Source organism: Papio anubis, chromosome 15 (assembly GCF_008728515.1).
Source record: "Papio anubis isolate 15944 chromosome 15, Panubis1.0, whole genome shotgun sequence".
NCBI classification, from domain to species: Eukaryota; Metazoa; Chordata; class Mammalia; order Primates; family Cercopithecidae; genus Papio; species Papio anubis.
In genome coordinates, this window is record NC_044990.1 from 45,813,268 (window position 1) to 45,957,446 (window position 144,179).

At 35.0% G+C, this 144,179-nt stretch overlaps 1 protein-coding gene, 1 long non-coding RNA gene and 1 pseudogene across 3 annotated transcripts; 1 reads left to right on the plus strand and 2 right to left on the minus strand.

The window, feature by feature from the left end:
- Positions 1-38,635: 38,635 nt before the first annotated feature.
- On the minus strand, positions 38,636-47,710 carry LOC116270592 (syncytin-1-like). 2 transcript variants are annotated; one of them, XR_004178735.1, is made up of 3 exons: positions 47,629-47,710; positions 42,122-42,353; positions 38,636-40,326 (listed from the first exon to the last, which is right to left on the minus strand). XR_004178735.1 is itself a non-coding variant. In XM_031655880.1 (2 exons), the coding sequence occupies exon 2, from the start codon at positions 42,348-42,350 to the stop codon at positions 40,899-40,901; it is 1,452 nt and encodes a 483-aa protein (XP_031511740.1). In that variant the 5' UTR covers positions 42,351-42,353; positions 47,629-47,710; the 3' UTR covers positions 38,636-40,898. The 2 variants fall into 2 exon arrangements, 1 of the variants encoding a protein (XP_031511740.1); XM_031655880.1 differs by having other exon boundaries at positions 38,636-42,353.
- A 269-nt stretch (positions 47,711-47,979) lies between these two features.
- On the plus strand, positions 47,980-113,449 carry LOC110741704. Its single transcript, XR_002518410.2, has 4 exons — positions 47,980-48,059; positions 97,712-97,762; positions 98,243-98,300; positions 112,687-113,449. It is a non-coding gene; the product is annotated as an uncharacterized LOC110741704 (long non-coding RNA).
- Positions 63,159-68,774, minus strand: LOC110741703 (annotated as a pseudogene).
- Positions 113,450-144,179: the final 30,730 nt, after the last annotated feature.

The window sequence follows — 144,179 nt, forward strand, 5'->3', positions numbered from 1 at the left end:
ATGAAGATAAGTTGATTAAGGGATACAAAAATAAAGTTCGATACAAAGAGTTTATTCTAGTATTTGATAGTACAGTAGGGAAATACAGTGATTTCTGTAAATAATCATTTATTGTATATTTTGAAATAGTTAGAAGAATGGTAATGTTCCCAATACAAAGAAAAGAAAAATGTTTGAGACAGTGGATATTACAATTACCCTGATTTGATCATGACACATTATATGCATATATCAAAATACCAATGTATCCCCAAATATATATATGATTAGTAGATATCATGAAAATATACCCAAAAAATGGAGCTCAAACTAAAGCCTACAGATTAGTATCTGTGTAGTATTGTCTCTGTAATGCTGTTCATTTCTCCACTGATCATTCAATTTTTCTTGATTTGTAATAATCATGGGTAAATAAAGATGCAAAGAATTCAAAAGCCTAGGATTCCTTTTTGTTGTTATTGCTATTTGGTTTTTGACAAGAAACCGTTCACTGTACATTTATTTAAAATATCTGCGTATGTGAGAGAGGCAAATGTTTGAGAAAGGAAAAAATCATACTGTTTGATCTTTCTCAGGTAAGAACAGCATCAACATTACTTTATCTTTTGACGAGCACAATTTTAAAATAATAATCACACTGTAAACAACATGCAAAACTTGAGGGAAATGCCAGTGGATAAGGAATGTGAGCTATAGTCAGTGCTGCTTCTGTATCTCTACATGTTTCATTTGTGCAGGATTCAGATCCTTCACATGTGATCCAAGGTGATTAAAGCATCCTAATATCGCCACAGTGACTGGTGTCGCAAAGGGAAGTTGCAGAAGGTCAAGTGAGAATTAGAACTTGTTAAGATTTATTACAATCCAGAGTTACCTGCATGCAAACAAATTACCTCCTATCCAGCACTTTCACCAATGTGCTTTGCCACAACAAGAAACTAAAGAGCTCTAATAGTCAACTGATATTAATAATTAATCCAAACATTTCTATATGCCTTGCCTTTATCCTGTGATTGACATGTGAGCCTGCAGTTTATTAAAATGTACCACAGGCAATTAGGAGATGTCGCTTTGATGCACCTTCAATTGCCCTGACACCATTTAATAAAGCCCTTTTAATACCTTTAATACCTTAAGTCTATGTAAGTTACACAAAACCCCACACCTTATTCTAAAAGGGTAGAGTAGACAGTAATGTATCTAGAGTAGTTCAGTGTCCTTTAACTGCAGATGCCCTAACCACTTAACAAGAGCTGTAAAATGGAGGGAGGAAAGTGAAGGATAAGTCCATTTCTGGAGCACAACTCATTAAGATTTAAAGACCCTGGGAACAGGAGTGGTGCATTTTCCTTTTACTCCTAGAGACTCAAGTTTTAAATTTACCTGAAGTAAAATGATTTTGCTAACCTCAGGCTTTCACAAGATCTGACTAGATCTGCTTCATATGAGGTAGGAGGAAATCTCAAGGAAGTGAATGAGTCATAGGAAAAATGAACTCTACAAATGCAAAAAAGCTCTGTGAAAAAATAATAAATCACTTTACTATCAAGGTTAATTCATTGTTATATTGACTAGAACAGGATACATATATATGTATATCTTTTTTTCCTATTTCTCTGAGATTAATCATTTTATATAAAATAATATAAGCAACTGTTAGAATAATCTCTTTTGTCTTAATTGTCAAAGTAAGTTTTGCATCATGATGGCTTATTCAGGATTAATTTATATCATAGAGATCTCATAACAGCTTACATAATCCTATGTAAAAAAGAAATGTCAAACAAAGATCCATTTTTGAAAGGTACGTTATCTGACAGAAATGGCATGAGGCAGTTTTTAATGATTTTAATTTAATGATTTCATGGCACTAAAATTGCAGCTTCACTCAAACATATTTAATTTTTCCATAATTCTACACAATTATTGCTATTGCTTTTGATTAGGTAATGAAAACTGCAAAATTACTTCCATTATTAAACACTACAATTACAAACTAGTTAAACTGCTTATTGATGTCAAATCATACCTATTTAGAGATTTGGGTTCAAAATATACTTCAATTAGTTATTTGACTCCATTTTTTTCTGTGCAATTTATACTCAACACAGACTTTCCCAATTGTCCTTCAGGAGTCAAGCATCCTGTTCTGGTTCATTTTGATGAAGGTGAGTTACTCTACATCATCTGGAAGGAAACTTGTGCTATTCTTAGTTGCTATAACCAGCTGCATTACTGAAAGCAGGCTCTGTCCTTACACATTATAGATGGATAGCTTCAGATAAGAAAAAGCTATCTTGGTGAATGTTGGCCAGAATTTTGATGTTTCTGTCTAGTAGGTGATAGGGTTATCATTCACATCTCTAGGTGATTTGAGAAGATGGCTGTCTGGAGCAATAGATAAAGACTCATTGGACTGTTGCAGAGGAAAAGAAATTCAAGAGAAGCACGTGAATTTGTTACTAAGAAACAAGTGCCATAGTTTACAGGCTAAGGAAAAAAAGGATAGAACATGTGAGAAAAATCAGCTGCATTTTCTTGTTGATAGCATGTTCTGTGTTATTGGATTATATGAAAGAAGTTAACAGATGAGGGATATATCCAGCTTATTGGTTATTTTCTTTTAATCAAGCAACATGATGACGAGTTTGGAGTAAAGCTGTAAAATAGCTCAATTCAAATGGCAAGATTATATAGTATATAAAATTATATTAATCATATTATATATACAACATGCTTTACAGTAAGTAGAATGAAAGCAGTTGCAGGTGCTAGGATCAGTTTTATGCCAAGAGAATTCTTTTCTCTTTCAATATATTTAATTTTTAGTAGAATTATTTTAAAGAAATTATTTAATGGCTTTGGGACATATGTATATTACATAGATAACAGACGTAAGTGTAAGTTTTATTTAGCACATATTTACTAAAATATATGGAGAGGAGTTTATTAGGTAAGAATACAAAATCTAATCTATATTGTGAATTCTAACAAGAAAACTTCTATGAATGTAATTGAGTGAAAAGGATATGAAGTTTGAATTGGAAAAACATGGACTTTTCTGAGGGCTCTTATTGAGTGTTTATTTTAGAACATATACTTAATCTGCAACTCTTAAACTTGTTTAGCAAAAAAAAAAAAAAAAGAAAGAAAATATACTACTTAATCTCTCCTTGACTCAATGTACTCATTTTCAAAAGGGGATTAGAATACCTATCACATAAGATTACAGAAAGGAATAAGGTGAATGAAAACCATCTATTGCAATATCCATAGTAGCAGGCATTCAATACCTGCCAGCTATATTCTTTTTTCTTTCCAGAAATTTTGTAGTAATTTCTCCTCACATGCTTACTTACTATAGCAGTGAGAAGTTCCTAAAGTAAGCTTTGCGGGCATGTCAGATTTCAGTTAATTATCACTTCAAAGAATCATAAAAGTAAGGAATTGTAACCTCCTTGTTTCCTTAAAATCCTACTTCTGAAAATCTTGGTGACGTTTATATATAATGAATTAGCTAATCTGTTCTTCTGGCTAAATAAGCCTCAGATTTTTCTTTTGGGGAGACCATTGCTTTAATTGTCTCTAATATTTGTCCCCATTTTGACTAATTCACAGTTTATTAATTATGGCTTTCTGGCATTTTTCTTGAATACTTATGCAATACCAATCCTTCTCTATAGCAGTGGTTCCTAACCTTTTTGGAGACTAGAGACCAGTTTCATGGAGGAGAGTTTTTCTACAGATGAGAAGGATAGTTTCAGGATGAAACCATTCCATCTCAGATCATCAGATATTATCATAAGGAGGGTGCAGTGTAGATCCTTCACATGTGCAGTTCACATTATGGTTCTTGCTCCCATGAGAATTTAATGCTGCCACTGATCTGACAGAGATGGAGCTCAGGTGTAATGCTAGCTCAAGCATTTCTCTCCACCTGCCTTGCAGTACAGTTCCTAACAGGCCACGGACTGGTCCATGACCTAGGGATTGGATACCCCTGCCTATAGTATTGTCGTCAATAGGATATGGCTTCACATTTGTCATTAATCATCTTCATTCTCTTTTTTCTTTCTGACTCTACTCTTATAAGGTTGATTTAGAATTCTGATCCTGTTCCCTTAGACTGATGAATGACTGGAGGATTATCACTGTCACAATCATTTCAAGGTGAAGATTAGGAGATTGTTAAAAATGTATGTTTTCACCTAGGCCTACTGAATTAATACCTGTAGGGAAAGGTCAAAGTAATTTATATCTTGTTTGTCTCTCGGGTGATTGGTGATCATTCAGTTTGAGAATTCTGTTCTAAGTGCAAATTTTCTGGAGTGTTTTCCATACCATCAGCCAATTCTCCAGTTCTCTAGATACCAACTGTGTCTTCAATAATTTAATTCAATTCTAATACAAACTACCTAGAGTTAGAGTCAGACTCTACAGGTTTAAAAGTTCAGTTCCATAAGACTGCCCCCTGCTTACACACATTTCCATTCAACTTGGTTACAAGCCTGTAGGTTGTCACCTGCCTGAAATTTTGCTAGAACAGCTCCCAAACTCAGGAAAACATTTTACTTAATGTTTACTCATTGATTATAAAAGACACAAATGCAGGCATGCCACCCTCGCAGTATCTCACTGTGGTCATCTTAAGTATGAGTTAACACGTAACTATTGGAGCATTGTGCATTGTTATTAAAAAGTCCTGTGCTTTCAAATACATTTTAATAATTTTTCCATTTGTCCTAATGTGCTAAGTGAAGAATTCTAAATGGATGAAGACTTATAACTACATACATTTAAAATTAGACAGCGTATTTCCCTTCTTATTTCTAGAGATTTGCTATATCCTCCCTTTTGCTGGTGAGTTTCTCCAGGGCAGGTAAAACTGTGTATAATTGAATTAGCTAAAACCTCCATATTTACTTATATAGGCTGGAGTCTAACAAAATGTGACTTTTTTCCCTCAAAATCAACTCATCGTTTGTAATACGTAATTATTAGTGAGTTACCATTAGAAGGCTGACACTTAATTGAACATATTAAAATAATGAAACTATATTCCCAAATTGAACTAAAAAGTAATATATTTTCCATACATTCTCTGGGATCTTATAATCCCTCAGAATACCATTATAATCCACTCTATCTACTTTGATTTTTTGTTTTTGTTTTTGTTCTTATTTTTGTTTTGAGACTGAGTCTTGCTCTGTTGCCCAGGCTAGAATGCACTGGCGAGATCTTGACTCACTGCAACCTTTGTGTCCAGAGTTCAAGCAATTCTCGTGCCTCAGCCTCCTGAGAAGCTGATACTACAGGTGCCCACCACCACGCTTGGCTAATTTTTGTATTTTTAGTGGAGACAGGGTTTCACCACGTTGCCCAGGCTGGCCTCCAACTCCTGGCCTCAATTGACCTGCCCGCCTCGGCCTTTCAGTGTGCTGGGATTACAGGTATGAGAGCCACCACAACTGGCCATTCTATCTACTTTGTAGGTCACTTGCAGAACAATTGTCAGCTTTCTATAATGGATTCCCTGGAATGTGACTTAAAGTTAGTGGTATAATGTTGTAAGCTGTTAAATATTTGGAAATGAACTTGGAAAAATAGCAGATACACTTTATCTACAATTTCTCTTTCCCCTACACCTAATCTACTGAGTTTATCTCTATGAGAATTTTGAACAAGTCATGTTACACTTCTACTAAGGCAATTCTTGCTAGATTTGAAATAAGGCTACAATGTTTACAATGTGTATTATAAAATCAATATATATTCTCCATAAAAATGTAAAATGCATATCTTACCAGAAAGACATATCTACTTCAACCAAGCAAATCAGTTTTAATTTATATATTTGTGATTATTCTAGACCTACTAATTTTGAAGTTAATTTTATAATACAAATACTTCCAGCCAATAAAGTATTTTAGTCTCATTTTTAAAAGTGCATAATATTTAAGGTGACCTTATGTTTTAGTTAGCCTGTCAGTTCCAATTTATACCTGTTGCATAGGCTCTCTTGAAATTATCCTCATTAAAATTTGTCTGCATTTGAACAAAAATTTTATATGGTCATTTAAAAAATATTCTTTAGAAAGAATGCCTATAGTATTTTAATTTTGTTCTATTTTATCCGTTTAGTTTTTTTAATACCATTGTAAAACATGCTAATATTTTAACTTATAGAATTCATTTTTCTTATCTATAATTATTAATTGGTAAAATTTCGAATTATTAGTTGGTAAAAGTTCTAAGTGAGTAAAATACAATATGCTATTTTCACACTTTTGTTGCATATTGCTGGTTATTGGTGCAATTTATTTTCCCATAATGAAGGTGAGATCTTTTTCAACCAGTTTGCTGCTACATGTACTCTGTGTTCTCATGGCATCATCCTCTCAGCAAACACAAACCTCAGCACAAATATTTAACCATAAAAAATTTGAAGAGTATCTAAATTGCTTTCTCTTTTGTAGATGACAAGAACAATGTAGTTCTTCCTTAATCAAAGCTCTGCAGCTCAAACACTAGAGATGTTCTTTAAAAAATGGAGATCAAAATATATTTTAATATTCGTGTATGTGAAATGTGTTAGACACACACACATACTAACATGTATACACACACTTATGCACGTGCACACACTCACCACCCACCCATATATGTGTGTGTATAAATTGTAAGCTTTCCAAAGTGACACAAGTAACTTTAGAGCAGAGATTACATTGTATTGTATCCAATGTCAGATCACTATAATAAACACAATTTAGTGGTATGATTTTGCCATACCACTAAAGAAGAAGGATCAGACAATATGTATGAATAGTTCCCCTTTTAAAGTAAATAATGTATAGATTTTTATATTTTGATCAATGCGTTAATTACTATAAAGAACTCAGCGTGTGCTGAAAATTTTTATTGGTGCTGAAAAGATTGCTTTTCGTTATTAAAATAACAATTTTGTTTTTTTTATAAATTATTATACTGAGCCTGGTGACTTGAACCTGTAATCTCAGCACTTTGGAAGGCCGAGGTGGGCAGATCACAAGGTCAGGAGTTCAAGACCAACTTGGCCAACATGGTGAAACTCCATCTCTACTAAAAATACAAAAAATTAGCCAGGTATGGTGGTGTGTGTCTGTAATCCCAGCTACTCAAGAGGCTGAGGCAGGAGAATCACTTGAACCTGAGAGCTGGAGGTTGCAGTGAGCCAAGATTACCCTATTGCATTCCAGCTTGGATGACAGATCGAGACTCCATCTAAAAAAAAATTTATATATATATAATATATTAAAATATATTTTTCAGTTCGTACTGAATTCTATGAATATCCAAAGCTTAATGTTAGTGACCTGATTCCTGATTAAAATTTTGATGATGGCCATGTAGACATATTACTTTATTCCTTTGAATGTTTCTAAATTTTGTTTGTCTTCTATTATGATCTTACATATTTTATTTAGAGGTATAGCTGTTTCTAAAAGCCTTACTTTTTTGTTCACAAATTTCAATTCCTTCCATATCCCACTCATGTTCATTTACTTTGTATCATCTTGTTTAGCTCTTTATGTAATAGAGCCAATAGTGGCTTCTTGCACAAATAAAGGGAACTAACAAAGTCAGTATTAGTATTTACTGAGTGATAATCATGCATTTAACAGATAATCCTTAATGAAAAGGAGACAAGAAGGTTCGAATGTATAAGTAGTGAGACAGGACAAATAGGCAAAAAGAGCAATAGTCCAAGCACCAGATGACTGAGTCTTACTGCTTATTCTACAGTAGCCTATCTACATAAAATTGGAAGAGTCTAGAAGATCTTTTGGTGTCAGTTTCCTCATGTTTACAGTAGTAGGAGGCTACAGATACGTTTAAAATACTTCTGTTCTAAAAGACTCTGCAATTTTAAATGTGGATATATTTTATCGCAAACATGTTAATACATTTGCAATTTGGAGTGAAAAGGAATCCTGAATGCTTTAGTTCCCAATAATTAAGTAACTTTTCACAGAGCTTTGTCTATACAATTTTTTCGATATAATGAGTTTGGAAGATATATTTTATCTACTTAATAAACTAGATTCTATAAAATGTTTCTTATTAGAATTTGTTCTCACAATATTTTTTATCAATTATGTGTACTATTAAATAAAACAACAATAATCTTTGATGGAATTATTTTCAATTTATCCACTAATATGAGAAAACCAGGTGTAAGAGAGTTATTTTATTTTGAAAAACTCTGATATGAAAGAAGAATCTGTTCTTTTTCTGAGTATTGGAGAAGTCTGCAAAGACTGCAAAGTTAATCACAGATTGAAATTAGTAGTGATGACTTAAGGTTTCTCCTTTATATAAAAATGTATAATTTCGGCCAGGTGCGGTGGCTCCCGCCTGTAATTCCAGCACTTTGGGAGGCCCAGGCAGGCGGATCACGAGGTCAGGAGATCGAGACCATCCTCGCTAACACGGTGAAACCCCATCTCTACTAAAAATACGAAAAATTAGCCGGGCGTGGTGGCGGGTACCTGTAGTCCCAGCTACTCAGGAGGCTGAGGCAGGAGAATGGCATGAACCCAGGAGGTGGAGCTTGCAGTGAGCCAAGATTGCGACACTGCACTCCAGCCTGGGTGACAGAGCGCGACTCCGTCTCTAAAAATAATAATAATAATAATAATAAATAAATAAAATTAAAAAATATATATATATATATAAGTTCTACAAAAGTGATTAGAGGAGGAAGGCGTTTTTAGAATGAGTTGCTTTACTAGGTTTACTTCAATGTCAATAGCATGAAACTCATAGCAAAGTTATTTCAGAAAATGTTGCATTTGTTCTGAATGTATAACTTAGGTCAGAGAGCAAAACATGATATTAAGCCAAAGTTATATTTTTTAAATCCTATATAGGAATTGTTTTTAAATATTTATATTAAACACTATACACCTTTAAACCAAATTGTATACATTATATAGACATCAAATTCTACACTAGGCATGTGAATCCCTCTGTTTAACTGTGTGTAAACATTTATCTGCAAAATAGTATTAAGTTCTGCACTTCTTTGTGTTAAAGCGTTTACAAATGAACCTTACATTATAACTATTAGTACACTAGGGTTATAATGATCTATTTTTCAAATTTAAAATCCTAGCATATGTATCTATGTATCACTATACATTTTAATGGCACAACTTGGCCACATTGATTTTACTCTGTTCACATTGGAAAAGTTGATTTTTTATATGTTGACTACTCTAGGAAACCCCTCTATTTAATTTCACATCCTTATCATGGATTTTGTATTTAAAAATTCCAAAGGTTTGTAAGTCGTGATGTTTGTTTCATAAGAGACCATTTCTGTCATGGTTTTGTTACACATATCTTGTCAAAGTTAAGTTGTAATTATGTTTTGTGTCTTTATCAATTGCATGGGTCTATAACTCTATTTGTGGTAGGTTAAACAGGTGAAAAATATTGGCTTGCAACAAAACTTCATTTTATTTTTTGACATATTCACATAGTTAATTAGTGGCTTTGGGGGAGCTAAAAAGATGATCCCAACTTGTTACAGTGTTATAATTTACTGAATATTTTGATTGCCACCTTTAATGACACAATCTAAAAAGGTTAATGATACATTAGATAGTATAAGAATGCCAATTAAAGGGTAATGGTCATTCCAAAGGTTAATGCTTGTAACTCTCAAAAGAGAATAAATTTATCTAATACAATCTATTTTAAGAGAAAACTTCCCTTCTATGATGCTGTGAGTAATTATCCTATTGGCAGTTCAGTAGACATACATAGTCATTCAATCTACTACTAATAATATGTCTTAATAAAAGCTTTGGAATGTGGAAAGTGTGAAACTTTTCACACTCAAAAAGGAACTTTACATAGATGATGCTTATTTGACTGAGAGAAAAGGCAAGCTGTTTCAAAGTTTGAGATAATTTAGAACGTACTTCGTAAAAATGCCGCAATCATATGATGATATTAAAATGTTAAGCAAATGTTATCACTGTAGGTGCTGTTCACATACATGCACATATTTATATATAAACACCGGTCAGAATTTAGTTTCCTTTTGAAAAGCTCAAGAGTTTGTAGAGTGACAACAGAACAAAATTGATAGCTCTCTAAATAATAGGCTAGAAGAAAGAACTATCATATCTGAGCATTATGAACCTTACCTCATTCTGAAAAGGAGCTGAGGTAAAGTGAGAGAAATGGTCTGCTGGCTCCTAATTCATGAAGTGACAATGATGAATGAATGTGAGTTAGCTCCAGCTGTAGCTGCATTTTAGCTCTTGGATAGCTTCAGCTGCTAGAGACACTGAACACACACACACACACATACACACACACACACAATTTCCTAGTAGCAACAACAACAAAAAAGCCTTTTCTAAAGTAGTGTCTAAACAGTCTCCATGAAGAAGTTCATTCATTCATCTGTTAGGGAACCCTGTTTTGTTAACAGCTACAAAAACATCCAACGGCATGTAGCTCTTTCAAATATATATCAGATAGATTTGACACATTCTAGTTAGTCATTTCAGTTTTTCCAAAGTTAAGCAAGTTAGCCATTCTGTGGAGAGAGAGAATACAAAAAAATTGTTAGTTTATCTCTGCTCAAGATTGTTTAAAACAGAAAACATGCCAAACACAAGGCTGAATTTAAGGAGAGGAAAATAAACTCGTGGTTTTTACCTGTTACCTTATTTTTCTCAGGTCCAACTTTAGCCCCAATTTTATATAAAAATCATTTCTTAAAAATAAGTCACTAAAATCTTACTGGAAAACCAAAAGTCTTTTTCTCCATTTCTCCTCATTCATTTACTCAAGATTAACGTTAAACTGTTTCTGTATCTAGGAATCAATGTGCCAACAGTCACTCCACTAGATCCATCACACCCGTGCAGTAGATAATCATAGCAACATGCGGGAGGGCAGACCAGGAGAACATTGCTTAATTACTCTGAATTCAAATTAAGCATCTAAAACATCGAAATTAAAATAACTACCACAAATTTAATTATGACTATTAAGTGAAAATATTTGAGAGTTGATAAACCTTAGCTACTCTTAATCTATATATAAATTGTTCTCTAGCTTATTTCTTTAACTTTTTCTTCTCCTGGATATTAATTAATTTTGAATGCTTGTAATAATTCTGATGCAGTCATGCACGGCATAACAACATTTTGGTCAATGACAGACCATATATATGAAAGTGGTCTCATAAAATTTTAATGGAGCTGAAAAATTCCTATCACCTAGCGACATTGTAATCATAATAATGTCCTAAAAAATGCATCACGATGTATTTGTGATGATGCTGGTGTAAACAAACATATTTTGATACCAATCATATAGAAATATAAGCCCATATAATTATGCACAGTACCAAATACTTGATAATAATAATAAATGACTTACTGATTTATGTATTTATTATACTATACTTTTAATCATTATTTTAGAATGCAATTCTTCTATTTATGAAAAAAAGGTAACCGTAAAACAGTCTCAGGCAAGTCCTTCAGGAGGCCTTCCAGAATAAGACATTGCTATCATAGGAGGTGACAGCTCCACGCATGTTATTGCCCTTAAAGATCTTCCAGTGGGACAAGATGTGAAAGTGGGAGACAGAGACACTGATGAACCTGAGCTTGTGTTGGCCTAGGCTAATGTGTGTGTCTGTTAATTTTTAACAAAAAGCTTTAAAAGGAAAAATATAATTAAATATAAAGCAGCATTATAGAATAATGATATAAAGAAGAAAAATGTTTTTGTACAGCTGTACAATGTGTCTGCATTTTCAGCTGCATGTTATTACAGAGGCAAAAAGTTAAAAAATAAAAATTTATAAAATAAAGCAATTACAGTAAGTTAAGATTAACTTATTATTGAAAAAAGTCTTATAAATGTATTGTAGTCTAAATGTACAGTGTTTATAAGTCTATGGTAATGTACAGTAATATCCTAAGCCTTCATATTAACTCACCACTCACTCACTGACTCATGGAGAGGAACTGCCAAATTGGAAAGCTTCATTCACGATAAATACCTTATACAGGTACACAATTTATTATCTTTTATATTGTATTTTTGCTATACTTTTTCTATATTTAGATTCACACATACATACCATTGCATTACAATTGCCTACAGCATTTAGTAAAGTAACATATGGTACAGGTTTATAGCCTCAAAGCAATAGGCTAGACCAGAGAAATAAGTATGTAGTGGGCTATCACATCCCAGAGGTTTGTGTAAGTACACTCTGTGATATTTACACAAGAACAAAATTAACTGACATATTTCTTAGAATTTACCCTCCATCATGGCTGGGTGCAGTGGTTCACACCTGTAATCCTAGCACTTTAGGAGGCAAAGGCAGACGGATCACTAGAGATCACGAGTTTGAGACCAGCATGGCCAACACGATGAAACCCCGTCTCTACTAAAAATACAAGAATTAGCCAGATGTGGTTGTGGGTGTCTGTAATCCTGGCTACTTGGGAGGCTGAGGCACGAGAATTGCTTGAATCCAGGAAACGGAGGTTGCAGTAAGCTGAGATCGTGCCATTGCACTCCAGCCTGGGCAACAAGAATCAGACTCAGTCTCAAAAAAAAAAAAAGAGAAACGAAAAGAAAGAACTTATCTCTCATCATTAAGCAACACATGACTGCAGTTATAAATTAAATTTTGCATATGTACGTTTTAAAAACCTCTTTTTGAATATCCACCTATTTATAACCTTTTCAAAAACATCCTGCTTTTGCTCTCTCTCTTGAACACAGACAATGACAGCAAGGTCATTGAGAGTCTAAAGAAGAATATCTCCAAGCAGGAGTCACTTTTCAGGGCACATGACCTCAACAACAAGAGTTACACATTCCTGATTTCCTCTAACTATGAATATGTCTAACAGAGGGAGAACTTGTGGAAGTTGCAGCAGAAGTATTTCAAAAGCTTTTCTCTGATGTTTGTGGAGCTGCAGATGTTGATCAACATGTCTGTCAAACTTCAGACTGTTTACAACATTCTAATGACTGTCAACAAAGAAGATGGTGAATCTCCTGAGTATTACAGGTTTCTGAATATTGTAGTCCACTCCACCATCAGACTAAAGCAGAGCTTACATCTGTACTGTACACTGGAGATGATTTCTATTGGCATTTTGTCAATTATATATATTTATAAATTTGAGAAAGGTAATATTTCAAATAAAAACCAATATATTACCTATTGAAGATGCAACATGCATAAATATACATTACTTAATATAAGAAATAAAATATTTTTGTGGTCTTTCTACTCCTTAGCTCAGCTGGGTTCAAGTTTTTGTCTCACGACCAGGAAGAATTAGACACACGGACACTGGAGAGTTTGTAGAGCAGAATTTATTAAGCAAAAGGAAAGCTCTCAGCCGAGAGAGTAGTTCTGAAAGCGGGTTGCCAGTTACCCCCTTCATGGTTGAAGACAGGAATTTTTATGTATATGTATAAGCTGATGAGGCTAGGTTCATTATCTGTAATAAGGTGAAAATTCCTGGCAGCTCCACCCCATCCTTCCAGTGCACATGCGGGCTCTTAGTCTGAGCCTGTCCATATTTATTTATTTCCCTTATGGCTCATGTGCTAAGGAATGAAATTTTCCACTGTGGGCATGTTTAGGAAAGCTTCTTGTGCAAGTTCTCTTATCTGCACCAAGCATCTGGTGTAGTCCAGGCATGGTGTCTCATGCCTGTAATCCCGGCACTTTGGGAGGAGGGGGTCGGCAGATCATGAGGTCAGGAGATCGAGACCATCCTGGCTAACATGGTGAAACCCTGTCTCTACTAAAAATACAAAAAAATTAGCCGGGCATGGTGGCACATACCTGTAGTCCCACCTACTTGGGAGGCTGAGGCTGGAGAATTGCTTGAATCCGGGAGGGGGAGACTACAGTCAGCCTAGATCACACCATAGCACTCCAGCCTGAGTGATAGGGCAAGATTCTGTCTCAAAAAAAAAGAAAACATCTGGTGTAAGACTTGTGGGGTGCGTCAGAGGTTCTCCAGGGACTCTTCGTTTACTGTCTGCCTAAAACAAGTTGTTTAACTCTCCGCAATACTTTATCAATAAAATTGTCTCCTACACATGCCTTTCAATTCCATTACTTTCTTCCTCCACCTTAGCTCCAAAAGAAATCGCTAATCTTAGTTTAAAAATAATCTCCTTTTTAAATTTTTTATTCATGATATATATTCATAACCCATATCCATAATATTTTATTAGTTATTTTAAACTTAAATAGTACTATAACATAGACATTTGTCTGGGGATTTTGTTTTTCACTTGGTATTAAGTTGCTGAGATTCATTCGTATTGTCACATGATATTACACATCTTCCAATTATCTCTGAAATTTCTCTCTTCCTTCCTTAAACCTACTTAAGGCATATTGATCACCAAATACTCTTTAGCTAAATCTCTTGTACATAGTACAATACATATAACTAGTTATATGTACACTAATATATGCATTTCCAAGAACATGGGAAAGTCATACTCATTTTACAAATTCTGTAAATAAAAATAATACTAGCAACTTCTCTGTCTAGTGTGTTCTCTATTCTTTTGTTAGTTGATGATAAAATAGTAGTGAAGATGGAGTAATGGAGTGTGATAATTTGTGCTGATATTTAATATGAAAACATATTTCCTTATTGTTATATAAATAAGTTTGAGACATAAAATGCTGTTTACATATTCAGTGAGAAACCTAATTCTAAGCTTTTGGCTTTTAAATGTTTTCTGTGACCTTTGTTGCATTGTGACAGTTGTAGCAGATATTTCACTCATCATACAGTGTAATTGGCATTCTGCCACAATCACTAAACCCAGCAACAATTGTTAGCTCTAGGGAACTGCCAGAATGGAGTAAAGCTTTTTTAAACTCCATGTAATTAACAGAAATGTTTACACAGGAGAAAAAGTGTTATACTGCACCAAACTTTCCTTTTAAACATTAGTAGTTAGATTTTGAACTTACTCTAAATTTTAATATTTTAACAGTTGTAAAAAGATTCTATGTTAAAAGTATCTTCTTGTTTTATAAACCCTGTCAGCACCTAATCATTTAGCAAGATCATGTAAGTTATATCTATGCACAGAATGACATTTAAGAAAATATTATTATACCCTGCATAAGTGTATATGGAGATGTGAAGGGCCAGAATGATTTAATTAAGTATAATTGGGTCAATATAGAAGTTTAAAGTCATGTATGGAAGAAATTGTTGGTGACAAGACTGACTTTTTCAAATCTGGGTTTGGATTACTGCCTAAGATAAAATGGGCAAAAGCACATTGTAACTGTTCAATTAGGTAGAAATTTCAGGGCACAAAGATTATACTGGATCTCTTCAACCTCATATATCATTCCTATCTTCCTCAATTCCTAGAAAAATAAAAGATATCTGACAGTTCTGATTGTTATCTGAGGTAGGTTGACTACGATTAGACTCAATAAAGAAACTCTGCTCAAAATTTAATAGATGCAACCTACTAAGTAATAAAAGTGCTTCATTATTTAAAAATTCTTCAATTTTGTATAAATTAAAATCTATAGAAGTTAGAAATTATTCACTAAGATTCTAAAGTATTTGAAATGACTATGAACTTTCCAGTGTAATTAAATGTGTCTTCTTTGTTTAAAGAAACATTTCTTATAAAAAGCTTAAATCTGTTTGATTCTATGTAGGTAAAGTATAAAACAATATTTTGTTCAATAAATAGAACTTTATAAATGAGTATGTAATTAATAAGGAAACTTTATTTTTCTTTTTGCTTAAAATAGATGATTATAGTAAGCATTTCTAAATTTAGTTTCCAGTTGAGAATTCTATTTTATATATTTATATACCTGTATCTATCTCTCTACTAATTAATTGATATGATACAGATGTTCTGTTGAGCCAAAATATTTCTATGTGGAGGTAAAGTGAATCTTTATTCATCTCCTAAGATTAATTTCTCTAGTTAATAATTCTATCAAGCATAGACTCAAAACTTGGTCAAAATTGATTGCCTGGTCATAGTTTCCCATATAAATAGCACAATTGTTTGCATTCAGTATATTTTAGAAGGCACTTCTTTGGTTTAGAATCTTAAAGAACATTGAATATAAAATTACATGCCACTGAAAAAAGGTTGCCAACAATGTGAGTTCTCTGTGCTCCCAGTGTAAAGAATACCATTATAGAGGGGATGTCATATTTTAATAGAGAAAATTACCGAGGCAGACACTAAACATTCAAATCATTATGTGTAAAATGCCTGTCTTTTGTCAGAGAAGCAGTAAAGAAATATTAGAGGCCAGTTCTCTTATTTATGTATGTATTCCATCATACATTAATCAATTATCAATTGTCAGGAACTGTTCTACCCTGTCCTCCTTCCAGGAGCATTAACAAAAATTAATTTTTCTGAGTCTATTACCATTTTTGGTAATTTGGAAGCAGCAACAATAATATAGTACAATGCAACATAATACAATATAATATGGTATAATGCAACAGAATAATTTTAAGGAAAGTTTAAATTCAGGGGAGCAAAGAACTTGGATGTTCAGAGGACATCAAGGAATGTAGGGTCAAGTAGGATCCGTTTTGTTGATAGCTGACCAAAGTGAGCGACAGAGAGTAACAGCAATCTATAAGTTAGTGCAGGCATTGCATTGTATGTTTGGAATAGATACTTAGAGAACAGCTCTGTTATTGTTGCTTTCACTCCCTTATATCTGGTTCCAGTATCCTTTGCTGTCTTCAGAGAGAGACTATTTGTAAGAGGAAGCCTAGAATTTCACCGTGCATTGTCATTTTGTCAAGAACTAAGGCAAATTCTACTAGGCTCCTGGAACAGAATGTTAAATCATTAGGAATAATTTATTTGACACACAGAATAAACTACAACTGTATACCAAAAGTCTGGTACACAATATGAGACTATTTTGAGAATGTTTATCCAAGGAAAATAAGACACATTTTTAGATGAGGCTTAATTTTTTCACATTGAATCACTTAAAAATATTCTTAATTCAATGTACTATATCATCTGCAATTTGTGGGCTGGTTAATTTAAAGGGAGTGATCCAGGTTAGGGAAGTTGAGATAGCAGACATTTTTCTAAGAGACTGCAAATTAAAATTATTGGGCTGCAGGAATGGGACCTTGAAGTTGGAATGCTTGAGTTAAGTTTCTTTTTGGCTCTACCAACTACAAACTTGATAATACAGTTAGCTATGATTGGAAATGATACTAAAATCATGTGAAACGGTGCTTGATAAACTTCAGTGTGATTTAAAATGCCCTGGAAAAGATTGTCAAATGTGTCAATCATTGGTCTCTATCACCACAGCTTGCTTCACTAGGTCAAGGTGATTATGGTGCAGTGGGCAGCCATATCAAAATTTGAAGATTAGTTTTTTATGCTATAGTTATTTTTTTTCTCTTTTGGGGAAGCAGATCCATTTTGAATTGTTTAAATATCTACTAAGTCGGCTGCTGAAGGAATTGCTCCTGGGAAAATAGATTTATACTAAAAAATGTAGTAATGTTTCCAGTAGCAAATAATAATAAAGCAAAAAATTATCTGGGATGATTTGTATTTTATGAGTTCTGCATACAAGAAACTCAAAATCTATGACTTGGGAGTATACCTTAGCCTTTTTTTAGATTAAGTTTTCAACCAATATTTAATAGAACATTCTCTATGTTCAATGTACATTATTAGGCATGATGGGAGATATAACAATGAGTCAATCTCATTATTCTTGAGGGTTTTACAATTATGTTATTTTTATTAAGAGCTTGGAAATATGTTCTAGGTTTGAGATTTTGAAGTGATACCTTTCTTCAGTAGCCTAGAGCAGTAAACCACGAATTAAATGCTTGTATCCCCAGGGTAGAGCAGAAAACTATCCATTGTGATACCAAAACAAAATCTCTCTCTCTCTCTCTCTCTCTCTCTCACACACACACACACACACACACACACTTAATAACATGAAGATATTAAGATTTACTAACATTTTATTCATAGATTTATATTGGTGCCCTCTCATATCCTCTCAATAGAATGTGATATATCACTTATGGTAAGCATATAAGGGAAACATTTTCACATTGTTGAGGCATTGACAATAGTGTCCTCATTTATTCACTGGCTTTCAAAATTTTAGACTTGTTATGTTTCTGAGAATTTACAGATATAACATGTAATTACTCTAATTTATAAAATCAGCACAAAATTTATAGAACTTTTCCAATAAAACCATCTTTGAAGATAAGCACGAAAAATAGCAAAGCCAGACAATCTTGATATTTTTATGACTGTATATTGTCAAAATTATAGGATAAAACTACTGAAAATGTATAACATGCTACTAAATAAATGTTTTTAAAATGTTTTATCTTCATAAGATTTAATAGTATTTCAAAATATGAATAAGGTAATAACAAGATTTTTAAGGAAAAATACATTTTATGAAGAGAGAGAATTTTGAATATAGTTACTTAGACTTTTGCTATTTCACTTTGTTGTCTACAATGATATTTGTGTCACTTATAATGGCTCTCTGATATTCACATATTTAATAATTATCAACAAGGGATTTTTCCATTTATTTAAAAATCTTCCAAAGAATGGTGTACTCTAAATATAAAAACAAAAAAGCATTGTATTTTAATTACTCCATAAGAATAATTGAATGGCATTAGGGAGAATAAAAATTTACAAGCTGAACTTTAACCAAAGCCTTGACATAATGGTCAGATTGATTTGGAATGTGATCATCGCAATTCAGGAAGAACAGCTAATCACATACTTTCATTTGGATATATTATCTTTGAAATATGTTTTTTAAGTATGGTAGTCATCAAATAGAATTATGCAAACAAATCTCTGAAGTGTAAAATTTTATACCCAAACTTTAAAAAAATAGTGAAGTATATTTAATCATGTTTTTATTATTTATTAATGAAATCTACATAGGTTTGGAGATAAATTGGAATATGCATACAGAATGATACATGGAGTATAATAAATCACAAATCAAAGCTTTAAAATTCAATAAAATTTTTATGATTGGAAAACAAGCATCTTATACAATAGAAAATACTTAAAAGTTCTATTACTTTCATCTCATCCACCTTAACTTCTCTTTTTGATTATCTTTAATAATGTAAAAATACTTTAACATAGCATTCAAAGTATAGGGTAAAAAGTTTTGAAAAATAAGCAAATAAGTAGCCATATTTTACTGTTGTAGCTTAAGAAATTTTGTGGATTAAAGATAAACGTTTGAAGTCCATTGATTTTTGGTATGAACTTCTTTAGTTTGTGATGATGATTCAATAATGAAAAGTTATTTTCTAGGTTTCAACTAACAGACATGACTACATAAAAACACACAAATTATCAGTATACAGGATTTGGTTTGCTTTTGCGATCATAAACCCTGAAAGTACATACAATATAAAATAAATGTTCAGAAGTGAAACAGACATGCTTCTGAACTAAGTTAGCATGTTTAAGTACAAGCATTAAGAATATAATTGAGAAACTGTTTTCATGCATTGGTACCTATTTTGAATATCGGTAGACAATGATTAAAAGGCACTGCAGCATTCAGTGTGAAATATCACTGTTGAAATAAAGTGATTCTAATATTTGGCTATGTCCTACAGCATATTGAAACACAAAGAGATTTTGGCTAAATTTCTTTATCTTAATGCCACCATAAACTAATTAATATGAATACAAATAGACAGCAATATGCAGAGTATCTGTAAATGTGTAATCTTTGTTTTACATGTAAGATATTTTGACAGATTTTCTTTTCTACATATCTGTATTCCTATATGCAATCTACTGATTTCTTTATGTCGGCTCAAACCTTTAAGATAAGTTAAAGGACAAACAATATATTTTGTTGACTGCATTTATTTCACAAACATTAGTTTGTGTTTTCATTTAATGCCTCTTAAATTACTCATTGATGACATTTTTCTTTTGTGGAAAAGTATCAGAAGTTTTTACATCATTTGCAACAAACTTTTTCTCCAAAGTAAAGGCTGAATAGCTGCTTAGGCAATGTGAGTATCATACAGGGACATTCCCTTGTTATTGGTTAACTGGGGTGAAATAAAGAGTGAAGCAGGGAGAATTTCCCCAGGTAGCTCAGAAAAATCCCAAGAAGAGAAACTTGCTGCAAGTGTGGATGTAAAGTTATAAATACGGTAGAGGCCCATTTCAACTCTACCTAGGTGTGTAGTTATAATATCCATGCAATTTATTTCTCTTTCACTTTAACACTTTTCCAAACCCATGAGAAAGTGACTCTTAATTAGTACAGAAAGGATGTAGGATGAGGTGAAAAAAGTATCTGCTCTGAAGATGTATAGCCTTAAGTTTGAATGCCATTTATTAGCTACAGGGCTTTAAATAACACATTAAACCTCAATAAGTTCCTATTTTATTATCACACCTACTTCTTAGGTTGTATTGTTATGAAAAGTATGTGAAGTCTCTGCACCCCTCAGTGTTGATAAGGATCCTGGATGAATACTTGTCCTCTCCCAAAGAGGAAGACTTATTTATACGCCTATAAAAACACAGATTTTAAAAGAATGCACATTTAAATACGATTAGGACATATATTCAAATATAGATATTGGGAACACATATTCAAATTTTCTATGTCACCAAGAAAAATGTAAATGATGAGAACATACTCTGTTTACTTACTCTCATCCATTGTTCCTGTGAATGTAGAATCGTACAGCCACTGTTGAAGACAGTTTGTCAGTTTCTTAAAAAGGAGACACAATCTTGTCATAATGATCCACCATTTACGCTCTTAGATTCTACCCAATTGAATTGCAAGTTTATGTCCACAAAAAAACTTGAAAGCATATGTTCATCGTAGTTTTACTTATAATATCCCCAAATTGAAAGCAACCAAGATATTCTTCAATAGGTGAATGAATCAAAAAAAGTGTAGTGCATTCATACAAGTGTACTATTCAGTAATAATTTAAAAAAATGACCCACTAGCCCATGAAAAGACACGGAGAAAACTTAACTGTATGTTACTAAGTGAAAGAAACCCATCTGAAAAGTCTACAAACTTTAATATTTTAACAATATGCCATTTTGGAAGAGGCAAAACTCTACAGACCATAACATTTTCATTGACTGCCAGGTGGAAGGGAGCGGGAAAGAGAATTAAATAGGTGAATTAATAAAGTGTATAATGCCATTTTTGGATGTTTTACTGCGGACAGCATTTAGGCTTCACCCCTCCTTCTTCCCCTTCTGCCCCACATCTGGGTACAGTGATAAGAAAATGCAGATGTTTTATCTTTGACATCAGTGAGAATTTCAAACAATGAAATCCTTACTTTTGTGAAATACTCATTCCTGACCCATCGTCTAACCACCATAAAAACTTCAATGCATTTTCCTTACACTTCTCTTTCAAGTCATTTTTTGGCCTGCTTGAGAGCCTACCCTCTCTCCCTAGACAGCCTCACCATGTGAGTAATGAGCCTTTTTATAATCTATCGTTATGTGGATGGCATCATAAGTCTCAACATCCAAACCAAATTTTGGGTAGCAGTGCATTCTGTATTTGAGAAAAGTTCACAGTAATTGTTGCTACAAGTAAGATGTATAGACAATGACCACCACTATTTACAAAAGGTCTTTCTTATTTGTTTGTCTTGTTAAATGGTCTGCTGCCTGATGACAAACATGTTTTCTGAACTACCACTTGATAGCTATCTTGTCTTTTGGGCTGTGCTGCTTTATACTGCATTTTCTAAGTTTTGTCTAGATTCTGTTTTAACTGAAATAAGTTGAAAGTTCAAAAATTGCCATTTAGCAACAGTCTTATAGAGTTTTGGTCCTCCTTAAAAGGGCCTAGCATTGTGTGTCGTGCCCAAGACCTATCTGTGTGTCTTAGATCGAAACAGGTCTACTGGTTTCAGGATAAACCATGACTGAGGCTGGATTCAAGAAAATAACTCTTACTTTGTGACTGCTGGTGACTAAGTCAACTATTGCCATAGGGTTGTCCTAAGCCCTGATAATACTTCGTTGAGTTTCTCTGGAAGAAGAAAAAGCTTGTAAATATGAGGAAGGTAGAGAAGAATTCCCAAAGTCTATTTAGTAAATGCCACAAAGAAAAAGAGAAAAAGTAAAGAAAACTGAACATGAAAATTGTTAAAAAAAAAAAAAATCTAAGCAGAAATCCATAATTTTGCCCAATAGATTATCCAAAGTTTGCTAAAATAATTTATGTAGCAAAAAGAAAATGAGGCACAACAGAATATTGGTAACAATAGGCACCAACAGGCACTATGTTGTATAGCAGACCTCTAGAACTTACCATTTTATTTAACCAAAACTTCATACTGTAAAACTCCTCATTTCCCCCTCCCTCAACCCCCTACTTTGTGTTTCTGTGGGTTTGACTATTTTAGACACTTCAAATAAGTGGAATCATGCAGTATTCATCCTTCGGTGACTGGTTTATTTCACTGGATAATGTCTCCTAGGTTCAGGATAAATCTCATGTTGTGTTCTTACAAGAAAAAAAAAAGTTTGGAACAGGGAAACTTTTGGAGGCTATGAATATTTTTAATTACCTTGATTATGGTTATGATTTCATGGGTTTGTTTATATGTCCAAATTCATTAAGTTGCATACATTAAATGTGTGCAGGTCTTTATATGTCAGTATCTCAATAAAACTTTAAAACAGGATGAAAGAATGCTCACTGTTTTTTTTTTTTTTTTTTTCTCCTCTACAACCCAGGTTCTGAATTAATTTTAATCTGTTAACATTTACCAAATCACAACTTTCATTGCCTTATTTAAAACTGAAGCTCCAGTCACTGTATCTCTGGGGATCTCACAAAATCTAACCAAGGTAACTTCTATAGTATTAGGAGATTTAGTGAACAAAAATAGAGGATAAAATGGTCTGCCTCAATTTAACATGAAAACAATTTCCTTGTTTAAATTTCCCCATGGTCATAGCACCTATTACCTTAAAAAAATGGGCAGGAACCTTCTGACCCAATGAACAATATGTCAAAACAAAATTGAACCTTTGGTGTTTATAAATTGGATTCTTTTAAAAAAGGGGTCAATAGACATTATTTTCTTCCTCTTCCACAGTTAAAATAGGAGTTTTTATGAGTTAATGCAGTCATATATAATTTAAAACAGGGTCTTCAAAGACTGAAATTCATATACAAGACCTATTTAATAGAAGCAGTGATAATCTCCACTACTTTAGCCTGTTCTTAAACTGGGAAAGAATAAAGGGTGCTTTACTGTGGTTTATCACACCTTAATGCTGTGATTTCAACCATTGAGGCCTATACACACAGTGTTTTTAAATGAATGTCTTCATGCAATTATCTCCTGATTAATATTTTGAGATTATAGAGTTGGCTAACATGCTATGAGCAGTGCCTGTTTTAACAATCTCTTAGCTACAGTTTTGCCTTTACTTTCAAAAAGCACCATACACTTTTCCCAGCTACCCTTTGGGCACCTTAACTGCCATACCATCACATACAAATTTTCTGGCAAAATCTTATTCTATTCTGGCTCAACTTTTTACAGCAGCATAGATGTGACATCACACTGATAGTATCCTCCAAAGAAGAGACACATTTGACACTTATTCAAGACACACAAATACTTACAAGGGACCTTACTAAAAGTGGGTTGTCCATTGCTTTATACCTGTTACAAGGCATGATCACCTTGGTTAAATTCCTGAAAAACTATTTGGTAAAATGAAGTCTGTTGCATCCCCCACAGTGTTAAGAAACAGTTATTGACCCTCTCACATTGACCACAACATTAACAACAAGCCCAACACCTTTTAGAGTTTTTTGTTTGTTTGTTTGTTTTTTCATTCTAGAAGCAATGTATTTTTTATTTACAAAATTTAGTCAAGTTCATTTACACTATTACTTGCAAATTGACCCTTGAATGGGGCATCCTATAGCCAAAAGATATTGACTCTGTCCAAATTGCACTTCAACGAGAATTACTATTAGTATCCTTCACAGATTACTTCACTGTGGAGGCTTTAGTAACATTATCTCATGCCTCCAGAAGTCTGTGGATCAATCATTCATGTACCCATAGTCCCTGATATTGTGATGCAAGAAGCTGTTCTTGGCACTATGCTTTATGTCATTATAGAAAAAAAAAAAAAAACGGCTGGCCACTTTGCAAGCTGTCTTGGAAACTGAGTCTCTCAAAGGCCCTGAGACCTTGATCTTTTATACAAGTTACTGACTATGCCTTTGGTTATAGAGAAAGTACCCTGCAAGCTTGGCTTGGCTACCAAGGCCTCCTTGTTATAGGATGTAGCAAAACACAGGCTCTCTGACGTATTTGCTCTGCAGGAAGAGATAATCTCTCCTGTTCTTAGTTCCTTGCCAGATGCCACATGGCTGGAGGAGGGTATCTCTCTCAGAATCCTTGGCTACCTGGGGAGCCCCTTAGGATCAACTGAGTGAACAGTCATATGTACTCATACACTTTAGGGTTGTTATCAGCACTGTCCCACATGATAGAGCTTGCTGGGGAACTGCCATTTTAAACCCTTAACCAGGAGGAATATTAACATACTTGATAAATCTAACTTGGCTGTTGATCATTACTTAACAATTTGTCTCACTTCATGTTTCTTTGCTGACCATTTCTTGGGATTTCGTCTGCTGATGACCTTACTAAATCTCTGTTCTTCTGGGATCAACTGTCTTGGCTGGTGACAAATGGTGAAGCCCCTGCACCAAAACCACAGATTGACATTGCTCTTTAAAGAAAGGGTCTCTATAGCTGTACCACATATATTGAATGGTTGTGGAAACTACTTTTCAAAGCTTATGCACCTAATTCTGATGATGTTACCAAATTGCCTACCAGTGGGCAAAACAATTCACACTATTGTCACTTATTCTGGAATTAACATCAGCATAGCTGGCACATAGTTTTACCTTCTATCCACAGGAATACTGCAGCATTCTTTGAGCCTCGAAGCAGAAAGCCTTTATTCCTCAGAGAAAATTCATGTTGCCCTCACCCTAAACACAAAAAACTTTTCATTGTTTCTCATTCAGGGACATTGGCAGTGGAAAAATCTATTTCATAAAATAAACTTCCACTCCAACACCTCAAATTAGCCTATATGCCCCCCATTCCAATAAATCCTCAATATTGATTTATTCACTCACAATGACTTTATACTTTCTTCACTAATAAAATATGGGCATTCTGTGCTAATTAAATCAATAATTTCTTACAATAACTCTGATAGGTAGAATAGAAATGGCCATATTTGGAGGTTTGGGGCCCAAATACATTGTATTTCAGGCACTGCTGGAACTATATGTGAGGGAATGGTCAGTTGAGTGCATGTGTCATGCAAGGGTTCTATACCACCATAACTATTAAGAGAAGATCTAAAACAGATTTTACTGGAGAAAATTTGAAAATGCAAAAGTGGTAGAGCATATAATATCCCTCTAACTCTTTATATCCTAAAACTTAGGAGCAGCAAAGTATGTAGCTATGGAAGCACCTTGGTTAGTGATGTGACTTTCTTAAAAAGGGGAGTGCCTTGGCAACATAGTTACTGGCACTAACTTTTTTTGTTGTTGAGCAAATTCAGACCAACTATAGCATTAATCAGCTCATCCTATAGCTTTTGAGAACTCTGTGTATATCAACATCTGATTTAACTGATCACCGGGTTGTAAAATGGTGTTTGTGTCTTAATAGAGAAGGCTGTGCAGACTTTCTGAGAGTTAAACATCAATAAGATCCTCAAAATGCTACATCAGATGTAAGAGTTAACATTATGAATCAACGCTGAAACAGTTGTGGGAGGCTATTTTTGGTAGCTCATCCACACCTGTGAAATAGGGAAAGTGAGACTTATTTGCTCCTTCAATGCCAGTCTCCCTCATGGTCTGTCATGTTTATGTTCAACCTATTGAAATTTGTTATCCTCCCTAGTGGAGGATATCCCTCTCAAGGATAAACCAGGCCTTGCTTTTCCATTTTTTTTTTTTTTTTTCTCTAGAGTGTTGAGCCTCACAGGGACCCAGAAGTCTCAAATTCATCATCATAAACAATTTCTGGGGGCAGAAGAAGGCCTCTAGCACCACCAGAAGAAAAGTCAGTGTCTAAACTCATATTTTTCCAGGTCTTCCTGATCTGAGCAATGTGAGCTACCCAATATTCCGTAAGGTTGTATGAATGACCATCCATCTGCTCAAGTCAATGCAATGAAGGTCAGGTGGGGGTGGCGGAAACAAAGAGAGAGAGAGACAGAGAGACTTTCAGTTACCTGAAAGTTCATCCAAGGCAAGAAGGTAGGGTCATATCCAGTACAAAAATAAATACTGTTTAAATTGGGGTTCCGATGAAGGTCATTGCTAGTGAAGCTTATATGGTTTTCAAAAGGTGTAGTCTTTGGGATAACATGGCTCCCACACACGTAAAAATAATTTTCCACTGGGCATTACAGACCCTTATTATAGTTGGTTTTATTATTAATCCAGTGGGCTATAGAGATAATTGTCACAAATATTTGATTTGGCTTTGTCAATCCAAATGTTTTTCTTTAAGTGTGCTCAAGTTATAAGAGAATGTACGGCCCGGCGCAGTGGCTCAGGCCTGTAATCCTAGCACTTTGGGAGCCAAGGTGGGCGGATCACTTGAGGTAAGGAGTTCAAAACCAGTCTTGCCAACATGGTGAAACCCCGTCTTGACTAAAAATACAAAAAAAAAAAAAAAAAAAAAAAAAGAAAGAAAATAGCCAGGCGTGGTGGTGGGCACCTGTAATCCCAGCTCCTTGGGAGGTTGAGGCAGGTGAATCACTTGAACCTAGGAGGCAGAGGTTGCAGCGAGTCGAAGTTGCACCACTGCACTCCAGTCTGGCAACAGAGCAAGACTCCATTTCAAAAAAAAAAGGAATGTACAGGTGCAACATAAAGATTCAGCATATGAATAGGCTGTTTATCTGTTTTCATAGGGAGAAATCTCACGTGGGTGTGTCTTGGTAAATCAATGCCTGTAGATCCATCAGCCTTTTTATGCGGTTAAGATAAGAAGAACAGGTGATATTCAGCCAACTAAGGAATTCAATGTTTGCTCTCAGCGATTATTATGATGCATGGCTGCAGTATGCCATTGTTTTGTCCACTTCAGAGGTGGTCGTTGCAAGACTGTCTCTGCTTCTGAGGAGTGTTTAGCTGCATGTTTACAAAAGTGGCTAAGGCCTTAGTGTCAGGCCTCTGAGCCCAAGCCAAGCCATCGCATCCCCTGTGACTTGCACATATATGCCCAGATGGCCTGAAGTAACTGAAGAATCACAAAAGAAGTGCAAATGCCCTGCCTTGCCTTAACTGATGACATTCCACCACAAAAGAAGTGAAAATGGCTGGTGATATTATCTTGTGAAATTCCTTTTCCTGGCTCATCCTGGCTCAAAAACTCCCCCACTGAGCACCTGGTAACCCCCACTCCTGCCTGCCAGAGAACAACCCCCATTTGACTATAATTTTCCTTTACCTACCCAAATCCTATAAAACGGCCCCACCCTTATCTCTCTTCACCGACTCTCTTTTTGGACTCAGCCCACCTGCACCCAGGTGAAATAAACAGCCATGTTGCTCACACAAAGCCTGTTTGGTGGTCTCTTCACACAGATGCACATGACACTTAGGGGTTAAATTTATTGTTATACCCAGACCGTTTGTTCCCCAAAGAAGACCACCAGAGTCCAGAGTCAAAGCCAAGCGGCAAGGATCTTTACTACAAGTTCGAACTTGGTCCCTCCATTCCACAGCATACAGGAGGGCCTCAAACAATGCGAATGCTTGCTTTTTATAGCCCGATGTAAACAGGATATGTAAAGTTACAGGGAACAAGGTAATTCTCTCGGTTACAGCATTACAATTGGTTAACATTATACATTTAGCATTCCTTATCGGAGATCTCCCAGGTGATGTTTTTCTGAAGTTTGAAAGAAATATGGAGGAATGTGTTTGTGCTGGGCTCAGGAAGTTGGGAGATATATGGGGGATGTGCCTCATTCCTTTCATATCTCATAATTAAAAGCAACTTTTTCTTTACAAAGTAGAAACTTTAGGAATTTGTCCTAGACTATGAGATTTTAAACAAGAGAAGACTATTTTCAGGATAAGATAGTTAGGTTGAAAACAATTATGATTTTTTTAAAGGAGGCACTAGATCTCCATTAAAATCATCTAATATCCCAGTTAGTAACTACTTAGCAAAGTTAGGAAGCCCTGGGTTCCACAGACACAAAGGCTGGACAAGTACCAGTTGGGTCTTGGTGGCAAAAGTTCTAGTCAACAATGAGGTTGGCAACTAATAATATCTGCAATTCCACAGATACTAAAAAAAGTTAGTATACTGCAAAAAAGAGCTTAATTTACTGTTGTCTGGACTGTATTTAAAGGTTCTTGGTCTCAAGATTTCATTCAATTTGGACATGTATCTGTTTGTCTAATATTAAGTTTGTAGTACATTCCCAGATGTACAATATGCTATCTTCAGTTTTCAAAGAGGCTAATTGGTCTTGGGCCAGTTTATTCGTAGTTGGGTCTGAAGGTTCAGCAGTTTATCTTCAATGGAATATCCCTACTTCTACCAATAGTTTATGTGGTACTAGGGTTTGCAGCACCCACTGATGATAGTTGTTGGCATACTAAACCAAATGCAGGGAATCTTCTTTTTGCCTCTTTTTTTTCAGGAGGGTTATAAAAAATAAAACATTGGAAATACCCTTCCCTAAACTAAATGCTAATTACAGCAGTGATAGCATACTCACAAGTCCCAAGGGTCAGTACTGTCTATTCCTCTGCAGTCTACAGAATGTGCCAACAACCACTGGCCTTCAAGGGCCAGGCAGTTATTACACTTGGATAATATATTGAATAGCATCATGGCTTTAATACATTTTTATGTGAAGATTAAGGTCTTTATCTTCTTCTGTCTATGGTACTGTTTTAATTGTGCAGTTTTGGGAGATTTTACGGATACCAAACATTCTTGGCTGAGGATAAGACTGACTTTTGTGGAAGCCAAAGATGTGGGTAACAATGCATATATTCAATCAGCATGTCCAGATGGATGGCCTGGAAGTTTCTCTCTCCTTTTTCTGTGGCTTAACAGAGAGCTGACTCATCAGGTCTAAGTTAGTTCAACAAACAAATAGGTTGGTTTCAAACACTGGGCTCCTGAGTCTTCCCAGTTTTAACAAGGTCAATTCTCTGACTAGGCAATTTCCATTCTTACATGGTTACATGGATAGTCTCTGCTCCCAACAGTAAAAATATATACTGCATTACGTGTATGGAACACCTATCTACTGAAACTTGGCCATGACTTTTTATAGACCATCTGTGCTCAGCCTAAATGTAGGATAATGAGAATTTGGAAGATTAGGTGTGCTTTGTTTGGACTTTTTTTCCTATAAAGTCCTATATTTTTATATCTGCACCCCTTGGTACTACAGGAATGTGCCCATGAACGTTTTACATGAAAGTATAGTAAGGTCTGATAACCTGAGGCAATATCTAAGTCAGGTATATACTGGAAAATTTTTCTCAGTATGGCAATAACTGCTTGCCACTGTTTTTTGGTTGTTGTTGTTTTGTTTTGTTTTTGTTTGTTTGTTTGTTTTTCCAGAAATAAACTCCATGGTTCTCTTATTTAGTCTTTTTCTCTAGTATTTCACACACAGAACAGCTGTTTTAAAAGACGAGTTCACATGTTAAGGTCTTTTATTAGCCCATATTTGGATGTTAGTTTCATAGGCTTTATCCTGTTATTCACTGCCAATCCCTACTATTTGTTTTCTGTATTGTCTAGAGTAGCAGTTCTCTAAAATCTTGGTGGGAACTAATTTTGCATGTCATAAAAGAAACATTTGCAATGTGTAATGTCTTTATCTACAGTTAACATTTATAAATCTAGAATTAACAGATGTTGATTTATAGCTAACATACACTGAGAACTTCTTTTTTGCCAGTTGTATTAAACTCATTACAAGTAACAATTCAGTAAGTCATTCAACAGCTCTATGAGATTTAATAAATAAATGATATTCCTATGGTACATAAAAATCTAGCTAAATAAATTTAAAAGTTTAATGGAAAAGGTTAACATATGATGATAAAAATATTAATGTATATATGTATCTAACCTTTGAAACAGTCCTTTCTAAGTATAAGAATTAAAGAAAGCTATATATATTAAAAAAATAGCATATTTGGACAAATATTTAATAATTCAATATATAATACTACTGTGAAGAAGGTAAATGTTGCACAGGAGAAATCATTGTTATACATATGACAAAGAAATTATATGCTTATCATAAAAATCTCTATTATGTTAAGAAGAGAATTAGGAACATCATAACAGAAAGATATTTAAAATACTTGAATGTCTAACTCATGAGAGATAAAATAAATAAATGTATTGTTAATGATATTAAATAAAAATATTAATCACTTTTTGAGCATTTGCTTTGCCTGACAACACGCTCAGCATTTTACAAATCTCACTGCACTTAATCCTCACTAAAACTTTCTAGGAATTAGAGTCATACAAACTTTATAGATGAGTTAACTGAAGCAGAGAAAGGAGAAGTGATTTGACAAAGGATGTAGAACCAGTAACAGTTGTATTCCATAGCAATAAAAAAGAAAAAACAATTTAACTTTTGCTTTGGCAAATAAATTATCATGCTTTTTTGAGAGTGAAGGGTCTGTATTTTCTTATACTGGTGATGGAAGAGTAAATTGAAAGCATTTTAAAGGTCAGTATGAGATCAAGTGTTAAGGACTTTATCGATATTTACAGTTTTGATCCAATAATCCACTTGAATTAATGTCATTGAATTAAAGAAGAGTTTCAATAATTTTTAACTATATGGGAAAATGTCTGTGAAAAGACAATATATACACATGTATTTATATATATGCTTGTGTGTATGTTCACAAGTATTTATATAACACATAACATAAAATATGTGTATATGTAAATTATATACATATAAATGCAGCATAAATGATTGATTTTTATATAAAATTTATTTCCAATTTTGTTTATAAAATGTAATCACACACATACATAATTAAATGAACATTTCTAAAATATTTTAAGGTTTTCAACTTTGTGAGTATGAATTTATTTGAAAAGTTTACATTCTTAATTTTTTTAAATAATTATTAATATTAGAAAATCTAAAATGACTATAATGGCTTTATTCTCTTGCATTGCATACTAATTTAAAATAATTAAGTTTGCCAAAGCACATGTAACTCTGAAAATTCATATAATTCACAATAAACTTTCACAATTTTTTTTACTGTTTGGCATTAGTGATGCCAATTAATGGCCTCCCTATATCCTAAGACTGTAACTCTGCAGTGCCCTTTTATTCTATGGGCTCATGAACATGACTTGCTGTGGCCAACCACATACTATCAGCAAGCATGACACAGCAGAGGCTTAAGAAGTATGTGCATGTGTTCTCTTGATCCCTACTGCATGACTTGGCTTGCTTCCTCTTGAGTCCCTGCCACAAGCATGAAAATCTGGCAAGAGAACTATAGGAATATGAAGAATACATGGAAGAGAACCCAGTTGTCCCGCCTGAGACCATTCTAGAGCAGCCAGCCATAGCCAAATGTCAACCAACCTAAAATGCATGAAGAAGCCCAGCTGAGTTCTACCAAAAATGGCCCAAATCATCACAACTACTCTTCTCGCCTACAGTCTCAAAAAATATAATGAATTACTTTTTTAAAGTCACTGGGTTTGGGTGGTTTTCTATGCAGCATTATTTTAGTAATAGATAACTGATCTTCCTTGCATGAGAAGTTTATATTGGTCAATACAGCTGATATATTGGATTTTTCTGTTTACAGACATCAGGCAGAGAAACTAAAAATCTAGAATACTGAAGTTAAACAAATGAGAATATTCACATCTAGAATAGATACATCATCTCCTTTTCAAATAACTGGATAGTGTTCATGTTTTTAATTTCCAACACAGTTTTCCATAGCTTATTATATTTGTGTGTATATATATCCCTTTCATAAGTAACATAAATATTATATAAATTATTTGAATTTTTTGATATGTTGCATATTTTAGATTCTGACATAATGCTTTATAGAAGCAAACTTTTTAGTGTTTAAGGTAGAAAATTGGCTCAAAAAACTATACATATCTTTCACAAATTTATGTTGATAAAAGATGGTTACATAATCTCAAGATAAAAACCTGTGAAATCATTTTAAGTCATTGCTAAAACACAGTATCATGGTGAAAAATCAGGATAATATTTAACATAAGATGCAGTTAAAAAAACTTTAAAAGCAACACATGACTGAACGTAAAAGCTTTTAACTTACATCTATACGTGTCAGGACTTATATTATTTGATAACGAAAGCACACAGTCTTGGGTTAATAATATACCATGTACTTTTTGAAGCAGTATTAAAAACTGTATTTTAAGTCACTGACAAGAATCCATAGGCAATAGGAATAGTGTTGCAAATTCATCAAAAATATTGAATCCTGAAACACCTGGAAATATTTAATTCAATCTGTTTTACATTTGATGTAATATGCCTGATGTCACACTGCTGGTTTTTGGCAGAGCTTGAATTACTACTTGGGTCTCTTGGTTACTTATTTAGTGATCCTTGCACTGATCTCTGTTTAGTGATATGTTATTTATATCTAAGAGCTAAACCTAAGGCAATTAAGTAAAATTATGATTATCCCCTTAACAAAGGGCTATGGTCACATCTATATGTTAATGTACCACCAATCAAACAAGAAAATAAATTCTATATGCAGTCAGGTACAATTAGTGTGTATAGCTATGCTCATTTTACTATGATTTGCCTAAAAATCACTTTTTTTCCCCCAAAATGACCACTGTGAGGGGCTATCTCTTCACAGTATTTAACCGCTGAAGAGTGTGCTCCTTTAATATTACTACCCTACTCCTCCCTTAGTTGTCTGTTTATTATAAATGTTTGAATCTATTTGCCCAACATCATTTTATGTAAGGAATAGAATGTTCAATTCATTGAAATATTTGGACACTGGATGGTGATTCTTGTACCATGCGTTTTCAGGGCATGTGTTTTCAGGTGATAGTGAACTGCATGTTTTAATCAGTGGATGAATATATGATTACATCAGTGTCTACTGGGTGCCCTAGTGGCATAAAATTCATCTAGAGTGCCATGTATTATGATTTCTCAATGGCAACTGTTTTCAAAGGTATAATTATGACATTAAATTTACTTTTAATAGAACTTGTGGAGTTGACAAATTCCTAGTCTGTTTCTTTTGAAAAGACACTGCTTTTTTTCCTTTTATTATTGTCTGAGAGAACACTGAATTCTACCTCTACCAATTCCCTACTATTGATCTCTCTTCCTCTACTTTTCCTCAGAGCTTAAAGAGCATCTTAATTACTCACAGCTGCTAATTAACTTTCTAGTTTAGTTCGAGATCCAATTTTCTAAGACTACAAAGGGCAAATGGAATTATTTATAGAATTGTGCATTTGATGAAATGTTGCATTTAAGTTTTTAAAAAAATTATGTGACAAATACTTACACAGTACTTACTATGTGCCAGCCCCTGTTCATGTGCTTAAAAACTGTTAATTGATTTAGTTCTTACAACAACCATATGAAGGAGGTACTGCTTTTATCCTAGTTTTACTGATGTGAAAATTGAGGTATAAAGAGATTAAATAGTTTGCCCAAGATCATGCAACTAATAAAGAGCAGAGCTTGGAGAAATCCAGGCTGTCTATCTCCAGAGACTGAGCTTTTATGCTTTTTCTCAGTGGCCTCTGAAATCTTACTCATCGTACTCAACTTTTGGCCTGTGCGTATTTATCCAGAGTTTCACTTTGCATTGTACTTCAAGGGCTTCAGAAATTAAGATTTTTTTCAAAATTGCTTAGCCAGGTAAATATTTTCATTCGATGCCAATTTTGAAATGGTTATATAATGTATGTTCTTAATTTTCTGTTATAGTTCTTTTTAATGAATGAGCATTTTAATAATTTGCTGCAGATTTTATTTTTGTCTCTACTTGTCATTAAATTGCAATTTATTAATTAGTAGTGTTGGAACATTTGTAGAAGTACAAAAGTTAATAAAGTATAACAGCTGTTTAGAATATTAGAATAATATACTGGTATCACTGTGCAGATTATTAGTAGCATTGGTTGCAATTTAACAGACACACAAAAAAAAATCTTTCTGAAACTTTGACCACTATGGTAAACTCTAAAATTGTCATTGTCAGCATCTTAGAACAAGTGCATTCTGAAGACGACACTGCCTCTGGTAACCATTAATGTTTCTGTATAATAAAAGGTGAATAGAAACTTTCTCATCACTCTTGGAAACTTACGTCTTTTTCAAATAATCTTACATGTATAGGAAGAGAGAAGAGCAAGAGTAAGACAGAGAGAGGAGAGAAATAAAGCAGATACACTCTTTCATATTTATAAAGCAACTATGGTAAGATGAAAATGGTGAATTGATAAAACATCTCACTTTGGTTTTATAGAGTATCTGTCTTAGGACTAGCACCATGGTTATTCAGAAAAGAAGCTTTCCATTTCTTAGTTGAAATAAATTGTATTTTTTTGTGGATGCTCCTTTAGGGATTATGGTAATAGAGACTATAAGTGCTATCATAGGTTACTAGAAGTTACAACTGTATTGGAAGTACGTTATGGCAAGAATATCATAAATATGATAAGAATAATGCAATGTTCTTGATTTACATTTACATAGTATATTGCAAATGTATTCAAATACATTTCACTGAATTTAATGTTGGTTGGGGAAACACTGGAAAAATGTAGAAGTCATTTGGAAATTTAAATGACTATAAACTCTTCCTGATAGGAAGTTGGCATTCTGTTTAGGTTTACCTAGTGAAAATTTCTGTTAAAGTAGAAAGGAAAGAATGAGCAGAAATAGAATTAAATGAAATAATCATTGAGACAGCCAACTTTACCCTGTCTGGAAAGATAATGCATTATTTTTCAATAAAATAAACACAATATCTATCAGATTTATAAAACCATAGCTCTTGAGCATATAAATACAATGTACATTAGTTGCTTTTACTTAAAAAACATTTTTACCCACTTTTTATACTCAAAAATTGTGTTAGTACTCTAGTACTAAATCTTGATGCTTTAGTGTTAGGTAAGAAAAGGATACTTTTACATTACTGTGTTGATACTCAGGGCTATATTAAAAATAGCTTATTAGACATAATTTGGATTCAATTGCAATTATATATGATATATTGTTACATTGTATTTCAATAATTGTCATATGAATCTCCCTATTGACAACTTTGGCATAACATATATACAGAGCTCCAACTTCTTCAAGACAATGGTAATTTATAATTAACAGTATCTTTTAAAAAGAAAACTTTTTTGCTCTATTATTTTAATTGTCATAAAGAATGCATAATATTAGAAGACCAAGAAAAGTATATGAAACTCTGCTTTAATATGTTTAGATTTTGGGGGGAAACAATAAAAAATTTTTAGAAATTGGGTTATTTGATTTTTGTATACTTTTTTTATTAGGTTTTTTTTTAATTGTGGCTTTAAATTTTATTTTTTGTTTTAGGGATTTCTTTTGTTTGGTCTTTTGATAGATGCTGTAAGGATCACATGCTGTAAGCCTACCATTTAGAGTTAATTGAAGCCTACTTTACTCTAAGTGTAAAGTATTGGAAATGGTATAACCCATTTACCTCACATCCGTGTTCTCTTATTTCCATATACATTGTATCTATCCACTAACTTTAAACCACAATGTAGTTATTGATTCAATTAATCTTATGTTTTTAAAGAGATTAAGATGAAAGTGAGAGTATTTTATAGTTTAAACATAAACTATACCATTTCTTGTGCTTGATATTTCTTCCTTTATATTTGACATTCAATCTGCCTTCAATTCCCTTCAACTTGAAGAAATTACTTTAATTTTTTTAGTAGTATATGTTTGCTGCTGATAAATTTCTCCAAGACTTATTTTTTTCTGAAAATATAAGAATTTCAGTCTTGGCTGGGTGCGGTGGCTCAAGCCTGTAATCTCAGCACTTTGGGAGGCCGAGACGGGAGGATCACGAGGTCAGGAGATCGAGACCATCCTGGCTAACACGGTGAAACCCCGTCTCTACTAAAAAATACAAAAAAAAAAAACCGGGCGAGGTGGCAGGCACCTGTAGTCCCAGCTACTTGGGAGGCTGAGGCAGGAGAATGGCGTAAACCTGGGAGGCGGAGCTTGCAGTGAGCTGAGATCCGGCCACTGCACTCCAGCCTGGGCGACAGAGCGAGACTCCGTCTCAAAAAAAAAAAAAAAAAAAAAAAAAAAAATTTCAGTCTTGTATTAGACTGTTCCCATGCTGCTAATAAAGATGTACCTGAGACTAGGTAATTTATAAAGGAAAGAAATTTAATTGATTCACAGTTCTACATGGCTGGGGAGGCCTCACAATCATGGCAGAAGGTGAATGAGGAGCAAAGTCATGTCTTATATGGTGGCAGACAAGATAGTTTCTGCAGGGGAACTCCTATTTATAAAACGATAAGATCTCATGAGACTTATTCACTACCACAAGAACAGTATGGAGAAAATGACCACCGTAATTTAATTATCTCCATCTGGCCCCACTTTTGACATGTAAGGATTTTTACAATTCAAGGTGAGATTTGGGTGAGGACACAGCCAAACCATATCATTCTGCCCCTGCCCCCTCCTAAATCTCATGTCCTCACATTTAAAAACCAATCATGTTTACCCAACAGCCCCCCAAAGTCTTAACTCATTAACTCAAAAGTCCACAGTCCAAAGTCTCATCTGAGACAAGGCAAGTCCCTTCTGCCTATGAGCCTGTAAAATCAAAAGCAAGTGAGGTACTTCCTAGATACAATGGAGTTACAGGCAGTTGGTATGTACACCCATTCCAAATTGGAGAAATTGGCCAAAATGAAGGTGTTGCAGGCCCCATTCATGTCTGAAATCCAGTGGAACAGTCCAACCTTAAAGCTCCAAAATGATCTCTTTTGACTCTTTGTCTCACATTCAGGTCACACTGATGAAAGAGGTGGGTTCCCCTGGTCTTGGATAGCTCTGCCTCTGGACTTGTGATGGGAGGGGCTGCCATGAAGGTTTCTGACATGCTCTGGAGACATTTCCCCCCATTGTCTTGGTGATTAACCTTCGGCCCCTTACTACTTAGGCAAATTGCTATAGCAAGTTTGAATTTCTTCCCAGAAAATGGGTTTTTCTTTTCAATTGTTTCACCAAGCTGCACATTTTTCAAACTTTTATGCTCTTCTTCCCTTGTAAACATAAGTTTCAATTCCAAACCATATATTTGTGAATCCATAAAACTGAATGATTTTAACAGCACCCAAGACATGTCTTGTTAGACTTATTCATTTTCAGGAGAACATTATAGGGGAAATGGCCCCCATGATTCAACTATCTCCACCTGGCCCCACCCTTGACATGTGGGGATTATTACAATTCAAGGTGAGATTTGGGTGGGGACACAACTAAACCATAGGAAATCTTATTTTTAAAACATTTTTAGTTGGGCACAGAATTTGTCATTAGCCATTTATATCAGCATTTTCTATTGTCATTTGAGCTCCATGTCCCTAGTGAAAATTCAATCATCTTTCTTACCGTTTTTCCCATTTGTGTAGTGTTATTTTTTTTTTTTTTTTTTTTGTTCCTTTCAATATCCTCTCCTTTACATCTGTGATTATCACTAACTAGGCTATTATGCCTAGATGTGACTTTCCTTTCTTCTTTTTTTTTTTTTTTTTTCTTATTTCTGCTTGGGGTTAACTGAGCTTATTGAGTTTGTAAACTGATGTTTTTTTAACCATACCTGAAGAAATTTTCTCATTATTTTTTCAGATATATTTCTACCTCAGTTTAACTCTCTTTCTGAGAATCAAATTACATATAAGTTAGATACATTTATATTGCCTTACAGGAGATTGAATCTCTACTTAAAATTATTTTTCTCTTTGTTCTTCAGATCCAGTAATAACTATATATCTATTCAAACTCACTAAAAATGTCTTCTGTCTTCCTGTACTGTTATAGCTGTTTATTGATTTTACTTTTATTTCAGCTACTAGAATTTTTATTTATAAAATTTTATTTTTAATATGTGTGTATATATGTGTGTGTGTGTATATATATATATTTCTTTCTTTTTTTCTTTCTTTTTTTGAGACAGAGTCTTGGTCCATCACCAGGCTGGAGTGCTGTGGCACAATTGCGATTCACTGCAACCTCCACTTCCCAGGTTCAAGCAATTCTCCCACCTCAGCCTCCTGAGTAGCTGGGACTACAGACGAGTGCCACCACGCCCAACTTTTTGTATTTTTAGTAGAGATGGGGTTTCACCATGTTGGCCAGGATGGCCTCGATTTGTTGACCCCATGATCCACCCAACTCGGCCTCCCAAAGTGCTGGGATTACAGACCTTTTGAGACCTTTTCTGATAGATGTGGAGGAAGCAAAAATGCATATTGCTAAGTTTAAAGAAAAGGTCTGAAAAGGCTACATAATGTATCCTTTTATCTATATGACATTCTGGAAAAGGAAAAATCCATATGGATAAATAATAAGATTACTGGTTGCTAGGAGTTGTAGAGAGAAAAAGGAAGGAATAAATAGGTAAAATACAGGAAACTTGGGGACACTGAAACTATTCTGTATGAGACTTTAGTGGTGAATACATGAAATTATGCATTTGTCAAAACCAATAGACCTGTAGAGCAGAGCAAATCCTAATGTGAGCTACGTACTTTAGTTAATAATAGTGTATCAGTATGGGCTCATCAATGTTAACAAATGTACTACAATAACACAAGATCTTAAGAAGGAGTATATTGTGAAAGGGGTAAGGTGGTATGTGGAAAGTCTCTGTATTATATTCTCACTTTTCCTATACATGTAATGCTGCTTTAAAAGAAGAAGTCTATTAATGTGAGAGGATCATTTTCTTCTTTTTTTAGTTTGTATTTTTCTGCAGAGATTCCAAATCTATTTGTTCAAATAAACATTTTTCAAGTCCTTGAGCATATTATAATAGTTATTTTAAATTTATGCTAATCTCTATGCATTATGATATTCCATATTTTTAAACTCTTTGTCTTTGAAAAGGACACATCATAGAGACTCTGGATTTGTTCCTTCTCTGAGGAGTGCTGATTTCTGTGCTAGCGAGTAGTTTACTTGACCTAAATTCTCCACTCCAAATTGTCTTGCTTAATATGGGCAGCAGTTGAAGCTATTCAATTCTTTTAAATTCTGGCTGTAGCTATATTGCCTGGATGATTGGAGTCTCTCCAATGCTCGCATACTTCTGATGTTAAGAAAGGACTAGAGAAATGTTTGAAGGCAGAATATGGGGTTTATTCCCCTTGTTTCAATTTCTTCCTTAGTTTTCTCTCTTAATTTTTAGATTATCTGGCAATCTTAAACTTCATTCTTTGGATCTTCAAACAAGTAATAATGTTGTACTTTCTTCATCTATACATCTTGTATTGCTTGGTTTGGAGAGTGCCTTCAAGTGAAGTGTTGTATACAAATTTTACCCTCTGCAGTTTTCTTTCTGTCACGGTGGAGTCCTTTCTGGTTTCTCCTGCATTAATTTACTCTTAGTCAATTCAAATAGTTGTTTCTATCCATGTCCCGTCCTGCGGGATCGTCAATGTGGACCCTAGAAGAGGGAGTGGGAACTCGGGGGGACAAGAGACACAAGAAATGGAGACAAGACAGTATCCTGATCAAGTCTCATTTATTGGTGGCAGCGTAATGCCTTATATAGACCAGCAGGGGCAGAGGTTGGGCCAGGGCGATGACGGTGGCCCTGCAGTGGGCGTGGCCAGGTAGGTTTCCGTTTCTTCGGTCAGACGTCCTGTTGTGCCTGTGCCATTGGCTGGTAATTTTCCCGGGTGCGGGATGGCGCCTGCACTGTAAGTTGATCATCTTCCCGGGCGTGGGAAGATGGGTGGTGAAGGACCCGGAAGAGCACCATTTTGTACTGGCATATGGGACAGCAGAACAGGGAAGAAAGTAAATCTAGGGAGGAGGCATAAAGTGGAAATGTATAGAGCTCAGGCATCAGTCATCAGTTATTATCGCTATGGCCGGGCCACGCGGCTCCAGACAGGTCCCCCTTTTTTATTATTTCATGATGAGAGATAGCCCCTCGGGAACTGCGCCTGTCTTAGGTTGGGTCAACTCATCCCCACCTTTTAAGCCCATCATGGGATTAGACAGCAGCAGGGGTGGCCCTCCTGTCTTAGGCTCAATTGGGGGTGGTGTCCTCTTACCCATCATTGACTGTCCAGTTCAGCTTACAGGGGAGGTGGTCTTATAAGGGCAGATAAGACTCACCATGTTCAGACATCTCAAGGCGATGATAATGGACATGTATAGGCTTGGCCTGGAAGGCCTCGATTTGTCATCTGATGAATGCCATAAACTTATTAAAGATTATAGGCCCAAGAGTGAGGAAGAGTAGAAGGGTAAGTAAAGGACCCAAAAATGGTAGGAGATAAGGGAGAAGTCCGTGGAGTCCAGTCCAAAGCGGACTGGTCTTTTGGCAGCCAGGTCTTATCTGCATTTTTCTAGTTCTTCTTGTAAGGTCTTTATTTTATTTCTGACGATCCCGGATTTGTTAGCATAAAAACAGCATCTTTCCTGTAAAGCCAAACAGATCCCTCCCTGTTCTGCTGTAAGTCTAGACCTCTTCTATTTTGGAGAACTACTTCAGCTAATGAGTCTACCTGATATTGTAGATCTTGTATAGTACTGGATAAGGTTTGTACATCGGAAATGAATTGATTGGATAATTTAGTATATTGGGTTAGTGAGACTCCTAGGCCTGTAGCTCCTGTTGTAAATGCAGTGGTGATTCCCAGTCCGGCCAACAAGGGAATAAATTGTATGGCCTGCTTTGGTCTATATATAAAATACTCAATAGCGGGGATGGGGATAGGTTCATCTCCAGGGATGATATCAATGTCGGGGAGAAGAGTGGCTACAACACAAAGCCCTGTCCAACTTGTCGGTAGATAAGTATATGCCATGTTGTTTCCACAGAGGAAAACCGAGCCATTTATAGCACACAAGGGGCTGGTGACATTGATTATGGAGGTACAGTTGTTGAATACAACGTAGCCTAGATCGATTTCTTCAGTGCTATTGTAAGAGGGTGAAAAAAGGCAAGAGGAATTAGAAAACTTCATTGGTTGAACTAAGAGGGGAGAAATAATTGGACAGGAGTTATTGACCAAGGACTCACCCGAGTAATTGACATAGGATAATGAAAAATTAGGTATAGCGAGAGGAGTAGGGGGACCCATTTTTAAACCAAGCCAACAATCGTGGGCAAGGCTTGTATTGGACATTTGGAGTAAGTTGTAAGTGGCATTAAGGATATTAAAAGTTTGAGCATCGATCATAAGGTTATCTCTAACCTTAGGCAGGGCCAAAGGGTGATATTGAATTTCAGGATATAGGGCTTTATGAATTTCTTCTAGTTTTTTCTGAACAGTTTTAATTCTTGTGGTGTCTAAAGGACCTCCCCCATCAGAGATATGGATCGGGGCTGTAGTGCTCCAGCAAACAGGCTGTCCTTTTTGGCCGTTACAAGGAGATTGTACAAGTTTATTGGTGGATCCTAATACTTGTACATCACTGGTACTTCCAGTTTGTGTTTTTAATAATGTAGCCGTATAGTATGTTTTATTGCCTGATTTGCATTGTTGATATGAGGTGTAGCAAGAACTGTGTAGAGAGGACTGGAAAGAACTACAGGGGCATTCTTGGAGCGGCCCGCTAGGGGAGGTATCTCTTGGGGTTGACTTACATTTCCATTGTTGGTTTGGCATTAAATAAGCTGTCTTGCCTGAGCAGGTCACTTGGGAGATCCTGTCTGATGGAGGTTCAGATACTTGTCCCCCGCCGCAGTCACAAGGCTGGCCGTGTTGCTTTTGTATTAGTTCTATTGCTCTACGAGGGTCATCAAAACCTGCATAGACTGTCACTATGTTATATAAAAAGATTATTTTCCAAAGGAATCTCATGTTGGGCTTCATTTTCTGAAAAACAAAAGGGAAGAAACTTCTCAGGGAGGATTGTTTTCCCTGGATTGACAATGGTTATGGTTTATTTGTCTTACCAATCTCTCAGGCAGCCATCTGGCTGCGTCATTTTTTTGTGAGAAAATATATACTGAGCCTCTTCCCCAAACTAAAACTGACTCAGGGCCATGCCATGAATTATCCAGTGGATCTTTCCATTTAACCATTGCAAACTGTTTTTGAGATTCAGGATGCCAGAAACGGTCGGCAGCAGATTTTCCGTAACTGTCCAAATTTTAAAAATTAAGGATAAAGAGGGCATGATTAAGTATGTTTCTGGGGGTACCCTTCACGGGTACCAGCTCCCCCCTTTTATTTTTTTGATAGTAGTTTTTAATGACAGATGGGCCCTTTCTACTATACCTTGTCCTTGGGGATTGTAGGGAATGCCTGTGATATGTTTAATTTGTAGGGTGTTGCAGAATTGTAGGAAAGTTTTGGCTATGTAACCAGGGCCGTTGTCTGTCTTAATTTGTTTGGGTATACCTAAGATGGAAAAGCAATGTAATAAATGAGTTATGACATGTTTGGTGGCTTCTCCTGTCTGGAGAGTCACAATAATGAACCCACTATAGGTGTCTATGCACACATGAATATATTTTAGTTGGCCAAATTCTGAGTGATGTGTAACGTCCATTTGCCAAATTTCATTGGGGATGAGTCCTCGAGGGTTAACTCCTAGATGAGGAATGGGCAAATAAGTTATGCAGTTGGCACATTGTTTAACTATTTGTCGGGCTTGTTCTCTAGTAATTTTAAACATAAGTCTTAAGGTCTGGGCGTTTACATGATGTAGGGCATGTGCTTTTTGTGCTTGTTGTAAATTGTCTGTAGTGACTGTGGCTATGGTTTTTGTTGCCATGTCAGCTGTTGAATTACCTTGTACTAAAGGTCCCGGTAATCCTGAATGTGCTCTAATATGTCCAAGGAAAAAGGGAGTAGTCCTTTTTTGAATAAGTTATTGACATTGTAGAAATAAGTTAGCTGTGTCTGAAATATGTTTAATTTGTGGCACGGTCTCTAAGAGGGGTATTGAATGAGCCAGGTAGGCGCTGTCTGTATAAATATTAAGTGGCTGACAAGAGAAAACTGATAATACTGCAATTATAGCTTGTAATTCGACTAGCTGAGCTGATGTGTAAGTTGTTTGGAATTTGACAATTGTATCATTGTAGGTGTAAGCAGCGAGTTCTGTGGAAGATCCATCAGTGAAAATTAGTAATGCGTCATTGAGAGGTTCCTTACTGGTAATATGAGGAAATACAAACGCATGAAGTTTGCAAAATTGAATTAGTTTCTTAGGTGGGTAATGGTTGTCAATTGTGCCAGTGTAAGAAGCGCAAGCAATTGGCCAGGCTTCTGTATTTTGTAACAGCCAATGGATGTGTGATTGAGTGTAGGGCTGTACGATGGTAGAGGGTTCTATTCCAAATTATTTTCTACTGTTTTCTCTTCCCAAGATAATTAGATCAGCTATGGCATCATAATAAGGCAACAAAACCTTTTTGGGGGAGGAGGGCAGGTGTACCCACATAATGGGATTGTTTTGCCAGAATAAACCAGTAGGGGTTATTGCTGTGTTAAAAATAATGAATATTAATGGCTGAGAATAATCAATACTGGTAACAAATTGTGTTGTAATGGCATCTTCTACCCGTTGGAGTGCTGTTAATGCTTCTTTGGAAATGGACCTGGGGGATTTTGGATTAGAGTCTCCTTTCAATATATCGAAAAGAGGTTTTAACTCTCCTGTGGTAAGTTTTAGGTATGGTCGAAGCCAATTTATGTCTCCCAGTAATTTTTGGAAATCATTTAAAGTTTTTAGATGGTCACGGCATATAACGGCCTTTTGATTAATGATTTCGGGTCCATTAATTTGAAAACCAAGATAGGTATATGGATTTTGTAATTTTTTTTTTTTCCGGGGCTATTTGCAGTCCGGCTGTTGTCAACTCTTGTTTGAGTTGGGCAAAGCACTGTAAGACTTGTTTACCAATCTGTCCTGCTATTAAAGTATCATCCATATAGTGTATAATATACATTTGTGTCCATATTTTTCTGACTGGTTCTATAGCAGCAGCTACATATTTTTGACATAAGGTAGGACTATTGGCCATATCCTGAGGTAAGACTTTCCACTGGTAACGTTTCATTGGTTGTTTAAAATTTATAGATGGAAGACTAAAGGCAAACCTTTTCTGATCAGCAGGATGAAGGGGCATTGTAAAGAAGCAATCTTTAAGGTCAATAATGATTTTAAAATATTTTTGAGGAATCGCAACTGGTGAGGGCAGTCCTGGTTGTAAGGCACCCATAAGGACCATAGTGATATTTACGGCTCTTAAATCTTGTAAGAGTCTCCATTTGCCAGACTTTTTCTTAATAACAAAGATAGGTGTATTCCAAGGGGAATTACTTTCTGTAATATGTCCTGCTAGCAGTTGTTCCTGCACTAACTGTTGGGCAGCACTTAGCTTATCATTAAGTAAAGGCCACTGATCAACCCAAATGGGCTCATCTGACTTCCAAGTAATAGGGTCAGTGCACTTTTGGGGTGCAGGTATGTCAGTGGCCTGAGCTAAAAATTTCCAAACCCCTTTTTATTAAGTTGTCCTGAGACTGGTATAGGCTGTCGAATACCATCTTCTTTTTTCCCAAGACCTTTACCAGGGGTGTATCCCTGAGTTATCATTTGTGCAGTAACTATATCATTTGGGCTGCACATTATAATTTTCATTTGGGAGAGCAGATCTCGTCCCCAAAGATTAACAGGTAAGTGAGGGATGATAAATGGCTTAATGAGGCCTGAATTGTTTTCTTTATCTGTCTATGTTAGGTATTTAGAGCTTTGTTTAGGATTACTGCTTTGTCCAATTCCTCTCAGGTGAGTTAAAGTCTCTGTGGTAGGCCAATGAGAGGGCCAATCTTCTTGTTTAATGATGGTTACATCAGCCCCTGTGTCTATTAGTCCTGTAAATGCTTTTCCATCTAACCACAAGGTTAGAGAGGGTTTTTGGTTAGTAATTGGTTGTACCCAATATATATCTGAGGAACCAAAACCTTTTGTATTTCTATTAGAGTGTTGGATATAGTTAGCTGTTTTAACTAATGGCAACAAAATTAACTGTGCTATTCTAACCCCTTGAGGGACAGTAATAATGTTGTTAATAGCTCTGGCCATAATTTTAATTTCTCCTTTATAATCATTATCGATAACTCCAGGGAGGACTTGTAAACCTTTCATGGTGACACTACTTCTTCCCAAGAGTAGCCCAAAAGTGTCAGGAGGTAAAGGCCCATATATTCCTGTATTTAAGGTTTGTGGTCCCATCTCAGGTGTTAATACTGTGTGGGAGGTGGAACTGAGGTCCAGTCCTGCACTTTCTGGGGTTTGCTTTACTAAGTTTTGAAATGGATTGTTGCTGCTGGCTGGAACAAGGCTGACCGCCCCATATGCTTGTTTTGGGGCCTGGGGCTGGCCCCTCACCCCGTTTCCCTGCTGAGACGATAAAGGATTTCCTTGACTATCAGTTTTAGATTTACATTCGTTGGCCCAGTGCCTTCCTCTTTTACACCTTGGGCAAAGGCCTGGAATTTTTGTTTCTGGATTTTTATTTTGATTTTCGTGGCAATCTTTCTCAAAGTGTCCTTTTTTACTGCATTTAAAGCACCCCCCTTTATCTTTGCCTTTGTTATTGAGGAAGTCTCTTACTGTTTGACCGCTAAAGGTGGCGGCCATTGCTAGATCCTGTTGATATGAGGGCCCAATATCTGAACAAAGGCAAATATATCCTGTTAAATCTGTTTTCTTTCGATAAGGTCTGATTGCCGCTTGGCAGGCAGGGTTGGCGTTTTCATATGCCAACTGTTTAACATAATCTACACCCGTTTCTGCATTTCCAAAAATTCTACCTGCCGTAGTCATGAGTCTGTGTACAAAATCTGAGAACGGCTCATCTGGTCCTTGTTTGACTGCCGTGAGTGAGGCCCCTGGGTCTCCTTTAACAGGGAGTTTCCTCCAGGCTTTTGTAGCAGCTGCCTGGATTTGTGAAAACAAGCCAGGATCATATTGCATTTGGGCCTCAGTGTCTGCATAGTTACCTGAACCAGTTAACATATCAAAATCCCAGCCGTTTCCTGCTTGTTGGTTTCTTTTAGCTGTGTCCCTACAATTTTCAAAAAACTCTGACTTCCAAATTAAATGATCTCCCCTGGAGAGAACTGCCCTAACTAAGGTATTCCAATCTGTAGGGGTGAGCCAGTTATCGGCTACTGATTCCACTATTGCGAGAGTATATGGAGCAGTAGCCCCATATTGAGAAGCAGCAGTTTTTAACTCTTTTATGATAGTGAAATCAAACCCAGTATGATGTCTCCAAGCTTGTCCTTGCCATCTGTGGTTTCAGTAACTGGGAAGATGTCTTTGGGGGAGGAGTCTTCTCTATGTTGGCTAGCAACTAACCCCCCTCTTGGGACATGCTGTCTGGGCCGCTGAGGTGGGCGCAGGGAACCCCCCATAACATCCGGGTTAGGTACCTTTTCATTTCCTGTTTTTAATTTTTGGAGCCTAATTATCAATGATTGATGCAACTCCTCAAGTTTAATTTGTTCTTCTAGTTGAGCAATTTTTTGTTTTAATTCTTCTTTGGGATCTACTACTGTCATAACAGTGGGCGCAGAAGCCCCATTACATGTCCCATTATATGGGGGCGGGCGTGAAGTAAAGGGAGGCCAGTCGGGGTTATGATATTTAGCCGCCTCTTCCTCTAAATCATCCCAATTTATGTTTAATTGATCAGGCTTATTAGTTTCTTCCTCTTTTTGAGGTGTTTGTAAAACCGGATATTTTTTGTTTGTTTTTGTGTAATATTTCTTTATCTGTTACAGAAGGAGACTTGACTCCCTCATCATCCCTCTCAAGGGAAATGAGATCCTCCTCCGTATCTTGTGGAGGCTTTGTGAGGTCAGAGCAGGAACTAACCTTTAGAATGTGTTCCGTTTGAGCGACGGCGGCCATGACTTGTGGATCAGCCTCCTTTTTATCTATCAAATCTTTAATGAGATTCCAATAAGAGAAGGCGGTCACAGGAATTTTTTCTGGCCCAAAAGTATTATAATAATCTTGAAAACAATCTCCTACTCTACGCCCATCTTTTAATATCAATAGTTCCCTCCTGTGGGAACCAAGGGCAGGTGTCTTTTACAAAGTCAAAAAATTTAAACAAATCATTACCTTTAACCTTTACTCCTCATGTCTTTAAAGCCTCTTTTAATTGTCCTACATAGATTTGATGTTGGCTTAATTCTTGTCCCATTTCGGGCGCGTCACTTACCTTCGATTCTGACGCAGCAGGTTCCCCCGGTGATCGGAGGAGTTTAGTTTCAGCTTGACGGTCCACCGTTCTTTCGCCTCCTCTTCCTCACAGAATCCCTCGTTTCCAGGCCCCACGTTGAGGTGCCACGTGTCCTGTCCCGCTGGATCATCAATGTGGACCTTAGAAGAGGGAGTGGGAACTCGGGGGGACAAGAGACACAAGAAATGGAGACAAGACAGTATCCTGATCAAGTCTCGTTTATTGGTGGCAGCGTAATGCCTTATATAGACCAGCAGGGGCGGAGGTTGGGCCAGGGCGATGACGGTGGCCCTGCAGTGGGCATGGCCAGGTAGGTTTCCCTTTCTTCCGACGGATGTCATGTTGCACCTGCGCCGTGGGCTGGTAATTTTCCTGGGCGGGATGGCGCCTGCGCTGTAAGTTGATCATCTTCCCGGGCGCGGGAAGATGGGTGGTGAAGAACCCAGAAGAGTGCCATTTTGTACTGGCGTATGGGACAGCAGAACAGGGAAGAAAGTAAATCTAGGGAGGAGGCATAAAGTGGAAATGAATAGAGCTCAGGCATCAGTCGTCAGTTATTATCGCTATGGCCGGGCCACGTGACTCCGGACATATCCAGAATTTGCAATTGTGTTTGGCAAAACACAACTGGTCTCATACAAAATGTACCCTCATTATTGGGAGTAGAAATTTATCACTGGATTTATTAGAGGAGTTTATTATTTGATGACTTTTATTATTAGAATGTTATTATTTTATTATAACTAGTATTAATACAACTTTATTGGCAATCCTTAAAATTTGGCACTCTGAGACCAGACAAGAAATATCAATCTACAAATAATTTTGGGATTAGAAATCCCAAGCAAGATTTTAAAAATGTGGTATATCAAATCTGCCTCACAATTATACATTTTGACCTTGATGTAATTAGGTCAGAGTAACTTCCCTATACCAATAGTATTTTTTAGTGAACTCCCAATTTCAACCCACAAGGTCATATCTGTACACAGGTTAAAACATGAGAAATGGTGTTGATTGAGCCATTAAGAGAGACAGAAAGTATCAGCATATAATTGCTGCCACTAACTTTTGCTCTGAGGGTTTCCTTCCTGCTTTAAAAGTAAGCTCCTGGCATTTGGTCCTTGTAACTCCACAATGAAAAATTTGAACAAGCCATTCTGCACCTGTTCTTTGACAAATATTTTAGGACACTTTCAGGGTCTCTGTAGCTAGTTTTTGAAGTATATTATAGGGTGCAATATGGCAAGGTAGGTAAGGAAAACCAAGAAGATATGTGTTAGTCCTTATGTATTTACAATCTATATGGTAAACTTTGACTACAAACTTAGCCCTAGTTTGACATCATCACATGTTGTCATAAAAATTCCTGTCTCACAGGATACATAAAGAATAATTATAAGCCAGTAAAATTATTAGATTCTTCTGCTCTAGATACAACAAATCATCAAGTATTTTGAGAAAATACCTGTTTCACTATTACTTTTCTACTTGTAACCTTTTCATTGGTATCAAAATTAATAATAAATTTTGTATTAAAAACATAAAATGCTACAACTTTAACACAATTCTTCATTTTGAGGTTGAGTTTAGTTGAATATTATGTTTTCATTTTTATTGTATGTTTTAAATTTTATTTTTTATTGATTCACAGTAATTTTACATATTTGTGGGGTACCCATGCTATTTTGATACATGCATACAATGTGTAATCATCAAATAACCTCAAATATTCATTTTACCTTTGTGTTGGGAACATTTCAAATCTTCTGTTTTAGCTATTTTGAAAATAAATGATTGTTAACTATAGTCACCCTACAGTGCTGTCAAACACTAGAACATATGTGCCAAGAGAAAAGCAGCATCATATAATTGGAGTTTGGAATTTTTTTATTTGCATTTTGGAGAGCTTTTGCCAAATAAGTTAATCAGATATTATATCTGGCAGGAAGCAAATATGGAAGAAAGAAAAATATTTTTAAAGCAATTTTTAAAATAAAAAAGATCAATATATTGTTATAAAATTAAAAAATATAAAAACTACTTTTATTCCATACGAACTAAATAAATTATATAAATACAAAAATGACTAAATAATATTATAATCCACCAAACTTCTTTCCCTTCTTTATTGTAATTGCCACAATAGTGTCAGCTACATATCTCCTTAAAAACACTCACATCAAATATGGGGGTTTCAACTTGGTTAAACCCAATAATTTCCAAAGAAAAATATTACATTCAATTTATTTTATAGTAATGTACTTTGAGTTCCCTGTGATGTTATGACCTTCAACTATAGTCTTATTGCTGTTCCCTATTATCAGTTTGAGGCACTAGATTAAAATATGACCTTTTATAATTACCAAAAGGGATCATCTGTGTTTTCTCAATTTGAGAAGTTATGGGTTCTTTTAACCTTTTGAAGAAAACTTTTATTCATCTAGTGTTATTTAAAAACCCAAATGACTTTTTGAGACCCTTTCAATTCTGAAGAAAGGAGACATTTAAAGAAGAACAAGATAAGTATTAAAATTAAGCATTTAGTAATCAGGGTATGGACTGTTTCCTGTGATGTATTCAAAAGCATGTGAACATTCAGTATTATTGCAAGTTGATGTCAACGCTATTAAGAGAACCAAAAACCCTGAAAATATTTTGAGCTTCTGAATATGACTGAAGAAACCTCTGGAGATATTGCAGTTTGTCCGACAGTGTATAATTTCAAAAATTTTGAAGTTTTACTTTCCACATAAGTTGTCAGAGACTTTGATTTAACATTTATTTATTTAACATTTTCCACAGATTAAGAGCATTAATTAGCAATTAATTAATAAAATGTGAAAAATATTGTCATAGGGAATGCTTGGATTCTGTCTCAAATTAACTGGTGAGTTGAAAGAACTGTGTCCCTACAATAAGGATCATGTATTTGGGTATATTTTATGTTGACTGCAATTTTAAGGCAGAGGACAATTTAAATTTGACAGAAGGGGGCAAATTCCTAAAAATAAGAGAAGGCATATAAGCATATCTTGTAGCTCTGGAAGACAAAATTATATAAGAAATTGCCCGCTACTTTTGCCGATGTATAACAGATGGAAATACACTGTTAGCTATCCTAAATAGTATAGCAAAATAAGATAGTTAAGTGCTACATCAAACATAATTGACAATGCTTTAAAATACATAAATAAAGAAATTAAAAGATTTTGTGAATATTAAAAATAATGGTGAAATAAATATCAGAGTGAAATTAAAGTTAAAAATACCAAATAGTATAAATAATAATATTATGTTGTGATAAGAGATGTAGATTTTGAGGATATTAGAACACACATAATATAATATATATGGAACAATACAGATGATAAATATCTAAAATAAAAATTTTAGAAATGTAAGATTTTGATACATTTGTCTAAGAATTTAAGAAATACGGTATGCAAAAAGAAAATAAATGGAAGGATTTGACAGTATAGCTAACTGATTATTTCCTCTGGTTACTTTCTTAAAGTAACAGAATAATCAACATCATCAAAAACCCATGAGAGATTTATGATAATTCATTTAGATAGTTATAAAACATGCAACAGAATAAAGAGAGAGAAATAGTGAAAGAGTCATCTAGTATTCTAAGGTGTTTCTTTTTGACTATAATCCAACATAATTAACAATAAATCAAAACATAATAGACGTATGTAAAAGATGACAATAGAATTCAATGAAGATAGAAAAACATTATAAAAACCTTTAAGTGAAACAACTGGATCATATGGTAAAGAAAATGTACCTCAACCCTACTTCAGGAAAAATGCTAAAGTTTCTAGAAGAAAATCGAGGAAGAAATCCTCATCACATATGGCAAAGATTATTTAGACAGAATACAACATTAACATTTTAAAATGATAAACTGAACTAACATAAACAGTCAAACCACCTGCTTTTCAAAAGATACAATTTTAAAATAAATGAAAAGACAAGTCACAGCCAGTGATAGACCTTCTCAATACATATATCTGTTAAAAGACTTGTGTTCAGAGTACATGAAGGATTTTTATGACTAAATATCAGTAAGTTAAAAAAACCACGAAAGAATGAAAGACTTGAACCGATACTACAAAAAAATACATTACGAATAAATGTCCAGTGACCAAATGAATGAATGTGTAATATAAATTATATAAGGGAAATGCAATTTAAAAAACAATAAAATATCATCTATCATTCATTAGATGTCAAAAACTAAAAATTCTGATGATAACTGCCTGCACGTGGAGCAACCAGATTTCTCACCAATGTAAAAGTAAGTAGACAATGACAAGACTACTTTGGAAAACAGTTTGGCAGATATGACCCACCAATTGCACTTCTAGGATTAATTTTTAAAATGAAAACATTTGGCCAAACTATACTTATGCATAATTATTTATAAGTTTTATATTTAACAGTTGAAACTGGAAACAACCTAAACAACAAAAATAGCAAAGGAATACATAAGCCATGGTATATTAATATTGTGGGATGCTAATAAGCCATAAATAAAAAAAATATGAACTACTGATACACAAAACTAAGTGTCTGAATTCCAAAAGGAATATGCTGTGTAAAATCTACCAAGATTTTTACTGTAGGATTCTCTTTTTTGAATTTCTGTAAGTAGATTTACTTAACTATGGTAGAAATCTAATCGGTGTTGTTTGAAGTAGAGATTGGGGATGAAGATTTACTACCAAAAGGTAAATGAAAACGTAATGGGTTGATGGAAAAGTATTATAACTTGATATAATATAACCCTGGTAAATAAATTTTTTCAAGCACACTGAGCTGTTACACGTATGTGTGAATTTTATTTTAGGTAAATTGTGCCTCAATAAAGTCAATAAAAATGAACCAAAATGAGTACAACTTCCTGATTGTTAAGAAACCTGTACAGGTAACACAAGACAGCATGTAATATACTAGTATCAAGCAGAATTTATTACCTGAGTATAATTGGGTTACCTATCAGAAATCCATCTATTTATCTATTTCTCTCTCTCCAACAATTAAAAATGAAAATTCATATAATAAACTCTAATGCTATTTGACAAAGATAAGCTTTCTCAATGACTGAGCTATGAAAAATAGGAATAGAAAATTATCTTCCATAAGAGTAAAAAATATTTATTGTAAAAAGCAAAACAATAAAATGATCTGTTACAACCAGAAACGTTTGAAGGTTGCCTCTAGTCACAATAACAGTAAACAGGTCCATCAGTATTATAACAACTTCAGAAAGGCTAAAAACAAACTATCTCATGCTTACATTAACAAAATAATAATTTATGCTAATATTAGAATCATATAACTACAAAATTCAGCAGTCAAAAGTTTTTTAAAAATTAAAGCAATAAATATTTCATAATGTGGTTAGATAATGATGAAATATATATTAAAAACATGTAATGCACTTCTATTACAGGAATAATTATCTTAAAGATAAGGAGGTAACATTGATACCAGTATACTATCAATGGCAAAGCGAAATAATTTCAAGTAATAAACACAAAGTCAAAGGAAAAATAGTTTATAAGATTATATTTAGGTATATAAATGGCACTCAAAATTCTGTAATGTTTCTCCAAGGAGTGTGTGTGAAAGAGGAGAAAAAGACCACAAACACAGTCTCACACACACACACACACACACACTCTCACACACACACAATGGGGTGCTGTTTGGAGGAACATAACAGAATCTTATGACTCTCTAAAATATTATAAACAAAATCCAGATACAATTGACAGAATTCAAATTGCAAACTCTTGACCCTTGTAAAGTGAGTGGCAGCGAAAATCTGTGCTGTTAATTAGCCTTAGGTTTATCTGGGTTGCTTGAAACTGCCATAACCATGTGTGACTGATTCATAATCTCAGGGATCGACTGAATTTATGCTCAGAATTTGGAGTGCCCCTCTCTGTTTAACTTCTACCTGGCATTTTTCCCTTACGTTCCAGCGTCTATAGTTGCCTCAATTTTGTTCTCTAGTACTCCAAAAGTAAGACCGCTGACTTTAAATCCAACTTTTAGCCACCCACATGACATATTCTGGGTTGTAATTTAAGACTAAAAGCCATTTTAAAAAGAAGAAAACACACAAAAATATATCCAGTGACGTTTTCCTTCTTACAGGTTTCAACTTCCTTCCAGTGTCTGCCTCCACTTGATTTCTGTCCAGTGCCCTTAGATAGCTGTTTGTTTGTCTGGAGTTTAGATGTTATCCACAGGATGATTGGTTTGAAAGAAGATTCTTGTTTAATACTAGGGGCAGAAACTTCTTTTTTTAACGTTTCCAGAAAAAAATATTATTTGAGCAAAAGAAAAAAAAGTCTCAGAGTTGCTCTTCTCAAGGAGTATCTTTGTGGCATTCTCTGTATTTCCTGAATTTGAATGTTGGCCTACCTTGCTAGATTGGGGAAGTTCTCTTGGATAATATCCCGCAGAGTGTTTTCCAACTTGGTTCCATTTTCCCCGTCACTTTCAGGTACACCAATCAGGCATAGATTTGGTCTTTTAACATAGTCCCATATTTCTTGGAGGCTTTGTTCATTTCTTTTTACTCTTTTTTTTTTCTCTAAACTTCTCTTCTTGCTTCATTTCATTCATTTGATATTCAATCAATGATACCCTTTCTTCCAGTTAATCGAATCAGCTACTGAAGCTTGTGCATTTGTCACATAGTTCTCGTGCCATGGTTTTCAGCTACATCAGGTCATCTAAGGACTTCTCTACACTGGTTATTCTAGTTAGCCATTCGTTTAATCTTTTTTCAAGGTTTTTAACTTCTTTGTGATGGGTTCGAACTTCCTCTTTCAGCTCGGAGAAGTTTGATTCTCTGAAGACTTCTCTCAACTCATCAAAATCATTCTCCATCCAGCTTTGTTCTGTTGCTGGCAAGGAGCTGAGTTTCTTTGGAAGGGGAGTGGTGCTCTAATTTTTAGAATTTTCAGCTTTTCTGCTCTGTTTTTTCCCCATCTTTGTGGTTTTATCTACCTTTCGAGAAGAGCAACTCCAAAACACATAATTGTCAGATTCACCAAAGTTGAAATGAAGAAGAAAATGTTAAGGGTAGCCAGAGAGAAAGGTCGGGTTACCCACAAAGGGAAGCCCACCAGACTAACAGTGGATCTCTCAGCAGAAACTCTTCAAGCCAGAAGAGAGTCAGGGCCAATATTCAACATTCTTAAAGAAAAGAATTTTCAACCAAGAATTTCATATCCAGCCAAACTAAGCTTCATAAGTGAAGGAGAAATAAAGTCCTTTACAGACAAGCAAATGCTGAGAACTTTTGTCACTGCCAGGCCTGCCCTACAAGAGCTCCTGAAGGAAGCACTAAACATGAAAAGGAATAACCAGTACCAGCCACTGCAAAAACAGGTCAAATTGTAAAGTCCATTGATGCTAGGAAGAAACTGCATCAACTAACAAGCAAAATAACTAGCTAACACCATAATGACAGGATTAAATTCACACATAACAATATTAACCTTGGCCGGGCGCGGTGGCTCAAGCCTGTAATCCCAGCACTTTGGGAGGCCGAGGCGGGTGGATCACGAGGTCAGGAGATCGAGACCAACCTGGCTAACATGGTGAAACCCCGTCTCTACTAAAAATACAAAAAACTAGCCGGGCGTGGTGGCGGGCGCCTGTAGTCCCAGCTACTCGGAGGCTGAGGCGGGAGAATGGCGTGAACCCGGGAGGTGGAGCTTGCAGTGAGCCGAGATCGCGCCACTGCACTGCAGCCTGGGCGACAGAGCGAGACTCCGTCTCAAAAAAAAAAAAAAAAAAAAAAAAAACAATATTAACCTTAAATGTAAATGGGCTAAATACTCCAATTAAAAGACACCGACTGGCAAATTGGAAAAACAGTCAAGACCCATCAGTGTGCTGTATTCAGGAGACCCATCTCACATACATAGACACAGATAGGTTCAAAATAAAGGGACAGAAGAAGATCTATGAAGCAAATAGAAAACAAAAAAGGCAGGGGTAGCAATCCTAGTCTCTGATAAAACAGACTTTAAACCAACAAAGATCAAAAGAGACAAAGAAAGCCATTACATAATGATAAAGGGATCAATTCAACAAGAAGAACTCACTATCCTAAATATATATGCACCCAATACAGGAGCACCCAGATTCATAAAGCAAGTCCTTAGAGACCTACAAAGAGACTTACACTCCCATACAATAATAATGGGAGACTTTAACATACACTGTTAACATTAGACAGATCAACAAAACATAAAGTTAAAAAGGATATCCAAGAATTGAACTCAGCTCTGCACCAAGTGGACCTAATAGACATCTACAGAACTCTCCACCCCAAATCAACAGAATATACATTCTTCTCAGCACTACAGCACACTTATTCCAAAATTAATCACATAATTGAAAGTAAAGCACTCTCCAGCACATGTAAATGAACAAAAATCACAACAAACTGTCTCTCAGACCACATATAAATCAAATTAGAACTGAGAATTAAGAAGCTCACTCAAAATTGCACCACTACATGGAAACTGGACACTGAACAACTCCTCCTGAATGATTACTGGATACATAGTGCTCCTGAATGATTACTGGGTACATAATGAAATGAAGGCAGAAATAAAGATTTTCTCTGAAACCAATGAGAACAAAGACACAACGTATCAGAATCTCTGGGACACATTTAAAACAGAGTGCAGAGGGAAATTTATAGCACTAAATACCCACAAGAGAAAGCAGGAATGATCTAAAATTGACACCCTAATATCACAATTTAAAGAACTAGAGAAGCAAGAGCAAACACATTCAAAAGCTAGCAGAAGGCAAGAAATAACTAAGATCAGAGCAGAACTGAAGGAGATAGAGACACAAAAACCCTTCAAAAAATCAATGAATCCTGGAGCTGGTTTTTTGAAAAGATCAACAAAATTGATAGACTGCTAGCAAAACTAATAAAGAAGAAAAGAGAGAAGGATCAAATAGATGCAATAAAAAATGATAAAGGGGATATCACCACCAATCCCACAGAAATACAAACTACCATCAGAGAATATGATAAACACTTCTTTGCAAATAAACTAGAAAATCTAGAAGAAATGGATACATTCCTGGAAACATACACCCTCCCAAGACTAAACCAGGAAGAAGTTGAATCCCTGAATAGACCAATAACAGGCTCTGAAATTGAGGCAATAATTAATAGCCTACCAACCAAAAAAAGTCCAGGACCAGATGGATTCACAGCCAGATTCTACCAGAGGTACAAGGAGGAGCGTTGGTACCATTCCTTCTGAAACTATTCCAATCAATAGAAAAAGAGGGAATCCTCCCTAAATCATTTTATGAGGCCAGTATCATCCTGATACCAAAGCCTGACAGAGACACAACAAAAAAGAGAATTTTAGACCAATATCCCTGGTGAACATCGATGCAAAACTCCTCAATAAAATACTGGCAAACCAAATCCAGCAGCACATCAAAAAGCTTATCCACCATGATCAAGTGGGCTTCATCCCTGGGATGCAAGGCTGGTTCAACATACACAAATCAATAAAAATAATCCATCATATAAACAGAACCAAAGACAAAAACCACATGATTATCTCAATAGATGCACACAAGGTCTTTGACAAAATTCAACAGCCCTTCATATTAAAAACTCTCAATAAATTCAGTATTGATGGGACGTATCTCAAAATAATAAGAGCTATTTATGACAAATCCACAGCCAATATCATACTGAATAGGTAAAAACTGGAAGTATTCCCTTTGAAAACTGGCACAAGACAGGGATGCCCTCTCTCACCACTCCTATTCAACATAGTGTTGGAAGTTCTGGCCAGGGCAATCAGGCATGATAAATAAATAAATGGTATTCAATTAGAAAAAGAGGAAGTAAAATTGTCCCTGTTTGCAGATGACATGATTGTATATTTAGAAAACCCCATCGTCTCAGCCCCAAATCTCCTTAAACTGATAAGCAACTTCAGCAAAGTCTCAGGATACAATATCAATGTGCAAAAATCAGAAGCATTCTTATACAACAATAACAGGCAAACAAAGAGCCAAATCATGAGTGAACGCACATTTACAATTGCTTCAAAGAGAATAAAATACCTAGGAATCCAACTTACAAGGGATGGGAAAGACCTCTTTAAGGAGAACTACAAACCACTGCTCAGTGAAATAAAAGAAGACACAAACAAATGGAAGAACATTCCATGTTCATGGATAGGAAAAATAAATATCATGAAAATGGCCACACTGCCCAAGGTAATTTATAGATTCATTGCCATCCCCAGCAAGCTACAAATGACTTTCTTCACAGAATTGGAAAAAAACTACTTTAAAGTTCATATGGAACCAAAAAAGAGCCCACATTACCAAGACAATCCTAAGCTAAAAGAACAAAGCTGGAGGCATCACACTACCTGACATATCTATACAAGGCTACAGTAACCAAAACAGCATGGTACTGGTACCAAAACAGAGATATAGACCAAATGAACAGAACAGAGCCCTCAGAAATAGTACTACACATCTACAACTATCTGGTCTTTGACAAACCTGACAAAAACAAGAAACAGGGAAAGGATTCCCTATTTAATAAATGCTGTCGGGAAAACAGGCTAGCCATAAGTAGAAAGCTGAAACTGGATCCCTTCCTTACATCTTAAACAAAAATTAATTCAAGATGGATTAAAGACTTAAATGTTAGACCTAAAGCCATAAAAATCCTAGAAGGAAACCTAGACAATACCATTCAGGACACAGGCATGGGCAAGGACTTCATGTCTAAAACACCAAAAGCAACGGCAACAAAAGCCAAAATTGACACATGGGATCTAATTAAACTAAAGAGGTTCTGCACAGCAAAAGAAACTACCATCAGAGTGAACAGGCAGCCTACAGAATGGGAGAAAATTTTTGCAATCTACTCATCTGACAAACGGTTAATATCCAGAATCTACAAATAACTCAAACAAACTTACGAGAAAATAACAAACAACCGCATCAAAAAGTGGGCAAAGAATATGAACAGACACTTCTCAAAAGAAGACATTTATGCAGCCAACATACACGTGAAACAAATGCTCATCATCACTGGCCATCAGAGAAATGCAAATCAAAACCACAATGAGATACCATCTCACACCAGTTAGAATGGCAATCATTAAAAAGTCAGGAAACAACAGGTGCTGGAGAGAATGTGGAGAAATAGGAACACTTTTACACTGTTGGTGGGACTGTAAACTAGTTCAACCGTTGTGGAAGACAGTGCAGCAATTCCTCGAGGATCTAGAATAAGAAATACCATTTGACTCAGCAATCCCATTATTGTGTATATACCCAAAGGATTATAAATCATGCTGCTATAAAGACACATGTAGTTGTATGTTTATTGCAGCACTATTCACAATAGCAAAGACTTGGAACCAACCCAAATGTCCATCAATGATAGACTGGATTAAGAAAATGTGGCACATATACACCATGGAATACTATGCAGCCATAAAAAAGGATGAGTTCATGTCCTTTTTAGGGACACCGGATGAAGCTGCAAACCATCATTCTGAGCAAACTGTCTCAAGGACAGGAAACCAAACACTGCATGTTCTCACTCACAGGTGGGAATTGAACAATGAGAACACTTGGACACAGGGTAGGGAGTATCACATACCGGGACCTGTCGTGGGGTGGGGGGAGTGGGGAGGGGTAGCATTAGGAGATATACCTAATGTAAATGATAAGTTAATGGGTGCAGCACACCAACATGGCACACGTATACATATGTAACAAACCTGCATGTTGTGCACATGTACCCTAGAACTTAAAGTATAATTAAAACAAAGAAAAAAAAAAAAGAATAATCTTAGCTATATGTTTTTGTAGGTGTTTTTCATTAATTTGGAAAAGTTCTCCTCTATAGTTCACTGACTTTTGTCATGAATGGGTGTTGAATTATGGTTTTCTTTATCTTAGAATTTACTGATTTTCTCTTTATTCCTGAAAGATATTTTCACTGCATATAGGATCTGGGTTGACAGTTATTTCCTTTCATCATTTAAAGAGTGTCATGCCATTTCCTTCTAGCCTCCATGGTTTCTGATGAGAAATCCTCTGTAATTCAACTTATTTTTTTCTACTAAAGGTAAGCTGTCATTTTTCTCTTGCTGCTTTCAAAATTTTTTCTTTGTTTTTAGTTTTCAGAAGTTTGACTATTAAGTGCATTGGTGTGGATTTCGTTAGGTTTTTTCTGTTTGGGTTTTGTTCTGGTTTTTGAAACTATAGGTTTATGTCTCTTTCAAATGTGTGAAATTTTCAGCTGCGATTTCTTCCTATGCTTTATTGTCCCTGATCTTTTTCTCCTCTCCTTTAAGAACTTGGGTGACACAAAAGTTAGTTTTTTGTTTGTTTGTTTGTGGTTTTTTTTTTTTTTTTGGTTGTAGTCCCAAAGGTCCGAGTCTCACTGTTAATTTTGTTGTTGTTGTTGGCGGCAGGGCCGGGGGTAGGGGAAGTGAAAGGTGGTACTATGTTATGAGACTCTGGATCTTATGTAAAATTTTAATTTTAGCTGCCTTCTTTTGATAGCACATTGGTAGCAGGTAGAGAGTTCTGCTTTGTTAATGCTGAGTGCAGGTGGAATTCCTGGTTCCCTACTCAGCTTCCATTGACATTATAAGTGATGGGCTCATCAGTATTTCTGGCACAGTGTGAGTACTGCTCTCCATGAAGACTTCACTGATACCTCCCTGACTGGAAGATACCTTGTTACTATTTCCCACATGGTCTCCACTGACTCCACAGTGAGGGGCTTCGTTACACATTTGGATGACAGTCCTGACTTCCTAGTTGATTTTCTCAGATAACGCCTTTGCTTGGGAGGTAGTGTGAGGAGTGGTTTTTGAAATGTGGCGTGGTTGGAAATCTAGGCTCAACACTTGACATTTTATGGTGAAATTGGGTGTAGGACCAATGTCAGTTCTGTGGGCTTTGGCTGCTAGAAAGCAATTATGGTCTAAAGTTATGTATCTTGTTAGATCACCTGTTTTCTGTTCTTTTGGCTGGAAAGAGTAGACTTATGTTTAGGTAGCTGTGTGTGTGTGTGTGTGTGTGTGTGTGTGTGTGTGTGTAGCTATTATTGTTCCAGGTTACTAGCTTCTCCAGCATTTATTCTATGATATAGCAGTAAAAAGAAAACTCACAGGCTTCTCTGCTATGCCCATCTTCAGATTTTAAAGCTCCTAGCTAGTCTTATTTTCTTTACCTTTCAAAACACTACTACATCTCCCTAGCAACAGAGTTAGGCACTGGGATATTTTGAGAGTGAAAAAACGCACTGCCACTGTAAAATTAGCCTAGCATGTAGGCACTGGGATATTTTGAGAGTAAAAAAACGCAACTGCCACTGTAAAATTAGCCTGGCATGTACACACAAATACATACATACAGCCACTCTAATAATGTAGAATAATAGAAAATAGTGTCAATGCTAATCAATACAGGAATGTATGTTTCTAAAAGTATGACACATTTCACAAAAGGCAGCCACAGGGAGGTAATGGACCCCTTAAAACCATGACTAAAAGGTTTTAGAATTGACTTGAAAGGATTCCAAAGGTGTTACTAAGAGAGAAAAAGTGGGATTCAGAATAGTGTGCATACTTCCCATTTTTTAAAAACCATGACATAAAATGAACCTTGTATATGTAGATGAGCATCCATCTTTGTATGTTTATGTGTGTATATACATATTTATGTTTTGAAGTGTTAAGATGGGTTAAGGAACAGGTGTAGGGAAAGTGATGACTTGCTTGAGAGGACAGTGACAGAAATGGGAGAGATGAATAAAAATATAAAGATAAAACTACAATTAAAAGAAATCCATTTTATATATGATCATATTTTTGTATTTTTACAAAATTGAAGGGGTGCATAAACCTGCAACCATGAAGGCTTAAAGATAATGATATCATCATTCTCTGCCTGAGGTACTATTTCTTAATACTATCATTTAAAAGAAATGAATATTAGTTATTTTTTTCTCTCCTATTAATTCCTTAACTTTTTTCTCAGTCCAATTAGTGACAAGACAAATACAGTCATTTGTCACTTAATGATGGGTATACAATCTGAGGAATGCATCCTTAGGTGATTTTGTCATTGTGCATACATCATAGAGTGTACTTACACAAACCTAGATGATATAGTCTGTCACACATCTAGGCTATCTTGTACAATCCATTGCTCTTAGTCTACAAACCTGTTCCACGTGTACTGCATGGAATATTGAAGCAATTTTAATAAAATTTGTGTTTGTGTATCTAAATATGTATAAACATAGAAAAGATACAATGAAAATACAATACAAAAGATGAAAAAAGGTACTACTTTATAGAACACCTACTACGAATGGAGCTTGCAGGACTAGAAGCTGCTCAAGGTGGGTCAGTGAGTGAGTGGGGAGTGAATGTGAAGGCCTAGCACATTGCTATGCACTACTTCATTTTGCTTACACCAAATTTATTTTTTTAAAATTGCTTCTCCAATAGTAAATTAACCTTAGCTTACTTTAATTTTTTTTCTTTATAAACTTGTTTTCTTTAACTTTTTTCTTTTCTCTTTTTATTTTATTTTATTTTTTTTTGAGACAATCTCACCCTGTTGTCGAGGCTGGGATGAAGTGGCATGATCATGGCTCACTGCAACCTCCACCTCCTGGTTTCAAGCGATCCTCCTATCTCAGGCTGGGATCACAGGCACGCAACACCACGCCTGGCTAATTTTTGTGTTTTTTATTTTTATTTATTGATTTACTTACTTATTTTTAATTTTTGTTTTTGAGATGGAGTCTTGTTCTGTCAAGAGTCTCACTCTGTTGCCCAGGCTGGAGTACAGTGGCATGATCTCAGCTAACTGCAACCTCCACCTCACAAGTTCAAGCGATTCTCCTGTCTCAGTCTCCCCAGTAGCTGGGATTACAGGCACGTGTCACCATGCCTGGCTATTTTTTCTATGCTTAGTGGAGATGCGGTTTCACCATGTTGGCCAGGCTGGTCTCAAACTCCTGACCACAAAAGGTCTGCCAGCCTCAGCCTCCCAAAGTGCTGGGATTACAGGCATGAACTACCAAGTCTGGCCTTTTTTGTGTTCTTTAGTAGAGACAGGGTTGAGCCATGTTGCCCAGGCCAGTCTTGAATTCCTGAGCTCAAGTCATCTACCCACCTCAGCATCCCAAAGTGCTGGGATTATAGGCATGAGTGAGTCACCGTGCCTGGCCTTTTTTTTTTTTTTTTTTGCTCTACTTTTTTGGCTCTGTTATAATAATACTTCACTTAAAACACAAATACATTGTACAGCTGTACTAAAATACTTCATTTCTTTATATTCTTATTTTATAAGCTTTTGTCTATTTCTAAATTTTTATTTCTTTTTAATTTTAAACTTTGTTGTTAAAAACTAAGACTCAAACACATCTTAGTCCAGGACTACACAGTATCAAGATAATCAATATCGCTGTCTTCTAATTCCACTTCTTGTCACACTGGAAAGTCTTCAGGGCCAATAATATGCATGAAGCTATCATGTCCTATGATAACGATGCCTTCTTCTAGAATACCTCCCAAAGGACCTGCCTGAGGCTGTTTTAAGTTAACTTAAAAAAAAAAAAAATAAGTACAAGGAATACCCTCTAAAATAAAAGTATAAATTATGGCAAATATATAAACCAACAACATAGTTTCATTATCATTGTCAAGCACTATAAATTGTACATAATTGTATGTGCTATATATTTTATAGGACTGGTATGAAAGGAGGTTTGTTTACAACAGCATGATCACAAATAGGAGTGATGCATTGTGTTAAGACCTTATGGCTGTTACAGTATCAATAGGTGATAGGAATTTTCCAGCTCCATTACAATTTTAGTGACCACCACAGTATATACAATCTGTTGTTGACCGAAAAATCATTATGCGGTGCATTCCTGTATAAAGAAACGTCTCTATGGACTCCCTCTGGGCACGAATGTATATATTTTTCTCCAAGTCACCCTCTAAAACTAAAATTCAGGCTTTGTTCATTTCTCATTTGCATAGTTATATGTTAAGAACTTTTGCGCCAATTCTGTGACACACAAGGTCACAAAAGTGACCTAGAGAAAAAAAAATATATACTCTTGACCTCTACCACAATCTCTATACTCTAAAACCTCTTAAATATCTCATGAAATACATGGAAAAAAATCCAATTACTTGCCATGAAATAGGAGACCTTTCATGGTGTTATTCTTGTTTATTTAAGTCCTAAATTTATCATAGATTTAAATAAACACTACATACACTTGTTGGATAAAACTTACCACACTTAAATGTAGTTTTAAACAAATATTCAGATTTGTGCATTAGGCCCAAAGAATGATGGGTCCCAGTGGCTGGAAAGGAGTGTGGAGAGCAGGGAAAAAAGAGAGGACGGTTAATGGGTACCAGGATTTAGTCAGATAGAATGAATACCTAGTGTTTGGTAGCACAATAGACTATGGTTAACGATCATTCATTGTATATTTTTAAATAACTAATAGAGTGGAATTACAGTGTTCCTAACACAAAGAAATGATAATACTTGAGGTGACGGATACTCCAATTATCCTGATTTGGTTGTTACACATTTTTTTCTTGTATCAAAATTTCACAAATACCCCATAACTACATAAAACTATTACACATCCATAATAATTACAAATAAATATATATAATTGATAATACAAAACACATCTTTCTCATTTTGCATCTCTTTTGACTCTGACAATAACTTTTTAGCAAGTTAAAACCAATAACTAGTTGAAACAAATAATTCTACCATCACACTTTCTTTCCTTCATTGCTTACTGCCAATTTACTTGTGGCTTCGTTTCTCACCTGTGACAAAATTTTCATTTTCAAATAATTTATTTTGTTTCTTTGAATTGTTTGACATGGTGATTAAATTTTAAAGTTAATACATTGAGTTTGCCTTTTTAATACTGAGTTTTATTTCACATGTATATTTTTGTTTCCCCACCATTTCCATGTCTGATTACCACTATTGTTATGTCCTATCATAACACTCCACATATACTTAAAACCAAGCAAAGGGTGGAGTTCCATCTTTAAAAACTAAACAGGCATTTTGGACAACACATTCTTGTCAGTGGAATCTGGACATTTATCAAACATGGTAGGGAAAGTTCTCACTCTGCATTATAAATAGGACAGCCAGATATCAACTGTTAACAGAAATAAAATAGGAGAGAAAATTTTTGACAAATTGTTTGAATTATTTTCTTAAAAGAGACTTCCTCCACTGCCAACGATCTTGAATAGACTCCTGGTCAGTCATCTGGAAGCAGTTCTTCACATAATTGATGAACTTGGCTTCCACTTTGGGAAGGAAACCACCTTTTTCTATACTTGCTTGCATTTTTGCTTTAATGTCTTCTACAGAACTAGGTTATTTTGGTGTTTCAGGAGTTTTTGCCTGGTTTTTTTTTTGTAGGATTTTTGTCCTTTTGATTTTGGTGTTGATGATGGTTTTTGAGTCTTTTCTATTCTGATTTGAATTTTGTGCATTTTTGGCTGGAGTATCTCATATAGATTTTTTCACTGGTGCTTTTTCTTCTGTTTCCTCCTCATCAAAATCATCATCACCTTCTTCGTCATCATCAGCTTCATCATCATCTTCATCAGTAGCAAGTTTTATTTTTTTCTGTGGAAACTTGCTACCACCTCCAGGGGCAGAAAGCTTTCCAGATGTACTTAAGAGTTTCACATCCTCCTCCTCATCATCTTCTGACTCTGCATTTTCCTTCCCAGCTACTAGGCGATGTCCACTAACATGCACTGGCCCTGAACCACACTTCAACCGTAAGAGCACTAGTGGTGTTATTTCAAAGCCCCCAAGGGAAACTATTGGCTGTACAGACATCGTCAAAGTTGCCAGCGCTACTTTAATTGGACTGCCTCCATAATTCATTGCCTCTGCTTCAACAATGTGCAATTCATCCTTTGCACCAGACCTTAAACTCACCGTTCTTAAAGATAACTGGTGCACATTTTCATCATTATCCACCTTAAAGTGATAATCTTTGTAAGCCTTTAATTCACTACTGAAAAGATAATTCTGGGGCCTCGGGGGGACATGTCCATGTCCCTCGAATCTTCCATCGGGTGGCGGCATGCACTTAGGTGGGGGAGAAGGCGGGTGGAGATAAACGACCATGGCTCAAGAGAACAGCCACTCAGGACAGAATCACGTCAGGGACATTGAGTTTTTAATATCGCATATTTCAGTCTTATATGAGCTTATAAAAATTTATTTTTTAAATTGTTTTCTTCCAAGGGTCTGAATTAGTTCTAAGAAATGTGTGAACAATGTTGTCCTTTTACATCAAAGCAGAAGAATTTCAATTGTTTAAATACGTGCTTTCAGCTCTAATTACTCATTAGAGAAAATCAGTTAAAAATGTGTGGTTTTAATATTTATGTTAAAGAACAAAATCAAAACTTTCCCTAATATATGGATTAACCGATTGGTATAATTAACCAGTAATGAATGTAAAATTACTCTGTGGCATATCTCATTACGGTGTTACTCTAAATTTAAATTTATAATTTAAATTTATAATTATATATATGCATATATAAAATGAAAGAATTGCATGTAAATCACTTACAAAAAAAGAAGACTTTATGAAATGAGGTTAAAAAAATCCAAAGATAAAACAAGCTACTCCCTTTGGAAAGCTGACACCTTTCATATGATTTTATTAAATTTTGACCCATTTAAGTCATACAAAATAGTGGACTCATATTAAATGAAGCACAAATAAAGAAATATACAAACAACAGTTTTATCTAAGGGATATGTCAAATCACCTAGAAATTATATTACCCTTTTGCAAGCACTATCCTAAATAATTTGAGAACAGAGATGACATTTAAAAGTAAAGAAGAAAATGGGAAGAGAAGGTTGTAGGAGGAAAGATGTATTTCCTTTGCTGATATTTAACACTATCATTTTTCTGAATTATTCTTGATATTTCACACATTTTACTCATGATTCCCTGAGCTCCTCTAGAGCACAGTTTTTTTTAAACGTAGGGCTACTTACTTTTGAGGACAAATTGTACCTTGCTGTTCTTTAATAAATTCAACCTTTTATTCTTGATCCTATCCCTCATATATAAGCAGATAGCACCACCTGTCTTATAAGCAGGTGCCTTTATAGCTTGGATTTCTGTAAATATGCTGCTAAAAGTAGAATTAATTTCTTAGATTAAATGAAGCAGGAAAGAATTTGAATATCTAGCATTTAGAAAAAGTAAACTATTGAGAATTAAAATTACATACTCTTTAGATATTTACATTATATATTTTGAATTTTTAAAGAACATCAAAAGCTATGCAAACTCTTAACATTGATAGTATAAATATCTTTCATATCTTGAACCTACAAATTCAAGAGTCTAGCTATACTCTGTTATTCTTTAAGCAAAATAGTCACATTTATTACTTTGCTTCTTTTAGGGTTTTTCCTTTAGCCACATATATCCATATCAATTATTTAAAGCATGTGTATTACTTTAAAATTTGTTGTGATTCCTTAGATTTCATGTTTGCCTATATAACATGCAAAATCATACACTGACATTGTATTGTAAGCGAGAGCTTTATCTTATTCTCTTTTATATAATTTGTATTTAAAGAAGTATAGATATTTTAATTAAAATTAGTCTACTTTAATATCCATAATCTTATCTGTATTGTATGAAATTTACTGAAGAAAAGCTAAAACCAAGTAATTGGCCATTTTTACCTATTTGAGATTTCAGAAAGTCATGCTTTCTAAAACTTAGTAGGACTTTGGTAAAACAAACCAAAACTATAGATTAAGACTTTGTCTAGCTGAACTGGATTAAAGAAAAATACAACTATTTGTATTGGTACATCTTCAGTATTCACAAGGAGAGAAAGCATAATAGAAAGTAAAAAGAAAAATTAAAATAAACTAATGTTATCACCTATTTAATGTTACATAGTAATATTGTTGATGAATAAATATTTCTATAAAGTATTAGAAATTAAGATTCCAGCATATAGCTAGAATAATCACTTTGAGTAATACATATCTATGTGTATATCAGGCACAATTTTTTTAAAAAAAATCTAAAGATATTAAAAATAAAGTGTCCCTTAATTTATACTCAAATACTTTTGGGAAAAAATAGAAAAGTCTTCTTTTTTCTTAAATGATTGCTTGTCTTTAAACTTTTTATTTTATAAGTTAATTTCCTAGGCATACTAAAACTTTTTAGTAGTATACATTGCATTAAGTCTTACAAGTGTGTGCAACAAAACTAGTGGATTTCTAGATTCCATTTTCAAGACTTGAATGCTATGCTTAGTAGTGTAATGACACTCTAGACATCTGGTGTTGTTTTCTCTAAAGCATAGGGACAATGGGCAAAACAAAACTAACAATTTTGTGAGAATGTAATTGTATTACCATTATTTTACATAAAGGTATATTTTAAACCGTAATATACCACAAGAAAGGTTTTAAACTTCTATCCACTATTTTGATTGTTAATTTCATTGAAATTTGTAACATTTGCAAAACTTATCAATTTGAAAATATGTTCATGTACTTACAATTGCATTAAATTATAAATTAAGTAATACTTCAACATTTGAGTTATAATATCATTCAAATGAAAATTGTGAAGAAAGCAAAGCCACCTGAATTACCGTGTATATTAATATGTGAATAAAAATACATAAGCACAAATACTCAAAAAGAATAACATACTAAAATAATTTCATACAATACTGCAGTTTTAAATTGTATGTTTGCTGATTCATTAAAGGAACTTTTGAATAAATATACAAAAATCACTAGCATTCCTTTATACCAACAACAGTCAAGCTGCGAATCAAATCAGGAATGCAATCCCATTCATAGTAGCCACAAAAAGAATCAAATACCTAAGAATACAGCTAGCTAGGAAGGTAAAAGTTCTCTACAATGAGAATTACAAGACACTGTCCAAAGAAATCAGAGATGAAGCAAACAAATGAGAAACATTCCATGCTCATGGATACGAATAATCAATATAAATAAAATGGCTCTACTGCCCAAAGCATATTACAGATTCAATGCTATCCCTATCAAATTACCAATAACATTCTTCACAAAACTAAACAGAAAAAAACTATTTTAAAATTCATATGGAACCAGAAAAAGAGCCCAAATAGGCAAGGCGATCCTAAGCAAAAAGGATAAAGCTGACAGCATTATGTTACCCAACTTCAAACTATACTGCAGGGCTACAGTAACCAAAACAGCATTGTACTGGTACAAAAACAGACACATAGACCAATACAACCAAATAAGAGCCCAGAAATAATTCTGAACACCTACAGTCATCAGATCTTTGACAAAGCTAACAAAAACAATAGGCCAGTTATCCCAGCACCATTAAAAAAATGTGATGTGATTAGTGCTCAACATCACTAATCATCAGAGAAATGCAAATAAAAACCAAATTGAGATATTGCCCCACAGCTGTTAGAATAGCTATTATCAAAAAGAGGAAAAGTCTTGGAGAAGATTGGAGAAAAAGGAATCCTTGTCACTGTAGATGAGAATGCACAATCATTATGGAAAACTGTATTAAAGTTCTTTAAAAATTAAGAACAGAAGTACCTTGTGATCTAGCAATTCCACTTCTGGGTATATATCCAAAAAGGGGGAAAAAAATCACATTCTTGAAGAGTTATTTGCACTCTCCTGTTCATTGCAACATTATTCACAATAGCTAAAATATAGAAACAAGCTATGTGTCATACAACAAATGAATGGATAAAGAACACCATGCATTATTATTTGGCCTTAAAAAAGGAAATACTGCCATTTGCCAACAACATGGAGAAACCCATAGAACATTATATTAGGTGAAATCAGCTAGACATAGAAAGAGAGAGATAGCATGATCTCATTTGCATGTAAAATCTAAAAAAGTGTTAAATGCGTAAGTAATAGAGAGTAGAATTTGGGTTGTTAGGGCCTGGGATGTGGCAGAAAACACAAGATATTGGTCAAAGGGTCAAAGAAACTTTCAATTATAAAATGAATGAGTTCTGGAGGCCTAACCTACAGTGTAATAACTATAGTTAATACTGTATTGTATACTTAAAATATGCTAAGAGAGTATATCTCAAGTGTTTTTACCCCCCAATGCCCAAACATATGCTAAGAGAGTATATCTCAAGTGTTCTTACCCCCCAATGCCCAAACATACACATACATAAAAAATAGTAATTATTTAATTCATGGATATGTTAATTAACTTTATTATGTTAATCATTTTGCAATGTATATGTATACGAAAACATTATGTTATACATCATAAATACATTCAATGTTTATTTTTCAATCATACCTCAGTAATACTGGGAAAAAAGCACTCCAGAAGAAAACAATGGGGGAAAAAAAAGAAATTGCTGATATGTTTTTCCATTAAAAAAAATCCAACAATGAATAAATTTGCTAAGCAAAAAATAAAATATTCATTCTGTGGCATACCTGTTGGCTTTTTGTTGGCCTTTGGTGAAATGTCTATTCAGGTCCTTTGCTATTTTTAAATCAGTTTTTTTTTTTTTTTTTTTTTTTTTTTTTTTTATGTTTTACTTATTTTTTTTGGCTATTCAGTTTTTGAGTACCTTGTATATTTTTGATATTAACTCTTATCAGATATATAGTTTACAAATAGCTTCTTCCCATTCTGAAGGTTGCTTTTTCATTTTATTAACTGTTTTCTGTGCAATAGTTTTTGAGTTTGATGTAAGCCCATTGACTAATTTTGCTTTTGTTCCTTGCACTACTGGTGTCATACAAAAAAATCAGTATCAAGATCAGTATCAGGGAGCCTTTTCCATATGTCTTCCAGGGCTATTATGATTTCAAGTCTTTAATTCATTTTTAGTTGATTTTTGGATGTGGTGTAAAATAAGGTTCCAGTTTTATTCTTTTGCATGTGGACATCCAGTTGTCCAAACACTATTTCTTGAAGTGACAGGATAGTCAGCCTTTTCAGCACCTTTGTAAATAATTAGTTGACCATATGCGTGAGTTTATTTCTAAATGCTCTATTTTGTTTCATTCATCTATGTGCCTGTTTTTATGCCAGTAATACATTGTTTTGATTACCATAGCTTTAAAGTAGAGTTTCAAATCAAGAAATGTGATGCTCCCAGCTTTATTCTATTTGCCTAAAGATTGATTTTCCTGTTTGGATTTTTTTTTTGTGGTTCCAAATTAATTTTAGGATTATTTTATTTTGTTTTGTGAAAAAATGCCATGGGAATTCTGAAAGGGATTGCATTTAATCTGTAGATTTCTTTGGGTAGTATGTCTTGTAGATTTTAGTGTACGGATCTTTTATTTCCTTGATTAAATATATTTCTAAATATTGTGTTGCATTTTATGCTGTTTGCAATGGGATTGTTTTCCTTATCCCTCAGAGAAGTCACTAGTAGTGTATAGAAATACAACTGATTTTTGCACACTGATTTCGTATTCTGCAACTTTATTGAATTATTTTATTAGTTCAAGCAGATTTTATTATGGAGTCTTTAAAGGAGTCTATACATAAGATCAGGTCATCTGCAAATGGATATAACTTTACCTTTGCCTTGCTCTTTTTGATGTCTGTTACTTATTTTTCTCACCTAATTTCTTTGGCTAGATTGTCTTGTTGAATAAAAATGGTTACAGTGGGCATCCTTGTCTTGTTTGGGATCTTAGAGGAAAACTTTTCAGAGAAGTTTTCACTGTTAAGTATGATGTCAGCTGTGTGCTTGTCATATATGGCCTTTACTGTGTTGAGGTACATTTACATTCCTTCAGTAGCTAATTTGTTGATAACTTTTATTATGAAAGGATGTTAAATTTGCACATTGAGATGATCATAGAATGTTTATTCTTCAATATTTTAATGTAGTCTACCACATTTACTGATTTGCATATGTTAAACCATGTTTGCATCCTGGGGATAAATCCCACCTGATCTTTGTGGATGATCCTGTTAACGTGCTACTGAATTCACTTTATAGTATTTGTTGAGAATTTTTGCATCCGTGTTCATCAATGATATACATCTGTAATTTTCTTTTCTTGTAGTTTCCTTGTCTGGCTTTATTATCAGGTTAATGCTAGCCTTGAAAAATAAGTTTGAAGGTATTCCCTCCTTTTCAATTGTTTGAGAATTAATATCTATTTATTTAAATAGTTGGTAGACTTCATCAGTGAAGCCATCTGGTCCTGGGCTCTACTTTGTTGAGAGATTTTTTCATTACTGATTCTATCTCCTCCGTTACTATTGGTCTATTCAGATTTCCTACTTCATTATGATTTGATTTAGTCTGGCTAGGTTAAATGGGTCTAGGAATTCATTCATTTCTACTAGGCTATCCAATTTTATGTGTATTGTTCACAGCAGTTGCCTATGATTCCTTGTATTTCTGTGGTATCAGTCATGATATCTCCTCTTTCACTTCTGATTTTATTTGAGATTTTTCAATTTTTTTCTTAGTTTAGCTAAAAGTTTGCCATTTTGTTTATATTTTTAAACACCAATTTGTTGTTTCACTGACAGTTTATATTGTCTTTTTAGTCTCCATTTATTTCTGTTCTTATATTGATCATTTTCTTCCTTCTGCTAACTTTGAGCTTAGTTTTGTTCTCCTTTTTTTTTTTTTTTTTTTTTTGTTTCTTGCTATGTAAATCTAGGTTTTTCATTTTTTTGAGTTCTTTCTTTTTTCTTCACTTAGGTGTTTTTCACCATGAACCTCGCTTTTATTAATATAACTGCTTTTCCTGCACCCCATAAGTTGTGGTATGTTGTGTTTCCATTTTCATTTGTCTCAAGACTTCTGTTTATTTCCATTTTGATTTCTTCTTTGACACATTAGTCTTTTGAAGCATGTGGTTTAATTTCCACATATTTGCTTATTTTTCAATTTTCTCTCTGTTATTGATTTCCAGTTTCATACCATTGTATTCAGAAAGATGTTTGATATGATTTCAATATTCTCGGATTTCATAAGACTTGTTTTGTGGCCTAACATACAATCTATCTGGGAAAATATTGTTTTGCTTTTGGATAGAATATTCTATATGTGCCTGTTAGGTTTATTTGGTCTGTGGTGTAGGGTAAGTCAAATGTTTTCTATTGATTTTCTGTCTGGATGATCTATCTATTGTTGAAAGTAGGGTATTGAAATTTTCTATTATTTATTGTATTGCTTTGAGTCTGCTATTGATGCTCCCATTTTCTATCTCACTTGTATTCTGCAGCTCAGAAATTTGTTTGCTTCTTCTTTATGTTTTCTTTTTTCTGTTGAACTTCTCATTTTGTTCCTTCATTGTGTTCCAGGTTTTGTTAAATTGTTCATCTGTGTTCCCTTGTAGCTCACTGAACTTCTTTAGACCTATTATTTTAAATTATTTGTGATGCAATTTGTGAATCTTCATTTCTTTTTTCTTTTTTCTTTTTTTCTTGTTTTCTTGTTCTTTATTTTATTTATTTTTTTTTTTTTTGAGATGGAGTCTTGCTCTGTTGCCCAGGCTGGAGTACAATGGCATGATTTTGGCTCACTGCAAACTCTGCCTCCCATATTCAAATGATTCTTCTGCCTCAGCCTCCTGGGTAGCTGGTATTATAGGCATCTGCCACCAGGCCCGGCTAATTTTTGCATTTTTAGTAGAGAGGGGATTTCACCATGTTGGCCAGGCTGGTCTTGAACTCCTGACCCCATGATCTAAAAACACCCACCTTAGCCTCCCAAAGTGCTGGGATTACAGGCGTGAGCCACCGTTCCTGGCCGAATCTTCATTTCTCTGGTGTCAGTTATTAGAAGTTTACTGTGTTCTTTTGCTGGTGTCATGTTTTCCTGATTCTTCCTGATCATCGCCTTGCATAGGTATCTGCACATTGGAAGAAGCAGTCACCTCTTCCTGACTTACAGACTGGGGTTGGTAAAGAAAGACCTCCAACTGCAGAAGTTGAGAGGCATGCTGGAAAGTGCTATGGCACCTCACACCATGTGTGGAGGGATGTGGTTGCTTCCAGGTCTGGAGGAACATGGTGCCTTTGTCAGTTCAAGTAACTGATGTTTATGATGTTGGCAACTGTGAGGTCCTTGTTGGTGAGAGCTATGGAGGGTCTATAGGGAATGTGAGGGCTACTGGAGTCAGCAGCAGTCAAACCTTGGACAAGACTTCACTTGTTACATGTATTCCAAATTCCCCTGATCTAATAAGAGTGCCATTATGATTCTCCATATCCTTCATTATTAATGGCCCGCATCCAAGAGACCTCCAAATATTTGAAGATTTCTCTTCCCTCAGTACATATTTATCTCAGTTGTACACTTGCATTGGTGCTGCAGGACTTTTCCACTTGGGATTCCAGCACTTGAAGAGTCTGGCTCAAAATACATTCTCAGTACTAAAAACTAGGAAAGAAGTGCTGACTTTTTTACAGTGATATCCCTCAGCCTCCTGGTCATCCATTTTTGCTTTCATTAAATGATTGAAAATGAGTAAGTCCCTTTTGCTTAATGCCCAATCATTTTTTCCCTGAGGTGCCAATTTCTATAATTAGGGATACCATTTCTGTTATTTGCTATGGGTGAGGCTCCCCATGTGCCCTTTTGACCTTTCCACACATCACTAACTGCATCCAGTTGACTGTCAATACTTAAATACCATTGTTTCGGAGTCCTACCATCCTGCTGGATGTCAACAAGCCTAGTTCCCTAATGGCCTCTCATACTGTCAAACATGGCTTAAACATTTCCTGATGCCCCCTCACTAACATATTCTTAGTACACTTGGTAAATGGTGTATCATCTGATATTCCCTTGTAACATAATTTGACACATTTAAAGCCCTTATACAAAATTGCCATTCCAGTAAGCCTAATTTCTGAGTATTTTAACCCATTGCTTCACAGTGTGCAATGGTAATTCTGACATTTCAGTGTCGCTTAGAGTAGGCTATTGATTTGTCCCTGTTTCTACAAGTCATCCTAGTAGCAAGTTTACCTCGTGTCCTGGAGTCTTTTTCAAGTATTTCAGGTCAATGCTCCAAAATCAATAAATTCTCTAATCACCAAAGGACTTCAAAATTCAGTCCCTCACACTCTTGTTTTCTGGTGGTACATGCTAGTTAGGTCTTTCAGATCCTTTGATTTTTTAAATTTTTTAAAGTCTCTTTTCTCTCTCTCTGTCTCTCTGTCTCTCTCTGTCTCTCTCTCGCTCTCTCTCTCTCTTTTTCATATCTTCAGCAGATGTAACTTAATTCTATAGTAGTAGTGGGAAGTGGGAGCAGATCCTGATTGGAGAAAGAGCGTTACAGTCCTGAAACAGAGGGAACTTTGCAACATCTCAAACAAGAAATGTGTGCCAATGCAAAATGTGGATGAGTGGGACATTTCTGCAGGACCAGTAAGTTCAGAGGAATCTGAATATACAAAATTTCCAAAAACAAAACAAAACAAAACAAAATCAAAGCAGATATTCCTATCACATGGGTTAAGGTCACATTATTTCCCAGTCAAAAACCAGACTTTTCTATAGCATGCCAGGCTTCTCTGGGGCTCAACTATTCTGACAATGAAATCCTCTGCTTGGTCCTCAGCTTTGTTTGCATTCCCACTGCTGCACATGGGAGCCTCGTTGCAAACTGTCCATAAGATTGGCCTTTAAGGATCGGTGCAATGGCTCATGCCTGTAATCTCAGCACTTTCGAAGGCCCAGGTGGGAGAATCACTTGAGCCTAGGAATTAGAAACCAGCCTGGGTAACATAGTGAGACTCTGTCTCTACAAAATGTTAAAAAATTAGCCAGGCGTGGTGGTGCATGTCTCTAGTTCCAGTTACTTGGGGGCGGGGGACTGAGGTGGGAGGATCAATTGAGCCCACGAGGTCAAGGCTGCAGTGAGCCATGATCCTGCCACTGCACTCTAGCATGGGGGACAAAGTGAGACACTGCCTCAAAATAAGAAAAAAAAAGACTGGCTTTTGTAATTTAAAAACAAGATTTTAACTCTCCCATTCTCTAAATCTACAAATAATAATAATAAATTAACAATAACTGGCACTTTTTACGAACTTACTCTATTCTAAGCATTTCTCTAAGCACTTTTTTTTTTTTTTTTTTTTTGAGATGGAGTCTTGCTCTGTCGCTCATGGTGGAGTGCAGTGGCGCGATCTCGGCTCATTGCAACCTCTGCCTCCTGGGTTCAAGCGATTCTCCTGCCTCAGCCTCCCGACTAGCTGAGACTACAAGCAAGCGCCACCATACCCAGCTAATTTTTGTATTCTTGCTAGAGACATGATTTCGCTTTGTTGGCGAGGCTGGTCTCCAACTCCTGAGCTCAGGTGATCTGCCCACTTCTGCCTCCCAAAGTGCTGGGAGTACAGGCATGAGCCACCATGTCCTGCCTCTAAGTACTTTTAATGTAGAAAAAGTTATTCTGACAAAAAAGAGATTACTTTATTGTGTACATCCTGGTCATGTTCCAGAGAATAACTCTGATTGATCAGCTTACACCTACTGTTCATGTCTGGACTAAGCAACTATGTCCAGAGTTTCCTCAGGATATAACTGCTCCTTGTTGCTGCCACATGATTGGACTTTGAGTGTGAGATGGAGAGGACAAAGAGTCTTTAAAGGAAAAGACTGATAATGGATAAATGTAATTTTAGACTTCCAATTATTTATTAATAAAAGAAGAACAAAGGACAAATAAGATGGCTAATAATTATGTTTACACATTTTAACTACTCAAAATAGTAGATTGCAGTTTCTGCCATTAAAGTAATGACCAAAATGCAATTACTTTTGCACCAATCTAATAAATACATTCTAATTTGAATTCATTAAGATTCTAATTATTCAGAAGCAATAGGGTTAAATAATATTACATATATTAAAGAGGAATCATAAATTCTGAGAACGTTTATATTTTTAACACATAACTACCATTTAATGCAGTTATCAATAATAAATAAACGACATATATTCCTTAGAGTGTATTTTCTAAAATATCCTAATTGATAACTTTGTTTTCAGTGAACAAGCATAAGAATTACATATTTTCATTAGTGAGTCTATAAACACACACACAGAGGCATGTACAAAGACTTTTTAACAATTTTAAATTTATTCAACAATTCAGAATTCAGATTTAAGAATGTTTGAGAGGTTTTCATGGAGTCTTCAACGTACATTTATTTATAAACCAAACAGAACATTTGAAGTACTAAAGGATTCTGTCAATTTGGAAAGAGTTTGAATCTTTCTATGTCATTATTGATTAGAACAATTTTAGCAGCTGCTAAAATTTTACCTTCTTCCTTTATCATCCTCATTTATGTATCCATAATATGGCTCCAATATTTATACATAAACTTGATGAGCTAATGCAAGTGATCATTGGATATGGCTTTCAAATTAAAAAGTAATTATCTTATTTCTTACTTTTCTATCTATAGTAGTTCCATCGTGACATTTTGATACCAAAATCATTTCAAGAAAAACACAAATGAAAATTTGTGGATATTATATGTAGTCAATATAATTTAGGTTTACTGTTGAGTTATTTCTTTGATCTGTTAATTGGAAGCAGTAGACACACTGAGTTTAATGTATAACTCTGAACACTATTGGTCAATTCACTAACCTGGATATGTGATAGAATAGCACATTCCTCTCTCCTTTTATTTTTATATCTGTATCTCTATATATACAGCTATACACCAAGACATACATGAACACATACAGAGAATATGTGGCACAATGACACTTTTAAACTGTAATATATATATTATAACTTCCTCAATCTATATCAACTACTGCCTTGAAAATGATTGAAGTTTAATTCATTTATTGTAGATCATCTTAGAATGCAAACAAGTGAAGTGTAAAGGCCATCAATGTGAGTCACTTTCTGTAACTGTTATTAATAATAAGTAAATGACTTATACTCTCAGTTCCATGAGAGATAACTCAATGAAGTCATGTAGGCAGTAAGGCAAACATTGTACTAACCCTTCAAGAATTTTGGACAATAATATGAGTGGAGGACATACATAAACCAACAAAATTCAGCTTTGCTTCTGATTTGTAAATGAAGTTCAAAAATACAATTTTGAAATTTAGGAGAGATGGTAAATATGCTAAAATATGTGGACATTTGACCACATCACCTAGTGCCTTATTTTCTAAGCGTCCAGCATTGAACCGAAAGTGCTGAAGTGAGTTAGATAGAAATATCTGATGTCAGTCAAAGGGAAGAGCCTGATTGCTCAGCCATCCTTTACAATCTCCCATTGAACCAGGGAGAGGTGAAACGATGTATATAGCAAAGTTATGAAGATTGATGGCACCCGCTGCTTCCAAATGTACCCTATCTGCATGCAAACCACTTGACACATGAACTGATAGAAAACAAAGAGTGTTTGCCCAGGAATAGTGCTTCAGCAAGCTTAATTTCCATAGCCATTTGCACAGCAAAAGCAAGATCTAATAGGTCCCAGAGAAATCAGCAAAGCCATGATAAGAATTCAAAGCCACAAACTAAATAAAAAGAGATTATTAGCTACATTGCAGTAGGCAAACAGTAAAGACTTAAGTGATCAATACTTGACAAGAGACATGCCACAGACTTCATGTATAGGTCAGGCTCACACACCGTTTTTCAAATAAATCGACTGACTTTTGGACAAGACACATAAAATGTCACTTTTTATCTCTCAGTTGATATTTTCCTCCAAGAGGGAAAAAACCTATCTATTCACCTCCCTAAGAGATTTGATCGAAAAGATAGTCACTCCTGATATAAGGTTTAAAGGGGAAAACTGCAATCAAGTGGAAATTTTTGTCAGTACCTTAATCTCTGATTTGTAGAAGGTTTTGCTTTGGGATATTTGGTACGTCTGAGGATTGCCACCAAAGAGCCCTTCTGTTCTTTAATGGCTGCACTAAATCTTAACAAACGTGAGCATGAAAACTATTGTGCTGCACTTGTGAGACATATATCAAAGTTATATTTTTTAAAGCTTGGGAAGGCAGTTGAATCATGCATGCTCTTTATGGTGCTCTGATCAGGCTGATAAAGGCAGTTCAGCTTCAATAAATGCTTTTTAAGTGAATGTTTTGGAAAGTGAATAGGAAATTCAAAGCTCAAACTGTTGCCAAACTGCTCCCACAGCACTTTGATCACTTTGTTTCTGACATTTCATTGAAAATGTCTTGTTTTTATTAAAATGTTGGCATCTAGAGACCGAGAAAGTTAACTGTAGTCACCAAAAATATAATATACAGTAAATCATGGGATGACATGACTTATTAAGTACTTTGTACACATTCCTTAAAAAGAAAAATATTTCCCTGTGGGGTCACACACAGCATTGCACTTGTCTGAGAAAAAGTTCATATTGTTAAAAGAAAGACAAGTACAGAAGATAAATCAAATACTAGCACTTTGCCTCAGGCAAAAGGATAAGAAGTTATATAGCTCTACTATCAAAAAAATTAGTAATTTTATTATATAAATATTTGAAAAAATATAGAGACAAATGTTGAAATAAGCCTGATGCATTTGTATGTTATCTTTAAATTATGATCACAGAATGTATCTTTAATTTCAAGGACAGAGAGGATAAGATATTATGACCCTCTCATATTTTACATGCTGGGAGAATGTTTTAATAATTAGGGAATGCACATTTCTCTGATCACAAATGTCACAGTTCTAACTGTGTGGCTTCTGCAACTGAAGTGTTGGAGTTAATCTGAAGAGTGGGGTGTATGTGCAAACCAAAAATAGTAACTAGAAAATTACTCAAATATAGACACAAACATGGGTATGAAATCTATAGGATGTTCTTAATATATTTGGATGCATGTAAAAGGCAAATAATAACATTCTATGCTGCTGTTGCTAGCAAAACAATAATGATAATGATGACTTGAAGAATAAGCAGTACATTACTTTCTTCCTTGTTCTAGTTAAAAATCTAATCTCTCCAACATTTGCTTCAATATTACCAGCTGTAATTTTTAATATCTCTTTCAAAATTTTCATTTCATTATCTGTTAACTAGTGATATCCCTTTGAGCCACTACATGAATTTGTGATAATTTTCATAGTTTTCATGTGCTCTGCAGTATCAGGGAACATGAAGTAAAATGATAGTTCTGAAAAACTGAGAAAAAAAGTCAGTGAATAGAAATTAAACTCCAAATCAAGCTACCAAGAAGTACCAGTAATAGGAGATACACATATATACATATGTAGGTATATACATACACATGCATATGTTTTTATGTGCAAATGTAGGTATATATACACACACATGTTTTATATATACATATATACACACACACTCATGCATCACTTAACAATGGGAATACATTTTGAGAAATGTGTCATTAGACAATTTCATCACTGTGCAAACATCATAGAACGTACTTGGCCGGGCGCGGTGGCTCAAGCCTGTAATCCCAGCACTTTGGGAGGCCGAGACGGGCGGATCACGAGGTCAGGAGATCGAGACCATCCTGGCTAACACGGTGAAACCCCGTCTCTACTAAAAAAAAAAAAAATACAAAAAACTAGCCGGGCGCGGTGGCGGTCGCCTGTAGTCCCAGCTACTCGGGAGGCTGAGGCAGGAGAATGGCGTGAACCCGGGAGGCGGAGCTTGCAGTGAGCTGAGATCCGGCCACTGCACTCCAGCCTGGGCGGCAGAGCGAGACTCCGTCTCAAAAAAAAAAAAAAAAAAAAAAAAAAGAACGTACTTTCAAAACCTAGAGGAAATAGCCTACTACACCTTGGTTATATGGTATAGCTTATTGCTTCTAGGCTACAAACCTGTATAGTATGTTACTGTTCTGAATACCAAGGCAATTGTAAGTCAATATATGTATTTGTGTATCTAAATATATCTAAACACAGAAAAAGTACAGTCAAAAATGGCATTATTAACTTATGCAATCACTGTTCTTGGCTTATTGCAATGTCATTATGTGGTACATGAATGCATATAGAGCTCTCCACCCAGAGAATTAGAGCATTATTACTAAACACAGACCTGGATGTTTAAGTCAATATATTGATATGTGCCACTATTTCAAAAAACTTAGATTTTTTAAATTAAATAATTATTGAACCAGAGATTTGATTGAAGATTCATAAAGATAGCTAGCTCTCTCTTTAATAACAGTGAGTAATTTGGGGCATGGTCTGCCTGGACATAAACTCATGTTGTTGGCAGGGCATGGCAGGAGCCAGACCAGCCACATCAACTGTGTGGGAGCTGGGTGAGGCCTACTGCTACTGGCTTTCCCCCACTTCCCTGGTGACAGAGGCAGCCATAATTCCCTCTGAACCTCATTGGCTCAAGAACTACCCCTCCATCCCCAACAGTGGCCCTGGCAAGCCCTACCCAAGGATAGTCTGAGCTCAGATCCCCCAATCCTGTCCCCACCTGATACTATTTCTCTACTGCCCAGTACGTGAACACAAAAGACACAAACTCTTGGGAATTTTCTGACCTTGCCCATTGTCTGAGAAACCCGAATGCTTATCCTGGCCAACTTTGAGCAAGTTTATATCCCCCTTCCACTATCACAGATGGTGATTTCTCGAAAGCGTCACTCCTGACTAGAGGCCAACCGACTCAGGACATTACAGCAACTCGTAACAAACAACTCTGCTCTAAGGAAGGAGAAAAATAAGGGTGAGTGAGTAATTTGGAACAAACCTCACTCAGGATTGCTGCTGAATAGCAACAGCAATAGTATTCTCCTTGAATAAGTGAAAGCACTGGCAAGTTAAGAAGACAACAAATAACTACCAGACAAGGAGCCAGGAAAGGCTCAAAACCAGGGAGTGAGCCTAGCAATAGAGACTCCTGAAGCTATTTAATTCTCGAGGTAGCAGCGAGAAGTTAGGAGGTAGAGTGGAGCATTGATAGCCTTCTATGAAGGTGGGGAGAAGGATTTGATTCCATGTCTTGCCAAGGAAGGATAGCCTAGTGAACTCTACCACAGTGGGTGGAGATACTGAAGTTCTCAATTATATGAGAAAGGTTAATTCAGAATAATACAGAGACTGCAGTACATCTTCAAATCATTCTAATCTTTGACATTGCTTTAGGATGGTGCTGGAGTGACTGTAACCTCTATCTCCTTGGAAGAAAGAAAAAAAAAATTCCTCGAGGATGATATTATTATAATCTTCAAAATATTTCTAAAACAATTTTCTAAATATAACATCCAAACACAAACAGACATAGCTAGGTACAAAGAAATGCCGGTAGACAACATGTAGAAAAATCAGTGTAACAAAAAGAATCTACAGAAATTATTTGTAGAAATAAATATAATTTCTGTATGCTAGACAATCAAATAACAGATAATTTTGTCAGAAATCTAGAAACTCTTAAGCAAAACTTAAAAATAAACTGACCAAAATGAAGAACAGAAAGGATGGATTTAATATAACATTAGAAAAAGTGAAGGGATTTTTAGTTAAATAGAACACTGCTCGTAAGTAAATATTTAGACTCAATTACAAAAGGACAGAAAGTTTAAAAATTAAAAAAGGGCCGGGCGCAGTGGCTCACACCTTCAATCTCAGCACTTCAGGAGGCTGCGGGTGGATCAACTGAGGTCACGTGTTGGAGACCAGACTGACCAACATGGTAAAACCCATCTCTACTAAAAATACAAAAATTAGCTGGACCTGGTGGTGGGCACCTGTAATCTCAGCTACTCAGGAGGTTGAGGCAGGAGAATCGCTTGAATCTGGCAGGTGGAGGTTGCAGTGAGCCAAAATAACGCCATTTCACTGCATCCTGGACAACAAGAGTGCAGCTCCTTCTCTAAGTAAATAAATAAATAAATAACACGGTAGGATATATAGAACACTGTGATATGGTTTAACATATGTGTAATTAAAGATCCATAAAAGAGAGAGAATGGACCAGAAACTGAATATGAATAGATTGTGGCTGAGAATACATAACATTGATTCAAGGTAACACACAAATGCTAGATTTGCATACCTCAAGCAGAAAAAATAAGAAAGTAATCCACATGTAGAAACATCACAGTACACCTTCTGATAAATGAAAACAAAAAGCAAATCTTAAAAGCAACTGCAGAAAAAATTCCAGGTTACCTTTCAAAGTGCAAAATGCAGGATGAAAATTGATTACTCAACACACACACACTCACACACATACGAATAGAAGCCAGACTACACTATTGCTAGCCTAGAATTCTGTCATTCAAAAATTAAGCTGAAATGAAGACATTTGTAGACACAGAACCCATTGGTTGGCACAGTCCAATAGTTTAAATACTATTCATATGTTAACTACCAAATACCTATCTCAAACTCCATGCTCTATTCAACTCTTTCACATCTCTATTTGAATGTTTCGTAAATATCTCAAGCCCTATACAGTATCGTCTATAAAAAGTGAACTCCTGATCTTATTGCCAAAATCTGCTCCACCTACAGCCTTCACAGATGATAACAGTTGCATGTACCTGAAAACACTCTTTCTTATATTCACTAGGCAACCACCATCCATCACTTTTGTTTAATAACCAAACATATCCAATAAACTGCTAAGCCATAGCAGCAAGAATTTTTCTTTCGCAATCTCATTCCGATCATGTTACTCTTTTCCTAAAAACCCTCAATGACTTCCCATTTCACTCATCAGAGATATATTTTTCTTTCCAATGAACTATAAAATGCTGCATGATATGTGTTCCTTCTTTTCATTTCCTTCCTCTTTGACATTATTGTCTAATACTCCTCTACCAAAGCAACAATTGAGCTGGAAAGAGAGATTTACAATTAAGTAATTCAGAACAGTGGTACCTGCTTAAACACTTACAGCAACAAGCAGAGTGTTGGATGAAGGGAGAGGTTGCTACTCATAGACAAAAATGTGGCATGCATAAATAAGCTACCATCTCCCATTCCTCACCACATAATAAAAGCTGGGGAAGAAGGAGTGGGGCTGCACTTCAGGAGCAGCTGACCTGTGTCAGAGCAGGCAATTGGATCCATGTTCTCTGAAACTTTGGGATCGTGCACTTTAGTGGATATAGCAGTGCCCTGACCCGAACTGGCATAGATTTTTCCCTTGGTTTTAGTCCTCTGGGACAGGACAGCTTTCCCAGATACATTGATCAAGAAGATTTAAAGGACTAGTGTACGTTTGTTGTTTTGTAGCTGTTTTTTTTTTTTTTTTTCCTTTGGGAAACAAATTTTTAAAAATCTTAGTCAACTGCTGGGCTCAGTGGCTCACACCTGTAATCCCAGCACTTTGGGAGGCCAAGGAAGGTAGATCACGAGGTCAGGAGTTTGAGACCAGCCTGGCCTACATAGTGAAATCCCGTCTCTACTGAAAATACAAACATTAGCTGGGCATGGTGGTGCACGCCTGTAGTTCCAGCTACTCAGGAGGCTGAGGCAGGAGAATTGTTTGAACCTGGGAGGCGGAGGTTGTGGTAAGCCGAGATCGCGCCACCACACTCCAGCCTGGGCAACAGAGTGAGACTCCATCTCAAAAAAAAAAAAAAAAAAAAAAAAATCTTTGTCACTATTAGACTGCAGAGACAACAGAACAGAAACTTCAGTGACTACACAAAACAAGGAATACACATCTTGCAAAAATAATTTGGAAAAGTAGAAAACAGCTTCACATGTCACCAAACAAAAATCAGAAATCCTAGAGGAGTTAGAGAATCAAATTTCTAGAGTTACTGCATAGAAATACTGAGAATGTCTCAGGCTCTTTTTTGGTTCCACAAGAATTTTAGAATTTTTTTCTAATTCTATGAAAAATGATGTTGGTAATTTGATAAGAATTGCATGGAATCTGTAGATTGCTCTGGGTAGAATGGTCATTTTTGTGATATTAATCTTTCCAATCCATGAGGATGGAATGTTTTTCTATTTGTTTTTGTCATCTATGATTTCTTTCATCAATGACTTGTAGTTCTCTTTGCAGAGATTTTTTTCACATCCTTGGTAAAATATATTCTTAGATATTTTATTTATTTATTTATTTATTTTGTTGACTATCATAAATGGGATTGAGTTCTTGATTTGATTATCACCTGAACATTATTGGTGTATGCAAATACTACTGATTTTTATACTTTGATTTTGCGTCTTGAAACTTTATTGAAGTTTTTAATCAGGTCTAGAGTCTTTGGGGAGAAATCTTCGGTGTTTTCTAAGTAATGAATAATGTAATCCACCAGGAGAAAATTTGACTTCTTTTTTTCATATTTGGATATCTCATTTCTTTCTCTTGCATGATGGCTCTGGCTGGGACTTCCAGAAGTATGCTGAATAGGAATGGTGAGAAAGGACACTTTTGTCTTGTTCCGGATGTTAGGGGGAATGTTTTCAACAAACATGAACAATGAGGAAAGAATAGCCTATTCAGCAGTTGGTGCAGGGAAAACTCGTTAGCCATTTATAAAAGAATGAAACTGGACTCCTACCTCTCACAATATATAAAAATTAACTCAAGATAGATTAAAGACTTAAATGTAAGACCTCAAACTGTAAAAACCCTAGAAGAAAATATAGGACAAACTTTTCTGGACCTTGGCCTAGGCGAAGAATTTATGACTAAGCCTTCAAAAGCAATTGGAACAAAACTGAAAATTGACAAATGGAACCTAATTAAACTAAAGGACTTTTGCACAGGAAAAGAAACTATCAACAGAGAAAACAGTCAGTCTACATAATGGGAGAAAATATTTGCAAACTATGCATCCAACAAAGGAGTAATAAAATAAATTCATATGGAGCTTAAATAAATCAGTAAGAAAAAAACATTAAAAGTGGGCAAAGGACATAAACAGACACCTAAAAGTAAGCACATATGTGGCCAGCAAACATGAAAAAATCTTCAACATCACTAATCATCAGAGAAATGCAAATCAAAACCACAATGAGATATCATCTCATATCAGCCAGAGTGAGTATTATTAAAAAATAATTTAAAAAATATGTTGGGAAAGATGAGAAGAAGAGAAAATGCTTATGCACTTTTGATGGGAATGTAAATTAGTTCAACCCCTATTAAAAACAGAATGGAGATTTCTCAAAGAACTGAACATTTCACTCAGCAATCTCACTATTGGGTATCAACTCAAAGGAAAAGAAAGTATTTATTTGGCCGGGCACGGTGGCTCACGCCTGTAATCCCAGCACTTTGGGAGGCCTAGACGGGTGGATCCTGAGGTCAGAAGATCGAGACCATCCTGGCTAACACGGAGAAACCCCGTCTCTACTAAAATACAAAAAATTAGCCAGGCGTGGTGGCGGGCGCCTGCAGTCCCAGCTACTCGGGAGGCTGAGGCAGAACGGCGTAAACCCGGGAGGCGGAGCTTGCAGTGAGCCGAGATCACGCCACTGCACTCCAGCCTGGGCGACAGAGCGAGACTCCATCTCAAAAAAATAAAAAAGAAAGAAAGAAAGTATTTTATTAAAAAAAAAAAAGACACCTGCACTTGTTTATCACAGCACTGTTCACAATAGCAAACTCATGGAATCAACATAAATGTCCATCAATGGTGGATTGAATTTAAAAAATGTGGTACATATATGCCATGGAATACTACTAATTTCCTCATTTCCTTTGCAGAAACATGGATACAGTCGTTATCCTAAGTGAATTTACTTAGAAAAGCAAATACTCTGTTCTCACTTATAAGTGGGAGCTAAACAATGAGTACACAGGGAATAAAGATGGAAACAATAGACTCTGAGAACTCTGAAAGGGTAAGGAGAGTGGGTGACATGGCCTGAGAACCCACCTGTTGGGTACTATGTTCATTCTTTGGTGAAAGGTTTACTAGAAGCCCAAATGCTGGCATCACTAAACATACCCATGTAACAAGCCTACACATGTACCCTCTGAATCTAAGACAAAATTAAAATTAAAATTTCAACTCTTTCAAATACACTCAATGGGCTGAAAGAAACTGTAGTAAAGAACTAAAATAAATAAGGACCAGGCATCGTGACTCAAGCCTGTAATCCCAGCACTTTGGGAGGCCGAGGCGGGTACATCACTTGAGGTCAGGAGTTCGAGACAAGCCTGGCCTACATGGTGAAACCCCATTTCTACTAAAAATACAAAAAAATTAGCCAGGAGTGGTAGCATGTGTCTGTAATCACAGTACTTGTGAGGCCTAGGCAGGAGAATTGCTTGAACCAGGGAGGCAGAGGTTGCAGTGAGCCAAGTTTGCACCACTGCACTCCAGCCTGGGTGAGTGAGGGAGACTACATAGAAGAAGAAAATGAATTAATAGAGGCATAAAATAGCTGAAAAATAAAAGCCCCAAACTACTCAAATCTGATGAGAAACATTAATACACATGCCCAATAATCTCAAAGCCCTCTAAGCAGGATAAACCCAAAAATGCAAACCAAAAAATATATTCTGACTGTCAAAACTCAAAGACAGAAAATTTTGAAAGCAGCAAGAGAGAAGTAATTCATCATGTACAAGGAATACTCAATAAGATTAATAACTGATTTCTCATCAGACTATGGGTTGAGATAATATATTTAACCAGAAGGCAGTGGGATGACATATTTAAATTCTTGGAAGAATAAAAAAACAAAAACAAAACATCTCAACCAAGTTTTTAGTATCTGAAAAAGCTATTCTCCAAATACGAAGGTGAAATTATGATATTTCTGGACAAACACCAGCAGAGGGAAATTACTAGTCAATGTGTATTATAAGGAATGCCAAATGGATGTCTTGAGGTAACAGGACACTAGACAGTAACTTGAAGTCATGAGAAAAAATAAAGAACACTGGTAGAGATAACTGCATAGGTTAAATATAATTATCAGTATTACTGTATTTTTGGTTTGTAGCTCCCTTTTTTTTTATATTATTTAAAAGGCAAATGCATAAAACAATAATGTATTTATCTTAAAAGGCAGACATTGTATAAAGATGTAATCCATGACAATAAAAATATGAAGGCAAAGTGTCAAGAGATGTATAGGAGCACAGTGCTTGTCTATTAATAAAACTATGATAGTAGTATTCAAACTATGTTTTTATAAGGTCAAGTTATCAATTGTAATGCACAAGTTAATTACTAAGAAAATAACTGAAACAATACAGAAAAGGAAAGAAGTTAAACGAGATAATAACTACACAAAATTAATGAAATACAAAAAGAATCAGTAAAGGAGGAAATGAGAAGCACAAAAATATCAGATAGAGAAGCAAATAGTTAAATGCCAGAAGTAAATTTTTCTTTATCAGTAATTACTTTAAATGTAAATGGATTAAACCCTCCTTTAAAAGGAAGATACTAGTAGACAGGACTTTAAAAAAGATCTATCTATAGTACAAGAGACTCACTTTAGACACTAAGACACAAAGAATTTGAAAGTAAAAAAGAAAACAAAATGTACTTTATATAATATTGCCACCAAAATACACTTCACGTCCAAATAAGGTAACAGTGAGCAAATAAGAATCTTACATATTGATAATAAAGTTTCATTCACCAAGAACATGTAACATTTAGAAACATATTAATAACAGACCCCCAAATGTAAGAGACAAAAATTAACCAAATTAAAAAGAGTTACACAATAACAATTGGAGACTGCAAAACCAAATTTTTAATAATGAATAGAATAAGCATACAAAAAGTCAATAATAGAGAACAAGAAGAATAGTGTAAAAATATTAGACTAACTAATTATTGGTTGGAAAACTACTCAACAGCAGAATACGTATTTTTCTCAAGTGCACCTGGAATGTAAGACAGATCGTATATTAGTCCACAAAAAGTCTAATATTTTAAAAGGTAATAAACATATAAAATATCTATTTTGACTATAATGGAATAAAATGGGAAATCATCATCATAAAGAAAAACTGAAAAAATCACTAATATTTGAAAGCTAAACTATACACACTGGAACAATGAATAAGTTTAAACTTTTTTTAAAAAAGAAATATTAGAAATACCTTGAAAAAATACAAATATAAGCACACTTTACAAAAAATTATGAGATTCAGATAAATCAGGGCTAAGAGGAAAAAGTGCAGCTTTAAACACCTACTAAAACCAGAAATATCTAAAATGAACAACAGTATAGTACACTTTAAAGAATTAGGAAAAAAGGAAACTAAGTCCAAATCTAGCAAAAGAAAATAAATAAAGATTAGAGCAAAGAAAAATATAATACAGAATAGAAAAACAATAGAATTAACAAAACAAAATTTGGTTATTTGGAAAAAATTATGCTATCAATCTCTTATCTACATTTATTAAGATAAAAAGAAGATACATATTACCAAATTAGAATGGAAAATGAGATAATAAGATATAGAAATGAGATAATAATTTTACAGAAATAAAAAGAAATGTAACAAACTACTGTTAACAATTATATGTCAAAATTTAAAAACCTAGATGAAATGAACAAATTTCTGTAAACACAGAGAGAATCAGAACTGACTCTGGAAGAAACAGAAAATCTGTACATACTTATAGCAAATAAAGAGATTGAATCAGTAACTGAATTCTTTCCAATAAAGACGAGCCCAGGACCACATGACTTCACTGGTAAATTTTTTCAAATACTTCATGAAGAATTCAAGTGAACTCCTCTCAAACTCTTCCAAATAATTGAAAAGGAGGAAACAATGACTAACTCATTTAATGAAGCCAGCATTACCTGGATATAAAAACAAGACAAAGGTACTACAAGAAAAGAAACCTATAGGAAATGGTCATTTGTGAATAAAGATGTAAAATTAACTCAGGAAAATAATAGCAAATTGAATCAAGCACTGTATTAGTGTCATTATACACCATGAAATAGTCAGTTTTATCCTAGGAATATAATGGTAGTTAATATGGTTTAGATTTGGTCCCCACCTGAATCTCATATCAAATTTTAATCCTCAGTGTTGGAGGTGGGACCTGGTGAGAGGTGATTGGATCATGGGGGCAAATTTCCTACTTTGGTGCTTTTCCCTTGATGGTGTTCTTATAAGATCTGGTTGTTTAAGGTTTGTGGCACCTCCTCCCTCTCTCTGTCTTCCTCCCATTCTGGTCATGTGAAGCACTCACTCCTTTACCTTCTGCCATGTCTGTAACTTTCCTAAAGCATTCCCAGAAGCCTAACAGATGTCAGCATCATGCTTCCTGTACAGCCTGTGGAACCATGAGCCAATTAAGCCTCTTTTCTTTACAAATTACCCAGTCTCAGGTATTTCTTTACAGCAAGTGAGAGACTAAGCTAATACAGTAGTTTAACATACAAGAACCAATCAATGTAATACAACACATTAATTGAATGGAGTGGGAAAGGAGCACATAATTATCTCAACTGAGGCAGATAAAAACATTCAAAAATATCTAAAACTTTTTCATAACTTTTTAAAAAACTCAATTATGATTAGAAAGGAATTTTTGCACTATGATTAATGTCTTATATTAAAAATTCACTGTTAACATCATATAAATGGTGAAAGATTAACAGTGTTTAATCTAAGATTAAGAACAAAACAAAAATACCCACTATTATCACTTATATTTAACATAGTGCTGCAAATTTTAGTCTATGCAATTAGATTAGAAAAATACATAAAGTATTCATTTTAGAAAAATAGAAATAACATTTTCTCTGTATGCAGATACATGATTTTATTTTTAGATACTCTTGAAGAACACACATACACACGAAAAGAGAGCAAAACAAAAAATTGTTAGAGTTAAAAAACTAATTTAGCAAAGTTATAGAACATACAAATGAGTTGCATTTGCATACTCTTGCAATTAATAGTAAAAAAGAAAAATGTTTAAAACATGCATTTGCAATAGCTTTGAAAATAATAAAACACTTAGAAATAAATTTAACCAAGGAGGCAAGACTTAATAAATATTGCTGACAAACATTAAAGAAGACACAAATAAATGAAAAAAAATAAATAAATAAAACAAAAAACATGTTCTCGGTTAAAAGGATTAAAATTATTTAAATGTCAGTACTTCCCAAAGAGATCTATAAATCCAATTCAATGCCTATGAAATCTCAGTGAATATTTTTTTTTCTGACATAGAAAAATTCAACCCCAAATTCCTATGGAATTCCAAAAGATCCCAAATACCTGAAACAATCTTGAAAAAGAGTAACGTTAGAGGACTCATACTTCCTTATTTCAAAACTTAATGCAGTCCTATAGCAACCATAACTGTTTGGTACTGGCACATAGACCCATGGTGTAGAATAGAAAGGCTGGAAACACTCACATGGGTAGTCACTTGATATTTGACAAGAGTGCCAAGGTCATTAACTGGTGAATGGACAGTTTTTAACTAATGAGTGATGGGGAAATTGCATACCCACAGGCAAAAGAATGAAGTTGAACTCTTACCTAACACTCTCTATATAAATTAATTCAAAATAGATGAATAACTACAAATAAGATCTGAAGTTATAAAAATCAAATTAAAACTTAGGGAAAAATACTCATGATATTAGATTTGGCAATGTTTTCTTGGACATAAGACCCAAAGCACAGGCAACAAAAGAAAAAGAATAGATTAAACTTTGCTAAAATTAAAAATGTTAGTGTATCAAAGCATGCTACGAAGAAGGTGAAAATAAAATCTATAGAAGGAAAGAAAATATTTGCAAATCACCTATCTGTTATGGAATTAATATGTGGAATATATAAAACCTCTTTCAACACAATACCATCAGTAACAACAAAAACAACCCTTTTCAAAAATGCACTAAGCACTTATATAGCTATTTCTCCAAATAAGATATATAAATGGCCAATAAGCACATGAAAAGATGTTAAACATCGTTGGTCATTAGAGATATACAAATTAAAACCACAATGAGATAGCACTTCACTTCCATTCAGATGGTTGTTATAAAACAAAACAACCAACCAAACAAAACAAAACCCTGAAAATCCTATCTATTGGAGAGGCACTGTGGAAACCAGTTTGTGGTTCTTCAAGCAGTTAAGGAATACCACATTACCAGCAATTCTACTTCAAGGTATATACCTAAAAGGATTGAATCAGGAACATAAACAGATATTTAAACACCGGTGTTCACAATAACATCATTCATAAAAACCAAAAGGTGGAAACAACGCAACTCTCGATCAACAGATAAGTAAATAATGAAATAATATTCAGCCTTAAAAAAAATGAAGTTCTGATATGTGTCTCAACATAGGCGAACCTTGAAAATATTCTAAGTGAAATGAGTCAGTCATAAAAAGACAAAGGTAAAATTTTACTTTTATGAAGTATCTAGTCTGGGCAAATTCATAAAGACAGAAAGTAGAATTGAAGTTATCAAAGGCTTGTGGAAGGGGTAATTGGGAATTATTTTGTAGTAGTTACAGAGATTCTGTCTTGATTGATTAAAAACTAGGAAATAGAGCTTGATGGTGGCTATACAAGATTGATAATGTACCATATGTCACCAAATTGTACATTTTAAAATGGTGCAAATGGTAAGTATTGTTTTATGTATCTTTTACCTAATGGAAAAAAAAAAACAGCTTTGCTCTAGCTCTTCCTTCTGTTTCAAATGTGTTTTTCCTGCAATTTTTTTGACTCTCTTACTTTTTTCAAGTCTATGTTGAAACTGTGTTTCTTACTGAAGCCTATCCTGACCATCCTATGTATAATTTCAAACTTTAACCTGACCATAACGCCTACTTTTACTTCCAGACTCCTCTTTCTTTTTATTTTTTTTTAAAGAACTTACCATTTTTTAATATATTATTTATCTCATTTATGTGTATTGTTTGTTTGTATAAAGTAAATTTCCCCAAATCTGTAATCTTTGTTTTACTCAAATACAATCAGCAATGCCCAGCACACAGCTTATGCTCTATCAATATTTGTTGAATGAATGAGTACATGATTAAAATCCTATACTAAACAGCACTTTTCTGTGGAAGAATGCTGGATTTTATTTGAAAATCGCACATGGCAATATGTTGGGAATTTTTGTGATTAGGCTTAGTGAAAGAAGGCATTTTTCATACTTAGTTCTTGTTAGTCTTTCCTTTTGTTACCATAAATGGCTAAATAATATAATACCATTTGAGGAATATATGCTGGTTTCATTCAATAGAATGCCCTTGGAAATACGCAATATATGAACATGTTTAACTGAAGATTTTATATTCTTCACAGTTTTACTTGTCCTATATTTTCTGACTGTCCTGCCACATAGGCTGAGAGACACAGGCATTGATCTAGCTATCTCTGGAATAATCATATATTTTTTACATGCACATTAACTTTCTGGAAATGCCTTTTGATATATCATACAAGAACAAAACTGTATCAAGGCTAACCTTAAGAAAAGAGACTTACTTGTTTACCAAATCAAAATTAGCCTCTGTGGGTGTGGAATTGAAATCAAATTTCTGTTAAATAGGGCCCCAAGAAATCAATTGTAACCAGCAGTTAATGACCAGCTTGCTAACAGCTTGAGGCAAAGCCAAGGGCAGTTAGCACTCCAACAAATTAGTTGTTAACTGTGTTAATGACTGATTTTGCAGGGATTATTGCTATTATAAACAGTCATCAATTTAGCTTTACCACTGAGTCTAAAAAAGTTTGCAGCCAAAAAATATTTTTATGCCCTCAGTTTGATACTCTGGATTCTAGTTAATATGATCATCTAAAATCATAAAATGCCAGATTTCCTGCTTTGTTGAGAGTAAAACTCATAAAAATTTATTTTTCTTCTCCTAATTTGTAGTATAAATATATAAGATAATTAGTCATGAGAATCAATAAGAAAATATAATACAAATATGCAAATTATTATTTTACCTGTATATTCATGATTAATGTGTTAAATATGCATTTTAAAATCACAAGACACCATTAAAAATGGTCAATGATAGTAGTTTAGCATCTCTGGCAAAATTTTTGGTTCAAAATAGCGAACAGAAAATATAAAATAGATTTATATAAGATCAAACTACATTTTGGAAAGTTAAGTCTAAAATTATTTAACAACAAAATGCACACATTTGAGATCAATATTAATCTTAAATTTTGGCTATTGTTTTAAAGTAAATTTCTTGTTTACCTGTGAATAAATTAGAAAAACATGAGAGCATCTTTAAACTGTATTTTATCCAAAAACACACTATTAGAATAATATTTAATATTATAATATTTTGAAATTATTCGATGTTAATAAACTTTTAATTCTAATCCATTGTCCATATCAAGTTTTTTGTAATATGTATTTTTACTACACTCTCCACAGTCCATATTGTTTCTGCTATGGTATAACAGTGTGCATTTCAAATGTACATTGAACTTATTTGCAAAATGTAGAATACACAAGTGTTCTGTTTCTCTTAAACTATACTAGAAGTAAAGTCCTTGGTATACTTTTACAAGTACACATATAACCACTGGAATTTACAATAATAAGGTATTTTTATTGCTATAAAAGTATTTTTAATTAAATGGTTATAAAGATAAGTTATTAATGATTTTACTACACTCTCCACATCCAAGTTTCTGCAGTAAAAGTTGCATTTCAAATTACATAACTATTTGCAAAATTAGAATACACAGTGTTCTGTTTCTCTTAAACTATACTAGAAGTAAAGTTTGGTTACTTTTGTAACATAAACCCTTTATTTCAAAAGTTATTTTTCTATTTGACTAAAAATGTATTTGTAATTTGTTATATTAACAAAATACCTAGAAATAACCTGTGATGTTAAGAAAATAAAAATCAAATCTTCTAGTGCCCACATAATTAAAGGTAACTATAGCGTTTCTGTAATCATCTTAAATCTCTAATTTTGATATGGGTACTACAAATAATGGAAATAATATTCATCTTGAATGAATCTATTTTCACTCACTATGTTTCAATCTGTTTCAATCTTCTATTACTGTAAAATTTGAAGAGTTTTTTTGCAGACTTTTTACAAAACTCCCATTTATTTCAGAATTGTCTAATGAATTAGATTTTTAAAAAATACTTTGTAAGCAATCTATGACCTTAGACTGCTTGAGTCTATATAACATTGACATAAGCTCTGTTAATTTAGTAACTATTTCAGCACATTTCCAAGTGCTTTGACTTATATTTATTCTCAGTTAAGTTTATAATCTTTGAACACAGAAAATTTATGTATATGCATTTTATCTCCTTAGTAAAAATATTCTTACCGTCTCTATAACATGATCAGTTTTAACGGTCAGTTCTACCTTTTCTTTTGCTGTTCCACTATGTACAATAGCTGTTTTCACATTTGAATTCTGCAACACATATAGAAGTAGTAAACATGGATGGAACGCCTACACTCAATGCTGGCCTTAACATCAAGACTACATATTTCATATCTTAGCAGTTTAACATTTTAATCAAGAATTTTAACTCACTGTTTTACTCTGGCCTTTGATAATGTCAGACTCTTTTTTTTAAATTGTATGCTTTTAAAATCCAACAATTTAATTGAAATTTTGTTGTTTTTCTTTCCTAGGGAAATATATCCTCTTTAGTTATTTTGATGTAATATTTTATTCTAATAATCTTTGGTTTGTCTTATCTTTAGCACCTGGTTCTCCCAGAACTTTTGTTTTATACTGATTACTTACAGTGCTGTTTATAGCCTCCATATAATTTACAATATTGAAATTATTGTCCCCAATACACTCTTTAAACACATACAAAAAAAATGAGGGACTTGACACCAGAAGAACATTCAATTTTTCTTGTGCTATTACATCTTTCTTTGTTTTACTTAAGAGAGAGTCAAGGTTTAACTGTAATCTTCTCTCACCCATGATGTCTTAAATGTAACTAGAGGTCTAAATAAGCTTAATTCTTATTAAAATTTAACTGTACCACACAATTTATCACTGTCCAATGTTATTAACTTTTTACTTATGTTTATTTCACCTGTTTTCTTAACTAATTTTAAAGTTTTTGTATATAAGAAATTATTCCATATTGTTTCTTGATATTCTATACTTTCATTTGGTGTACTATATTCAATAGAGGGTAAATGCCTACAGTATGAAATTTAGGCCAGGCACAGTGGCTCTAGCTTGTAATCTCAGCATTTTGGAAGGCTGAGGCAAGTGGATCACTTAAGTTCAGGAGTTCAAGACCAGCCTGGTCAGCATGGTGAAACCCTCCTCTCCACTAAAACTTACAAAAATTAGATGGGCTGTAATCCCAGCTGCTAAGGAGGGTGAGGCAAGAGAATCATTTGAACTCGGGAGGCAGAGGTTGCAGTGAGCCAAGACTGTGCCACTGCACTTCTGCCTGGGTGACAGAGTGAGACTCCATCTCCATCTAAAAAAAGAAAAAAAGAAGAAGAAGAAATTTAATGAATTAGAGGAAAACTCTTACACTTGCACACATTTTAGTTTACTAAAATTAACTACGGACTAAATTAATTCATGGACATCTTTAAGTTGGAATTGTAGAAAGTCACAAGAGATTGTCACTCCCATCCTAACGATGAGATCTACTAGATAAATTGCAAAATCTTTAAAAAAAAAAAAATATTGGGCAGTTGGGAAGTCCAAACAAGCCTAAGTGAAATAATATTCAGAAAGCAATGAGCCTCCTTTCCAGTGGCATATTTTATAGCTGCTTTCCTTCCTGGATGACATGCAGGTCTTGGAGGATCAAATACAGATGAGAGTAAGGAGGAATTAATGATGTTTTAAATAACTTTAATGGTTGCATATCAGCTAGTGTCTGGGAATAGAATTTGGTGAGGTCCTAACTGCAACCCACCAACTCTATCCCACAATCCCTTATAAGATCTCAGAGTCAGTACATCAAACAACAAGAGTTCATTTATATTCGTATCCCTTTAAATTATCCCAGGACTTCACAGATTGCAGGACATTGGCTGCTGAAGATGAAAGTAGGCAGATATACTGTGATTCCTACAGTGTTTTTCCTATGGGCAAAGCTGTAGTTCACAGAACTCAAGGAGAAGGACTGGAGAGCTAAAATAAATTGAACTTGTTTGCTAAAATAATTAAATCAAAATGTTGAACTCATTTGAAGGGTTTTCCTGAACCCTGGGCACAACTAAATAAAGTGTCAGTGACTGTGAAAAGAGTTCACTGGAAATTATCCAAAATGGAAACAGAGAAAAACGAAAGAGAGATAATAGGACAAAAGAAATATCTGGAAAGAGAATGCAAAAGGCTTAAAGGTAACAACTCACAAAGGATCTGTGGCCAATTCACAGATCCAAGAAGCTCAACAAACCTCAAGCTAGATAATACAAATAAAACCATGCAAACCGGAGTCAAATGGTTGAAAACCATAGAAGATAGTTGGCTTCCTAATAGAAACAATGGAGACCAGAAGACAATGGAATATTATTTTTTTAATTGCTAAAAAATGGTGAAACCTAGAATCTGTATGTTGGAGAATTTACACTCAAAAGTAAAAACAAATAGATTTAGCTGGCCAGAAGCTGAAATAATTAGTTGTTAGCCAAACTATGCTGAAAGAAATGTTATAAGAAATGTTTGAAGCTAAAATAAAATAAAAGAAGATAGAAGCGTGAATTTAAGAAAAATAAAAGAATGAAACTTTGTATTTTGGAGTCCCTTTTATATAAAATTGAATAAAATAATAAATAATTGTGGTAAATATTAGCAATATAAAAGAACCTGCATATTGTATGGCTTTTGAAGAAACTTGTTCACAAAGCGTCTGTTTTTGACCTTTCAGAAATTTCCTTCAGTGCCTAAAAGCTGGGACAATTTCTCTAAGGGCTTGGAGGTATGTAGTACTATTTTTTCATGTATTCATCAATAATCTGTTATATTAATTTAATTAAAGTCCTATTGTATTTACTACTGTCATTATATCTACTTTACAGCATATTTATATAGGAAGGAGTCTCTTAGGTTATCAGCTGCTTACTGAGAATATGTAATATTATATAATGCCCCAGGGATTCCCTAAATCAGGGGTCAACAAGCCCCAAGGCCAAAGACCAGTGACAGTCTGTGGTCTGTTAGGAACCAGGCCACTCATCAAGAGTTGGGCATGGGCAAGGGAAGCTTAATCTGTGTTTACAGCCACTCCCCATCGCTCTCATTACTGCTGGAGTTCCACCTCCTGTTAGATTAGCTGCAGCATTAGCTTCTCGCAGGAGCATGAGCCCTAATGTGAACTGTGCTGCAAGGGATCTGGGTTGCTCACTTCTTATGAGACTCTAATGCCTGATGATCTGTTACTGTCTCCCATTACCCTCAGATAGGACCGTCTAGTTGCAGGAAGACAAGTTCAGGGATCCCATTGATTCTACACTATGGTGAGTTGTAAAATTATTTCATTATGTATTATTAGGTAATAATAATAGAAATGAAGTGCACTAGAAATGTAATGCACTTGAATCATCCTGAAACCGTCCCTTCAACCACACCCCAGTCCATGGAAAACTGTCTTCCACAAAACCCAGTCCCTGGTGCCAAAAAGTTTGGGGACCACTGCCCTAAATGTATTAGTTGTTTGACAAGATACATGAAAATTCAATGCTGCTGGCCCCTCCTTCTATTAACAAGATCTGTTATGTTAAAGACATTCCCATCAAAGGCTCTCTAGATGCAGGTACAATAAAAGAGATGAAAAACTGACGAGTTGATGGGTGCAGCACACCAACATGGCACAAGTATACATATTTAACAAACCTGCACGTTATGCACATGTACCCTAGAACTTAAAGTATAATAATAATAATAAAATATATTATTATTCCAAAAAAAGATGAAAAACCACCATCATCATATATAATAACTATTTTAAGAATATTACTTTCTTATTAATTTATACCATTTAATTTTACAAGAAAGGATAACTGCATTTTTATGTTATATTTGTTCCATATTAAATACTTATTCAAGATACCTTTCTTTAACTGTCACTTCAGGGACTAAAGCATATATTTGGGCATCTAGCATCACATTTTGAAGGCAGCGCCACTGAAGCATTAGGGCAGATTGTCACTATAGAAAAATGGATTATGTATCCAAGTAATTGTGTCATTCATCTAGATTTGAGGTCTGTTGAGGTGTTCATGAAATAAGAACTAATTTTTTCTCCCTGAGACACCAGACATCCAGATTAAAATGAGGGAAAAAAATGGCTACTGACTCCGATGCATCTAGAGGTAGAGATACTTTATAAAATTCAGCATTCCTCCTTGGCTCAGGAAATGTGTATTTCTAAAAAATAATTGTATACTTGGATTAATTGGAAGTCTACAGTTTCATTGAACATTGTCAACCTCAGGAATTAAAATATTATCATATAAACTAAAATAGTAGGATTTTCTTGAAAATAATTGAAACCATACTAAATCATGTGCTTTTCTGAATATGTGTTCAGTTATATTGTGGCATCATAATAAAAACATGTGCCATTTTAGAGCCTATCTTAGAACAAATTGCAAAATATCTGCCAAAGTTTGTGCTGAACTTAAAACTTGTATCAGAAATTATGATTCCCAATAACTATTTGATTAATTTATGTTTGGTGACCTGAGTAAAAAACATGTATATGTAATGATGTTTACTATTTATACTTATGGCTTATGGAGCAACTTCTAGTCCTGACTTTATAGGATTTAGTAATTTGAACTAAAGATATTTCGCTGTCTGATAACCTCAAAATCGACATAGTTGCTGTTTTGAATTTTACATACATATAGGAGCCTAGTTTAGTTGTCATATCTTTTACATAGTTAATCCCTACTTTTTCAAACTTCAGTCATTATCACCTCTGGTATTCAAATTTTGACAGATGTACCTATATTAGAATATTGATGCTCAAAAATATACAAACCTAATCCTCAGAAACTGTGAATATGTTACATTACACGGCAAATATAAATAGGGTTGTAGGTAGAATTAAAATTGTTTACTGGTCTGGCTCAGTGGCTCATGCCTGTAATCCCAAGACTTTGGGAGGTTGAGGAGGGGAGATCCCAAGGTCAGGAAATCGAGACCATCCTGGCCAACATGGTGAAACCCCGTCTCTACTAAAAATACAAAAATTAGTTGGGTGTGGTGGCATGCAGCTGTAATCCCAGCTACTCAGGAGGCTGAGGCAAGAGAGTCGCTTGAACCCGGGTGGCAGAGACTGCAGTGAACCAAGATTGTGCAACTGCACTCTAACCTGGTGACAGAGCAAGACTCCGTCTCAAAAAGAAAAAAAAAGAAAGAAAAAAATTGCTTATCCAGCTGTCCTTAAAATTTGGAGATGATTTTAGAATATCTATGTAGGCCAGATGTCAACAAAGGGACCTGTAAAGCAGAAGTAGAAGGCAGAAGAGGAGGCGAGATAATGTGATGTGAGAACTGGACCCACTGTTGCTGGTTTTGAAAATGAAAAAGTGATCATGCATGTTAGTGACCTTTGAAAGCTGGAAAGGGCAAGGAAATAGATTCTTTCTTAGAGCTTCCGGAAGGAATGCTGCCCTAACGAAACCTTAACTTTAGCCCAGTGAAACTTATTTCAAACTTCTGACTCACAAAACTAAGTTAAAAGCTAGTGTTATAATCCTCTAAGATTTGGTAGTGTGTTGCACAGCAATAGAACACTAAAAGAGTACCATAACATTTAATTAGTAAACTTGGAGATATTTTTGATGGTTCTATTGCTTTAGAAAAGCTAATGTCTTTTCTCTATAATTTGTTAGGAGCTTTGTGATAGAGAAATTTTTATCTTTTCTTTATCTTCGCCCTACCATGTGGCTTGTACATAGCAAGCCCCTGGTAGATATTTTTTGAAATTTTTTATGTAATGTGAATGTGAAACTAGATAGAGCCAATAGTTATATACAGTTTAGAGGAAAAGTTTATTGGTATATTTTCCAAAAACTGCCTGAGCAGAAACAAATGAAATGTGAATTGTAAGTCAAGATGTTCGACCAGTATTTTTTCTTTCCCTATGAATACATTTAAAAAATATATATCAATATTAGTTCGCACATACAAGTTTTTATACTATTATATAAAATGAGATGATTTTAATTATATTGATGGCAGCAGCAGCCCTTCTAAAGTGGTTGCTGCCATGATGCCAGCTGCAGTGGGGGAGGTGCAGCCAGGGCTACGTGCTCCATGGAGCTGGCAGGAGCTGGGAACAGGTGGAAGCCCCACCCCCAACCAAGTTGGGAGGGCGGAAGCTTCACGCTCCCTGGCACAGGTGCAGACACCCAGTCGTGACTCTGGACCCAGGCATCCCTATGCTATTGGCGCCTGGGAGCAGGCAGGAGCCCTGGCCTCCTGGGCACAGCTGCAGTTGCCTAGCTGCTGCTGCAGTCCCAGGAATCCCTTCACCTCTGCATCCTTGGGTGCCTGGGAAGCCTCCCTTCCCCCACAGTATCAGAAGTGCCTACTCCTGCTGCCTGTCCTCTTCCTGCTCTTGGCTCTTGCTGCAATTTCAGAGCAAATTGAGGCCAAGCCTGGGTGCTGTTGCAATCTGCCAGGTGTGCACACATTCAGAGAAGGTCTGACGTGCTAGCTCTCTGCCACCTCGGCCCCCTCTGGAAGTTAGGTACTGAGGAGCATGAGAGGGAGGCTAAGGGGGTGCTGAGAGCAGCTTGGTGTGGGCCTGCTGACACCCCTTGGCATGAACAGCCTAGGTGTCATGGGCATATTAGACAGCAGGTTAATGGTGGCAGTAGGCAGACAGGCTCCTGGGCAGAAAGGGACAGGTCCCTGGTGAAATCCCACCTTCAGGCCAGAAAGGGCTGGATGCCTGTGGGCCGGGCTGCCAGTTCTGTGGACCAGAATGAGAACTTATGGTGCTTTTTTTGGGCATGCCCATAGACCAATCAGCGTGCACTTCCCTTCCTTCTGAGGCCCATAGAAATGCCAGACTCAGCCAGACTGAAGCAGAAGATGGGACAACCTGTCTTCAGGGAGGAGCTACCCACTGCGGGTCTTCTCTGAGCTGTTTTGTAGCTCAATAAAGCACCTCTTCGCCTGGCTTATCTCACTTGTGTATTTACTTCATTCTTCCTAGAAGTGGGAGAAGAACTCAAGACTTGCCAAATTGCAGGGCTGAAAGTGCTGTAACACAAACAGGGCTGAAACATGCCCCTTATTTGTCACATTGTAGGCGATGAGAAGAAGAGAGAGAAGAGCTGTGACCCTTTGGGGAGCCCAGACTTAGCAGTTCCCCAAGCCAGGGCTGTGACACTCTGGGGCTCTGCAGTTCCTGGCATCTCCAAGTTTCTGGACACCACCACGTTCCCCAGTGCTTGCAACGGAAACTGCTTGCTGTATGTCTGGTCCAGCCACAGCATCAAAGGGAGGTGGCACCCGTGCTGGTGCCTGGAACTGCCCACCCTGTCACAGTCAGTGTACTTGACTGTACGCAGTGACCAGACCCCACACTCACGTGCTCTTGCACCCCTAGTCGCTCCACGCCTGGCTTGCCTTTAGCAGGGATGGGATCTGGGCAGATGGCACAAGCCAAGCGCAACCTGCCAGACTGACTAGGCTTAATGAGGCCAGTGGGCCTGAGAAAAACTTGAGCAAAGGCAACACTGGCCACAGAGGAATATGGCTGGTGAAGTGACACCCCAAGGATCCTGCGACCATATGACCTGTTGATTTGTGCATCATCTCTTCTAAACATCCTTCATAAACTAAGGATACTATTATTTTTGCTGACTTACTTTTTTATACTCACTGATGTTGGAAATTTATATATAGCATTGTGAAAAGCCACAAATTAATATTAACCAGCAACAATTATTTATTTATCCAATTCCTCTTGAATTGGTTGGTTGAGTTTTTTCCTAAATATATCTAAATAAACATAACTTACCTTCAGCTTAATTAATTTTGCCTCTGCTCCTGAAATGTGCTCTCATATGCAACAAAATAATTTTGATGCCATTTATCTGAAATATTTGATACATTTTAATTGTTCACAACTTATAAAAACAGAAAAATAAAATGACAGAACCACTTCTATACTGTATACCTCTTCTCACATTTGATCAGTTCTTTAATGACTTCCTCCAAATCTTTCTTCATAATTCCTCTTATCCTCTTGCCTGAGTTCATTTGGGCTGCTATAACAGAATAACATAGACTGGCTAGCTTATAAACAGCAGAAATTTATTTCTCACAGTTTTGGAGACTGAGAAATGCAGGATGAAGCAGACAAAAGATTTGCTGTCTCGTGAGGGCCCACTTCCTGGTTTATAAATGGCCGTCTTCTTGCTGTAACCTCACATGTTGGATGGGGCAATGGAGATCTCTGGAGTCTCTCTTGTAAAGGCCCTCATTCTATCTATGAGGACTCTGCACTCATGACCTAATCACCTTCCAAAGCCCCCACCTCCTAATACCATTATATTGTGGGTTAGGATTTAAACATATGAATTTTGAGGGAAAACAAATTTGCAGTACCTCCTAAATAGTTAGATTTTTTCTCTCTTACTTTCAATATTTTGCACTGAACAGTTTCAAGTATATTTAGCTAATGGCAAAATGGAATTTATTTCCTCACATTTGTCTCTTTTTTATGTAATCATATCATGATATCATCTGCTTTGCTTATGTAGAGGAGAACTCTATATGCTCTTTTAGAAGATACTGAGTGGACGCCTGTAGTCCCAGCTACTCGGGAGGCTGAGGCCGGAGAATGGCGTGAACCCGGGAGGCGGAGCTTGCAGTGAGCTGAGATCCGGCCACTGCAGTCCAGCCTGGGTGACAGAGCAAGACTCCGTCTCAAAAAAAAAAAAAAAAAAAAAGAAGATACTGAGTGGACTTAATCAGTACAACCATGTTGCATTAACTTCTATATAAGCCAAATTCCTGAAATTATATATGCACATGCATGCACACACACAGACTCTTACAGCCTTTGAGGAACCGTTGAACATACGGACATGGCATTCCGAAACTTGTCAGACCTGGGAATAGAAATTGTTTTACAACATTGCTGTCTTCCTTTTTTATATCTAGAAATATTATAGAGTTAGTTATGTTAACTCTATCATGTAAATTTGTATAACCATAATTTAATATAAATAAGAAAAAAATTCTGTCTTTTTAAACCAAATACAGCTTATTTGTGTACTTAAACTAGGCAGAGAAAACTTTACTGAGAAGTCAATCTCTTCGACTATCAACTGCTTTGATAATAATATCTGTCATATTAATAACAACTTGCTTTTTGAGTATTCACTTTAGTTATTTCAGTGTTGTGTACATTATCTTGGAAGCACATGGACTTTAGTCACTCTGAGGGACTCAACTCCTTGTATTTACTGTATTTAAATGACACTTCTCTTACTTCTCTACTTTAAATTTCATTTATAATGGAGTTAACATTAGTGATCTCATAGTTATATAACTTCTTTATACCTATACTCTGCTTACTAACCATCAATAACATAACATTCCTTTACTGCATTCACAGTTATTTATTAAATGGTTGTTGAATTTCTGGGTCTACTTAACTTTATTTCATCACTGTCAACCTCCTCAAATACCTAGTCAATCCTACTTGGCCTATTCACTAGACCTCCAGGGCATGAATTTCTTTCACCAAATTGGCTACCATGCCCTCTGCAAGAAGGTATACTGACATGTAATTTGTTCACTGTCCTCTGTTGTCATGTGCTAATTTCAGAGAATATTGCTCTACTTGTCCTATATGGCCCCACAGCTCAGAATGTGAAAAAGCTGTAGAGCTGGCTTCATGAATGTGTGACCTTTGCAGTTGTACTGTGCTTGATTTAATGCTCTGTTTTTGCTGCTTTGAATTTCTTAATTGAATTTCAATCCAATGTTAATTTCTGGAAAGGGTCTTTATCTAAACAAAGGCAAAGGATGATGTGCATGAAAGGAGGAGATACATGTAACATCCGTGTGTGCCATTCCTTGCAAACCCATTCACCTATAGCATTGTGACACCCCATAAGCATAGAGTTTTGTAAGCACTCAAAATGTTTAGAACTTGAGGAAGTCACAAAGCCAGTACAAAGTACAAGAAAGCTTACACTTTCCACTCAAATCATAACTTATTCCAAACACAGAAAGAAAGTGTTGGCATTCTACCAAAATGAATCACCAGGCAGCTCTACAATATTCTTTCTTGTGCTACTTCCTTGGATAGCCTCTTACTTAAATTAAAAACAATGAAATGGGACGGGAAAGATAAGGAAATCCATAATCCCTTTTTTCAATCATTCCTTAATCATCAGTAAGTTTGAAGCAGAGAGAGTTGGTAGAATATGCACATATCATAATTACAAGAAGAACAATTTAGCCAGGGTTGTGCAGCATTTCTGCTGTTTTGGTCATAATAAAGCAGATAGGTGTGTTTGAGCTGTGAAATACAAATTATGGGCTGGGTATAGTAGCTCACGCCTGTAATCATAACATTTTGGAAGGTCGAGGTGGGAGGATCACTTGAGTCCAGGAATTTGAGCAGCCGAGGCAACATAGTGAGAACCTGTCTCTACAAAAATAAATACATAAATAAATAAATAAATAAATAAAATTAACTGGGTGTGGTGGCACGTGTCTGTGGTCCCAGCTACTCTGAAGGCTGAGGCAGGATGATTGCTGGAGCCCAGGAGGTAGAGGTGAGATGAGGCTGCAGTGACCTATGATTACACCACTACACTCAGGCTTGGGAGAAACAGCGAGGCCATGACTAAAAAAAGACAAAAATAAAGAAATATGAATTGTATATTTTGGGTAATTTTGCATACAAATTAAGTATTTTATATTTGCCTTTAAAATTGCATTGCACAATATAAAAATAAATGGCTAATTCATGCTATTAAATAAAGTTATATTTTGCCTTACTTAGAAAAATATTAAATCACAATGAGTCAAGAAAGAGCCAATGAAAGAAAAAACCTTTATGTTTTAATATTTTAATAACACCATTTTTGCTTTTTGAATAAGGTATCCCAATTTTCAATTTGCGTTATTTCCTGCAAATTATCTAGCCGCCCGTGAATGGCAGTGTACTATTACAAATGGAGTTTGCTTTTAGAAACATCAAGACTTAGGACTGACTCACAGCTTGTCTCTGTGGCTGTGTGTACATGGATAAACTACGGAACTTGAATACCTGGGCTATATTTTATTATTTTTGAGGTAGAGATAACAACAATCTCCTTTAAGAGTCTCTGTAATAGAGTAAGATGCATGATTTCCCTAATAGAGTGAAGAGCAGGTGTACTCTTAACTGGATATGTTTCCTTACCTCTAGTTTGTTTCTCTGGGTATTCTGAGTATCACTCACTTAAGAATTGACCCAGCAAAATCAAGTTGCATTCTAATGTTTAGTGATGTAGGTGTGATGCGTGAGAAAAGTACCATCAACCTACCTTGCTCTCTACTTTCAAAAGCAAGAGAGAACTAAACCTTCTATCATAAAGTGAGAACAACAGTAAAAGAGCCAGGTTTCTATCCAGATTTCTATTGGGTCTCAAGACTCCTTTGTCATACTTCAGGAGTCCTTTGTAATAGAATAACGACAACACAAATGAGACCTCTCTCTCCTATGCTCCCAGCAATAGATATGGGTAGATTTTAGTGTTAAACATTTAAAAGCTGTGCTTCAGTATGGAACACTGAAGCCAAAATATGTTCCTCTCTACACTACCTCCTTCTTTACCCAACATAAGGACTTTCTCTCATCTCTAAGCAAGATTGTGTTTAAATTTATTTAGTCTTTCACCTCAATGAAATAGAAATTCAACATTTAACGAAACAGATTAAGCTGAAAAGATTTTGTTTCCTATCAAATACGATTGCAAGGAATATTCAGATATTGATCACTCTGCCCTTGCTTTCTGCCTACATGAGAGATTCTTCAACTGCCCAAATCCTGGTGAACTCCACATATGAATGTATCTTTAGGAAGTAGAGGTTGACCTTGTAGAAATTGTCTACAATGCAGGTAACCTCTGAAGAACGTTTCGACAAGTTTGAAAAGTAGGAGAAATAGTTCTCTGACAACTGCGATCTCAGAGGAAGAGGGCCATTTTACTGGTTATCTGAAAACATTGTAAAACCATTTCCCTGGTTATCAACATATAATTTAGTTTGAGAAGAAGGGGTAAACAGAGCTAGGCATGCTTGAAAACATCAACCTCAGATTTTTTATCTCTTCCTCTGCCCCCTTCCCAGCTACTTTATTCGTTGCCAGTCTCTTTGCCATAGCCTCCAGCACGGGAACACAGCAATACCAGGAATCTTGGGCCTTATAAAAGGAGATTCTGAGGGGAAGACTTTTCATAAAATCCTCATGTATTTCTCCTCTATTACTAAGTTCACAACCTTCCATGTCTAATCTCCACCAAAGAAAAATGAAACATTAATTATGTATAATAAGCATAGGTAGGAGCCAAAAATATTTGTTAACTATATTAAGAGGTTGTTCATATATTGTAAGAAATAAAATAACTCATGTATTTTCAGATATAAGTTTTTATATCATATCCTGTATATGAAGAAACTAAAATACAATAATAGAAGAAGGAAATTTTATCCATGATATGGCTTGGGTGTATGTCTCCTTCAAATCTCATGTTGAGACATGATCCCCAGTGTTGAAGGTGGGACCTGGTGGGAGATGTTTGAGTCATAGGAGTGGATCCCTCATGAACGGCTTGGTGTCACCCTCATGGTAATGAGTGAGTTCTCACCCTGAGTTCACATGAGCTCTGGATGTTTAATAGAGTGTGGCACCTACCTCCTCTCTCTGTTGCTCCCTCTTTCACCATGTGATATGCCAGCTCCCACTTTGCCTTCTGCCATGGTTGTAAGCTTCCTGAGACCCTTGTCAGGAGCAGATGCCATCAGTATGCTATGCCATCACTATGCTTCTTGTACTGCCTGCAGAACCATGAGCCAAATACATCATTACCTAGCCTCAGATTTTTTTTTTATAGCAATTTCAAACAGACTAATACAATCCCAGTTGGTCAAATCAGCAAAATAAACCAAAGCAGCCAAATATCCCATGTTGAAATGGTACAAAAATTTAATTTTTCTGACATAGAGCTTGCTTCTAAGTTTGATATAATGAATATCTTGAGTCATATGTATGAATACATATTGATATAGACACATTGTACAAATATAACATTTGATTTTATATTTTAAATCATTTGTTGATTTGTGTATACAACATATTTTAGCACGTGAAAAAATTTGACATATACAAAATTAAACTTGCTTATGCCAATGAGTGCTAAAAATACAAGACTTTTTAAAAATAAAGGTATATCTTTCAGGAACGGTATACAATTCCTCTCATGATCTTCAATTAAACTACCAACAGAAATTTTCTGACATGTTAATGTGCCAGTTTGTCTTATCTTTTGTTTGTACTTTGAAGTAAGACTTTATTTTCCCTCCCTTGGAATGCCATCATGAATGCAGATATATGAAGACACTCAGTTTCTAATCAAATACGTCAAAATATGTTCTATTAACTTTGTCTTTCTCTCATTTTAGAAATGAGGTATGACTTTTACTCTGAGGGAATAATACATCATCATTCCTCAACATATCATATTATGTGTTTTCTATTAGGCTAATTTTGGAATAATAATATGAAGAATAAAACTAAAATTTGAGTGACAACAGGTGTGTAAATAATAGCCCAGTACCATCAAGCAATAGTCCATCTGGTATAAAATTGGTATGAGACAAGTACTTTTAGAGAAAACGTGAGCTTGCCAATCAGATTTCCTTTCCTGTTTCATGAGAAGCCAGTTTTGGCTACCTTAGACATCTTTTGATATACAAGTATCAGTCCACCAATTTTAATTTTAACAAAGCTCTAGAAAGTCTACTCAAAAGATACATATATCTTCAGTAGCCAAATTATATTCTCAATATTATGTAGGTAGTTTTCTCTCAGATTTGAGAATTTGTTGCAGACTTTTATGGAAAAATTGAGATTGCCTTGAACTATTTAACAGGTTTGTTTTAGGAAGATACTGCAAAAAAACACCTTTTCCTCCACTAAATTAATAGAACTGACATTGATAGGCAAGCAGAATCTTTAAAAAGCCAAGAATAGCAGTTCCTAAAAAACTTTGATATTATCTAGCACATCATTTTAACTTCACAGAAAATAAAACTGAGATTCACAAATATAATGGTTAACCCAATACTAATTACCTAGTATGGGCTCAATAAATATGATTTCCTAATATTTTGAAAATTTCACCAATTTTCACATGTTAGAAATAATAATGCAGAACACTGTGCTGGGAATTCTGAGGGCTACAGAGGAAACAAAGCAATATCTATTTCCAAGAATGAAATGACATTTACATAAATAACAGAATATTAAGTCATCGAACAGACATGTACTGTGTCCTTACAATGCAGTCAGCATTGTGTGAGTTAATGATGGAGTGATAGTGAACACAGCAGTCATGTGCATGGTTTTCTGGAATTTAGAGCCAATTGAGAGAAATTTGGTTAACAACTGAATATATAAAAATATATAATTACACATATGGTAAGCGCTTTGAAAAAAACATGACATAAGAGAACATATTACAGGGAACCTAAATTATACTGAAGTTTAGGGAAGCTTTCTTTCAAAAATGATCCTAGACCTGTTACCTGAAGGGAGTCTCAATCCAGACCACAAGAGAAGGTTCTTTGATATCGTACAAGAAAGAATTTAGGGCCGGGCGCGGTGGCTCAAGCCTGTAATCCCAGCACTTTGGGAGGCCGAGACGGGCGGATCACGAGGTCAGAAGATCGAGACCATCCTGGCTGACACGGTGAAACCCCGTCTCTACTAAAAAAGTACAAAAACTTAGCCGGGCGAGGTGGCGAGCGCCTGTAGTCCCAGCTACTCGGGAGGCTGAGGCAGGAGAATGGTTTGAACCTGGGAGGCAGAGCTTGCAGTGAGCTGAGATCCGGCCACTGCACTCCAGCCTGGGCGAAAAAGGGAACCCCTCCTTTAGAATATAAAAAAAAAAAAAAAAGAAAGAACTTAGGGTGAGTCGACAGAGTAAAATGAAGTCAAGATTATTACAGAAGTAAAGAAACAAAAGAATGGCTACTGCATAGGCACAGCAGTCTCGAGGGCTATTAGCTGGCTATTTTTACGGGATTTTTTTGGTCATATGCTAAACAACGGATGGATTTGAAAAGTTAAAAATTTAAAAATTTACCTGTATGGTCTAAAAAGGAGAGCTTTTCAGTTCTGGCAACTCCTTTAAAAATGGGTGGGGAGTTTCCAGAACTGAGGATTCCTCCCCTTTTTAGAGGATGTGGGATAACTTCCAGACATTGCCACGACATTTGGAAACTATCATGGTATTGGTGGGGGCGGCTGTTAGCTTGCAAATGTAATATAATTAGCATTTAATGAGCAGTGAAGACTGCCAGAGGTTGCTTTCATTGCCTTGTTGGTTTGGGGTGGGTTTTGACTTCTTTACCACATCCAGGTTTGTTTGTTTGTTTTTTGTTTGTTTGTTTGTTTTGTTTTTGTTTGTTTGTTTGTTTGTTTTTTTGAGACGGGGTCTTACTCTCTCATCCAGACTGGAGTGCAGGGGCATGATCTCAGCTCACCGCGCAAGCTCCACCTCCCAGGCTCAAGTAATTCTCCCGCATCAGCCTCCCGAGTAACTGGGACTACAAGCCCACATCACTACTGCCTGGCTAATTTTTGTATTTTTAATAGAGACAGGGTTTCACCATGTTGGCCAGGCTGTACTCAAACAGATCCACCAACCTCAGCCTCCCAAAGTGATGGAATTACAGGCTTGAGCCAATGCGACTGGTTCATCTCGTTTTATCAGTGTGGTCTTTGTGACCTATATCTTTTGAAACAAGATGACCTCCTGTCTTAACTTGTGACTAACAAAGCCTAGCCTCCTAGAATCGCATCTCAGCAGGTCTCAGCCTCATTTTTACCCCGCCCCCTATTCAAGAGGAAGTCACCCTGGTTCAAATGCCTGACAGACTGAGATCCAAAACAAAACAAAACAAACAGGTACAATCCTGAAACAGGAGAAAATATTGTATGCTTTAAAATTTATAAAAAGATCAATGTGGCCAGATCTTAGAAAAACACGAAGAGGCTAACTTGAGATGGGGATGGAGGAGGGATGGGGATGGGGAGAATTTACTTAGGGCATATCTGTGGCATGAATTGTCTTTAAGTTCAAAAAGCATGATTGTCATGCGCGTCCGTGTGAAGAGACCACCAAACAGGCTTTGTGTGAGCAATAAAGCTTTTTAATCACCTGGATGCAGTCGGGCTGAGTCCGAAAAGAGAGTCAGGGAAGGGAGATAAGGGTGGGGCCGTTTTATAGGATTTGGGTAGGTAAAGGAAAATTACAAAGGGGAGTTGTTCTCTGGTTGGCAGGAGTGGGAATCACAAGGTGCTCAGTGGGGGAGTTTTTGAGCCAGGATGAGCCAGGAAAAGGACTTTCACACTTAAGGCACGGTCATCACTTAAGGCAAGGACCGGCCATTTTCACTTGTTTTGTGGTGGAATGTCATCAGTTAAGGCAGAGCAGGGCATTTTCACTTCTTTTGTGATTCTTCAGTTACTTCAGGCCATCTGGGCGTATAGGTGCAAGTCACAGGGGATGCCATGGCTTGCCTTGGGCTCAGAGGCCTGACAATTATGGATGATCTTAATCCGATCATACTTTGTTGTTAAAAAATATATCACTATTACGAGTTTTAGTATTTGCTTTTTTCATCTTTCATCTGGCCTTAGAACTCAGCCTTAATGCTAGCTCAGTTCTTTCCTTATACAAATTTGTGAAGACTTCATAGAGCAATCAGATGTCAAGAACTATCCCCTCATTCCTCCACACACCTACATGCCTACATGCTTTGATATCTAAATTATATAATACCAAAATAAGTTTTACCTTTAATTTGTCATTTTGGTCAGGCTAGCCCTGCCTATTGTTATCCCAGTCTAATATTTTAAATTTGATGAATTTATCAATATAACATACTAAGTGACTACCTAAAGTTGAACAATAATGATTATTAATATATGTTTTGAAATTAGCACAACTCATTGCTCATGTCATGTAGTAAAGCCGGAGATACCAAGGATATGGCTCCTGCATTGGCTGCATCTACTTCTTAATAGATATCTTAGCAAGTGTTAAACACAATTGATTTTTTAAAAGTATTGTATTAGTCTATTTTCATACTGCTATAAAGAAATACCCAAGAGTGGGTAATTCATAAAGGAAAGAGGTTTAATTGATTCATAGTTCCACATGGCTGGGGAGATCTCTGAAAACTTACACTTATGGCTGAAGGTGAAGGGTAAGCAAGAACCTTCTTCACATGGTGGCAGAAGAGAGAAGTGCAAGCAGGGAAAATGCCAGATGCTCATAAAACCATCGGATCTCATAAGAACTATCAGGAGAACAGCATGGTAGAAACCGTTGCCATGATCCAATCACTTCCCTCCCTCAACATGTGACACGTGGGGATTCCTATTCAAGATGAGATTTGACTGGAAACACAGAGCCAAACTTGTTAGGTATCGAGCTTATTACTTCTGGGCCTGGTTCCAACACTCCAATGAAAATCATTAAGCTTTGATAGAGTATTTTAGGCTGATGTCAAAATTTGCACCTGAAATTTTTGTAATGATCTTCATAATTCCTTCCACACTCTTTTTCTGATTTATTGATACAGATAAATGACATTCCAAATTGGGATTTGGAGTCATGGTATAACAGAATATTTATGTGAGGAAAAAAGCCATGGAAAGTAACAGTCGTCTTATCTATTCAGACATAGAAAGCAACGTTGAAGATGGGGAAGAAAGCCACAACTGTGCACTTATCTGCTTCCAATAATAGTTCTATTCATGAACAAGCAAAGCCTTATCAATGAGAGGTTTCAATAAAACAGTTTGAAGGTGAGTTTGGGACAATTAAAGAGAGAGCTCAAGAGCTTGATTGTGACTCCTTTCGCAGAGACCTATGCTAATGCACCTTTAATTCTCTGTTAATCCATTAGGATATGTCTTAAAATTTTCTCAGATTTTATTCACATGCTTGAAGGCCTTTTTCTCCAGTCTACAACTTCCAATATACTTACAAAATTAGCAATCTATCATCCTCATTTACTTTATTGTACTATAATTAAAATTAATAAAAATTAGAGTTTTATAGTTAAATTAAACAATACAAAGTTTTATAGAGAAAAAAGTTAAAGTACCACCCATTTCCCATCTATTATTAACCCAGCATACAGATTACACAGGAGTGAGTAAATGCTGTCAATATTTTGGTGTGTGATGATGTACTTTGAAACCTTTTATTGTATGCACAAATTATGTATGTGTGCGGTCATGAGTGTGTCTGTATAATTTTTCTTGTTATTTTATTATGGGAATTTTCAGATATAAAGAAAATTTGAGGGACTGGGCACGATGGCTCAGTAATCCCAGGATTTTGGGAGGCTGAGACTGGTGAATCACTTGAGGTCTGGAGTTTGTTACCAGCCTGTGTGACAGAGCGAGACCGTCTCAGAGAAAAACAAAAAGAAAATTTGAAAAAAGTTCTAAACAGCTGACATTATGCTATGTTTCCTTTATTACATGTCTACCTGTCATCTCTTTATCCCCCAGCCAACTATCAAATCATTTTACCTTTTCAATGCATTTTAAGGTACAATGCAGATATCAGTATCCTTATCCTTAAACATTTCGGCACGCAAATCATTACTCAGGGTTCAGTATCTAGTCACTATCCTTTCTTTTATACTTTTAAAAGTAAGATGTATTAATGTATAATTTATATACAGTACGACTTACTCTTTTCAGATGTATAGTTCTATGAGGTTTGACATTTCTGTCAAATTCAAGTTGTAGGATTTTCCTATTACCCCCAAAAGTTCCCGTGTTATCTCTTTGTATTTAGTAATTTTCCCCACTCTCAGCTCTAGCAATCACTGTTCAATTTTTTTTTCTATTTGTTTTTTGTTGTAGGGTGAAATAAATGAAGTCATAGGATATCTGTGTGCTTTGCCACATTCTGGAATGTGAACTTTGTATTCCCTAAAATAGGCTTATGTAAAATTAATTCTTTCATTTTCAGTAATCTGTTCAAATTTCCTTTTAAATTCTTTCCTTTCAATTCTGCTTTCCATTTGAATCCAGTTCTGTTTTCATACCACTACCTAGTTTTTACATTTCAGTAAGATCTCCATTACAGTAAGATAAAGCCCAGCTGTAATGGCCCTACTGGCTTGCTTTTGCCTTGCAATCTAACAAGAAAAATTTGTATTTCCTGAGGGCCATTATTGGTTTAGCTCCAACATCTTATAACTTTCATTCAAGACAGCCTATACATTTTCATTATCTTGGTAAATCTCAGAATGCTTTGTTTTGCATTCTGAGATTCCTTGATGAAGAGGAGGGTCTGTTCAGTCTGTTGGGGGACTGAGGATTTTATTTTTATTTCTCACTATTCTTTATTGAGGCAGATGAGATAAATAGTAATATCCACTGTAAGGTTTTAAAAGTTTGAAAGGATTTACACATTTTTCTGCAAGTTAAATTTTATCCAAATTTTAGACTACAAACTGTATTTCAGTAAATCTACATAGTAATAGTGAATATACATATTTAAGTGAATGGATACCTTGCGCATAATTTAGGAATTTGGACTCATAATGTCAAATAGTGACATGTACATTCTCAAAGATACAATCATTTATATGTGAAATTTTATTCATATTAGCTAAAGATAGTTATGAGAAAGCAAACCTTTAAATAGTTATCATATATTTAAATTATATTTCCATTGGGTTTTGTCCATGAGGCAGAAAGACTCAGAATCCTGAACAGTCAGCAAACAGATGAAGGTGGGATTTGGGAGAAGCTGTAATAAGTTAAAAGCCTGGTGCAAATATGAGCATGAAAATAGGGCAGAAATCTCAATACAACCAGGAATAGGTTTGAATTAAGTCAAAAGACCAGAAATCAAATAGAATAGGTGGTTGTCAGAAGAAACACTACATAGATTCGGGAGTTCATAAATTGCTTATTAAGTTAGAATCTTTACAAAGTGTCAAATTTTGACATTGTGGAAGAGGTTTGGTCTATAGAATTAACAATAACAGTGGTTAAGCAATTGTAAGTAGGATTCTAGAGTAAATTGTATTTGTCTATTGACATTTCCTTTTCTCTCTCACAGATTTTCTCCTTATTCCTTGTTTTTCTTTTCTTCACACTTTGTTCTTCAATATTGCTATATATTCTCATTAGTTTAACATAAGAATAAAATGATTTTGTTTTACCCAACATACAGAAATACAAATATACAATTGTAGAGTATAAAAATATAAAGAAACATAGTATTAGTAAACATCATAAATGCACTGAGAGTACTTTCCTTTTGATAATTAAAAATCACTTTGTAGAAAGAATACAATTCGTTTTTATTATTTAATATTTCATTAGAAAAGGACTTGGTCTATGAAACACCTCTGTCAATTGAGAAAACTGATCATTGAGTGTACCTGTGTGGTTTGATAATTCTTATCTAGGAATGACACAATAATAAATTCATCTGTCTTCTAGAAATGTTTATATTTGTGCTTTGCCTATTGTCAATATACTGTCACTATTCTCAGCACGACCACAAACAGAAAAGGCAAAACTAAAAGGACATTTTACTTGGCTAATTTTAAGTGCTTTTAGTTTCAGTCATGTTGAGAGATCTCTTTCTTACTTTTTCTATATTATGTGATTTGGTAAATATTTATGTACCTTCAGGTGCCTATGGTTACCAATTATGGGCATGGTATAAATTGCAACTTTAAAAGAAAGGCACAGTAATGTAAGAACTTTTGTATTTTTTGTCGTGCCTTTTGGGTTAACCATAAAAACAACAAAGAACTGCTTACTAAACTTTAATTGAACTTATTTGCTTCATTTTATTGTGGTTTTAATAGCATGCAAGAATAAACAATTTTAAAATGAAAATCATTACTATGAAACATAGAATATCAAAAATCATAACATAATTTAACCCTATAATTCTACAGCTGAACAGCAACAAGATGCATGTTAGTTCCTGTTGAAAATAAGCTCTTCAAGGTGTGGAAACACGATCTCCTGGGTCCATGCTTGGGCTTGAGCTACAGAATATCTCTCTTAGCTGTCACTTGCCTCCCATTTCAGTCAGATGGCTGCCAGTATTCTCAAAAGAAACAAAAAAATCTTAAGTGATGATAATCTAAGTAATACATTCAAATAGCACAATTTAATGCATTCAAATTTCGCTTAAGAAGTAGCTTTCTGAAAATATACTCACTAACTAGACAGAGCATAACCATAAACAATTATTAGTGACTCTGTAAACTAACCTGTGTTTCCAGCATGGTCAGTTGTTTGTTGATAAGTTTTGGATATATATCTATTAATGAACTTAAAGAATATATCTCAGTTATCACAGATTACAGTGAGCTGAAATTGAGTTAAAATTAACAAGGTATGATAAATGTCATCCTGTCTGAAGAGTCAGCACTAGCTAGGCACTGGAGTTGCTGAATCTATGGAAATCCACTCACAGAAGACTGGAGTAGTGATTGTCAACAGAGTCCCTTGCAATAGGATGGTGATTTTCAATTAACCTAGAACAGCAGGCATTTTAGTAACTATTCAAATTACTTTATGGTGCAACTGAAAAGTTGATCTATTTCTTATTTGTGTGTGTATAATATACTATACATTCACATGCATATAAATGTATGTGTGTAAATACATATAGAGTGTGAGATAAAAACGTAGATAGCAAAGTATTTTCTGACTCTGTGTTAAACAATGCTAATAATTAGAAATAACTTATCAACTTGCTCCAGGAAATAACTATTTCTAGAAGACAAGTAAAATAACAGTTTACCTGTCAGATAAGTGTGCTCACCAAGACTGAGCTCGAGGCCCTCTCCTCTCTTTTACCTCCAATTCAAAGATATTATGCGAAATTGTGACCATCTCAAATAATTTCTTTCCCCTCTAAGACTCTATTTAAAATCATCCACTCTTGAGTCTAAAACCCAGTAAACACTTTTTCCTAACTTTCTTTTATTTTGAAACATTTCCAAGATTCTGTAAAGCTGTTCTTCTCCTAATTGCAATAGATTGAATACGCACTGCTTCACTGTTGGATTTTCACGTTTTTATGGAGATTGTGTGAATGTGTGTGTTTGCATATTTATATATTTTACATATAGCTGTATTTAAATATAACCGTAAATAGCAACTAAACCTATATGCATGTACTGAATGTTTATAAATTGCCAAAAAACATTCCCAACACTTTAATTCTGTCTCTTTAATTCTGTCGTAAACCTTATCAAGTAGGAATTAATGTTACAAACATTTTATAGATGAAAAAATTTAGACTTATAGATGTGAAGTGATGTGCCTACTATACCAGGAAGACATGCTGGAATTGGTGTCCAAGCTTTGCACTTCTAGAGTCCAAATGTTAGTCCACACATCCATTGCCATGAAGAAACATAACAGTAGCCTGGGGCAAAAGGAAAAAAAAAAAATCAGTAATAAGATGTGTCTTCTGTATGTTTATTGCAACACTATTACAATTGCAAAGACTGGAACCAACCCAAATGCTCATCAATGATAGGCTAGATAAAGAAAATGTGGTGAATATACACTATGGAATACTATGCAGCCATAAAAAAAAGAATGAGATCCTGTCCTTTGCTGCGACATGGATGAAGCTAGAGACAATCATCCTCAGCAAACTAAAACAGGAACAGAAAACCAAACCCCACAAGTTCTCACTCACAAGCCAGAATTGAACAATGAGAACACATGGACTCAAGGAGGAGGGGGACAACACACACCGCGGCCTGTCAGGGTGTGGCGTGCAAGGGAAGGGAGAGCATTAGGACAAATACCTAATGCATGTGGGGCTTAAAACTTGGGTGATGGGTTGATGGGTACAGCAAACCACCATGGCACATGTATACCTATGTAACAAACCTGCACATTCTGCACATGTATCCCAGAACTTAAAGTAAAATTAAAAAAAAAAAAAAAAAAAAAAAAGACCTGGTGCCCTGGCTCATGCCTGTAATCCCAGCAGTTTGGGAGGCCGAGGTGGGCGGATCACGAGGTCAGGAGATCCAGACCATCCTGGCTAACAGGGTGAAACTCCGTCTCTACTAAATATACAAAAAATTAGCCTGGCGAGGTGGCGGGTGCCTGTAGTCCCAGCTACTCGGGAGGCCGAGGCAGGAGAATGGCGTGAACCTGGGAGTCGGAGCCTGGAGATAGCACCACTGACTCCAGCCGACGCAACAGAGCCAGACTCCGTCTCTAAAAAAAAGGATGTGTCTTCACTTAAAATTTTGGTATTTGTTCATCATGGATATGTTAATTGATTTTTACTTTTAAAAATACTGCATTAAGTATTTACATTGATCACTGAATTTAGCACGCCATTTTTTTAAAGGACTCTCATGTAACTCCTGTTTAAAGTACATCATTACATTTTGTGCCCAAAGCAAATGCCTCATTCACTTGTCCTGCCCAACCCTAGTACTGGCTCTGTGGCATATCCACTGCCATTGGCACTGGAGGAATGAAGGAATCTCATGGAAGTTTCTGACCAACTACTATTGGTGAATGATTATGAGAAACGCATAAAACTTACCTGGGCCTCAGTTCCTTCATCTAGGAACTGAGAGTCATAATGTAAAATAGATAATGTTACTATGGATATTCAATTCGTATGTATAAAGTGCTTTATACAGATTACTTAAATATTCTGAACTTAATATTAACTAGATTTAATAATAAAGTAAAAGAACAATGAAGAAAGGTGAATTTGCTGGTCATTATCCCTTACCTTTGAGCATTATCTCAGCACACTAAAATAAACCCTAGAAAAATTTCCTGCATGGCAGAATGAGGAGTACTATGATCCTGGTCTCCAGTGACATGGCCACAGCTGTTCTTATTATAAAGACAAAGATAAAACCACGTAGTAAAACTCTCTGAAAACTGTCCTTAGTGTATACACCAAACAAAAAAAGTATTTATTCAAGAAAACGTACTGAAAATAAGTTAGTTGGAACTTGTGTTATTGAAATACAACTCACTTCCCATTGCCTAGCTCTGCATGAAAGACAGTCAACTTCAAGTGAATACAGCCAAGAAGGTGAAGATACTTCTGCTCTGAGCTCTAAGTCAAGGGCTACAGTGACTTCCTGGAAGGGGCAGACATCAAACATTTATTATCTGCTGCAGTGCACATGGCAAAGGCTAAATTCTAGGATAGTGCAGCTGACAGGTATTGTGATCTGTTTTTTCACTTAGCCTCCCTGGTAGGTAAGAATTTCTGTGCTGGGTATGACAGTCCAAGAAAACCGGAACAATAATTTTCATGCCACAGCTTGTTCATTAACGTAGAGTTCAACGTAGGGAAAGAAAGGCTATATTACCACAGAATATCTCCCCTGCTCAGCACCCTACTGATGAAACAGGGACATCATTTCAAGAAAGCTAGGCCATTATGCCTGCCCCCTGTCTAGGAGCAGTGGCTTGGAGATTTTTCTGACAAGAGAAAGGCCATAAGAATTGAGAGCTCAGTAGTCTTCTGGAAATGTATTGCCTTTATTGGAAGAGGAATGTTAGGAAGTTTATGCCTTAGGATGATATCAAAAACAATAGATATTTTTGTGAGAAGCACATAAGAAAATATGGATAGTTCCATGACAGCAATAAGCTAAACTGTAGTCCTGTTAGTTTACCAAACAGAACCAGGGAAAGGTATTCCTAAGGGGAGACCTTCTGGAGTCAAAGCAAACTTTAAAGATTATTCTCAAAAATTATTCCTGAAAAGTAGGATGACTTTAATTGGGTCAGACTGTGGAAAAATTTATACCCTAGTGCATTGATAAAAAATAGAACAATAAACTGGCAATTAGTGGAGCCTAACAGCTGTGTGTAAGATCAGTGGAAAAAGATGGCTTAACGGAGAAATCGGAGAAAAATAAAGTCAAAGAGAGCCCTGCTAGCAAGTCATCTCAGGGCAACTGTGCACATGTTCAACACTATCTTCTGCGAAGATACATCAGATGTTTCACACTGCAGGGGAAAATATGCCTTCTCTAAAATAAACCAGCTAAATTACAAAGGAAATGCATTTTTAAATGTTAACAATAAAGTTTGAATGTATGAAAATCAGTATCTAGAAGTATTAAAATGTATTATCTAATATGTACAGATTTCAGGAAAAATGTATATATGGATATGCAAAGAAATAAGAAAGTGTGAGCCATAAACAGGAAAAAACCAATAAACAAAAACAATAACAAATCACCACTACCACAACAAAAAATACCTCAAGCAACGGAAAATGCCTGTGAGAGGGTATAGGTGCTGGACTTACACAAATACTTCAAAGAAGCTATTATAAATATGTTCAATAACTAAAGAAAAATCATGTTTAAAGAAGTAAAAAAAAAAAAAAAAGGAAAAATAAAGAAGTAAAGGAATTTATGGCAATGGTTCATCAGAGAACATTAAAAAAAGTTATTTTTAAAGAACTGAAAATTCTGTAATTGAAAAGTATAATTTTATTTAAAAATTACGTACTGTACCTGCAATCCAGCAGGAGTCAAAAATCCACTAAGTTGAATATAGATCAAAAACTATTATACAATCTGAATGACAGAAAGAAAAGAGAAATAAATGTAATGAACAAAGCCTCAACAAAATGTGTAACACTTTAACTACATCAATATATGTGTAATTGGTATAGCAGAAGGAGAGGAGAAAGAAATAGAAAAAAAATAAGACAATTAAAACTGAAAACTTCTAAACTGTATGAAAAATATCAATCCACACATTCAAGAGCACAACAAACTAGAAGTAAGATCAACACAAAAGAGTTGAATACCCAAAGACATCACACAAAAGAATGTCAAAAAAACTAAGACAAGGAGAAATTCTTGAAAACAACAAGAAACAATGACTTATGCACAAGGTAACTTCAATAAGATCAACAGCTGTTTTATTAACATCATCATAAACAATGGAGACCTGAGCAAGTGAGAAAAGAATTAAACAGAAGACTAAGAGAAAATAAAGAAAACATAAAAACCAACCAATAATATTATACCAGCAAAAGTTGTCTTTCAAAAATGAATGGGAAATAAAGATATTCCCAGATAAAAACTGAGATAATTTGTTGCAAGAAGACAACCTTATAAGAAATTGTTCGGGAATTTTCAGAATGAAAGTCTGTTCTTCAGGGCAAATTTAAATATATAAATGAATATTTTGCATTCTTTATTCTTTAACATAAAAAGCAATCTTGTAAAACTATATGTATATCAATAAATCATTGAGCTTATGACAATAAAAATGTAACATATTTGACAATAAAATTGAAAAAAATTAATAGGACAAAATCTAATAGTATGTTTGTTCTTCCATCTCTCAATGTCTTTAAAATACATACAATTATATAGAGTAATAACTACAACATTAAATTTTGGGGATTATGACACATATATGTAATATGCATGACAAAATTTTCAAAAAAAGAGAGTAAGAGAAAATAGAGATATATAAAGTAAAACATCTATGTCTTTTGTGGAATTTGAGTTAGTATAAATCTTTAGCTAATTCTGAAGAGTTGCTTTATATGCTAAGCCCTATAATAACTATTAATAAAATAACTAAAAATATAGTTAAAATAATTAAAGAAATAAAATATGTCATATAAAATACTCAGGCAAAAAAAAAACAGTAAAGAAGAAATAGAGGAATAAAAAAAGATGTGACATACTAGAAGCAAATAGTAAAATGACAAATGCAAATAAGTCAATTACAACATAAAACGTGAATGGAGAAAACAATTTAATCAACAAAGATTGTCAGACTGGATAAAAAAGATGATGCAACTATATATTTTCACTTCGTAGATTCAAATACATAGAGAATGAAAGTGTGAAAAAGGATATATCACTCAAAGAACAGCCATAAGAAAGTTGAAATGACTGTAATATCATTTGAAATGACAGACTTAAAAATGTGATTAAAGATAAATGGGACTTTTATGATTATTAAAAGGTTAATTCATCCGGAAAATGAGGAAAATGTAATAACCATAAACATATTGAACTTACATTTGCTTAAAAACAAAGTTCCAAAAAACGTAATGTAATAATTGATTGAATTCCAGGAAGAAATATTCCATTTAGGAATAATAGTGAAGATTTCAATGTACCATTGTTAATACTATTTTTAATACTTCACTAACAGACCTGTATAGAATGTTCTACCCTAAAACCAATATATACTCTTCTGAAGTTTTCATTGAATGATCTCCAAGAGACAGCATATGGTTGGCCATAAAACAGAGCTAATGAATGTAAAAGATTTGAAATTATACAACAGCATTTTGTGACCAAATATAATGGAAATATAAATCAATAACAAAAAGAAATTTAGGACTTGTGATAATTGAAAATGTGACACAACATACAAAACGGAAAGGTTACAGCTGTAGCACTCATAGGAGGAAAATATGTATCTGTAAATTTCTGCATAAAAATAAGAGGAAAGATTTCATGTGTATAAACATATGTATAACTCTTTTTCTTTAAGGGTCTGGACGTGTATAGCAAAATGAACTTAAAAAATCAGAAGGAAGAAGATATTAAAGATGATAGTATAAACATATGAAATAGAGAATCGAATAACAATAGAGAAGACCAACAAAGTCCAATGACCATTTTTTGTCAAGATCAACAAAATTAGCAAAAATTTGGCTAAACTAACAAGAGAACAATAGAGAAATATCAAATTACCAAAATTAGTAACAAAAGAAGGAGTATCACTACTGACATTAGAGAAACAAAAGAGATTACAGAAGGCAATATTATAATCACTCTACATCAACAACAACAACAAAACATAATGAAAGGGATGTATTTCCAGAAAGACAGAAACTACTGGAAGAAAACTCATGAAGAAACAGAAAATCTGAAGAGACTTTCTCTTACAGAGATTGGATTGGTAACTATTAAACTACCCATCAATATTAGACAGATCAATGAGACAGAAAATTAACAAGGATATTCAGGACTTGAACTCAGTTCTGTACCAAGCAGACCTAATAGACAACTAAGGAACTCTCCACCCCAAATCAACAGAATATACATTCTTCTCATCACCACATCGCACTTATTCTAAAAATTGACCACGTAATTGGAAGTAAAACACTCCTCAGCAAATGCAAAAGAATAGAAATCATAACAAGCAGTCTCTCAGACCACAGTGCAATCAAATTAGAACTCAAGATTAAGAAACTCACTCAAAACCGCACAACTACATGGAAACTGAACAACCTGCTCCTGAATGAGTACTGGGTACATAACAAAATTAAGGCAAAAATAAATAAGTTATTTGAAACCAATGAGAACAAAGACACAATGTACCAGAATCTCTGGGACACGGCTACAGCGCGGTTTAGAGGGAAATTTATTAGCACTAAATGCCCACATCAGAAAGCAGGAAAGATCTAAAATCAACACCCTAACACCACAATTAAAACAACTAGAGAAGCAAGAGCAAACAAATTCAAAAGCTAGCAGAAATCAAAAAATAACTAAGATCAGAGAGAGAACTGAAGCAGATAGAGACATGAAAAACCATTCAAAAAACAGTAAATCCAAGAGCTATTTTTTTAAAACAATCAGCAAAATAGATAGACCACTAGCCAGACTAATAAAGAAGAAAAGAGAGAAGAATCAAATAGACATAATAAAAAAATGATAAAGGGGGTGTCACCACTGATCCCACAGAAATACAAACTCCCATCAGAGAATACTATAAACACCTCTGTGTATATAAATTAGAAAATCTAGAAGAAATGGATAAATTTCGGAACACATACAATCTCCCAAGTCTAAATCAGGAAGAAGTCAAATCCCTGAATAGACCAATAAAAAGTTCTGAAATTGAGGCAATAATTAATATCCTACCAACCAACCAAAGCCCAGGACCAGACAGATTCACAACAAATTCTATCAGACATACAAAGAGGAGCTGGTAACATTCCTTCTGAAACTATTCCAAACAACAGAAAAAGAGAGACTCCTCCCTAACACATATTATGAGGCCAGCATCATCCTGATACCAAAACCTGGCAAAGACACAACAAAAACAGAAAATTTCAGGCCAATATCCCTGATGGACATTGATGCGAAAATCCTCGATAAAATCCTGGTAAACGGAATTAGCAGCACATCAAAAAGCTTATCCACCTCGATCAAGTCGGTTTCAGCCCTGGGATGTAAGTCTGGTTCAACATATGCAAATCAATAAAAGTAATCCATCATGTAAAGAGAACCAATGACAAAAACCACATAATTATCTCAATAGATGCAGAAAAGACCTTCGAAAAAATTCAACACCCCTTCATGCTAATAACTCTCAATAAACTAGGTATTGATGGAACGTATTTCAAAATAATAAGAGCTATTTATGACAAACCCACAGGCAATAGCATACTGAATAGGAAAAGTTGGAAGCATTCACTTTGAAAACCGGCACAAGACAAGGATGCCCTCTCTCACCATTTCTATTCCAACATAGTATTGGAAGTTCTGGCCAGAATAATCAGGCAGGAGAAAGAAATAAAGGGTATTCAAATAGGAAGAGGGGAAGTCGGATTTTATCTGTTTGCAGATGACATGAGTGTATATTTAGAAAACCCCAGCGTCTCAGCCCAAAATCTCCTCAAGCTGAAAAGCAACTTCAGCAAAGTCTCAGGATACAAAATCAATGTGCAAAAATCACGAGCATTCCTATACACCAATAATAGACAAACAGAGAGGCAAATCATGAGTGAACTCCCATTCAGAGTTGCTATGAAGAGAATAAAATACCTAGGAATAAAACTTACAAGGGATGTGAAGAACCTCTTCAAGGAGAACTACAAACCACTGCTCAAAGAAATAAGAGAGGACACAAACAAATGGAAAAACATTCTATACTCATGGATAGGAAGAATCAATATTGTGAAAATGGCCATATTGCCCAAAGTAATTTGTACATTCAATGCTATCTCCATCAAGCTACCACTGAGTATCTTCAAGGAATTAGAAAAAACTACTTTAACTTTCATATGGAACCAAAAAAGAGCCTGTATAGTCAAGACCATCCTAAGCAAAAAGAACAAAGCTAGAGGCATCACGCTACTTGACTTCAAACTATACCATAAGGTTACAGTGATCAAAACAGCATGGTACTGGTACTAAAACAGATATACAGATGAATGCCACAGAACAAAGGCCTCAGAAATAACGTCACATGTCTACAGCCATCTTATCTTTGACAAATCTGACAAAAAGAAGCAACAGAGAAAGGATTCCGTATTTGATAAATGGTGATGGGAAAACTGGCTAGCCATGTGCAGAAAACAGAAACTGGACCCCTTCCTTACACATATACAAAAATTAACTCAAGACGGATTAAATACTTAAATGTAAGACCTAAAAAACATAAAAACTCTAGAAGAAAACCTAGGTAATACCATTCAGAACATAGGCATGGGCAAAGACTTCATAAATAAAATACCAAAAGCAAAGGCAACAAAAGTCAAAAATTGACAAATGGGATCTAATTAAACTAAAGAGCTTCTGCACAGCAAAAGAAACTATCATCAGAGTGAACAGGTAGGCTACAGAATGGGAGAAAATCTTTGCAATCTATCCATCTGACAAAGGTCTAATATCCACAATCTACAAGGAACTTAAACAAATTTACAAGAAAAAAAAACAACCCCATCAAAAAGTGGATAGAGGATATAAACAAGCACTTCTCAAAAGAAAACATTTATATGACCAACAAACATGAATAAAAGCTTGTCATCACTGGTCATGAGAGAAATGCAAATCAAAACCACAATAAGATACCATCTCATGCCAGTTAGAATGGCAATCATCAAAAAAAATCAGGAAAAAACATGCTGGAGAGGATGAGGAGAAATAGGAACGCTTTTACACTGTTGATGGGAGTGTAAATTAGTTCAACCATTGTGGAAGACAGTGTGGCAATTCCTCAAGGATCTAGAAACAGAAATACCATTTGACCCAGCAATCTCATTACTGAGTATATACCCAAAGGTATAAATTATTCTACTATAAAGACACATGCACACGGATGTTTATTGCAGTACTGTTCACAATAGCAAAGACTTGGAACCAACCCTAATGCTGTCAATGATAGATTTGATAAAGAAAATGTGGCAGAGACACACCATGGGATACTATGCAGCTATACAAATGGATGAGTTCATGTCCTTTGCAGGGACGTGGATGACACTGGAAACCATCATTCTTAGCAAACCAGCACAAGAACAGAAAACCAAACACTGTATGTTCTCACTCATAAGTGGGAGTTGAACAGTGAGAACACATGGACACTGGGAGGGGAACATCACAAACTGGGGCCCGTCGGGGGGTGGGGGCTAGGTGAGGGAAAGCATTAAGAGAAATAAATAATGTAGATGATGGGTTGATCGGTGCAGCAAACCACCATGGTACATGTATACATATGTAATAAACCTACATGTTCTGCATATGTATCTCAGAACTTAAAGTATAGTAATAAAAAAAAGGGTGAAAAAAATTGTAAAAAAAATCCCAGCAAATTGAATCCAGCAAAATATAAAAAGAATTATACACAATTATCAATTGGAATTTATTTTAGAAATGAAAAGTTTGTGTAACACCCAAAAGTCAGGTTGTATTAGTTTGGTGCAAAAGTTATTGCGATTTTGCCATTACTTTTTTTTTTTTTTTTTGAGACAGAGTCTTACACTATTGCCCAGGCTGTAGTACAGTGGCTTGATGTCGGCTCACTGAAACTTCCACTTCCTGGATTCAAACGATTCTACTGCCTCAGCCTCTCCAGCAGCTGGGATTACATGCACCCACCACCACATCCGGCTAATTTTTGCATTTTAATAGAGGTAGGGTTTCACCATGTTGGTCAGGCTAGTATCAAACTCCTGACCTCGCGATCCATCTGCCTCGGCCTCCCAAAGTGCTGGGATTATAGGCTTGAGCCACCGCATCTGGCCACCATTACTTTTAATGGTGAAAACTGCAATTATATTTGCACCAACCTAATATAGTATACATTATCAATAATATAAAGAACAAAAACTACATGTGCATGTAAATGGATCCATAAAATGCATTTGACAACACATTCACTTTGGCTTTATTAAAATACATTAAACAAGTTAGTAATAAAATGGAATTTCTTCAACCTGATAATGGGCATATGCAAAAAACTTACAGCCAACATCATACTTAATGATGAAAGACTAAGTTCAGGAACATGATAAGTAAGAATTCCCTTGCCCCTTGTATTCAACATTTTCAATTCAAATTGAAAATTTTAGTCTATGAATTAGATGTAAAATAAGTTTTTTTTTCTTTTTTTGAGACAGAGTCTCTCTCTCTCTCATCCAGGCTGGAATGCAGTGGTGCCATCACAGCTCTCTGCAACTTCCACCTCCTGGGTTCAAGAAGTTCTTGTGCCTCAGTCTCCTGGGATTACAGACACCTACCACCAAGCCTGGCTAATTTTTGTATTTTAGTAGACACAGTTTTGCCATGTTGACCAGGCTGGTCTCAAACTCCTGATCTCAGGTGATCTACTCACCTCGGCCTCTAAAAGTGCTGGAATTACAGGTGTGAGCCACCATGCCCAACCCAGATGAAACAATTAAAGAACATCCAACTAGATTGGAAAGAAAGAAGCCATCTATGTATATATACAAATACCTGATCTTTATATAAAATACAAACAAATCCATGAAAACATCACAATGGATAAATGAGTTTAGCATAGTTGAAGGCTATGAGGTCATTATACAAAAACTAATTATATTTTTACCCAGTGGCAATAAACAATCTAAAAATAAACTTACAGAAAAAATTCATCTATAGTAGTATCCAAAAAAGTAAAATTCTTAAAGATAAATGTAATCCAGGAGATTTGTATATTAAAAACTATAAAACATTGTTGAAAAAATGTAAAGAGGACCTACATAATGGAAAGTCATCTCATATACATACATTGGAAGATATAATATTTTTAAGATAGCAATACATTCCAAATTGATAAACAGATTCAAGGCAGTCTCTATTAGTCCACTTTCACACTGCTGATAAAGACATACCCAAGACTAGGTAATTTATAATAAAAAAGATGTTTAATGGACTCACAGTTCCACGTGACTGGGAAGGTCTCACAGTCATGGCGGGAAGGTGAAAGGCACGTCTCACATGGAAGCAGACAAGACAGAATGAGGGGAAAGTGAAAGGAGAAACCCCTTAGACTTATTCATTGCCACAAGAACAGATGGGGGATGCCTCCCCCACAAATCAATGATCTCCCATGGGGTTCCTCCCACAATATATGAGAATTCTGGGGGCTACAATTCAAGATGAGATTTGGGTGGGGACACAGTCAAACCACTGTCTTTATCAAAATCTTAACTAGCATCTTTGCAGTAAATTACAAACTTGCCCTAATATTTCTATGGATACTTGTAGGACCCAGGGTAGCCAAAACAATGTTGAAAAGAAGAACAAGGCCGGGTGTGGTGGCTCACATCTGTAATCCCAGTTCTGTTGGAGACCAAGGTGGGAGTCTCCCTTGAGTCCAGGAGTTCAAGACCAGCCTGGGCAATATAGTGAGACCCCCCACCAAGTTTCACAAAAAGTAAAAAATTAGCCACCTGTAGTTCTATCCACTTAGCAGGCTGAGGTGGGAGGATTACTTGAGCCTGGGAGGTTAGGGCTACAGTGAGCCAAGATCACACTGCTGCACTCCAGTCTAGACGGGTGACAGAGACCCTGTCTCAAAAAAAAAAAAAAAAAATAATAATAATAATAATAATAATTTTTAAAAAAGAAAAGAAAAACAAAATTGGAGAGGATTTACATTTCTTAATTTTTAAAAGTCATCATAAAGCTATAATAATCAGGATACCATGATAGTGGCATCAGAATAGGCATACAGATTAACACAATGCAATTTAATTTCCAGGCAACATTCTTATATTTGGAGTTAATTTATTTTTGACAAACATGACAGCACATTTCTATGGGAAAATAATAGTTAGCTTCTTTGAGTATTTTAAGAATTGTTAAAATTTTTGAGGAGAACCTACTCCTGTATGCACCTTTGGATAATGACAAGACTGCCATTTTTCACAGCCCCTGTAATTACAAGGCTATTCTGTTCAAGACTGCTGCAGAGTTGGACGGGGGTAAATATGAATAAGCTAAGTTAAAAAGCTAAAAATCCTGTTGTTTTTGTAAAGGTTCCATGGTATTCCTTGAAAAAATAATTGCTCAGTTTGTTGCAAGCTTTTGGTTAACGTCTAGAATTTAAAAAATTATTTTGACAACTCCCCATCAATTTCATTGCTCTTATGAATGAGGAAATTCACGCAGGTCTTTGCTATTCCAGAATTCTTCTTATATACCCATTTCTAAGTGTATATATGTGTGTCAAACACCCTTCCAGAACAGTGGAGGGGCTTGTTTATATAGATAATAGAGAAAATTGATTTTAAATTTTATATCATAAATGAGCAAACTGAGATCACAGTACCTGCTAAGTGCTTTGTGTCAAATAAATTGCTATTAGACAATTTGAAGCACTGTTTATTTGAGTAGTAGTCTAATATCATTTTGTATAAATCAAAACGTATTTGAGGCAAGTGAAATACAGTAATGGGAACTTTTCGACAAAGGAAAATGTCTCTACATAGCTTAAGAAGCTCTAAAACTTATATCCAATCATAATGCACTCTGGTAAACCATGGTATATTTATTATGAAAGATGAAATAATCGTGGAAGCATACTTTGTTTAAAGAAAACAATATTATTGAAAGTATTTCACTTAAAATATTCAGCAATTATTTTAGTTTTTAAAATAAGTTCTGTTGTGTATATTTAAGGTATACAAGGTGATGTTATGAGACACAAATACTAAAAATGTCACTATAGTGAAATGAATTAACGTATCCAACATTCCACATAGTTGTCCATTGTTTGTGTATGTGGCAAGTACAGCTATCATTTAGCATGACTCTCATATACAGCACAATTTCATTATCTGTAGTCTGCATGTTGTGCATTAGGTCTCTAGATTTGTTTGTCTTATATATCTGCCACTTTGTATTCTCTCATCTGCATCTTTCCACTTCCTCCCTCACCTCTCTACTTTCACCTCAGTACAACTGTTTTGTTCTCTGTCTCTGTATATTTGAATTTTCTAGATTCCATTTATAAGTGAGATTATGCAACATATTTCATTCTGGACTGGCTTATTCCCATGAAAAATTGTAAAATAAAAATGTTGTAGCACTTTTTAGGAAATTGGAAATTGACTTTTAGGAAAACCGCATTTCTAGAAACAATAGAACCTTCTTTGAGCAATTATAAAAAGCACAATTTTATTACTCTGTCTTACAGGTGAAAAACCATGATATAGTCAAACTTTGAAAATATAAATTTAAATTGTTTAAGCTATAAATCGTGAAATTGAATAAAAATAAATTTTTTATCAAAATATAATAATTTTAAACAAGTTAATATTATATGTATATATGCCTTAAACCATCAAACATATGTTTAAACATTTAACTTATCTATCATGTAAAAGAAGGTCTAGCTTTCCATGGGTAAGTTTATAATACCAGAAGTTGTCTGCAGGTTTTATGTTAAAAGGTAGTGCTGGCTAAATAGCAAAGTCCTTGCTGTGGTTAATTTATGGGTACAAGGTAGGAGGTGTTAAAACTATAGAGCATTTTAAACTCATGATACCATGGCAACTCAGTTTCTTAAAATTAACAATAGACCTAATAAAACACTAAACTCACAAGGAATTCAGCAGTCTGAAAATTGCAGGTTTTAATTTTAACACTTCTTAACTTTCTCATAGGACCCTGCTAATATTTGTTAATCTGTCTATGATTAATTTCTTAAGTCTATAAAATAAGAAATGGTCACAATTACAATAAAATATCAGTACTGTTTTCTCAGTAATAGCAAACAATATAATTATAATATTTTATAAATTACATGTGCTATATATTATGTATGTTTTGGTATTGCATAGTGATGGCAGGAGATTAAATTTTTTGAAATAATATGAATAATTTAATTAAATGAATAAACACCACTTACCGAACATCTATTCAGTGCAGGCGCTGTGCTACAATAATAATAGCTAACATTTGTTGACTAATTTTATTTGGCACCTGGTGGGTGTTTTTATCAATTATCACACCCAGTCTTCAGAACAACACAGAGGTGAGTTTATTGCCTTCGTTTTTCTCAAGAAAAATTGAGAACAAAGCTTCAAAGAGACTAAGCCTTTTGCCACTATTACATACCTTGTAAGAAATAAGCCTGGATGCAAACTCTATTTTTCCTTCTTCATGACTACTATATCTTAGTTTTTTCTACTATACCACACTGTCTCTTAGGGAATACATGAAAGAATGAGTGTATGAATAAATGTCAGCTTTATCAAGGAATACATGTCTAAGACAAGTTTATTCTGTAGAAGTTAATAAATCAATCTCATATTTTGTTAGTATGGTAGGCAGAATAATGTTCCTCACCTCCAAAGATACGCTCATCTTAATCCCTAGTATCTGCATATATGTATGTTATGTTATTATGTTAATTTATATATGTTATGTTATGTTATGTTACGTAAAAAGAGGAACTAAAGTTTCAGATGGAAGTATGGTTACTAATCAGCTGACCTTAAAACAAATATGTCGTGAGGGTTATCTAGAAATGCCTAATGTAATCACAAGGGTCCTCAAAAGAGAGAGAGTGAGGTAAAATGTGAGAAAGGAGGCAACGTGAGAAGAAGTGATCCACAGTTGCTGGCTTTGAGGATGAAGAACAGGGACCACAAATTAAGAAATTTGTCCTTGATAAACTGGAGAAGGATAGGAAAGAGATACTCATCTGTAACGTCCTGAAAGCACAGTGAGACCTGTGTTGGACTTCTGATCTTCAGAAGTATTAAATAATAAATTTGTGCTAATTGTGTGGTAATTTTTTTACAGCAGCAATGGGAAACTAACACAGTTAGGCTTTGTAGATACTAGCTGTTTTGCTTTGATGAAATAGATGAATTTTTCTATCATAAATAAAAACACGTATTTTTTCTTTCCTTTTCTTTTCTGTTTATGTCTCAAGAGAAGCTGGCACATATTCTAAGTAAGCCACCATAAAACCAGAAAAACAGGGGTGATTCTGAGTCTGCTAACAATTCTGGCAGTCCTGGGGATATTGGATACCCTAGTCAACTGGTTCAGGAAGAGAAAAAAATGACTTTCAATGTCAATATTTATCATTGAATGATAAGTCCTGATATTTCAGGCTTGTCTAAGTATAGTGTTTAGAAAGTCAGAATTATGACTTCTATAAGAATACAGAATAACTATATGCCAAATATTTTCTTCAACATTAGTAAGGGTTCAAAAACAATTTGAGGGATGAGATAATGCATACTTTTAGAAACGAATGTTAGAAAGAAAGTACTAGGTTACATAAAAAAACCAGTAATATTCTACAGAGTAAGAAAACTGAAACCTTGAGATTATATGTTTGCCTAGAAAGAAATTATTTACATCTCTCCTTTTCTAGGTCTTCAAGTTAACATGTAATTTCACAGATTCTGTGCCTTTAATTGATTATAAATATCTAAGTCAGAGAAGGTGGTGCAAGATAACGAAATAAAAGGCTCCACTGATAGCCCCCACACCTGCAAGGAAACCAAGTTAACAACTATCTACACTACACAGAAAGAAAAACACACATATAAGAACCAAAAATCAGATGAGCACTCATAGTACCTGGTTTTAACTTCTAGCTCCTCATACCCAGTTACAGGTGAATAAAAACTTCTCCAATATTGCATCTCATGGAAGAGGCTTGGTTGCACAATTAATGGAGTGCATGGTTCTTATTTTTCTATTCAAGTAGCTATATTGTTATGAAAAATTAGAAGATTTATTATTCTTGGTGACAATTAGATCCCATTTAAAATGTTTTATTTTCATTTATAAAATTTCAGTTTACTAATTTGAAGGTTAGAAATGGAACCCAAATGCCCATCAGTGATAGGCTGGATAAAGAAAATGTGGCACATATACACCATGGAATACTATGCAGTCATAAAAAAGGATTAGTTCACATCCTTTGCAGGGACATGGATGAAGCTGGAAACCATCACTCTCAGCAAACTAACACAAGAACAGAAAACCAAACACCACATCTTCCAACTCATAAGTCAGAGTTGGACAATGCGAACACATGGACACTGGAAGGGGAACATCACACACTGGGGCCTATTGGGCAGTGGAGGCTAGGCAAGGGATAGCATTAGGAGAAATACCTAATGTAGATAATGGGTTGATGTGTGCAGCAAACCACCATGACATGTGTATACCTGTGTAACAAACCTGTACTTTCTGCATACATATCCCAGAAGTTAAATTATAATAAAAATTTTTAAAGAAAGAAATGAAATAATAGGAGGAAGAAATTAGTTATAAAAACCATAAGAAAATAAAATATTTTTGAAAAATACCAGTAATATTTCAAAACAAATAACTAAAATTCTTTTATTGCATAATTTGTAAATAATTTGTGTTTCTTTGAGTCTGGATTCCCCAATTAGCGTTCTTATAGTTGCATGCTTCTTGAACAGTACTTGAAATTGACTTAGTTTATGGTAAGTATTCACTACAACTCTTTAGGGTTGTCTAAGCAATGTCACCTTTAAGCTCTAAAACCTGTAATAATAAATAAATTTCTTGAAATACCATTGATTAAATGTACCTAGTATAGTGTTTTCCATGAGGCTGTGACTGCTTTTCTTTGTCGAAGACACAGTCTAGTCTGTAGCTTACATGAAGACACAGTCTAGTCTGTAGCTTACGGAGTTGAACTTCCAGGAAACATTAGAAGAAAGAAAAAAAGTACTTTTTTATGGTTATTTTTTGTAGTATCTAACAGCATCAGAATGTAAAAATGTAATATTTTCTTTTGAACAAAATATGTAATTATGCATATTGATTTGATTAATTTTACTTTAAAGATAAGAATGCATTATTTATATTGAAGGTATTAACACATATCTGGTGACTTTTATCCATTTTGCAATGTGTACAGTCTCTGAAATATTTATATTAAAATATTTTGCAAAATTGTCCTTTGACTTGACAGCACTTCCCATAAAAGTCTTATAATAATGTCGGAGTTGAGAAACAGAAAGCATTCAAACAAACCGAGTTATCTAGTCTTCTTTTTGTATAATGAAAGAATTCTTTAATATTGTCACAAAAGACCCCTGGGAAAATTCAAAGATAGTTTTAGTTGTGAAAGATACACTAATTTTTCTTTTCTTTCTAACTTCAGAGTTTACTCCTAGGGTAAAATCAAAAGAATTATTAATAAAGATTTGGTTACTGGATTAAGCATGACTGTAATAGCCTGAAAAACAATAGTTTTGTTACTTTTTAATCAAAGTGGCAATATAAATAAACACAGAATTAACACTATTTAAATAACCTTAGCTCTTTCACAATCAAGGACATGGCAAAGTCAGCAGAAAGCCAGAAATTATTCTTGTGAGACATAAAATATTTTATCTGAAAAAATTGTACAGAAGGTGGCAACAAAATTTTACTGCTACTTGTTAAAAAAGAACTACTGCTCTCAGATTAAATTATCATTTATCAGAGAGAAAAGTAAAATGTATTTTTATTAATATAACATTTGTCAGTATAAAATTCACAAGTTCTCTCTCTTATTTTAAATCATTTATAAATTAGGATATCAAACTTAGTAAAAAAAATTAACACATTCATGCTGTTTTAGAGTCATTATTTGTAGTTACTATAAAGCAGAGAAAGCAGTTTACTTTCTGAAAACTATAGCTTTATGTAATTAAATATGGCCTTTATTTCTTTTACATCCAGGAACAACCTGACACTTCAGAACAAAACCAGTGTCAATTTTTCATGGATAATCAAAACTCATTCCATGTTCTTGCATACAAAGTTTTACTTTTCTGCTACTGACCTTCCAGTATGTCTTAACACACATGAACTAAACTATTAACCAAGTTCTATTTCAATGCCAGCGTCAAAAATATTTGACTTTTATATCCAATTTCTAATCACCTGGGGGAAGAGAAGTTGCTCAATTTATAAAACTTTCTTAACAAAATTTGAAAAACAAGATGTAATTTTGAGAAATATAACCCAGATGAAATATTTATATATTCACAAGTTGACTTTGAATATTTAATTTTTCAAAAGAAAGCAATTGAGTTATTTCTAACTCAAACATGTCCACTTTTATTGTTTTCAATATACATAGGTACTCACAGTGTTTCTCAGTCAAAGGTCATTAAAATTCTGCAACAACACCCATGCTTGCTGCTCTAAGTAATACCCTGGCATTTATTATGAAACAGCATCTCCCATTTACATACTTTCGCCTGTGGTCATGGAGGTATTAGTGGTGGTTGTTATTGGTTCTCTGATATAATCCATAGTAACTTCATAGTGATATTTTTAAAAATTATACTTACTCAAATCAATTATGTGAGGTTTTCCTTCTTTAATACTACTCTAAGTTTAGTCAGAGAAAATATTTTAGGATGCAATAATGCTTGGATACATGGACTGCCCTGTCATTATTTGTGTCTATGATATTTGGCTATCTCAGTAAACCTGATCTCCAACTCCCTCCTTGATTTATGTAACTTGCATCTATATCCAATCTCACTTCTTTAAGTTTCTATTTGTAACACCCAATCTTAGTTTATAGGGACTTAAGTCCCTGTATTATAATGGCCAATAATGACAAAAAACACTCTCTGAACCCATGTGCCTGGTTTGTATCCTGAGTTCATTATACGACTCTGTCAGTTTCCTGTCAGTTTCCTCATGAGTATAAAGGATGTTAATAATAAATCTACCTAATAAGAATGTCATAGGCATTAAAAATAAAATGTATGTCATGCATCTTTTACAGCGTCAGCATTTAGCAAGTATTTTACTAAATGTTAGTTACTCTTAATCCTGTATCTAGGAGAAGTTGCACAAAGTAGGGATAGCCTATAAAATGAAAAATAACCGTCTAAGATCAGAAGATAGGTATGTATAGTTCTGCCTGCATTACATCCTCAGTTTTCAAAGAGGGACATTACTGAAGGAAATGATGTTCACAAGCTTAGTTAAGATGGCATTAGAAAAAGTGTTTGGATATGTATGTGTTTATTTGTGTTGGGAGAGAATAACTGGGGCCTGATGGGAGTGGGACAAGAGTTACTGAGTCACTGACTCAGAAATAAAAACCAGTATTTACAAACAGTAGTTATCAGTTAAACTTTTAAAAAAAGGGCGTTTATGCTTGTTTTATTTTGTTTTGTTTTGTTTTGTTTTGTTTTCAAAAATGTTAGAAAGGGAGTAGGAGTATGAGAGATTGTGTTGAACTAAAAGAGAAACAACCAGCACGTGCCCAAGAGGGTCTACTGAAAGGAAGAAGACAGAAAACTAGAATCATGTTGGACACAAGCAGGGCCTAGACTTAGGCTGAGAAAAATGCCCCCAATGCTGTTTGCCAGGATACCCTGACATGTTCTCTAGGACTTCTGATATATTGAGTCTTCTCGATCCTCCACTTCTTTTTTGGATCATTTTATTCATTTCTTTGACCAAACAGATACTTGATAATTTCCAAGGATTATCACTCTCCATAGGACATGACATTTCTTTACTAAAAAAAAAAAAAAAAAAAGGAGTGGTTGGCTACTGCAAATTTCTGGTTAGTAACAATTATCATCAGTGTCCTTTGCTATTTTGCTTTCCAATGTAGTCACTTATGCCACTCTCTCTTGAGTGACCCTATTTACCAACTGTCAGGATACTCCAAAACCTCTCTTAAAAATCTTTTTTTTTTTTTTTTCAGTTCCTCTTTCTAACTTTGTTTATGGACTTTCATGTTTTCACTGTTCACCTGTACTGCAAATGAGCTTTGTAATTCCTTGAACTTTTTAATTTGAATAACTCTTACATCCTCTACATTTTAGTTTCATGCCTACACACAAACTATCCATCTGGTTCACCTCTTCAATAAAAAAGAGACTCTTCTAAAATGCAGTGGACATCTGAGGTCCACACAGTTCAAAGCAAAGGCATGCAGACTTGAAATTTTGTTTTAATGCTATAGATTTTCTGTAAGAACAAGACATAGTGTGCCTTTGTTTTATATCATTAATGCACACATAAAATGCTTTCCTTATCTTTTCTTCACCTGACCCCTAACACATACAAGCTCTTTCCTAAAAAGAGCATATAAAGAAAAGAATATGTTTAAAACTACAAATTCTCATCCATTAGTAAAAACTTAATAATTAGTTTTTAAAAAGAAACTACATAGATAAAATTAGTGATCCTTCATGGTCCGTCACGTCTTTCTTGGAAATGTATCCCTTCTATTATTTTCTTTCAAGCTTTAGAGGTTGACACCATATAGGATTGTCAACTGTTTAGACTCTGATTATTGCAATAATGTTTAATGAGTCCAAATTCAATTTCTGTATCCTGTAATATATTCTGAACACTATAGCTTTTGTAACTTCCTAAAATAACTGTGATCTTGTAATTTTCCTGCTAAAATATCTATAAAAATTTCTAATAAATTAAGTTTTTGTCATTTATTCATTGAATAAATATTTGATGCTTATTAAGGTCTATATCACATGGATATACTAATAAATAACACATAAAATGTCTCTGATGTCATGAAGCTTAAATTCTAATTTTACTAAGTACAGAGTAATATGATGGAAAGTGATAGGTGAAGGGTACTTTTTTGAACAAAGAAAGGCCCTCTAAGCTGTTGACATGCTAGTTAACTTATCTAGGGATACAGCGAGGAAAATGAATGGAAGGAGAATATTGTAGACAAAATGCAAAAAGGAGAGTAGAGATGCTAAGGCAAAAACAGAGATGATCTTTCCAGCCCTAGAACATGAAGAGGAGACTGGCAAAAGATGATGTAAAAAAGGAAGGCAGGGCCAGATGGTGTTGGAATTTCAGGCCGTAGAAAAGGCTTTGTATTTCATTCAAAGTGCAATATGATTCATTCTAAGTGCAATGTAATTTCAATATTATATTAGGATTTTTAAAAAATTCCAACATGCAGATGCTCACTTGGAACAACTTTTATGCAAAAAAGGGAAATTTCATGGAATATTAGTAGAATATCTCACAAAATTAAGGCTAGCAATGGAACTGTGTGTCTCAGGAATAAAAACGTAGATTACAGACTTACTGGGAATAAATTATTTCCACTTTATCTTTGCTTCCTTCAGTGTGTCTGCTTCCTTATTCTCTCTTTTTTTGGAACAGATTTTCTTTTATCCCCCTGAAACATAGTCATCAACAACTCATAAGTGGCACCATAGTTACAAACAATACTAACATATAACTCCTCTACCCATGCTCCTTCCCTGACTCAACCTCTCTGTCTCCGTCCTCTCTGTCTGTCTCTGTCTTTATCTCTCTCCCTCTCTCTCAGTTGCTTCTAAAATTTACAGCTAGGTCATAATTGCACAACCAACTGTGTACATCAAAAAAACAATCAGTGAATAAAACATTGAAAACAGAAGTACTGTGTTTGAACATCCAGAAATTCATGAAAATATGGAAGAAGATAACAATAAATAAATAGCTACATATTTCAATAATGACTTATGCTTTCTAAGCACTTATAATTTTATTTGTTTTTCTCTAAGAAATAGTGTCAAGTGGACAAGAAATGAGTTACTGTGCCAATTTTAGAGATAGGCTGAAAATTAAACAGGTAATATCCTTCTTAAAGTTAATAGGTAGCTAAGAGTTGTCTGGGAGACTAATTCTATTTTAGAGACAAAGCCATCTTCATATCCATATATCTAATGCAATCCATAGGATTAAATTAAGTTTTTTACATCAGCTTTCAAGGTCCTCCATGTTTTTTTCTAAAATGATTCCTACATGAACCAGACATGCAATTTTTAATGTGTTATTCAGGGGCTCCTGAGGAGCTCTATACTCTATGTCTACACTGGGATCCATTTATTCAGGCTTGTAGTCATGTTTATTTTAGGGAACACTTAAGTATATGTCTTCTTGACAATGAATTTTTATCCACATATGACTCAGTACCATTAATCTGATAAAATTTGCCAACTTTTAACTTTGTACAAACTTAAAACTGTATCCTCAGAATTCCCCCCTAGGGACTATGAAAGTCTAAGATCCTCATATTATTTTGTACATTCTCCTAGCACTTTTCTTTAACCAAAATATGGCTATTCCATAATGATGCTATTTCCCAAGAGATACACAAAAGCAGAAGATATTTAGCTCTCTGACACAATATAATTTTGGAACAGGAGGTAGAACAGATGCCATTCTTCGTTAGAAATATTTGTCAGTGGTTCACAGCCTTTCTATGATATCTTTTATCCTCAATATTGGTGACTTCAGCATCTATATTAATGGACCCTTCAAAGAATATTTGTATCTATCTTCTTCTCTCCACTACCTGTTTTGGTGACCATCACCCTAATCAGTTTCTCAACCTCCTTGTTTTGCCCCTCCAGTTCATCCATTCCACATGGATCAGCATGAATATTTCTTTTATGCCCCAAATAAGATCATACAAATATCCTTCTTAAAATCTTTGCATAATCTTTTACTTACAGCAATATAGCAGATTTTCAAATAATGTGATTTCATTATAACATTGATGAGATATACACCCAAAGGAAAATAAATCATTCTACCCAAAGACAACTGAATTTGTATGCTTATTATAGCAGTATTCACATTAGCAAAGACATGGAATCAACCTATATGCCTAACAGTGAAAGATTAGATAAAGAAAATGTGGTAATATACACTGTAGAATACTACACAGTCATAAAAACAACAAAATTACATCATTTGCATCCATTATCCTAAGCAAATTAATGCAGAAATAGAAAACTAAATGTCATATGTACTCACTTATAAGTGGGAACTAAACATTGGCTACACAGGTAAATAAAGAAAAGTAACTGTAAAGACCTTGGAGCAGGAAGAAGATATGGCATTATCCAGAGACTGTCAGAGGGTTTTTAAGACAAGAAAATATAGAGATAATGGAGAGGACTGTAAAGGGCATCAGACCGTCTTTGGAGGTTTGATTCATCAGGGCTTGCAGACAGTAGCAAGTAAAGACCTTGGAGCAGGAAGAAAACGACAACAATAAATAGTGGAGATTCTAAAAGAAGGGAGGGAGGGGGACAAGGGAAGAAAAACTTTTTATTGGGTACTATGTTCACTATTTGGGTGATGGGATCAATAGAAGCCTGAAGCTCAGCATTACACAACATAACTTTGTAAGAACCCTGCACATATATCCCCTGCATCTAAAATAAGAAAAGAAAAGAAAAAATAATAGTATTGATCGGAATAAATAAATCTATTCCCAGCAGGGGCCACCATCAGTGTGGAGTCTTCACATTCTTTCCATGTCTACCTGGGTTTTCTCCTCAGGTATTCCATTTTCCTATCACATGTAAAAGATGTGCATGTGAGGCTAGTTAGTGTGTCCAAGGTTTATAGCTCGCATTTATTTCAATGTTCAATATTAGACGTGTTTTGGGCCTTTATTTAGAAGTTTGGTGATGTATTTGTGACCAGAAATATGCCATAGGAACTTAACTCTTGCTTATATCAATTAGCCTATGGTAAAATTGGTTTCATTAGACATTGCTTCACTCAAAGTCATAGTTTCCAAGAACCTATCAAAGACGTTAAGTGTGGACTTACTGCATCTAACTCAGTGCTTTATTTATACAAAGCATAGCAAGTCCTGGTGAATCAAACCTCCAAAGCTTGTCTGATGCCCCTTACAGTCCTCTCCATTATCTCTGTATTTTATTGTCTTAAAAGCCCACTGACATTCTCTTGATAATGCCATCTTTTCTTCCTGCTCCGATATCTTTACAGTAACTTTTCTCTCTGTCTTTGAAATACAGAATATAGTTCCCCTAGATTCCCTAGATAGAGATATCGATAAAGATAATCTGGTCACCTTTCAACTTAAATGCCAACTCTTAGAAAGGACTTCATAGCTAATAAGCTCCTTTTTATAAGTATTTTTATGACACCATGTTAATGTATTGGTTTCATTCTGTTGTAAACTGGTATAAGGCAAAGAGGCATTGAATTATTGCTTATCACTAATATCATTATTATTTAACAAGAAAAAAAATGAGGGACATACATTTCCTCTTTCTAACTTCATAGATAACAATAAAAATAAGCTTCAGATCAAATTCTGCCACACACTACACATCTAATAGTAAAACAAATAACAAATACCCCCAAACCTGACAATTGAACATTCACTTCCAAGACTCTGTATTATTTCATCAGCTAATTGCATAAAATGTGCACTAGAATCAAATTAAACAATATGAGATTGTCAATTAACTATACAATCAAAGGTAGGTATCAATAATCCTCTAAATCAGTGGCAAATGAAATACCATTTCAGGTTCAAGTGTCGGGAGTCACCTCAAAGAATAGAGAAAACTAAACTCATCAGATCCAATACACTGTTCAGGTAAAGACAGATAAGCCTATACAACCCTTCTAGCTAATACCTTATTTTGAAATCCACTCACTTCATTAACAATAGTTTATTTATAATTGTTAATAAAGCATCTTTATTAACAGTTGTTGATCAGAAATACAGTGAGTAAACACTGTTGTGGCTTCTTCTGGAGTGCTTTTAAAATACTATTTAATCATCTGTGTAAAATGTAATTCTGGTCAGGATGTTAGACAATTGGGTATATATTAAACTTAAAGTAAACATACCCACAAACACATCCAACCATGTATGGGCACACACACACACACACACATTCACATAGACACCATTAGTATAAGTTTGGCATAACTCTCATTGGTCTTATGACCGAGAACTGAGACCCTTTGTGTACTGTTTATTGTTTGTTCCAGGAAACTGCACAGGAAAGATAAGATTATAAGCCAGTAGGTAATATCAGTCTTTGCTTTCAGAAATGTTTGCAGGTTAATTTATCTGTGACAATATTCTGCTCTTCAAGGTGAATACTTTCTTTAACCAAACATAATTTTCCCTATCAAACAGCATGTTAAGATTCTTTCAAGATTATCATTCCACAGGTTAACCAATCCTTAAGTATTACATCACAGGCTTTGCTCAATCCCAGTCAGTTCACTAGCTTGATGAACCCATTGAGATCATTTGATCTCAGGCCCCAAACCCTATAAATATCTTCAACCTACTACTCCTTTCCAAGACATGGCTAATAGTCTATCAAAGTGTACTCACCCTTAATTTACAGAATTTTAATACACAGAGTTTTGCTTAATTAACAGTTGTCTGGTAATATTATATAGTTCACTAGCTATCGGGTACTATGCTCATTACTTGTGTGACAAAATAATCTGTACACCAAATCCCATGACATGTAATTTACCTAACAAACCTGCATATGTACCCTTGAACCTAAAATACAAGTTAAAAAATAAATAAGTAAAAATAAAATGAAACAAACTATAGCCACCATGACTACCTGTGCATTGTTAGCACACATCATGAAAACTGTGAAACCTGGTACAGAATTGGTACTCAAATAATATTTGAAAATCAGTGCAGACATGAATCATTGCTCCCTTTCATTGTACTGTCCTGGGTGTTCTCTTGACATCCAAATTATATTCTCCTACAAGGCTCACTTCAAATTCTACTCGGTTCAGAAGATTTTCTGACTTCTCCAGTCCGAACTCACTTTATTGTACTGCTACACATTGTGGTATTAATGTATTACATAGTATCTATTTCTTTTTTTCGTGTTACTATCTTTGGGTGCTTGGATTGATCTGAACCGTATTATGAGATTCTTGAGACCAATGTTGTCTTTTATACTTTATTCTTTTATAGCCACTGTGTTGCTTCCAACTCCACCCAGATGTCCTTTAAGGTCTTGCAATCACAGGAATCTACACATTATTTTTTAAAATTTAATTATCTGTATTTTACCTTCCTTTCCTGGTTGTGATTTTTAATGGCCATGTTTAATATAAAAACAGTTGAATATAATTTTTAATTAAATATATCACAAAATAAATCTCATTGAGGATAGTTTTAACTTGGTTACAATGTTTTCATGATTGTGAAGTACCTATGCTCTTAAATTTTATTATAGGTGATCTTGACTTCACATGTATATATTAGGTATGGTTATTAGTGTCTGAAAAATTTTTCTAAATTTGGAAATAGACAAAAGAAAATTCTGGGTGTTCTGTTGGTACAGTGTTGAGATTGATGTATTATTGTCTGTGATAAAACTCTGTAGGGTCAGAGGTTAACTTGTAATTATTGGCCAGTAAAGATGAAGGTAGGTTTCCTCCATTGGGACTAATAACAACACAGACTGGAAAGAGAGTTGGATAACTCTGTGTAACACTCAATCACCCAGGGTTCAGAGCAGGAGAGAAAATATGAAACATATGCATCAGGAGGGAGGTTGATGGAGAATAAACAGCACACGGATACTGTGTTTTTTCTCTCCTGCTGTGAACCCTGGGTGATTGAGTGTTATACAGGTTTATGACCCTGTTGGATTTTAACCAGCTTTGTTAAAAATTCAAGTTTTGTATTTTATCCAAATATTTTTTGTTAAATTGCTTGAAATCTCAAATGTTCTTTGGAGCAATTTTAACATTTTATTGGTTTTCTGAATAATTGATGATTTAAATAAAATCATTGGCACACGATTTTATGAACTTATATAAAGTCACAATATTACCTTTATGAAATTTTATAAATTTACATAAAGTCACAATATTACCTTTATGAAAATTACTCTTTAGGACACTAGTTGTTGAGTCGCAGTTGATATTGGTGTTTTATCCAACTTTATAGGCATTTTATGAGTAAGATAATACTTTTTATTAGGAAAAGTCCAGAC

Coding starts and splice junctions, on each gene's coding strand:
- LOC116270592 (XM_031655880.1), bottom strand. CDS start 42,350: ATGAAGCCCAACATGAGATTCCTTTGGAAAATAATCTTTTTATATAAC.